Source organism: Falco punctatus, assembly GCF_963210335.1.
Source record: "Falco punctatus genome assembly, chromosome: 2".
In the NCBI taxonomy this organism is placed as follows: Eukaryota; Metazoa; Chordata; class Aves; order Falconiformes; family Falconidae; genus Falco; species Falco punctatus.
Genome location: NC_137581.1, coordinates 3929194 through 4073372, shown reverse-complemented (window position 1 = coordinate 4073372; position 144179 = coordinate 3929194). Strand labels below are relative to the sequence as shown.

The 144179-nt window shown below is 44.7% G+C and overlaps 2 protein-coding genes across 7 annotated transcripts; both read left to right on the top strand.

Moving 5' to 3' along the window:
* The first annotated feature begins 25387 nt into the window (after window positions 1–25387).
* On the top strand, window positions 25388–98199 carry LOC308058799 (retinal guanylyl cyclase 2-like). Of its 3 annotated transcripts, none has more exons than XM_080375150.1 (19): window positions 25388–35137; window positions 36074–36873; window positions 38611–38912; window positions 40458–40812; window positions 45373–45457; window positions 49541–49637; window positions 50435–50569; window positions 52035–52115; window positions 53145–53321; window positions 54240–54396; window positions 55754–55903; window positions 58068–58216; window positions 59457–59620; window positions 59913–60105; window positions 60246–60420; window positions 65338–65436; window positions 67757–67851; window positions 68901–68986; window positions 83901–98199. In XM_080375150.1, exons 2-19 carry the CDS (start codon window positions 36135–36137, stop codon window positions 84037–84039), a joined length of 3378 nt encoding a protein of 1125 aa, XP_080231276.1. In that variant the 5' UTR covers window positions 25388–35137; window positions 36074–36134; the 3' UTR covers window positions 84040–98199. The 3 variants fall into 3 exon arrangements, with proteins under 3 accessions (XP_080231276.1, XP_080231275.1, XP_080231277.1); XM_080375149.1 differs by having other exon boundaries at window positions 36071–36873; XM_080375151.1 differs by adding an exon at window positions 78520–78611 and having other exon boundaries at window positions 25388–36873; window positions 83901–84014.
* Window positions 98200–98270: 71 nt separating this feature from the next.
* LRRC32 (leucine rich repeat containing 32) lies at window positions 98271–124173 on the top strand. Of its 4 annotated transcripts, none has more exons than XM_080375155.1 (3): window positions 98271–101790; window positions 110811–110901; window positions 115467–124173. In XM_080375155.1, the coding sequence occupies exons 2-3, from the start codon at window positions 110815–110817 to the stop codon at window positions 117405–117407; spliced, it is 2028 nt and encodes a 675-aa protein (XP_080231281.1). In that variant the 5' UTR covers window positions 98271–101790; window positions 110811–110814; the 3' UTR covers window positions 117408–124173. The 4 variants fall into 4 exon arrangements, with proteins under 4 accessions (XP_080231281.1, XP_080231280.1, XP_080231279.1 ...); XM_080375154.1 differs by having other exon boundaries at window positions 110808–110901; XM_080375153.1 differs by lacking the exon at window positions 98271–101790 and adding an exon at window positions 101798–106538.
* The last annotated feature ends 20006 nt before the right edge of the window (window positions 124174–144179 follow it).

Genomic DNA, 144179 nt, shown 5'->3' with positions numbered 1-144179 from the left:
CTGGGAGACCTTGCAAATGCTTTGCTTCCAAGTTTCCCCATCATGAATTTCAGGGGTACAGGTCGAGAGAGGTAGTGTTGCTGCAACGCAGCATCCCCAGGACCGGACCGCGCTGTCAGCACGGCATCGAAACCTTCCTCTGTGGCATCTTCGGAGCATCTGCTGCACCGAGCACAAAACCCTCCCTGTGGGACAGACTGTGGGGGCTGGGAGTTTCCTTCCCCCTCTTCCCCAAGCCCTTCCACTTAATTTGTGTCATTTTGTTCAGATGCAGCTGGAAAGAATTAAAATGTCAGCCAGGCACAATTGCCTCTATTGAGATGAAAAGCTGCTGGAAGAAACAATGCTAACAAGCATGGCAAAGAGAAAAAAGGGAAAGCCTGGTGCTGTTTAGCTGGTAATAATTAGCCCCAGAAATGGAAAGAGGCAAGATCCAGTGTGGCTCCTGTTCAGTTCAGGGGAGGTCCCATTAGGACCAGGTCGATGAGCACTGCTTAATTGCTGCTAATCTGTTACCGGATGGAGTCTGGTCTCCAGGATGTGCCTGCCATGCAAAAGCATGTGGCAAGCTGTTTGTAGAGAGCAAGAGCAGGCAGAGAAGCTCCTAAGACTTTCCTGTTGTGGGACACAACCTGCTTGGATAGGGTTACTAGGTGACTGGTGGTTGTGGGGGTACAAGGCTTAGGAGAGCCTTTGGATATTAATATGTTATCCAAAATGCAGTGATAGAGAGGTTTTCAACTGTTTAAGCCAAATGACTATGTGAAGTTAGAACTCATCCCACCACAGCCCAAGACACTACAGGTAAAGAATTATAGATTCGAGGAAATCACTGGAGCTCCACATGCCTTTACCAGGATAAAAGATCCGATGTGGAACTTTTGGATCAGGAACGTGTAGCAACCATGCCTTGAAGACTCAGTATTTTAGCCTACTGGTTAGATTTGGAGAATTTTTTTCCATTTGGAAAAAAATGGGACTAGAAAGGTCCATCAGGGTTGTAACTCCTCCTGTTCTTGTGTCCTCAGCCAGAGTTTCTTATCCAGGCCAAGTTCCTGCAAGCAATGTGGAGGATTCTCTAGGTCCACCAGCCCCTCTTCCTTCCTTCTCCTCTTGCCAAATCTTCCTTCTCTTTCTGGAAAATGTGGGAACAATCCAGACAAATTCATGCCCGTTGTGCATCCAGTCTCAGTTTGTAGCAGGAACTGTAACCAACTGCACTCTTCCTTCTTCACATCTTCAGCGCAGCACACAGTTTATAAAGCAGCCTCCTCAGATGAGCGCCTGGGGTCAGGGCTTCTTACATGCTGTGTGAGTAGCTTCATTTATACCAGTGTTCCACTGGGAAATACAGGAATAGAGAGCACTGGGAGGACAGTGACCTCCGAATAACACTGGAAGTACTTGCAAACTGGAGATTGATTGTATCTGGTCTGCCCAGCTCTTAAAATCTGTGGTGATTTCATGTATTGCTCTATTTTTTTCTTGTTTACACATCCTGGGGTAGGTCAGCGTTTGCCTCTGCCACTGCTGGTGACTTTTTTTTGCATCCACCATCAGGTCAAATGTTTGATGTGCTTGGGAACTCTGTTTATTTCAGGCTAAAGCAATTTGCCTAATAAAATGTATGCCCCCTCCCTACAAACCTTGCTTAAGATCAGCTTGAAGTCTTTCAGTCACATCAGTGCTGCATACACAGATTATTGCTTCTAGAAGGAGCAAGGTGGGAACTGGGCAGGACATGTTAAACATCAGATAATGGGGGTTGCATGACACCCTGGAAATTGTTGGAATTGATGGCAGAGAGAGGAAAGCAGCTCAAAGGAAAATGCAAACTAGTTGTACGTGGTTGAAATCCAGGGGTCTTCAGAATATGTTTAAATGCTTTCCTGGCCTGACATCTAGGAGTCAGCCATAGCAAAAGCCAAAGCATGGCAGTGAATGACTGTTGCTGACCAAAGGAATACGACTGCACCAGATGCACTGTGAAATCTGAAGCGTACCTTTTTTTTTTTTTTAATAAAAAAGCCTCTCCTCTGCATGGCAGGCTGAGTTCATACTGAAGAACCAACACACGGGTGTCTTTCAGTGCTTTTTGAGGTAGGGGCTTCCCTTCTACCTCTTGCCTAGTGCAGTAGCTGTGCTGGGTGTCACAACTTTTTCACAGCAGTGCAGACACCTGACTGATCCAAAGTCCAGCACTTCTAACATCTGCTTGTACATGCCCTATCTTTTAATGCAGGCAGCAACACATGTCCCAGTTTGGTGGGACAGATGGCTGTGATCTGTCTTGATGTGTGTTTTCAAGGGGAAGGCAAGGGAAGGCAATGGGGTACTCAGACAAAGCCAATTCTTACAGTCCAATGGTCCAGTCAGACCATTGTTCCAGTTAATCCCATCTTCTCAGATAGTGACTGCTTATTGGGAAGATGAGACTCTTCCCAGGATGCAGCTAGTGAGCTGTGCAATACCCTCAACCGTGTGAAAAATGGCTTTCTCACCCTCCCATGCAAACTTTTTATGTTCTCTGAACCATAACGTTAGATTACCTGAATGATGTTGTCTTCCTGCTTCTTTTGGTTAAGCCCTTCCATTGAGCTGAGGTATTTCCAGCAAGGCAGTGAAGTGAAAACCACTCCTTGATGGCCCCTGTTGTAGTGACTTTCACAATAAACACCCTCTCTCCCTTTCCCCGGTTTTATCTCTTCCTTCAGAGCTAAGGGCTAAAAAAGGACAGTATGTGGTCATGACCTATTTTGCAAGCATGAGACATGGTCCCAAAGGGGACGTTTCTCCCGTGCCTGACAGCAAGATACCTTGCAAAAATTTAGGGAAATAGGAAATAGTTGAAATGTTTGAAATAGGAAATAGCCATGTAAGAGAACTCATGTAAGATATTGAGGAGGATGCTATCTGCGACGCTGTCCTAGTTTGAATTGCACTGCAGTCTGGACACTCAGGACTGCTTTCCCACGCCTGCACTGGACACAGACAGCAGGTCTACCACAGCTGCATGGAGCTGCCCAGGGCTCTCCTGCTCTCCAGGGAGTGGCTGAAGCTCTCGGTGAACTACAGGGTGCTGCAGCTCACAAAACCTGAGTGACTGAAGACAGGGATAGCCTCCTGACCTGCGCTGCAGACCCAGTTAGGAAACTGCTATGTGTTGCTGCAGGGACACCGCTTTCATTGGTGCAGCAGCTGGAGAACCTCTGTGTCAGGCCTGGGACCCTCACTGAAGAAGCTGGGCCTGCCAACTGCTAAGCCACCATCTGAGCTTGAGTATCAGCCCCTGAGGTTCAGTGGTGCCACTGCATCAGCTTTATGAAAAACAGTTCTTCACTCCAGATGCAATAAACGCTGTGCTGGAGAAATTTGCACCTCAAATAGAATTTAGATGCCCAATTTCCAGTCTGGTTCCCGTTTGTATCTTAGAAAAACTCACTCCCTCAGTCCTTTCTCTGTGGGTACTACACCCAGAGGTGGTATGCCCCCATGTGCCTTTGTCTTGCCTTGGGTCCGCTCAGTCGTAGCTGTGCCCTGCCAACCTTGCAGGAGACAGGGCAACCTGCTAAGTGTACTGACACCTCTTAATGCAGGTTTTGTGCTGGTTTCAGGCACTGTTTAAGGCAGTTTGTGGCTTGGTCCACAGGTTTGTCCCGGGGCTGTTACCACATCCAGGTTAGCTTCAGAGAAGGGCTTCTGAATGGAGCTGATGGTATCCTTAATCCAGCACAAGAAACAGGGACAACATCTGTGCTTGGCTTTGCCTCCCCAAAAGACTGTGATATCGCATCCTCTTGAAGCTCAAAACCCTGGGGTGCCGGGGAGAAGCTGCTGCTTCAAGACGGTGCCCTGGCTCTGCAGTTGTGCTCTTTCAGAGGACTGCTTCCCCTCCTTCTTCTTGGTGCTGTCATCTGCTTCCAGCCTTCGTGTATCCCTGCAGGGGCCATGGGAGGAGAAATTGCTTCTGCATTGCCACCCCTCTGCATCCCAGGCTCCCATCAGGAGGCTGGACAAGGAGGGCTTTGCCATTACAGCCGTCTCTTTCCCCGGCTCTGCCAAATTGCCCCAGGGTGCCTCATTAAGGCTGCTGCTCCCTCACTGCGATGGAGCTCATTTCTTTTTTCATGCACGGGCTGACAGGCCTGGAAATATCAAACTCGGCAGCTTTGCGCCCTGCTCAGATTTGAAACGCCATGCTTTGGAGCTAATTATCTGGATTTCAAATCAGAAGGGCAACTGTCTGCCTTCTCTGACAGCCCTGTTTCATCAAGACCTCCCAGGAAGGTTGTTTTAAAGTTTTTTTCCCTTCCCAGGCTTGAAATGAAGTCACAGGAAAATTCTCTTCTTTAGGGGGTGGGGGAGAAGCAGGCATTAAATAATTTATTTTCCTTCGCCTCATCCAATACACTTCATACTTCCTTTTAAGCAAGTAAGGATCATTTCACACCCATCAACCGCCTCTGTTTCACCAAGCACTGAAAGAGACATGTTTTGCTTTACTGGGAATCTCCCTCCACCACCACCTCCTATCCCACAAAGATCAGCATCAGCACAAGAACTCCCTTGGAAGAAGGCTGTGCTTGTTTTGCATATTATGAGACAATTCTCCTCTTCCTGCTGCTCTGCCTCTGGGAAGCCACCACGGTGCTCAGCCACATGCAGGACCACAGGTTTTAGGGCTGGAAGAGGGAGGTCTGAGCACCCAACTGGATTTTACAAATTATATCCAGTGCTCCCCATCTCAAGACTTAAACTTCCACTACAGACAGGACATAGCCGAAGTCAAGGGCTGAATTCACACATTTTGGCTCCTTATGTCTTGGCCAACATAAAATCAGTGGTAGTTTTGTGCTGCTTTTTACAATTTATACATTTATACATTTATACATTTTAGAGGCAGGCGCTTCATGCTTTTTGAAGACCAAGCATTCACTTGAGCGAACATCAAAATCTCTGCCCCTCCATAACCTGCTCTGATGTGCTACAGAATTCCCCTAAAAGCTTCTTGTCTGATTCTGAGCCCACCTGGAGTTGCTATTCCTGCCTCAACGCCTTCAACCACTCTTCTGCCTTCATCTCTGGACCTTTAATCACCTCTGCGGTGGATGCTGCGTTCCTACACGATACGTTGCCAGGGGCAATTGGCAGTCTCAGGAGCCACTACAATAAATTCCCACCTGAGTCCTCTGGCACTTATTCAGCCAGGCATTCTTCTTTATTTTCCCTCTCCACGCCCCCAATTACAAGTAATATGTCATTAAATTGCCTTTATATTTGTGTTGGTGGGCATGTCAAATGCTTTCACAATACCAGCTCTTACAAAACTTGAGACAAAGAGTTCCACACGAACTGGTTGCCCTCCGTCACTTCACTACAAAGTTCCTCATTGTACGTTAAGCCTTAATAAAGGAAACCTAATGAGACACCAGAGGGGCCCTCAGCAACACAGGATCTGAGACCTGGGGAGGGGGAAGGAGGGAGGGGGGGCTTTCAAACCTCTGCAGCATTAGGTAGCAAGAGTTATTTAACTGAGTGGAAGCTGGTATTCTTCTCCAGGAAAAGCCAGCTGAGCTAGCTCAGGAGAAAGGTTTCAAGGGCCACCTCATGCTGGGGGCCTGATGTGAGTGGACTGATGCATCTTTACATCATGTGTCTGCAAAGCAGGGGCTGCAGCTCCACGGGAGCTGTGGGAGAGGGTTTTCAGCTGAAAGCTTTGACGTGTCCTACACACATTGCCTTATGAATCCATTGCAGTCCTCCACTGGAACAGGAAAGAGTGATTCATTCCCCGTTTGAATGAAAGAAACCCAGAGCATGAAGAGATGAAAGGATACCAGAAAGAAAATTTCTACCCTGCTCTCCTGAATTAGACCTTAATTAGTGATTCTGGGTCTACCTACGTGGTGTGTGGAAAGAGGGATGGAGTCACTCTTCCCTTTCCAAGCTCCCTGGACACAAGAAAGACCAGATCAGAGGCAAGGCTGGGGCATTACAGCAGGATCATGCCCCTGATATTTTTCTGTCATGCTATAGCACAGCACTGTATGTGTGGCTTTGGGGTAAGGGCTGCCCAAAAGTTGCCGAATTCTGGCAGAGCAGCTTTGCCCTGACTGTCTCCAGTCATGCCAACATGCTCAGCGAGGCATTGATAATCTGGTGATGAGGCAGGTGCACCCATGGTGACCCCAGAACTGCAATCTGTGTTGATATCTTGGGCTCAGCAGGTCTGCTTGGGGGTGCAAGAAGGATACATGGGCAGAGCACAGTCCACCAGGGATGTGACTCAGAAGGCAGCCCGTGAATCACCTTCACACCTCTTCAGGGTACCCAGCCCTTCTAAGCTGCAAACCCATCCAGCCTCATGAGTGAGACATAGCAGCCTTGCCAGAGAGTGTTGTGGCTGAAAGCAAGTGGCAGGCAGGAATGGTTTCATGTTCCCTGGCTGGCCCTGCTCCTGAGCAAAAGAGCTCTGAGGAGCTAGGAGGGTCTACTGTGGGATCAGCAGATTCAGAGCCTCTTTTTTTTACTTGCACTGAAATCTGGTGTTGCAGAAGGTTTGGGGTGATCAGTGGAAAGTGCTGAGGGTGAATCATGGGCCCTTATTCTCTTGTGAGCCGATGGCTATAGAAAACACGTGCATTAGCCAGGCTAGTCTGAAAAAAACCTCTACATCCAGACGAATCTAAACTCTTCCTCTTCAGTAAAATGTGCCCCTCTCAAACCCTGCTTTTCAAATGTGTAGCGTGATCAGTGCTAGCGGCACTCTGCTCTCTTTGAAGGGACGGTAGTATGGGTTGCCTAATACCACCCATGTTGTCTGCAGCTCAGTTGGTCATTGCAGGTGTTCGTTATAGCAGCAGGACAGAGGTGGCAAAACTCACCCAGCAAAGGGTCAATAACAGCAATGCAATTTCCTGGGGCAGTGGGATGCAGTCTATCGCAATCATCATTTGTGGTGGAACCCATATTATGTGATTAAAACAATCCCTTTGTCTTACAGGTACTGGACACAGGGGCTTTAATCGTCCCATTTACACTGGCCAGAGGAAAGAATGGTCTTACATTGTGCGGTATGATTGTTTATGATCCTCATTTCCTCTCCAAGCTGAGCACATGGCAGTGTCCATCCTGGAAAAGAGTTGATGTGACTAGTTCCCCACATCCGTTCATTTCTGGGAAGCAATGATTAAAACCAAAACATTCCTTATCAGAAGTGGAGAAAACCTCTGGTCCCACTAAGCGGTGGATGTGTGAGAAACCAGGAAATGCTGGTGGGACTGAGGGGACTTACCTCCACCTGCTTTGCATTGCTGATGTAACAAGGGGCTGTTTGCACCCTCAGGCATGTACTTGCCCTTGTGCTCTGGAGAACCAGGTCTCTGCCCATGGAGGGGAACTAATGTGCAGCTAGACAGGTGCGTGACTGCTGTCATGGACCTTATGTAAGATGCTGAACCCCGGTGTTCTCCCCTAGCTGCTAGCAGCCGGGAGAGTCATACCATCCTTAGAATTTATCCCCATAGGGAAGCTCGGCCAAGGTGTGGTTTGTCATATAAAGTTATGCAGCATGATGCTATCCAGTATCTTTGCCAGAAGGCAAGAATTTCAGGACTTCTTGCACCATCCCTGTTTTATGAATTACTAGAGGGCTGCATTTGCTTAGCTATCATCTGAAAACTATGTGCTTGCTCCACCCTAGGAGGGAGACTTCTGTTACTTCTCTGGAAGGTGAACTCCCAGCTCTGCACCAAGTCCGGAGGAGCCAGACTGTTGAATCAGTCCTGGGGGGATGCAGCCAAACCAAGCCAAGCAGCTAGTTCCACAGAGTTTATGGATACTGTTCCAGTCCAAATTCTACTTCTAGCAAAGGTGAAGACTGGTTGTATTGGAGGAAGATGCGTCAGCCAGTACTCAACGTACTTTGGTGCATGGGGAGCCGAGCACATCGTCATGTTGGACAGCATTGCACGTAATAGCATTTGCTTTGAGACCAGTCAGCATCATGCTCTGTCCAGAAATACCAGATCCTCCTTCCTTCAGCGTGCAGAACTGCAGATGTTTTTAACAGCTGCAGTGTTTTGCAGCTTTTAAGGCCAGCTGCAGAGTTTTGCAGCTTTTAAAGCCAGCATCTATCCATTAATTCAGCTTCTGTATCACTCAGTGGCCTGGCTAGCAAAGCTAATAGAGAGGGTGTCTTGTCTTTTTGTTTCAAATGTCTTTTCACTGGCTGAACAAGATGCTGGAAGATGCTCGTGGGAAGTAGGCAGGCCCTGCAACTCAGAGACAGTCTGGCTTTGCTTTCAAGGAACTGTTGGTCCTTGTTCTCTCTTGTCTCTGTTTTATAGTTGCAGAAACTGACTGACTGAGAAGAGACTCAGACCTGTCTGTTTAACAAGCATAGTTTTAAGCCAAGAGTATAAATGCAGCCAGGTCTCTGACTGAGACTCAGACCTGGTCAGTTTAAAAAGCTCAGTTTTAATTCTGAAGTATTAATGCAGTCAGATCTCTTATAAACATATTGGTTCTTGCTGGTGGAGGAAGATTCTCTGGAGGAAGTTTCAGTTAAGGGTAATCTGGCACTTAAAACCAGCCGAACATTCCTTCTCCGAACTGTAAAACACCACAAGCGCTATAATCCATCATATGTCTGAAACCAGCAGGCAAGTTCTGTGCTGCTTCACACCCCGTTTGTTGCCCATTGCCTCCAGCCAGGCACCATGCTGTCCAGAGATTTGAGCCTGAGTCCATTCCAGGTGCCCTGAAGAACACGGATGTGCTTCACCCAAGTGATGCTCATTGTCTGCCTGGGTAGAAATTTGGAACAACTTTGTAACCCAGCCACTCAAAGCAAAACAAAGCCTGGCACCAAATAGTTCCTGAGGGTCTTGGGTTTGATCCAGCTGGATCCTAGGACCAAGGCCAAGGCTAGGAGGAGCAGCCAGGTTCTGCCTCGGGCCACTCAGTCACTGGCAGTCTGGACTTGAAAGCCTGGAGATCACAGTTCATCACTTGGGTTTTTTTTGAAAACTACCATCTGAAGTCATGGCTATTTAAAGACAGTATCTATTTAAAACATATGCACATGGAAGGGAGATAGAAATAGCAGGGGCTGTGAGGAATGGGGGCTGAGCTCAAATTCTTCCTTGTCTGCACACATGGCAACTTGGATGCTTTCCATGGATGGCTCACAGCCGCCATTCCTGGACTGCCAGTGGCAGGGAAAGCAACATCTCCCACACATGGTGACATCCTCCCTGCCATTATGGCCCAGCTCTTCAGCTTATTTGCAGGTTGTTATCATGCTATTTAGAGCTGGCATCTATTTCCAACACTGCAGACCTATCCGCACATGAGAGGCATCTCCATTTCCAGAGTCCCTGGCAAGCCAGGGTTGTTTGAAGTGTGGCATCTGCCAGGACAAAAGAAGAGAAAGCCTGACAGAAGAGACATGGAGAGGGAAGGCAGGGCACAAGGTATCTCAGGATCATCATTGACCTACCAGAGAGTATCTCCATAGAATCATTTAGGTTGGAAAAGATTTTTAACATCTATATGACACCTACTGTCACTCCTGCCTCATGGGGTTTACAGTCTGGCCATGGTGACAAGAGAGGAACCAACCCAGGGACAACACTCAGGGTCTTTTCTTTTTTGCAGCATTCTTCTCTCTGTCTCCTGTCTTCTTATTTCAGGCTAAACTTCTCTCCACAATTCTTCGGCTTCTGGAGACATCAGCCGTTGTGACCCCATGGGAGGGAATTCCCTCCCTCGGTCACAGATGTAGGAAACAGAGTGACCTTCTCATTCCAGGTACAGCTGGTCTTTCCACAAGTGCTGGGTTGCCCCATGGGACTTGCTGTCCCAAGCACACTGCCTGCCTCCCAGCCTGGGCAGCTGCAGCCCACACGCTCCGCACCAAGCTCGGACCTGGCGATCGGCACCCGGCGCTCTGTGAAAACACTGGCTGCTGCCCAAGCTTCTCCCTGCCTGTCATAGCACAACAGCTGTGAAATGCATTACTCACAGATGTCTATAATTAGGGTCCAGCACTGCCTTCCGAGGGCATCTGAACCAAAAAGGCCAATGAAAATCGAACATGCTTACTTGAGCCAGCAAATAAAAGGTTCATGCTCCGTGGACTTGAGCTATTCAGTTTTACTGATTTAGCCGTATCCTAATTGTGGGAACCAATGGAAAGAATCCTGAATCCAAAGGGATCATAGCTGAGCTGTTGTTTCCAGCAAGACATTCCCATATGGCCAGGAGGCTTTATGTCCTGGAGCTGTATAGGATCCTAAACGACAGAAGTAGGTCTTTATTGCTGTGTTTTGGGATGATTATTTGTGCCTTCCTGCCTGCTATGGAAAACTAATTTGCATCTCAACTAACACCAGCTGTTTGCTACTGTTGATGAGCTTCAGTCATCTGTAAGTTCTGTCAACAACATCACATTTTATATATAGCGCATTTTCCAACACGAGCTGGCACCAAGAGCTCTTCCAGCCACCACAATATCAGAAAATCTCCTACAGAGAGAGAGAACACCAAAAAAACCAAACACATTCACTGTTTCCATAAATACAGCTTACTTAAAATTTTGTTTTCAGGGAGCTCTGTGCAGTTTTTGGGAAAGCAGGCTGAGCTTGTTGAAGGCATTGTGTGTCCACCATGCTGGGGCATCTCATGGCCTCATCCCCCAAGTTTGCAAAAACCTTTGCATGTGCTTTAAACATACGCAGCTCCAAAAGAAGCTCTTTGTTGGGCTAAGATAACAGACAACTGATGGAGACTGGCAGCAGTGCAAATCATGATTTTTGAAGGTTGGTGGCCTTTTTTGATGGGGGTCCATACATTTTTAGGAGGTTAGGAGGAGCAGGAGGGGGTCAGCACACATTCAGCATGAATGGTGAGGAAGAAGTGGCAGGAAAGCACAGGAAAAAGATGGTTAAAATGAGCTCTCACCAAAATCACAGAGCAAAACCCAGCAGGAATCAAACTAGGTATTTTACCTTTGTGTTCCCTGCTCGGATCATCTGTATGCTATTCTCTCTTTCTTTACTGCCATTTTCCATTTTTTTGCTGCCGTTTTACAGAAGCAAAGAATAAAGGTGTGTTTTAGGTTTTTTTAAGATTTTATTTTGCAAATAGGCTGTGTTAACTTCATACTTATGGATAGCTCCCATTTGTGGCTCAGCTATTTCCAGAGATAGAATATCCATCATTCCTGGAGATACACGCAAGCTGACATTTTCTGTTAGACCACAACATAATTAGATTTGCACACACCAAGCTCAAGGTTATCGACCATGAAAACAAAAAGACATTGCATGAACAGGGAAGAACATCTGGGAGACACACCAATCCATCTAGAGACCAGCAGATACAGAACTTGAATAATAGATGGGCTAACATGATGCTATCAGGGCCAGTGTCCTGTCTGATTAAATCTACCTCATCAAACATCATCAAGGACAAAATGTTGCCTTTGCCCACAGTTGGATGCATGATGAGTAAGAAAAAAATTTATGGCTCCTAACACATTGCTGAGTTACTCTAAGTCCTCTGCATTTTGCAGCAGGTGGTCACAAAGCACCCCTCTACTCTGGGCTTCAAATTGGTTTGCGACTACCCCAGGTTTGGGGTTGCTAATTTGTTAGATATTGCCTCAAACTGGAAAATTTGCAGGCAAGCTCTCCTTTCCAGTCTGCTGTGCTGCCTGCCAGTGGACTGAGTACATGCCAAGTGTTGGGAGTGCTTAGGGTCCTCTGCTGGTATGAATCCTTGAAGCCATGCACTCATGTTTCTGTTTTCATGTTTAGTGTTTGTACAGGCACTAAATTTGGTGTCCCTGGAAGCCTCAGGCTGACTCTAAAAAAACAGTATGGATTCACTCAGTGGGTCTGTGACCACTGATGTAGCACCCACTGCAAGGTCCCAGCCTTGGGCAGGGGCAGGCTTGGTTTGGGGGAAAGCAGGTCATGGACACATCTGCTGCCAGTACAAACCACAAGGAAAAAAACCAACCTAAACTATTTCAGATTACAGGGAGAGAAAATGAGTTATAAAAATCCATCAGCAACTGATGGAGGACCTTGCTAGCACTATTTAACTTTCCTGGGGAGCCAAAGAGAGGGACCTTTCTCTCTGCCCGCGACCCTGTGACTGACAGAGACTACGTCCGTGTTTAGCACGTCTTGGACAAGACAAACTGGCAGGCAAATTGGAAGTATTGGGTGAGACGATAATTCAATTTCTTTCATCGGTTCAGTTAATGGCTTTCATTTAGAGGGTTCATGGAAGATCATTATTCTCCATTAAGCTGCCACAGGTAGACACAGACAGATGGTAAACCAGCTTCCTCAAAGCGGTTTGCTAAAACCATCTACCCAGAGACAAATCCCTAAGCCTGGCTATCAGAGGAACCTGTCAGGCACGCGGATGAGAGCCTGAGAAAGTCCCAGGAGCTGGCTCCAATCAACTCTGAACCTGGTGGGGCTGCAGGAGGTCTGCAGGGTGCACAGGCTGAAGATGACTGCTTGGGAGCAGACATGTGCTGCAAGATAAGGGTGGACAGAGATTCAACCCAGAATACATGCTCTCCCACTGCAGGCAACTGTGAACCTGAAAATCCTCTGATGTTGAGTGTGTGTGGCTGCAGGGAGCAGGAGAGCCCTCTCTGTGGGTCGATACCACCTGCTCTCCCTTCTGTGCCACAGGAGATGGTTAAGAGCCCTTTAATCCAGGATGTTCTTCTGGTCCATGTTGTGGGTGTTTAAACAATGTCAGAAAACTAGAAGCTCTACTGATCGGTCTCTGGTGCCTCTTAAAGCAATGATGTCTCCATGCAGCGGGCAAAAAAATTTGGGTTCAAAAGACCTGGGCCCACACTCTCTTTCTACTACAGGGTGAATCTGAAGAAGTCACATCTGCTTTGCATGAAAGATGGGCAAAGAAGTACAGTGCACCTCTGCTCCTCTGCTTTGACAAGTTGGAGATGGTCTGGGGCTAGTTACACTTTGACTCAGCCTGGTATAGAAGAAGGGTCACAGTTCCAACTTTTGTGCCTGGTCCCTCGGCTTCCCTCCTGCAGTTCCCCCACTGTAGCCCAGGGCTAGTGCAGGCTGTGTGGCAGAGGACTGAGGCACCACATGTAAACATTTTCCTGGAAAGGGTCTCTTAGGAAATTGTTTGGGAGACAAGAAAAATTTTATCCAAGCTTTTCAAAACTGTCAGAAGTTTAAAAAGGTTGATGTCATATTCTTACCATCACATTAAGCAAGGCTTCTTGGGTGTAGATGTTGTTTCCTCTTTAATTTTCTCTGAATTGTTTTGCCCTGTCTTACTTAGTAAGTAAAATTGCATCTAGCACTTTTTAACCACCTCTCCTTTTCCAGCATGTAGTCGTACCTCCTGTGTGGGATGTGTCATTGCTGAGTTATCCTGGAGCAGGAAAATGTCAAAGACCTCCAGAAGGCCTTGTGAGGGTGTGTCGAGGAGGTTATATCAACACACTAAATAATGAATGCCTTGTGTGGGCTCGCAAAGCCAGGGCCAGAGATATGCCAGGCTTAATGAAGGAGTATTCAGGCTGGCATTGCAGATGCAGTCACTAGAATGGCTTGTTTCAGATGCCTCACAACCCTTTGTAGCCCTGCAGTTACTTGGCGGGGTTTGATAAAAAGCTCTTGGACGTTCCTGAGAAGTGAAAGATGCTGCATAGACACAAAGAAAAGGGCTATCCAAGGAGCTGAACTGGGCTGTGTGGTCACAGAGCAGGCGAAAGGCACAGCAAGGGGGTGTCCTGTGCAGGATGGGTGCTCAGAGAGGGCTCCAAGGAGTGCTGTTAGAAAGTATGCTCCCTATGGACACTCTTCTGCCACGCAACCTCTATTTCTTCTGTCCGTCACCTGATGCCTGGGGTAAGGAGACCAGCAATGCGATACTCTCAAAGAGAGAGAGAGAGAGACACTAGGAAGATCCACCTATAGATGTTCACACAAGCCCTGCAAATTCATTGAAAGCAAAAGCCATCCTCATCCCTGAAGGCTGGAGTTAGACTCTACATCATGTACTGGGACCAGCAGACAAGAAATTATTTCTGCCTTGGAGGTAGAGATCAACTTGCTCTATAAAAGTCAAACCGAAGTCTCAAAGAGCGTTACTTTACAGGAGTGATAAGCTGCCCCCTTATTACTGGCTGCATACAGCTCATAGCTAGTATCTTCCTTCCCTGCAGTACTCACCTCTTGCATTTTGCCTAAAAACTAAGTTGTCAGTTCTCTGCTTTATACTACATTTCTCTGGGGGTGGCAGGGGTTTGTTAGAACTACCACAATGCTGATAATGAGCAATGAGTGAAAGGTCCTCCACACACCTCCAGCTCTGGCTTTGTCTCCTCTGTAATGCCTTACACATAAAAAAAAAAAAAAAAAAAAAAAAAGACCCTTAGCCAAAATGGGTAAGTATGTCTGCAAACTGTTGAATTTTGCCTGAAGTGAGTTAACCTGAACATACAATTTTCCCAGTAGAGGCGAGGCCCGATAGTATTTCTGTACTTCTTCCCCTCACCCATATTCATTACAGTGACGACTCGTTCTTAGCATGGGGTGTTCTGAGCACTGGGGTTACCAAAACCTGCCTTCTTTGGATCTGTGGCTTGTGGCTGATTCTCTAATGTCTAGTAAGAGTTGAGGTTTTGCTACAGACTTTCCCTGTGGATAACCAGTAAAAGTTTTCTCCCTTGACTATGAACAGAAAATCTTTAGCTGTGGGACACCTCCAAGGTCACCTTTTCTGTTAAAAGTGATGGAGATTGGACAGCATGTTCAAAAGTACATGGGGATAAAAGAAGAGGACTGAATAGTTAGGGAGGCAAAGACGCAGGGAGGTGTTCGCAAAGGTAGCATGATTGCACAGAACTCATTTCCCTAGGAAACTAGGGCAAACAATATTTTCATTGCTTTTGATTATGTCCTGCCGTGCATTGCCATCTTCAGTCTGCAAACGTCAAAAAGCTACTGCTGTAGCAACCACATATGACATTTGACGCTGAACAGGAGGAGATGAAACCTCCAGTAATAGGGGACCTATTTCTATCTAAACTTTCCATACAATACCACTAGAAAAGTGTTTTATAAAATGCATTAGATAATAAGCAGCTGAGAAAATATTTTCCAAAAAATCATTTTCAGTCCTTTCGAACAAATGCCATCGAATCTTGAGATTTTGTTCTCATTTCAGTACAAATAAGATCTATATTATGGCCTGAATGAATATCAAGATGTCCGCATTGAGATGTCTACATGTAAGGGTTGGAGCAAGAGGATCGTGGCCTAAAAAAGAAGACTGGGCAGATGATGTAACAAACAGAGGGTGATGTTTGATGGCATTGTCTCTAGACAGCCCCATCAGCTCCAGGTATCACTATGCAACCTGGCGGATTGCAAGATGCTGAGAGATGCATTGTAGAGGGCGACTGCTAAAAGGGATGTCAAGGTAGCAGAAATGATGTGATGGGGAGTCCTTCCTTGGAAAGAACGTGTGTTACAGAGGGATATATTTCGGTTCTGTTACAAGTGAGTTTGTTTGTCACAAACATTTTTGCTATCAACTATCTAGTTCCCCAGGTGCTTCTACATCTTTATCAGCCAAAAGCAGGAAATTAATCACTCCTTATCTATAGAAATGCAGAAACATTTTCTTTGAGTACCACATTAACAGATAGAACCAGTGGGGAATTCTTGAAAAGCACAACTGGTACACTACATATGCTGTGTCATCTCAGAACTTGCCTCTACCAGTGGTAAAGGGACAGGTGTCACACCCTTTATGATGCCATGGTGGGTTGAAATGGGAAAATCTGGTTTCTTGTTTGTGTTATGAGCAGCTTTGTTGAGAGAGGTGTTCAAGTCCTTCTCTCCTGCTGCCACATTCTTTCCCTTTGCATTTGTCAGTTGCAGCTGGACTCACCATTTCTGTCCTGACTCAGACTTCTCCTTAGCCCAGGAGATGCTCAATTGAACATCAAAGAGTCAGTCATGTCATTAGATGGAAGATGATCTACCTGAGCACAAGGTTTCCGTCAGGTACCTCGGGAGAGGTGATTGTGTAGCTGCAAGCACACCTGTGCAAGCCCCATAGCTGGAACAGTGGGACACATTGCAGCAGCAGCATGACCCATGACTGCTTGTAGGATCCACAGCACTGTGTGCCCAGGTGGAGCTGAGCAGCTCCCAAGGCAGCCGGGTACAGATGCAGACATGCACGGTTTCTGGATCTGGGCTGGGCATGGATTTACCAGCTCAGGTCTTTGATAATTTGGGGGGTTTCTCTGGACTGTGATGTAAACATGATCTAATAGCTAGAGGGTTAAACACAGGAGTTAATATCCCTTCTCACACCTGTTGGCATTAATGGTCGTAATTGGGGATGTCCCTGACAGTCATATAAATACCAAATTATTTTTGAAGGCTATTAATCTCCTGCTTCCTGAAAAACAGCCTCCTCCCTTAGGAAGAAACTAAGCCACAAAAGGTCTTCTCCTTTTGGAAACCAGTGTCAAAGAGGCTACTTGAGGACAGGGACACTTGACTGTCATTCCTGAGAGGCCAAAACTCTGTGTTACTCCCAGAGGAAGCTGAGGAGCTCCCATGCAGGGGGTTATATGGGTGATACTGGTCACGTTGCTAGGATAGTGTATCTGATCCACCGTGGCTTCAGCACAATTCAAATGTCCTGGTGGCTGAGGCAGCATCCTTAGGTGGCGTGGGTGAGAGACTGAATATCCAGCTCACCTCAACATCAGGATTCTTGGCTAGTCTCTGAAATTTTAGTGTTATTTAAGCTCAAGAAATCTGCATGGTCACCCAGGCTGTTTGTCACTGATTTTGATGTGACCAACTTTGAGCTTTGCACATTCAGGCACTTGGGCAGCTCTCTCATAAGAATGATGTGTGAAGATCCTTCCACCACCAGCTGAAGCAACAGTAGCTGAGATAAGACTGCCTAAAATAGCCACCACCCTCGCTGATGCACTAAGAACTAAACCTGGGCTCTTCAGGAAATGCACAGGATCTGTCACACAGCAAGCCAAGTCATCGCAGGACTCACCCAGCCAGGGCTGAAGGGATCTTCTTCAGTTAGACATGGGCTGGGGCACGTAACACGCATCCATCTTGTACAAACAAAACTGGAACAGCAGCAAAGTCTTAATCAGAGCAACTCCCAACAGTCCTAATAGTTGTAATTCTGCTCCAGAAGCGTGCTGAAGCTGTGCCTTGGTTGACTGTTGCTGTATGTGGACTATTCGAGGGTGGCAGTAGGGAAGCCTTAGTCCCATGGGTGCTGTGGGCTACAGGGAACATCATGCACTAGCCATACCAGGCTAGGAGGACCACCAGGCTCAGAATAACGTGTAGCCATTTTGCTGCAGAGAATATAATTTGTTTCCTGGCTTTCCTGCTGTAAACATATGGCCATCATTAATAATAATCACCGATTATGCCAGTTTCTAATTGAACACAAGACGCCTTGGTGTGCAAGATAGGATAAGAATATATTGTCAGACAATCTAAAAAGACAAAAGTGAGGATTGTGTGGGTTCATTTGGGGATGCGATGGTCTAGAGGAGTGAACCAGGACCTAGTTTGACTAGTCACCTGCCAGTCACACCAAGGTGTCATTTTTGATTGCAGCTGAAGGCATGCCTGCTCGCTATTACTTTTGTATTGTGTTAACCCTACTCATTTTAAAGTATGAACTGCATTGTGGAGTCAGACTCATAAAGGAAGCCAATAATTAACAAAATCATTGCTACATCTGTTAACCACAGATTCATCCTTCCAGATCTTGGCAGTTCTCACCAGGGTCATATCTTCCCATACTATTTCACTTTGGCAGAATTTCCAGACATAACTGCTGTGACACAGAATGACACATACTGGCTGGAATGACAGCTCTTAGGACATTGTATTCATCCGTCGTAAGTTTTCATCCCAGCTAAACACTTTCAATTTCTTAATATTATAGTCATGATTTGGACAAAAAGATCTGTGCATTATAGAACTTCGAAGACTTGGAATAAAATGGAAGAATATTTTTTCTGGGTCAAACGTGACCTGTCTCTGATGTGTTGAGAATCTATAGGAAAAGGTATAATGGCCAAAGATACACAGACCTTCTCAGCTTTTATGATTTAGAGACCTCCTGACCTAGAGCTTGAATATGGGTTACTCTTTCTGCACAGCTACTTGTATTTTTTGGATGCCATCTAGAAGCAAAATTCCATGCACCAGTTGAAAAAGAAACGTGTCATTCCTGTTTGTTTTAAACCTGACACCAGGAACGTCTTCAGAACTTCATTACTGAACAGTGAATAATCCTCTTCTCCTCTGCACTGCTCACGGTTCTACAGATCATGGTCTAAAAAAGCAGCCCAGGTAGATCAATTCACCTGCAGATTACCTAACTGGGATATTGGTAACTCTTTCCCCCTCCAAATGGTTGTTGTTATTTACATTTTGATTTTGGTTTCAAATCAGTTTAATCCAACTTGGTAAAAGCTTCTGCTGTGCTTTGTTTCCAGGAAAATATTTGGGTCAAACATAGCAACCAGAAGCTGCTGTTATTATTATTGAGCAAATAGTCAAAACCTTTGCTCTCCATCCAAGCATCCCTTACACTTTGAAGAGTCTGGAAATCTGATCCCACAGTGAAGCTTTGCAAACAATCCCTCTCTTTATAATGGGCCAGGCCACAAAGCCAAATCCAATCATGCCAAACCTTCACATTGCTCAATACTTGATGTCAGCTGCAATTGCTGCCCTGTGTTTCCATCTCTGTTATTCATTCCTGCTGTACACTGTACCTCCTTCTCCCTGTATCCATAAGAGAATACACCAGACCAAAACTGATGAGGCTTTCTAATGTTGTCAATGGTCTTATTGCAGAACTGTATCCATTAGCTACCTTGAGGCTTATTAGAAGCATCTGGAAAGTTATCCATCAAAGCTGTTGACAAAGACCTTGGAAATTTCACCTTTTTCCTCTCAGGCAAACCTCTTTTAATTTTCTTTTGGGTAAACAGCTCCAAAACACCTCTGCTTCATCTTTAGTCAAAATACCACACATGAAGTAAACAAACCCCACTTATATTCACAATTTTGCTTGGTAGTTTGGTTTTTTGCTTTTGGCTTGGGTGTTTGGTTTTTTTTTTCCCCCTCCATAATTACACCATAAAAATTTGATGATCCTCTGCATACATTATAGTCATATATGGAGATCTATGCTGCTTAAAAGCTAACAATAAGCAATCACTTCATAAGAAATCACTGTACTGCCTGTAAAAAAACTCTCAGCATGGGGTGATGATAGCCAGGAGTAGGCACTTACCCTTTACTGCTTAAAGACGTGACCCACTTTAACCAACATTAAATGGACATCCAACCACTGATACAGGCAATGAGGTGAATTAAAAAGCGTAAGCAGTGCCTGCTTCCTACGTATGTGCATGTCCTTGGTTCCTTCTGCCTTCTTGCTTTCACAAGTACTTGCCTCAAGACTTTCTAGTTCTTGTGGCTTTTGGGCTTTTCTTCCAAAAATTTTTGTTTTCTCTAGGCTTCTGGGAAGCTGTGATACCTTCTTGGTGGTTTTCTGTGAATCTCTCTGTGGACTGTGTGGCGTCATCTGTTCTGCTAAAAAATATTCTCTAGCTCTGGGGCCAAATAATACTGCTCAGACTGTGTCCATATAGCTTGTTTCTCTCAGTCCAGAACTAAGTGGTCTCCTCCATGCTGCCTAATGAGAATAGCCTTTGGCCTGTGCTGTCCTCCAGACTTCTTGGTCGTTGCCTCATCTGTTCACTGGCATGAGAAATCACGTTACCAGCTCATGTTAATACTGAATTGGACTGGAAAACTGCAGAACCATGCTACAGATCATGCCATGGAATAGGTTATCTGCTGGGATGGATGTAGATCACACCTATCGTAGTTGTATGAGCTGGATGAATTCAGGGTGTTACCCACAGGTCCTTCCAGTCAAATGTCTCTCTGATTTTACCTAAAGAAATTTAGGTATCAATGCACAGCTGAATCTTAGAAGGACAGAAGAATACAGTTTTTTGATATCCATAACTCTAGAACAAATCTGAAAAAAATGTTTTTTTCACAGCGTGCCACCAGATGAGATCAAACAACTAAAGCTGAGGTACACAGAATGGTGTATTGCTCTGCAACTGAATTCAGAGCTTGCATTTGCCCCCCATGGGGAACTGACAGCAAGCAGATGACACTGGGCTGGGTAGGTGAGTGCTGGCATGGATCTTGCTATTCAGGATGGCTGCCTCCACAGCGGCAGTGACTTTGACACTCCACCTGCCTTGAGGACAGCACCTTACCTGCAACACTGCGACCCTACAGGGGTGACCTGCAGCAGTTCAATGTCACTTGAGAAGGAGCTTCCTTTGGCAAAGGCCTTAAAAGATGCCACAGCTTGGAAGAGAGATGGTCAACAGAAGATGGCTTACCCTTCTGCACCCAAAACATCATGCTGTGGCATTGGTTCAGGCTCACTGAGGATGATGAGTAAGTCATCAAGACCAACTGTTGAAGTCAGCTTCTCAAAGTATATTTGTCAGTTATCTATGACAACAGACTGTCAAGGGAAACAAGACAGCAATGTCAGGACAACCACCTCTCCCCCTTTTCCAGCTCTGTTCCTGCCTTCCTCCCATATTTCCTACATGCAAAGTGTGCCATGTTCTAGCTCTTAATCAAACTTCAGTTTTGCTGGGAAGCCTGAGCCACAGTCTGTCTTTGATGCCTCCCAAAAGACCTGAAGACCGCAGCCTGAGGTGCTTGGCTTCATGCATTACGCTCATGTAGCACAGAAGTCTAAGCCAACATCGCTGAGCTCCAGGCTGTACAGTTTGTGAAGACGTTTATTCTCTTTTGTTGTACAGCCAGTCCTCTCTCCCAGTCTCCCTCTGAACTAAACTAGCAGTCTCATTAAGTTTAGTGAGTTGAAACACACAGCTTTTTGACACTGCGATTGTGTAAACCGAATCACTAGCAATAAACTTCATCCTCCTTCATTACTATGCCTCATTTTTGCTTAGTGCTTGGTGTCAGGGGTTCATTTCCCAGGAACAACGTGTCTTCTGCCCTGGAACAAGGCTTCCTTGTGAAGAAGTGGATGCTGTGAACAAGGATGCCTGCCCAGCTGGAGGGTTCAGCTCCGGGGGTGAGGGCTGGACAAGTTCTGTGCAGAACAGATGCTTTAATAGAGCCCTCTCTCCTCCTGCAAAGCATGACCCTTTCTGTATTTCTTGCTGGGAGCTCCTTTAGCATCAGCACAGATGTCCACTCAGAGGAATTATCTGCTTTTCCTCTATTTATCTGTTTTTCTGCCAGACAATGAAATAATCAGGGTTAGCATGCCCATCCTTGACTAGATGATTATAACAAGCCAGTTCCAGCTAAACAAACTCTGGAGGAGACGTGTATATTTCACAAGACCTCAGAAATAAATAATGTTAATAAATATACATAAAATCCTTGCAGGAGGCCATGCCCTGTGGCCAGGGAACGGTGACTACATTTTGTGCTCTGCTCCTGGATGAATGCGCGGTGAGAACGCCAGTGAATAAGGATGTACATATAAACAGAGAGTAGGAGACACAAATACATTTCCATTATCATTTTGATTTGACTCCATCCACCTATAATTCAATGGCTGCTGTTGCCATAGCAATGGAGTGCCTCACCATTTTAATGTTTTTTTCTTCACAACACCCCTGTGAGTGGAGGAGGTATTGTCTACACGTTACAGATGGAGACACAAGGCACAAGTGTTTTGACCCCCATTTCTTTTGTCACTGATTTGAAGTGGTGAGCTCATTTTGACACCCTGGCTCATGGCAAGGAGGGAGCCAGACACCAGCACCCCACCCCTAACATGTCCTAGTGTTCCCTGCTTGAGAGGAGGGGGAATTGCATATGCAAGGTGTTTTACCAGTTAAAGGGAGTCTAAGTACAGTGCTGAGAGACAACAAAGCTTGGCCAGAGGATGCTAGGAGGTCTCTGGAAGATCACAAATCTGAATACTGATCCAAAGCAATGCCTCTTGCCACATTCCCAATTGCTCAGAGACAGTGTTACCCACATGCCTGTGTATGCTTGGACCTGGAGGCACCGTCTCAGGGGGATTAACTTCTGGTGACATCCTCCTGTTAGCTCCCATCCACTCAAGATGGGGTGTGATGGGAGCTTCTTTTATAACCCTCTCTTTCTGTGCTATGCCATCTCAGCCTCTTGCCGTAGAGCAGTAACAACGCCCATTACCTTGCACACACAGGGCTCTCGGCTTTGAAAGGAGAAGATAAGCACCGTACAAGCAGGAAATCAATTTCCTCAGTGTCCAACCCCGTGTCATCCCAAACACAGCAATTAGCTTTATCCACCTTCACACACACCACCACCCCCCCAGCCCAAAGTCATTTTGATAAAATCTGAAGATGATCCCTCTGAAACATAGCCTGGGTTTTGTGGATGTAATTTGTGGAAGGAACCTCTCATTTATACCCCTGGTCCTGGGAATTTAGATTTTATGTTGGGGTATGAGGACTGTGGCTGGCCACTCTCCCTGGCAGGATGGCAGGCTGAACATCTCAAGGATAGGGACCCCCAGGCTTTGCTACATCCCATTTGCACTATGGCCACAGCACAGGGAGTACCATCCAAGGCGGAGCCACCTCTCTCTGTTTTCCACCTTTGAGGTCTTGTCTGCCCCCTTCTTGCATCTTCATGCTTGTTTTCTGCATTTGACCACACTGCTTCTAGGTGGTTTTCCTCTCTGACCAGTTTCTCTCCCATCACATCCTTCCCAGTCCCAGTCCACATGGGTGCTCTTTGGTCACCACTGTGTTGCTGGTGCATGCAAAACAGAGCAATGGTAGCAGGCAGCCTTTGGTTGGGCAGATCAGTGCTCCCTGCCCTCCTACCAACCGGGACCAGTGACGGGATAAAATGCCTGTTCCCCCCTTCCTGCCCTCACTAATGAAGAGTGGCAAGCGGACAGCTTATCTCTGCAGTCTGCTCAGCAGTTTCCTGGGGATGCCAATTACAATGCTAACGACGTGGACATCTGTCCACTGGCAGTTTGGTGGAGACCACCAGTCTGGTCTGCAGAGGCTGTCGTCTGCTGGTGCTGTTTATTTCACACTGAGCTGAGGTGCCACTTGACCATAAGTTCGCAGGCCACAGGGCACTTCCAGGCTCCCGAGAGGTGTAGGCATCTTAGCCATTGGCCTGGATCTTGCCTCTTAACAAGTCTGGAAGAGGGGAAGGAGCACATCTGGGTTCCGACCAGCCATCCATGCAGGGACACTTTTTTCAACTTGAGATGCCCTGGAGTATCTGAGATGTTTGCGTGGTGCTGACGTCAGGTATGACACAACCTATGGGAGACCATTGCATTTTTTGAAAAGTCAATAGGAGACTGGTGAGACACTTTGGGGACCTTGGAGGGGGAATTAGGGAACCAGGTAGGGCTGATCTGTGTGACCACACTCGGGTATTTTGTGGAACAGGAGATGGCCTAGGGCATTGTGGCTCCAACAAAACATGCAGCTCCTACCTGAGGCATGTCTGACACCACACGGATGTGTTGGACCCAGAGGATACCACATATGCCACTATATACCTGGGGGTGCAGCTGAATGGAGCTATTCAGCTGCTCCAATGCTTTAGGGGAAGCTGAGTTACTTTCCAGGCTCCCTGATGGCTCCAATAACACTATCCGCCATGGGAGATCAGGGACCCTTGCAGGTATGGAAACACATCCTGGTATCAGCTGGAGGGCTCAAACCCACACCAGTGCTGCTGCAGGGATGCACTTCCCACAAGGCACATCTGGGAAGGGATTTCTTACAGCTGAAGGGCTGTGCGGGGAGGCAAGAAAGTTTCAAAGGGTGTCAGGAAAGGAGGGACAAACTCAACATCCAAGGCATTTTTGGAGGACCCAGCTTCTCAACCGATGTTCATTGCTGTTCCTCCAAAGAGACCGTTCCCTGGGCCAGCCCCCGTCCTAGGGTATTGAGCCGCTCGGTTCCCCCAGTTTTAAAGCAGGAGCTTCCCCTTGCCATCTGCAGTGCCTTGGGCCCCCTGCTCTGGAGAGGACAGCCTTTCTTCCCCTCTCCTGGTGCAGCAGGATGGTGGATCAGCCACAGGCTCCACTGCTGTCCAAAACAGAGCAATGTGTGAGGGACGCAGCACACCAGGCAGGCAACACCATCCTCCCCCCAGCCACTGGGTTTGAGCATCACTTTAATCATGGCTGAGGGCATTCCTGTTCCCTGGAGGAATGAGCTGGGTGTTTTTCAGGCATCACGCTTCATTAAGTGTTTTTATAGCACTACTTTGCAGCTGCAGGGTGCGGTAAGCGTGGGGCTGCAGCTCTGACTCTCTGATTAGCGCGAGGACTCTTACACACATGGCTTGATGAGACCTAGTGATCATCTGAACAGGAAAAAAACTCGGCATAACGTAAAATCAGGAGTGGTTATAAGTCTGGCATTTGGGGAGTCCTCTGAACTGCCTGTCATCCTCAGACAGTCACTACGAGGGAAACTTAATTAAAATGAGGCGTTGAGAGAGGTTTGCCACTCTTCTTTCCAGAGCAGCTCACTGCTTAATTGGAGAAACAAACTGTGCTCAGTGGCTTAGTGGAACAACCGAGGCTTTTTTGGTCCCTGAATAGGAAAAGAAAGGCTGAGGGCAGTGATATATATTTTGCCTGCACTGATTCCAGCTTGCTCTAAGGATAAAAATCCTGCTGATGACAGTTTAGTCCGGATGATGAACTGGCAAATCACACCTGCCCTTGGCAGGACGTGTGTGGCTGGGAGAACAGAAACCCCTTCCATTGTTGCGCTCTCCTCTTGTGCTTGCAAGCACTTGTGCCCTGCAGAAATCTCTTTCCGGGAACAAACCCACCCCTCTGACAGACCAGATGCTGATACATCATGTCTGATTCCCAGGGAGCTGACTTTGGTGGGATTTGGGTGTGAGTGGGGGATTAGAGAGCAGCCCAGGGACCAAGCTACCCCAGCTGAGTTGCTTTCCAGCCTAACCAGTTGGAAAAATGTGCAGTCCACCAGCGAGGGAGTGCTTTCTCGTGGGCTGTGGGGGGCATGAGCAGAGCCTGAGTCAGCAACATCAGCTCAGAGGTGCTTAACAAAGAAAATAAAGACTGTGGAAGAAAGAATTGACATAAGCCAGCACGCCAGTAAAGTGCAGCCAGATGTCAGGTTGTTTTTGATCTTCTCCTTGAAGAACCAAGGAAGAGGGAAGGCAAATAAGCTCCCCCCGCCCCCCCCCCCCCCCCGGCCCCGGTGTCACAGCCACTTTTGGCACCTGCTGTGCTGCTCGAGGCCGGCTGAGATGAAACGTCCAACATGTCACATCCCCCTGGCTGGGGGCTGTGAGCTGCAGAAGCCTGTAGGACAGTTCGCTGCAAGGCATACTCGTGCTGGGTTTGCTCTAACTTCCCCTGTGTCAGGGCTTTGGCAAAGCAGCCAGCACCTGAGGATGGCAGCAGGACCAGGAAATTTTGGGTGGGTGTTCTGCTCACAGTGGTGAGAAGGTGGTGAACAGAAGAAGGAAGAAGAAATGAAGATGATGGATGGGAAGAAGAACCAGTTAATTGGTACAGGATGGTTTGCTCAAGGCTGACTCATATGTCTCCTTTTAAAGTCTTGCAGCCAGGCTTCTTATCTTTGCTGTGTGGGTGAAATGATTTGCCTCTGGTCTTACATAAAAGCCTGTGACAAAGCAGGAAACCCTGAAACTGGTTCTCCCACCTCCTGGAGCACCCTCCACCTCTTTGGACCTGCCTCAGTACACTGTGAAGAACATGCAAATTGCTCCTCTCTCATCGCACCTACATACCCATCTCTGTGGCTTCTCATGGCACAGGAGCTTTCAGAAACTACCAGAAAACCCTCGGGAGACAGCTGGAGCCTTTTCCAGCATGGATCCAACACATGGACCTGAGCTAATGTGTGGAATGTTGATTTCTTACAGACTGAGGCACGGACTTTGCAAGGGTAGTGAAGCAAAGACATTTATTGTTAGTTAGTTACAGCTTTTATAAGTTTATACTTCGTACGCGCGCTGATAAAAGCTTTATTATTGGCCAAAGTCTACTGTCCACGCACCCAGCTGCTGTTCACACAGGCTATTCTCAGCTGTTCATGCTGTCTCCTTATCTTCCAGAGGTGAGATCGTATTACTCCTTTGTTTCTGTTCCCTCCGACTTTCTTCTCACAGTCCTTCAAATTTACTTACTTCTTTGCTGCAGGATAATAGCTGCACATCATTAAAGCAAGCTCACAGCTGCACATTATCAACGTCAAAACTACTGTCTCCATACTCTATAAAGCATATCCTTATGAACTTTACTGAGGTTCCTCCCAGCCAGGACAACTCCACTTTGGCCTTTCCACTCAAAGGATAATGCTTGGAGTTTGGGATAGGACTAGAACCAGAGTTTGATACTGCTGTGGATGAGCATCTTCACTCCATCAGCTGAATACCTGATGGTATATTCAAACTGCTCCTTAAGATTCTCCCTGCCAGTCAGCCAGATATGAATTCTTTTGGCAGATCCTTACATAAACCGTCTAGTGCTCAGGAAAAACAGCACAAATTGCTCAATATGAGGTAAAACATGGCTTGCACATGTGTCTACGGTCATAGGGAAGAAGCAGAAGTGACAGCTCTTTGCTGCACCTGCTGCATTATCTACTCGTTATCGCAGCCATTCACAGTGATGCTGATCCAGATTGCAGGCTTGGAAGCACTTTGTGCTCTTTAAAAGACAAGAAAAGGTAATCCAGGGTGCAGCGTCTTCTTGTATAAGACTACATGGTCTGCTCTAGAGACAGCTGCAGAAGGTAAAGTGATAGAAGAAAGGCGGCAATGACTGTGCCCCATCTTCACAGTACGAAGCTGGCAGTGCTAGTAGTGAAAGGCAAGCTGCCCTCCCCGTTGCCTTTTCTCTACTAAATCCACCTGAGGAAAAAGTCCTAGAACCTGGGGAAGTGTTTTCACACAAGACTGCTCTCGTTGGCTCACCTTTGAGCATTGCAAGCCCCACAGAGACACTCTGAGATCGATTTGAAAGGTCAAATGAGAACTGGCCCAGCCAGGGTTGGAGTCTCGGCTCAGAACAGATGTGGAACTTGTTGGTGTCTGATGGGGAGCTGGAACTATGGAAAGAGAGGACCAGCCCATCAGAGCCAAGGACAGTTTAGGAAGGGGCTTTCCTGACCCACCTCTGATAAATCACCCTGCAGCTCTCTCTACAGATCTCTACAGACACTCATGGACCCAGCCTGGCCATAGACAAGCCAGGTGGTTCCTAGGGCAGCAGGTTCACTGCTTCCCCAGACATGGATATTGCTCTTGCCTGTCTCCCATGGTTCTGAGCACCCAAGATTCCCATTCTGGCTTGCAGAGCTCTCAGCAGCGACTACCTGTGCCTTGTGCCTGCTGCCCATCCACAGCAGTGCTGCAAGTACCAGAGCAACACGCAGTCAGCCTGAGAGGCTTATCATTATCAGCTTAGGAGATGTAGGTCTTCAGGGAATTTTAATCAGCAGAGACACTTTCACACCCAAAGAGACAGAGGTATCGTCAATTCCCTTAAATGGGCACCAGTAGAGCTGAGCTACAGCTCTTGGGACTCTTCCTCTGTTCATCCCAGCTGAAGTAAGTTGCCCCACGAACTGCAGTGATGCCGTGCTGATTCCCAGCTGCCGATGCTCCAGCTTTTCAGTCACAGATGCTCTTTGAAAGTTAAATTTCTCTGAAGGATTTCCTTTTCCATGAAGAGCATGCTGTTTATTTCTCTCACTGCTCTGGAAGGGACCCTTCGTGATGGCCACCCTGAAAAAAAGCTGTACCAGGACACAGCAGGCTGCTGCTATATAAAAATGCCTGGCTGTATTCTGGGTCAGTGCTTATTTTCACCAGTAGTTTTGATCTGTTTTTTCTCTCCCTCTCTCTGAGGGCATGCAGCACTTGCCCTGCTGTAACGTACCATGCTGTGCAGCAACAGATAATGGGGACTTAGCGAGGTGTTAGCCTGGGTGTGCGTGTTTCAGATGAAGGGATTAATATCTGGGGGCTTGTTTGGGACTCCTGCAGACTCCAGGTTTGAAATATGGCAATGTTTGCACTGGGTTTTATCCTTTGTCTTGTTTCTGTCAACATCTTCATTATATTGTAATTCCTTAAAAAAAAATAATAAAAATCATATGGTCGGCATGAAGATAGATAAGAGCAATTGATTATTTTACACACACACACCCCCCTTCTGTGGTTATTTAATTGCAGGTATTGCTGGTTATTTGATGGCTGGGTGGCAGTTAAGACTGACTGTTTCTATACCCCCAGGAGGCAAAGAAAAAGAGACATTGAGGGTGTTTTTCTCTGTTATCTCTGGTCTTAGCTTTACTGAGGAGTTAAAGCATGTGTTTAGCAGATGTTTCACTCTAGCTGAGTTAACTGAATTTGAGCGGCACTACAAAACAACCATCTGCAACAGTCCGTGTGCTTCGAATGTCCCTTGGAAACAATCATCTCAAGGGTTGTCTTTATGAATGACAATTAAAGAGCACTAAAAAGTAGGTGTGCTCTGAAACTGGGGACAGTGATGCTCGTTAAGTTTTGTGCAGGCTCTGGAGATGCAGTGAAACCAAATTATTTCCTTCAGAGAGGGTCCTCAGAAAGGCTTTAAATGCTGACAGATGAGCCTTTCTGCCAGGCTGAAATAGGGAAATAGGGCCAGTTACTTTCCAGTGAATTGAGCAGGCACTTGCCCATTGCTGTGGGGACAGAGAGGATTAGTGGGAAGCTTGGGCAGACCATGGGCTTTCCATGTGAGAGGGCTTTGCAGGGAGTCAGCGGAGCCAGACTGCAGCCAGGCGGTGACTCCCCTGCTATGCTGCAATGCAAAGCAGCTGCCAGACACTGCCAGAGGAAAAAAAAAAACAACCCACTGATTATATATATACATATATAAATATGTATATTTGTAACTGAAGCAGGAGAGATGAAGCCATCAAGTTGCTGGAGGCTGCTGCTTGCTAAGAACTTCCACCTACCCAGGAAAGTTCATCCCTAACTCATGCTTCATATTAATTAATTAGTTAATTAATTTATTTGTTTTCTGTAACTCCTTATTATGGGTGAAGTGGTGTTAGAAAATAGGGATATAAGAAATTATTTCTTATGCTGCTGATAAATTAATAAAGTGTGTTGCGGCAGGAGAGCTCTTCTGCAGTAGAAGCTGGGTGTCAGGGAGCTGAGATGCTCTCAGAGAAGTGATTTAGGGCTGCATGGACATGCAGCTCAGCTTGGAGTGGCTTCTTTCTCTGCTCCTGTATGGTCTTCTGTGTAACATCTGGCAGGTCATGCAGAGACTTTGTCTTGAAAATGCTGGCCTAAGTCCTACATGGTACAGTAGTCTACAGTTACAACAGAGGCAACATACTCCTTGGGTCTTGTTTCATGCCACACTAAAAAGAACATAAAGCTTTGGGTCTAGTATATGCATTTCCTATGCAGCTTGGGCTAGACAGCTAAACTTTTTGTGTCCTCAGTTTCTAAACCTTTAAATGACGCTAATGATGCTGTTCTACCACCAAATACTGTCTAGAAGTTTGGGTAGCCTAATAATGGGGCACAAAGGTATATACTGTGATAGGCAAGGTGAGAGCTAGAGGAAGACAGAACGCCAGCACTGTATGGACTGTGCTGTGGCTCAGTATCCAAGTTAAAGTCCCTCCAGTATACGTTTGAAGGCTCAGACGTTTAGATAAGGTTGTAAAACTGGCTATTTTCTTCAAGCTGCCAAAGATGCCAGAGGCTAGGAGAGACCTACTGGGACAGAAGATGTTCTGGGATTATTTCCTCCATGGGGGTTGTAAAGCCTTGGTGTAAAGAAAATGCAACTCAGTGGCATGTTCAAGCTTTATTTTAGGGATAAACACCATTTATCAGATCTGGCAGGATCAGATGAATGCTCTAGTGAGGTTATGTGGTTGCGGGAAAGTTTGCAACATAGCACAGGGTAAGGCATCATGCAAGACGTCAGCCAGCCATTCATGAGTCCACTGACGCATTTGGAAGCCTTGTTACCATTCACTGTGAACAGAGTTGGCCAGATCCCATCATTCTTTGTCTGCCAGAAGATTTACTGCTATATTTTATTTTATTTTGGGGTTTTTTTTTTCGCCGTCCTGCGATGAAGTGATTTATTTTTTAACTGTCCAAGGAGCTACAAGCTTCCTGAACTTTACAAGTGCTGGGTGGGTTTGCTATTCCCCTCAGGTTTTCTGTTAAGGCCATCAATGAAATCATCATTGTCACTGAGCTGCTGTGGCTGGTTTCCAGGCTTTTCTATGCGGGCCAGGCTTGCAAAGCATGTATCAAACACTCATCCACTTTCAGCTTCCCTGCCTATGAGACAGACCTTCTTGATAGCTTTATTCCCCGATAAGACACCTGGAAATTTCTAAGGTCTCCAGACATAGATCCAGATACGTCTGAGAGTTTTTTGAATCTGACATATTTCAAGAAAAACATTTTAGGCACGTTGGGCAAATGCTTTTTCAGTTAACACCACGAGACATGCCATCTCCTTCAGCACCTGGCTTTAACTCGCTCACTAAAAGTCCAGCCTTTCTAAGCCTCGTGTAAAGAAAATGATGAACAGTAGCAACTTCTTAGGTTGAATCATAGCTGGATTGTAAGAGGTCTGGAAATGTCCCCTGGAGGAAGGCCATTTCTCTGTGTATTGCTATATAACGAGCTTATGGAGACAAGGCTGTCAAATTAAACAGTCAGGTTTTGATGCCTAAATAAATACATGTATAAAAACCTCATCCGGTGCTATGAAACTTATTTCCTGCCAGCTCTAATATTGACTATCCAAACTACCTGCAATGTCATATATGACGCTAATGCCAGGGCCAGAGACTACAGATCTCATAGGCTACAACATCAGCTTCCAAGAAAATCAAATAAATCTTGCCATTTTGGGAAAGAAGTGGACTTACTTGAACTTGACTCTACAGGACTCTTCAGGGCTGACATAGAGCTGCTCTGATGCAAACCAGATAAACTGGAGAAAAACAGATTTCACAGGCCAAACGGCAACTTGAAAACAGGGCAATAAGATGCAGCAGGAGACTCCCTCCCCCAAAAACAGCCCCACCAAAACCATGGAACATCACACCCTTCCTATGCTGCATGGCCAAGAAGCTGATGCCAGATTGGATTGACATCAAGCGAACTCAAAGTCATGGAAAGGACAAAATGAAGAGGAACTTGTAAAGAATTAAAGGATAGAGGTTCACTAATGTCAGGCAGTGAGGCTGGAACAATAATAGATCTTGTCAGTCTGACTTTACATAATTTTTGTGATTGAGTCAAGTCTGGCATGTAAATTCAAGCGGTGATGTTTTCTTAAATGCCGATGAGTTGTCATCCTGCTGAAAAGTGATACTGAGAGAGAAAATTAGTGCTACATAGTCAGTGTGTCCATGTCATAAAGAAAATAAAAAATTATTAATTGGTATTTTGAAATAAAATAGTAGATGAGGAGCCTCCTTTGGTAGTGTTTTCTAATGGACCCTCTGGGATCTCATTTTTTTCTGGTGCGGGTCAGTAACTATGTTATATTATCTGGAAGAAACAGTAAAATCATTATTCATAAAACTTGCGTATTGGTCTGGACCTCTCATTAAATGGACGTACTTGAAAAGTATCCACTAAACTAAAACCAGACGGGTTTGTACACAGCTGGGGACAAAGAATTCACACCACACTTCTGAGACAGATACTTGCATTAAAGAAAGCAGAGATGGGCCTGAAAACAGTGATGCTGCAACTGTGATCATCTAAGCTATAGAATTAAAGTGTAGAAAAATCAAATAGGTGATAGAAGATGCCATCACCTCTATATTCAGCATTAAGGAGTAAGGCTCACTAATGGGTACTCTTTTAAATTTAGCAAAAAGAAGGAAAACTAAAAATGAATGTCAAGAGCGTTGCAAGGATAAAATCCTGAAAGCATGCTCTATGGCAAAAGCCTTAAGGAGTTGTTTATTTTACTCAGAGGATGACTAGGATGTGAGCTAATTATGATGTGCAAATGTCTACAGGGAGGTGATATTCATTGTGATTCCTGCTTTTTTGATCCTCAGGCAAAGGCAGAGTAAGAGCCGGTTGCAGGAAGCTGAAGACAGGCACACTAGATATTAAGTGGGTATTTTTAGTGTTGAGGGTAATTAACAGTTGGAATAATAGACATGGGACCCTGGTAGATCCTCTAAGGCTGGAGCTTTTAATTAAGGTTCAGAGGACAAGAAGAAAGGCTAATGCCAGTGTTACCATGCTGCTTTCCCTCGTTTTTCTCTATAATCGGTGGAGATACGAGACTTTTCTGCAGGGAGAGTCAGAAGAGGAGCCAAGCCTTTTCGCTGGCTGCTGGCTGCGGAGGGTTTCCAGGGAAATCAGCTTTATTCAGCAGTGCCCTCTGGTATAATTCCTTACAAAATGCATTTTATTTCCAGGATGCTTGAAGAGCTGAGAGCAGCAGCAGCTCCTGGGAGGCGGTTTGGCCAGGCTGACGTGGGAGGTCAGACCGAGAGATTAGAGCACCCTCTTCTGCTCTGAAAATTTAAAGCAAAGCGATACAGCTGTGGCTTAACCTTCCCATGGGAAATGTTCTGTACAGACGAGCACATCTCTCGCTCACTTCAGTGAGTGTGGCGGAGTGTTGGGAATTGATCTGATGGTGGGCAAATAACGCAGCATTACAAAGAAATCCTTGCTCTGTGATGTGGTTGTTGCAGTAATGATAAGTTTAAGACGTGAGAAATAACAAACAGGTTCGGAGACATTCACAAGGTTTTGAATCTTAATGTTAATTCCAGCCAGATAAATGATCTTAAAAACACTTCTTTTTTTTTTTTTTTTTTTTTTTTTTTTCCCTCAGCTGCTTGATTTACTTCCTTTGTTTATTTGTGAGGCAACTCAGGTAGTGCCAGCACCTGAGCTTGTTTTGCAAAAGTAAGTGTGTTATCCCCAGTTCTGGATACTGTAAACATGGGACAGCTGTGGCAGAGCTGTTTGGGATAACCAGATTTTCCTGTGGAGGGTGGATTCCTGCCACTGTTATTACCTGTTTGCACGAGCGTCTTGTCTTTCACTGGCAGACAAGAAGCAGAAGAAGAGGGGGAATGTCATAAAGGTTTCAACCACTTCGGCTGTGGGAAAATATAACTTGTTGAGGGTCAGAGTAATTGACCTCCAAGTCAATTGGTTTTTAATCTTTCATTGTTGGGTGCCTGACCCACTTTTTTTTCAACATAGGAGATTTGAGTGCTATGAACACTAGCTAGAACTAACACTAACTCCCCTAGAAGTAAGTCATTGGAGTTTTGCAGCTGCTCCTGGAGATTTTGAGACTCCTAACCCTGAGCGGAATTAACTCTGCAGCACCATTGTCAACACTGAAAAAACCAAGATAGCAGTGAGCATATGACATAAGGATAGATATGTAGGTATATTTGTATATGGATAAATCAAACTTTTAAGTTCAGTTAAAAAAAATCATATTCCTACCTTCAAAAACTTTATTTAATTTCATTCTTTGATTAAAACCTGTTGTCCAGACCTAATGCACTAGTAGCATACACAGCAGTGTTCTCAGTTTAAGCTTGACCTTAGTGTGTCCTTTAGGCACTTTCCAAATGCAAAGCTATTTGGTAATTCTTGATAACTGTCTTGAGTTGTACCCATCTTCAATGAAGCACATGTCCAGAAACATTCCCAGGTCTGGGCCACACAAGGAGATGAATGAATAGGAGGGAATGAATGAAATGACTGGAGAGCTGCTCTCTCCACTGCATCTGAAGTGGATTGTGGCTTCCCTCAATCATTAGTCATTAAGAACTGCTCCTGAACACACACCAATGAGATATGTATAATTTATATGATGTATTTGAAGTTAATACCGCTAAAAGGTTGAATTACAAATGGCTCCCTCTAGACCACAAGCTAGACCACAAGACCCTCTAGACCACAAGGTCCTGTGACCTCAGCTAAATTATTGCAAGGGGCTTCCTAAGCTAGGACAAGCATTAGACATTCGAGGTCTTTCCAGGATGACAGTTTTATTGCCAGGTTCACTGGGGAAGGAAGCTATCTGGGATTGCAGGGAGGGTTATTGGAGGGCTCAGCTTCAGGGGGATATCTAGAGGGCTCAGACAAATAACCAAGAAGACTTTGATGCAAGTGTAGAAAGCTCTGTGTGCATCATGATGGGTACAAGAAAGAAATGGGGAAAAGAAGAATGTAATGCATCAGCAGGATGGTAAAGCCCAAAATCAAATGTTCTGCTTACCTCAGACCTAAAATAGCTCTTGTCACTGCTGCTTACAGGGCAGAAGAGGAGCTATCCCTGCTGTGGTGCAGGGAGACTTAAGGAGCTGTTCTGCAGGGGCAGATCCTAGGAGCTAAATCCCACTAATCCAAGGGCAGAGCTTTAAGATGCCATCCCTACAATTACTAAATTAGATATGAGTATGTCTCTGCACTGAAGCAGTTCAGAGCAAGACAGCCTTGGAACTCTGCAAGGCCTTCATCGAGGAACTAAAGGCTTGGGGGGATGTATGCCAAGTCATGAAACCCTGGAGAAGGATGGCCTTCACCAAAAGGGACATGGGAAGCTTTTGATACAGTGTGGAGGGTCTCAGAGCACTCACCCAGTTGGAGAGGCCCATGCAAGCAAGAAGTTGAAGGAGGTGGGCACCCAGGCGCGCTTACAGGGGAGGTTTACCATGCATTGCCTGTCCTTGAGGCGGGATCCATGTTCAAGGATAGCGACTGCCACCAGTGAGAAGCTGCTGTGCTGGTGGGTGGCTCCTTCTGGAGGTCTCTCTCCATCAGGCTAGAGGACCAGTGGGTACATTTACAGCACACACACTGCACTGCGGTGCTCTGCATTGCATGTCTTGGTGGCTGAGGATCCAGGATAAAAATACTTCTTCAGTAATGAACAGGTAAGCTGGTGTAATGGGGCTGCTATTTTTAGAGCACAAACTTGCTTGAATCAGCCAGTTTTATACGCCACAGGGTGACACTGCAGACGGCGGGCGGACCGTTGTGGGTTTGCGATTTCTGTGCCTGGCTGTGAAGGGCGAGGTTGTTATTTCCAAAAAAACCCCTATGGCTCCTAGCTTTTAACCAAGAATATTTTAAGCCAAGAGTGAGCACAAAGCTTTTGCTCTGACAGTTATTTAATAGTTTTTTATCTAAATTCAAACCGTAATCCTCCTTCCCCCTCATTTTGTAATTACCTGTTTATCCACCTTGCATTTTGTCAGGTTCAAGAGACTCTGCTATGAGTTGTCCTTGAAAAACCTTTCCAGAAAGTTTTAAAATCATATGCACATACTTACCTATCTCTAAGTGTATGTATATATGGGTCTCTATATGTGTGTGTGCATGTGTATGTACATTTATGTTTGTATGGGTTCTGATTCATATTCAAAACTCACTGAGGATTTTGGATTGGCAAAAGTTACCGGTTTAATACATTTCACCTTTCTGTTTTCTTATATGCGTGGTTTTCTGTGTGATTTGGGAATTATCCTCCTGAAGAAACTGAAACATTGTGTATCGATAGTTTGCGTTTACTGCTGCAGGCAGACTCAAATCTTCATTGCTGGGTTTCAGAATACATTGCAAAGCATTTTAAAATGTCTATATAAGTGTGCATTTAAGGGCTATGGTACATCTCACCTGGTTGGACGCTCGTCTGTGTGGTGCAGTGGCTTGTGTGGTGCATGTCCACATGCCTGTGCAGGGTTTTGGCAGCTCATAAGACTCGCGCCCTGAGAACTCTTGTGTAATTTGGGCTGACTCAGCTATATCTACATGCGCTGGACAAATACATGTAATGGGAAGACAAATGTAATCTACTTTTCTTCCAGCAGCTGGTAATGCACTGCCTGGCTTCCTGAAGAACTCAGCACAGATCTACCCACCTGTAAAACAATGTCATTTCTCCTGCTGTGCCCTGACAGCTTCTTCTGGGTGCTGTCAAGGCACATTAGATTGTATCAGTTCAACAAGGGAAACGTATTCAAGACATTTTTCCAGGCTCTCTGGTGGCTGCTCTTGGGAATAAACCTACTTTGCTCTCCAGCACATTGTTCTGTTTTTAAAATTGGACTGCTTGGACCCTGGAACTGTGACCCCTTCTTTTCCAAAGCCTTTCCCCATGTGGCTGCCAGGTTAGCAGTGGGACGAATAAGCAAAGATCCTTCTCTAGATCTTGGTCACAGGCTGGATTATGTGGTTTTAGAAGAAGAATGTGAGACATCAAGAGCTCTGGTTAGATTCATTGGCTTTGGAAAGCTTTACTCAGCTTTCATAGGCCCTCTGAACCCTGGATTCTGTGAGGTGGCTACATTTTTGGGGGAAAACTGGAATAAAGCCATCTTCTCATGGATGTGTGTCAATTATAAACTGGATTCCACCATCCACCACCCTACATTTGCAAGAACCCTGCCCTCTCCAACCCGAGTTTTGTTTACAATAATGAAGTACTTTAACTGGGCTCGTGTTGGCATCATCGCTTCCAACGAGGATATTTGGATGGACACAGCCAACAAGTTAGCAAGTGCACTCAGGAGCCAGGGGCTTCCTGTACGCATTGTTACATCCATCCATAAAGGGGAAAAAGGCATTGAAGACACCTGGAATGAGATTAAAGGAGTTGGTGACATTAGAAGTAAGTGCTTTGAGTCTCATTACCTTATTTAATTTTGATTTTATTTTCTCCAGGGCAGGACTGCATTGTTATGCAATGGGCATAGCTTAGAGAATGGAATTTTGAAGTCATTTAAGTCAAACAGAATTTTGTCTCTGACCTTAATGGATCCAGGGCTTCATGTAAAAAAATGCTGGGCATTTTGTATGTAATGGAGATAAGGCAAAACAGCCTTTTACAATGTGAAAGACTGGGTCCAGCTTCTCTGAAACAATAATATTTAGTAGGCAGGTGTCTGTGCTTGACCCTGTCAAATCTAAAGAGGGGTTTATAAGAAGGTTTTATATTTATGGCTATCAAAAATCTCACGTTTTGATGCTGTGTCCTTGCTACCTGTGTTCATTGAAGGCATCAGAAGTGAAATCCAGTGTTACGCACCACATACTAAAACAGCAGAAGGGCCCTTGTCGATGTACAGGGCTTAGTAAAGAATGATCCTTTTTCTTTTGAGAAAATGCAGGGAAAAAGGTCATGTTTTCCTGGTTCAGAGCCTTGTTAGGAAGTCTGTGACGGAGCTCTGATCCTGAACATACACCTCTGCAGTCAACACTGTGGATCCAGATGAGGATGCATTTTAGCTAAGACTTTGACTTCTGTGTCAAAGAGTAACAAGGGTAGCAAGGGGCTGTCTAACTTGGGGTTTTATCAGTGCTCAAATCAATGCTTGAGACCAAAGCTGCCTTGGGCTGATTCATCTCATTACCATCACAGCTCTCTATGTGAGTTAGAGTTGATGGGCTCCTTTCACAACCAATGGAGAGAACCAATCCCTCTTCAAACATGATTCACCTCACCAGCTTAAGCCCTCTGCTATAGTATGGGATGATCACTGCCTAGAAGTACCCTTTTCTTTCCTGTAATTCAGCAGCCTGAAAATGCTGTTGTTCACTTCAGCTTCTACTTTGCCAAGTATACTTCTAAGGAGACACCACAGCTACTCTAGAGATCCTGCTCCCTCCTGGTTTAGTAGCTGGCAGGTCTCCTTTGGAATTTTCTTTCCTACCATTGCCCTACTTTGCTTTTCTCACTGACTGAGTTTTGAAATACTGTCTTGGATGGAAGATCAGGAGCGCTTCCTTTCATGAAAGGTCAGTGAGCACCATCAAAAGCCTGTTAAACAGTTACACATGTATTTCAGATCTCCCACCACCAGACATGGGGACATTGGCTGCATGGCATTTTTCAGGCAAAGACACAGACTGTGGGATGGCCCAGCACAGACCAGATGTTGAAACACAACACGGTGCCCAACCTAAAATCTGCAGATATGATGACAGGGTGAATGGGTGGAGCTTGGGCACTGCTAATGACTGTGGTGTCTGTCAGCTCAGGGCACACAGACGGAAAGCTCATGTCAGTCAGTCAGTGACAGCAATGACCACAACTACCCATCATGTTAGCTCATGTCTTACTTTTGTCATAACTTCTCTCCGTTCCTCCTTCTGTATAGCTCCAGGAATGGGTAATGGGTAATGCTCACAGCCATCTTTGCTAGACGTTGCAGACCTTCAGAGGCTGAGCAAAATTAGTGTAGCTTCCAGCTTCCTCAGCATATAGCATTGGTGGGGGACCATTAGGGTCTGACCTGAAACAGCAGTTCAGACAGCTCTTTAATTGCGGGGGTGGGGGTGGGGGGGATATTTTGTGTTGAAAATCCCAAACAGATTGCCAATGCTGCCTGCAACCCTTGTGTTTCAGTTATACTCCTGTGCATGCATTCTGTGCTCATTGGAGGGAAGGAACAAGCCACCTTACTCACAAAAGCTCTGGAAATGGGACTAGCAGATGGAAGATACGTCTTTGTTCCATATGACACTTTACTGTACAGTCTTCCCTATCGAAACAACTCATTCAGTGTCTTTGATAATGACAGCAAGCTCCAGGAAGCATACGATGCTGTGCTGACTATTACACTGGAGCCTGGAGAAAGGACTTTCTATGATGCATTCAGGGAAGCTAAAGAAAGTGACGAAATAAGCAGGGAATTGGAAGCCACCCAGGTAAATATTCTTTCTCTTAGATTTTTTCTGGGACCTGGCAACAGGAGCCATGGGACAAGCAATAGTTATAGAGAAAGCACAGAGGAGAGACAACCCAGACTGCATGCTTTTGTTTTGAGAAAGGTAAAGTGAAAGTTAGATGTGGCCTGCATACGTTTGGAAAGAATATTTATCCTGGATGCTGGGCAATCTAACTCAGTTGGTTCAACTGCAAGGCCATGCTGGGAATTCAAGAGAATGGGGTTGTCACTGAGGCTCTCGGATTTGATTTGCTATGTGCTAACAGCAGCAGGCCCAAGCTGAAGAGGTGTCTCCTAAGGCAGATAAATTCCATGGAGTTTGTAAAGCACCAAAATAAGATGTCCACATGCCTTAGAATTGGGGGTGGGGGTGGGGGTGGGGGGTGGTGGTGCAACAGGCAAACAAAATACTGGATGCTTCTAGAGGGAAATGCTTAGGATCATTGCTGCCTCATTCTACTTAGCATTATATTCAAAGTTACTCTTTGTCAGCACAATTATCTAAATTTCACCGGTAGCCCATAAAAAAACCCCAGGTTGGTTGCTATCTTGTAGACATTACAAGAAGAATTGGGGAATCAGTCACACTGTGAAGAAATGCAGGATTCAGCTGAGTCAATCTTCCCATCTCACTATGGTCTTTCAAAAAAGTTTAAGTACTTTTAAGGCACGATTTATCAGATCTACACGGATGTCTACTTTAGGAGGAGATGAATCAAGCCTTGAAAGCTTTCATTTCTTTCCCTTCTCTATAATGAGAACCCAGGTTGCCTACATTAACGGTAGGGTTCTTCACTGAAGGTGTCTACATCTGATCAATGAATCTCATCACACATATCAAATTCTATGGCTCCCAATAGCACTCTTGATTTTATCACAGGTATATGGCTATAATCTCACTTCACCTACCAACTGTGAATAAACATGTGATTGCAAAAGCCACTGTGTGTGGTTTTAGGGGAGGCAAAAGTTACAGGTTCCAAAATCAAGTATGGTATGGAAGGGAGGAATGCAAGGAGAAAAAAATCTGGTACTCCAGAGAACAAGTTCGCTGTGGCTCTGCTTTGTGATTTTTACATCTTAGGAACAAACAATGTTCTGACAGAGGGGACTGATCCTTTGGGCATGACACTTTTTTCCCACCTGTGTTGGGAGGCAAGCCTTTGATTTTGATCGATTTGTGGAAGATGTTTTAGCACAGTGCTTTGAGGCAAGTTGTGATAAAATGCCAGCTGCGCATCAGGCTCAGAGTCTTGGCTCTTCCCATGATAAAGCAATATTTTCAAGTTCTATTTTGGGCAGCAACCATAAGAAAAGACATATATTCAAAGTCACGCATATATTGGGCCAATCCAGAGCTACCTTCAACCTAAGATTCTTCAAAACCATTACTCTGTGGGCCTTAATGCTCAGGTGTCTCAGTACTGAGTTTACAGCTTAGCCAGTGGGACACTTTTTTGCCAAAAATCTCAATCCGGAGGTTGGAAATAGTCTATCTTGACCTGAATTTCTCCCGTGTTTTTAGGTTTCTCCACTCTTTGGAACAATCTATGACGCTATATACTTCATGGCGATGGCTATAGACAGTGCTCGGAGGAAAGGAGCTGGAGTCTCAGGAGCTAACATAGCTGGGCACACAAAAAACTTCAGTTTCCCTGGATTTAGTCACCGGGTAGAGACAGACAACCATGGGAAGGGGCTGAGCAACTACGTGATACTAGACACAGATGGTCATGGGAACCAGCTCTTCCCAACCCACTTGCTGGACATGTCTTCAGGCTCTGTGGAATCCCTAAACCGGGCTATCCACTTTCCCAGTGGAGTTCCACCCAAGCCAGACTCCAGCTGCTGGTTTGACCCAGATATTCCCTGCACTGCAGGTAAGACAGAAAAACAGGGTCAAATGGTGTTGGGTCCATGCTGCATCTTTCTTTCATCTTTTCTCTTACCCCAGGTGATTGCTCCTTTAAGTTATAGCTCCCCACAGAGAAAAGTCTAAACTCAAGAAATGAATATATAGATAACCAGTCATCATGCTGTTCATAATGGGAGTCCTATGCAGAGATCCCACTATTGATCCACAAGACTCTTTTATTGCTTCTTAGCTCAATAAGGTTGTTGCCAATGTTGTGTGCTGGGAAGGGTTTTCCAGGTCTGACAGTCAACATCTGCCTATTTTGACAGCAACCAAGTGATGTCAGAGGCTCCACCCAGCACTGTGTCCCCGTCCTTCTGGGGACAAGGCACTAAGAGGATTTGCATGGAGGACAGCCTAGAAGAGCTGCACAACAGCAGATGCTCTCACGATCTCTCCTAGTTAACCCCAGCTTCTTTACCCAGTTAGCTATGCAGCTTTAGGGATCATCACAGCTCACCTCAGCAAGAAAAGATTGTAATCATTACGCAAAATAATGAGTTACTGTAAACAACACCGGTGGTAATCGAAGACTTAGGGGCAGAGGTGTCCGTGCTGCTTCCTAGGTTTGTGAGTCTGGGCCCTAGTTTTACTTATTGTTTTTAATTTGAGGCAACTGTGGTGCAGTTTTGAAGTCCACAGGGAAGCCAAAATCTCAGGGTACGATACTTAGCTGCCACTTGACATATTTACTTATAATACTAAGCATTTACTCCTACTGCTCCAGGATATGACTTAAACAGACAAAATTAACCACATCTACAGAATATTTCATTCAGCAGCTGAGAAAAACATTCCCCTTGGCTCAGCCATAGCTGGTTTAAATCAGTGTCACTCCATAAAAACTGGAGATATACTGATCTTACAGCAGCTGGCAAGCTACAGAAAAGACAAATATAATGCTACCATGTATCTAATTTTGCAGTGCCACTAGGAACAGCATAGCAATTTAGCATCCCATTGCAGTCTATGGAAAAATCCCACTGATTTTGAGAGAGATCAGGTTTTATGTTCACACCTTTACAAAAGCATAAAGCTCTAGGCATTTGTCAGTGAAATAGTAATTTATTATTATTACTAATGTTTCAGAGACTGAATTTTATGACTAGAATTAAATCCAGGTCTCAGTCTGGCTTTTGTATGGAGTTAGGGTTGGAGGGGGGGTTGGATGTGATGCTGCCGGGCTGCTGTGGTTCCTGACCCCATATCCACTGGGAGCAGGGTGAGCAGGTGCTCCCAGTACATGTACATGCACACACACATGCCCTGCAGACACAGCCAGTCACCAACGGTGTAACACATACAGGCACCAGCACCCACAACCAGCATTGCCAAGACATGGACAACACAAATGGCCAGATCCCATTCTTATGCATCACTAGATCGTGCCACAGACTTGCTGCCAGATCTCACCACCCCAACTCCTATACACATACAAATTCATCCTCTGGTAGATGATCCAAACCTGTAATTCCCCAAGAAAAAAAAAAAAAAGAAAAAAAAAAAAAAAAAAAAAAAAAGCAAACCCAAAAAAACTTAAACAAAACAAAAAAGTCAGCTATCAAACCCGGTGGTTTGTGCAAGCGGACGTCTCCACATCTGTGGCCTTTCATGTGTAGCTGGCTCCAGGACTTATCTTACTTGTTGCTTAGGTTGAAGACTACAAATGTCACACATAGGCAGAGAGCACACTCCCAGGTAAAAAATTAGGAACAGGGAAGAAGAAGCAGGTAGTGCAGATTGTGATGACCAGGTGCAGGGTTTGGCTGGAAAAATGCACAACATTCTTACATGTGACCAGCATCCCCATCCTCTCCAGTATCCCACACTTAAACATCCTCATCCCTCCCTTTCCCCGTTTTTGTCCTTTCCTCTAAACATTCCATAAGAACTTTCACATACTCTCACAGTCCTCTTAAAACATCCCCTAATGAGTTTAACACAATCCCACAAATTCCCTCAAGTATCCTGTAAGTTTGCTCTTTCCCATGAGCCCATGATAACCTTGCTTTCACTTCTGATTAGTTGTAAAGTTCTGGTTGAGCTTCCTCAAGGCTTTGCATGGTCACTGCAATGGCCCATCCATCATTGCCATGAACTCTCTGGTCTTTGGTATTGCCTTTGCTATCTCCTGTTCCTTAGGGTTTGTTTATCTGGGTGTTTATTTTTTACTTCTCTTGTCCTTTTACTGTCTCTTGTTTACCCTTGTGAATGTTGTGTTCCAGCCAGCTCTCACCCTCAGCTTATCAGATGCTGCTTCAGTGAATGAAATTGGATGGACTTCGAATGTTTTCCAGCTGTGAAAGAGTCCTCATGTTATGATGTGTAACTGTGCCCCTACTTCAGCAAAGGACATGATCAGGGAGAGATCCTTGGCTATTCCTTGGCTTTCTACACTGCCTTTCAAGTACCATGTTGCCTTAGAGTCCTTTAAAGTGTGACCAAGCACTTGTGGGTTGTAATACACAATGGTAATAAGCAAAATAATTTCTCTGACTCTTTCTCAAAGGAGATTTGTTTAGAGAGCAGTGTCTCTGGGGGTTACCTGGGGAAGCTTAGGAGACACAACCAGCAAAAAAACCCTGACTGAATACAGAAGACAGCATTAACAAACTCCACATTATTCCTACCACATTGTGGTCTGCATTGCAGATTCTTTCTGAAAATGTTAGCAGGCCATGCAGAGGTGTGACATGGGACACTCATACCCCTACACTTCATCACTTGTTTGTCCAGAAGGCATTTGACCCTTTGTCCAGCCAGAAAACCAAATCATGCTACTGTGACTGGGCTATTCAGAGCTCATTCACTCTTTAATAACAAGTCTCCTAGAAGATGACCACAACCCCAGAGCACTAGGTCTCCTGCAAGTCTGCCTCTAAGCTGATCCAGTCCCTCCTTTTCCATGGATTTAGCGTTATGCAAGACCTTTATTGGATGTGTTCTGGCTTCACACTCACACCTGTCCTTCTGGAGGGGGGCACATCTTTGGCAGCTCCCTTGCCTCCTAGGGATGAACGTTGGGTTGCTGTTACCTGCTCTTGTGGGGACCACAACACTCTGACTTTGTGCATGAAGAGCAAACTGTACCCTTCAGGCCAGCTTGGTGTGGTCTTGTTTGTCCCTGTGTTAAAGTTGACCACCTCCTGGAGAAAGCTGGCTGTGGCTCCTTTACCCATTGATGAAGTGAAACCTTGGTCTCCATCTACATTGTCTGTGAGGTGGAGAAATGGGTGTGAAGTATCTATTCTACTGTGGCCAGATTTCTTTTCAAGTGGAGGTACATAGGGATAATACGAGACTGGAGCATGAAAGTAGAGTGACTTCTAATATAGAAACACAGTTTCATAGAATCACAGAATGGTTGGGGTTGGATGGGATCTTCAAAGATAACCAGGTACAGACACGCCACCATGGTTAGGGACATCTTTAATTAGTATCATAGAATCATAGACCAGTTCAAGTTGGAAGGAACCTTTCAAGATCATCTGGTCCAACCACCCCCCAGCCCCGGCTGCTCCCAGCCCCGTCCAGCCTGGCCTTGAGCCCTGCCAGGGATGGGGCACCCACAGCTGCTCTGGGCAGCCTGGGCCGGTGTATGTGTGAGGACAATCAGGGACTGGGGCTCTGGGCTGAAGCAGAAAGGAAGTCCAAACCTGGCAGGAAAATTTCAGCTAAAATGCTCTTCCTTCTCCAGGAAAGACATCAATTTACAAAAATGCCTGCATCTTTCGCTGGGAAGCTCTAGGTTTCAGTGCTTGCAAAAACCCTGTGATTTAGGTGGAAGTGTAACGTAGAGTTACAAACCTTTTATCAACCCAGATCTCTCTGTGCTTGTTTGCGATTAAGGATTGCTGAATACAGACAGAATAAAATAGAAAAAAAACAGAAGACAGAAGAGACACAGACAGCAGACAGTTCCCACCGGAATTTAGCTCATCCCTTCATGTTGGCTTTCCTTAGCTCTTGAGCAATGTATCCGTCTCCAGTACTTTGTGTCGGTGGGTTCGTTGAGGAAAACAACTGCTGCCTTCTCCTTCTCTTCTGCTCTTTTCAGCATTAGAAATCTGTAGCAGGGGATGAAGAACCCCAGATAGGCCGGTGACTCACACTGGCCGTCAGTTTGGTACCACATGGTAAAGCTTTTTCAGCATTTCAGTTCCTGGAAAGCAGAGGGTCAAATGTTAAAAAGTTATGAACTTTTCAGAAACTGCCTCTAAAACTTAATATTTCCCCATGAATCCAGTCTTTATTTGCTTGAAGAAAAACTGGTTTTCCACTGATTCAGGGCTCTGGGTCTGGTATAGAAAAAAAGTACACAGATAAAGTAGTTGCAGTCTCATGTAAATAAAGTCAGTAAGTATTGTGTATTCACAGATCAACGTGGCATAAAAATTGCCTTCTAGCATTCTCCTGGCTGAATATTTAACTTTGTAGTCTAATGATCTGATATTGATATTTTTAATGTTATTTCCTAAATCAAAGGGTTTTCTAGTTCACTAATTCTTTCCCCCTCTTTGCACAGGGATTGAGCCTACAGTCATGATTTTGGGGGTGATGCTGTTATTTGCCCTGGTGCTTGGTGCTGTGAGCCTGGGTTCCCTGATCAGGTGAGAATTGCATCACGTATTTGGTTCAGTGCTACTTTTAGCTTTGGTGGGAGACTTGCACTTCAGCCAGCAGTTTAGACAATGAGTGAACACATAGAAGGTTTGATTGTGGTTTTTGCTCTCCAGCCACATATCTCTTCACTTCTGTGGTGGGTTGACCCTGGCTGGCTGCCAGATGCTCACCACAGCCACTCTGTCACTGCCCTTAGCTGGGCAGGGGAGAGGAAATATAATGAGAGGAGGGTCGAGGTAAGGGCAGGGAAGTCATTCAGCCATTACCATCACAGTCAAAACAGACTCCACTTGGGGAAATCAGTTTAATTTATTACCAATTAAATCAGAGTAGAATAATGAGAAATAAACCCAAATATTAAAAACACCTTCCCCCCACCCCTCCCTTCTTCCCAGGCTCTCTGATTTCTCTCCCTCCTCCCAGCAGTGGTGCAGGGGGATGTGGAATGGGGGCTGTGGTCAGTCCCTCACACGCTGTCCTGCCGCTCCTTCCTCCTCATGGGGAAGGTTCTCACATTAGTCCCCTGCTCCAGTGTGGGGCCCTCCCACAGGGGACAGTCCTCCATGAGCTTCTCCAGCATGGGTCCCTCTGGCGTGGGATCCTCCCCCAGGCTGCAGATAGAATTTTGCTCCACCATGGACCTCCATGGGCTGAGGGGCATAGCCTGCCTCACCACGCGCTTCACCGCCGGCTGCCAGGGAATTTCTGCTCAGTGCCTGGAGCTCCTCCTGCCTCCTCCTGCCCCGGCCAGGGGGTCTGCAAAGCTGTTGCTCTCACATGTTCTCACTCCTCTCTCCAGCTGCAGTTGCTGTCACACAGCAGATTTTCCCCCGTCTTAAATACATTATTCCAGAGGTGCTGCCACCATTGCTGATGGGCTCAGCCTTAGCCAGCGGTGGGCCCGTCTTGGAGCTGGCTGGTGTTGGCTCCATCAGACACAGGGGAAGCTTTCAGCAGCTTCTCACAGAAGCCACCCCTGTAGCCTCCTCACTACCAAAACTTTGCCATGCAAACCCAATACAACTTTTTAAAGTGATAGTGGCTTGAGCACTGCAGACATTGGTTCTGCAGTCCCAGGAGCAGTCATTTTGCCCTTTATCCAGTCCTGGTTTGGAAGAATGTTGCAGTCTGTTACTGGAAGGATTAGCTGGATGATGCCTCTGAATCATTAGGAAAGTGACTATCACTTTGGAAGTTCAAAGTATGCCATAAAACCCAAAGATGGGAATCTGCTTTGAGAACATTGGGGTGGAGACCAAGTGGGCTGCCATGTTAAATGTCTTTTTCTTTCTCCAGATCATTCTTGTCTGAATTTCTGTCCCTAATATATTCATACTTTCTATGAAGCACCTAGGCTGAACCTCTTTACTTTCTCCTTGTACTAAAGAGAAAGAGAGAGATAATATCTCTAGAGAAGGTTCAGAGCAATTAATTAGGGTACCTCTTTATTACCAAGCTGATTTATTCCCTGTTTTGAACTCAAGTCCAGCTCCCTGGTCATTCACACTGCATATATATTGGTCTGGGCATAGGATCTTTGGAGCAAATTAAGTAGTTTGCTGGAGAAGGGAGAGTTTCCAACAATTGCATAGGTTATGCTTGTGTCCCGACTCAAGGTGTCATGGACTTGTTGGTCCAGGGCCTGTGGGTTGCTCTTTGGCAAGGACACTATGGCCATAACCTAAGGTAATCTTTTGCTCCAAACTGCTCCCCTGAAATAATCTTTCTCTCCTTATTGATGCCTATATAGCGTGTGACTGAAATCAGAAGGCATATTTACTCAGCAGCAATGAATTCAGCAGAGCAAAGTTTCCTGGATTACACCATCCAGCTTTGCCTCTCAGATCATCCCAAAACATGTTTTCTCTCCACTCCTGAATCATCCCTCCAAACACAGATTATATAAGGCCACCCAGCGAGCAACACCCTAAACAGCCCCCCTGTTTATAACACACAGCTGCTTCTAATATCTTACAACTGCAGGCACTGAGGAGGTTGCCTCCATCCACCCGCACTTTAAAACCCTGATCTATTACTTGGCCACCAGCCTCTACAATTAAGTAAATAAAAGACAGTCTTTCTGCCTACTCTACTTGTAAGCTGTTCCACAAGTACCAGACTGTGCTTGGGAAGACTCAGTCATGAGTGAAGATGTATGGCCATCTGCAAGGGAAGAAAAAAAAAAATAAAAAAGGTCTAGAATGACTCAGACTGATTTATGTTAGGGAAGGGCATGTCTGGAACTAAATTTAAACCACAGCATGGTCTGAGTTCAAATGTGGGAACTCCAGGCTTAGCTCTGCATGAGCTTAAATGAGTCACTCCACACTTTGTGCTTTGCTTTTGGCAGAGGTGTGCTTTCCTCTATGCTTGTGTGAGAGGATGAGATTGACCAAGCAAGGTCTTCAGGTGGAAGGGTGAAAGGTACATATGCGATGAGGTTTTTGCATGAAGATGAGTTGGGTGGCTTGGGACAAAGTGGTAGAGAAAGACTACCAGGTGATGCCTGAGCTTGTGTGGCCAAGGCTCATTCTGAACTCCAGAAAGCTGTCTGTGTTCTTCTAAAATTCCCAGAGTGATACATGCAATGGAAAAGTGAATTGTGGTGATGTACAGGGATTTTGTGAAATGAATTCCTTCTAGAGTACAGCTAGCAAAAGGCGTCCTGTTGCCCACCTCATCAGGAAGTCTTAGGTCTGTGCAGATCAGATATCTGCTGTGTTGTAAACAAAGTTCCTTAAACAAAAAGTGTCATTGAGGGCAATGGGGGAGCTTTCCTCTCCCTTCTCTGTTTCTGCTTGAAGAGTTTTTGACTGTCTAATAGATAACAGTGTGCTTTGTGCTCTGTGCTAGACATCGATGTCCATTGAAATAGTGGGTCCAGAATGATGGGGTGTGACTTCGGCCTCTTCTCTGAGTCCCTAAAACAGCCATGTGTTGGGTATTACTGTCAGATGAATCTCAGCTAAAAACTAACAATGAAACTCTGGAGTGTTTGATATCAATTTGCACAAAGTGGACGTAAGCCTGTTTGAACTGTGCCATGAACATGAACATAGTCCTTGATGGTACAACATTTCTTGTTGAGTTTTCTGCCTTGCAAATTCAAAAGAAGCTGTGCAAGTAGCAGGATGCAGTCAAGCAACAGATAGTGTCTTTGCTGTTCTCACGAGTATACTGAATTTTCTTTCTTGCTGGTGGCTATTCTGCAAATCTGGTAGCCTACCAACGAGTGCAGAGAGTCATCCCCTGGAAAACAGGCAGCAGCATCCTATGGAGAGGCCAGAAGCACATTTGTTCTGTGTTACACACTGTATGATAGACAACCCATCTGGCTCATGTCCTGGAAGAAGCAGATCTGAATCGGCATGGTCTTCTTGATCTAATTATTCCTGACCAAGAGAAACAGCCCTGGTTCAGCAATACTGCTTCCAAGACCTCCACGTCGCATTGCACTACACCACGCGTGCCAAACTGCTCGTCCCCTGCAGCTTTTCCCTCTGTATGAGCTGACAGTCATTGCAAGGGGGTATCTTGCTGTATGCTTCATACTGCACTATGCTACAACAGAGAGATTCAGCCAGCCTATTTTGATGGTAATTTGTGTCCAGGCGTCTTTTATAAATTATCCGTGATTCAGTTTCAGTCCCTAAGAAAGGCTGGTGTGCTCACCAGCCAGATTGGCTGGTCTAATGAAACCTATTATTCCCTCCTAATGGAGAATGATTTGGGATATGGAAAATAAAACCAAGCAAAACAAAGTGCGCATTATATACAGAACCAATTCATATTTGTAACCAGATTGACTCAAGATGTCTGTTTGTGATGGAGACCCTTTGAGATTACAGCTTTTGTAATCTGTGAATTGGATAACCCTTGACTCAGGGGATTTCACTCTAAGCCAGGGCTTCATGACTTGTCTGCTGCTTTCACCCATGTCCATCCCCACTGCCACACCACATGCTGCACTTTCCCAATACTGCAGGGAAGCCAGATGTGGGGCGCTCAGAGGTGATGTAAACTGGTCACCCACCTAAAAATGATTAACGGTAACTCTCCAACTCTTGCAGGCGTAGTATCTTGAACAGCCAGCTATTCAGGGGACCTAACAAGATAATACTGACCTTGGATGACGTCATCTTCATCAACCCAGAGATATATAATAAGGCAAGTCCTTCGACTCATGAAAGTAATCTGGTGGGACACTCAAAAACAGGTTTGCTCTGTGATATTGTCATACCCATGAAGCTCTGGGAAGCTCCTTCACTTCTGCATGTCTCATTTTCCCCTGCACATCAGAAAATTTCCCATAGGCTGAGTGTTTTTGAATCTTAGATTAGATGCACATGCAGTGTGAAAGCCGTTACAATGATGTAAATAGTACCCTTGGCTGTGTTTGTTCTAACAGCCAAGGCTTATTCTTTGTTCTTGAGGTTGGATGGCTTAGCATAGTTCACGTCCATATAGCTAAACCATCTTAACCTCTAAAATTGTCTGCATCCAGACCACCTACTGGGAACCATTTCTGGCCTGTGCTGGCTCCTTTCCAGAGCTGGGGATCTCCTGGGGGACTGTTATTTGGCATAGACCAGCCCCATGCCCAGGACCATGCCAATAATATGGACTGCTGTGGAGCAATCTCTTTGCATAGGTCACTCACATGGATACGGGTTTCTTGCTTGTTCCAGAGGAGACACTTCCTTGTGCAATGCAAAGAGAAACACCTGCCTCCTCTGGTGTCTCTCAGTCATGACATTTCCATCACAAGTGCTGCTGTAGTGTTTCAAGGTACCAAACAGGATCAACCTTAGTCTTTTAGAGGTATTCAGAGAGGTGAGATAGGAAGTTTGGGAGGTTTGGGAGGTTGCTAGCATGGGTGAAATCAATGGCCCAAGGCAGAGCTGGAGTGCAGGTTTACATCCAAAGGTGGTAACTGTCTTGCACCTGTTTTCCTTGCCTTCCAGAGGCTGACCTTGGACAGTCTGGTTGATGCAAACAGCATAGGAGCCGACAGCAAAAGCCTGAAATCTGTAACCCGCTCCTCTTCCTTGAAAAGCACAGCTGCCACCCACGAAACCTCCAGCGTGGCTTTGTATGAGGTAGGTAGGGACCTCGTGCAGCATTCTCCCACCACTTGCTGTTCACTGAGCTGATTAAGTCAGGAAAGACTTGAGCTGCAGCACTGTAGAACCCAGGATGGGAGAACTGCTGATAGACCCTAAGGGTGAAAATAAGTTACTCCCAAGCATGGACTTGCCAGTGTCTAAGGCAGCTCTACCCTGACCCTCGCTCTGACACTTGGAGTCATGTGAGTGGTGGTATTCAACATCCATACGTAACATTGCCAGGTGTGTCTCCAACTGGGACTCTAGCAGTAACTAACAGGATATTAGAGACATTACCATGTAAAGGCATCATGAAGAACGTTTCTTACAAGACAGCCTTTAGGTGGTGACATCTCTAATAAGGCCACTTCTTACAGGACAGGATCCAAATACACAGATTAAAGGCTATCAAATTCCCCTTAGTGCTGACAGGATAGTATGGAGCTTAAGCAGAAGCAATGGCCAAGAAAACTCATGACATTCATCAGTTCTTTCCTAAAAACACAGCTTTTTGAAAAAATGGCATGGCAGTTTTTCCTGAAAAGGAGCAAAATCAACTGGATCATTAATGCCAGAAAAAAGTTCTGGGCAGAGTACTTTCTTTTTAAATCACTTTATTGTTGTTTATCAGACACTAATACACCTTTCAGGCATGAAGTTCTGATCCAAGTGAAGCTCCTGCCTCAGTCCATTTTTTGAGGGTTTGCTGTGGATATTCTTATTCAGGTGCAGTATAGAAAGCATCTACTGCCAAGAACATTGCTGCCATGGTTTAACCCCGGCCGGCAACCCAGCCCCATGCCGCTGCTGGCTCACTCCCCCTCACCCAGAGGGATGGGGAGGAGGATCAGAAAGGAACGTAAAACTCAAGGGTTGAGATATGAACAGTTTAATAGGTAAAGCAAAACCTGCACACGCAAGCAAAGCAAAGCAAGGGACTCATTCACCGCTTCCCCTGGGCAGGCAGGTGTCCGGCCATCCCCAGGGCAGCCGGGCTCCGTCACACGTAACGGGGACTCGGGAAGGCAAACACCATAATGCCAGATGTCCCCCAATTCCTTCTTCTTCCCCCGGTTTATATACGCAGCATGACATCCTATGGTATGGAATATCCCTTTGCCTGGTTTGGGTCACCTCTCCTGGCCGTGTCCCCTCCCAGTTCCTTGTGCCCCTCCAGCCCTTCTGCTGGCACACACTAAGTCCTTGACTTAGTATAAACATCACCCCCACAACAATTAAAAACTTCAGTGCTTTTTCAACTTTGTTCTCACATCAGAGCCCAAACACAGCACTGTACTAGCTACTAAGAAGAAAATTAACTTTATCCCAGCCGAAACCAGGACAATTGCAAACCCTCAAACACTTTCAAAGTCAAGGACATGGAATTCAGACCTAGGTCCCAACGTTATCTGCTGCTCAGGGACTTGCTCTATCATTCACCCACCTGTATTGTGGACAGGGAGACTGGGTGTGGCTGAAAAAATTTGAGGCGGGAGCAGTTCACAATCTGCGGCAAAGCTCCACCAACGTCTTGAGGAAGGTAGGAACAGGGGATGACGGGGCATGTGGAGGGAAGGTTGCTCGGGCGGACTTCTGTGACGGCAGGGTATTTTTATTCTCCTTGTCTCCTGTTTAACTGTTGAATCATATGCCATGGCTGTCAGTGAGTCTTGTCTAGTGAAATCTGGTGGAATGGACCATGCACAATTGCACCTGACATACCCACCAATGACCCACGTGGCAGAGTCAGCAGCTTGCAAAACCCCACCCTGGACCTGCCACTTCAAAGCTGGTGCAATGCTGAATGTACAGTAAGTCCTCTAAGTGACCTTTTGTGCAAAGGCAGAGCAGTTTGGAGGAAATAATCCCTGCCAGTGTCAGGGCAGGAGAATGCACTGGCAGCTGTTTTCATGTATAATTTGATGACAGTGTGGCACAGACATAGTTGTGCATTTCTCTGGGATTTGCTTTGTGCCTGCTGCTAAGATGCCTATTAGAAGTTCGCTTTTAGTCTTCAATTTTATTATTATTATTGTATTACTAAATGACAAGCTGACACATTTATTTTCCAAATTCAAGGCCATTAGTTGTTGGCAGCTACTCCTAACATAGAAGTAGCATTTTTATGCGCATAAATATAACAAATTTACCAGGGCATGTCTCCAAAAGCACCATTGATGGATGACTTTGGATCTTCCGGTCTTGGAACTGCTTTCCAGATCAGATCAGAGCTGGAGTAAGACTCCACATGCTGAATTCAATTTACCCCAGTGAAGCCATTTTGTCCCAATGAAAGATCCAATCTAGCTCATCTAAAGAAAAACAAATTTCTGTTCTGTTTGCTTTTGCTATCTTGCTTTCTTTGTCTTAATGGATAGATTAAGTAAAGCAAAGCTTAGAAAGATTGCAGGACAGCCGAAGGTAAGCAGCAAAGAGGTTGTTTTCTTCCCCATCCTTGTGTGAAAGACTGGGACTACAAGAATGGTAAGGACATCTAATGATATAGAGAAGCTGCTGAGCAGATGTCTACCTGACTTGGGTCTTGCTGTGATTCACTGTCTTGTTTCAGATGAAAGATCTGCGTCATGAAAATGTGAATCTGTTCCTGGGCTTTTTCTCTGACTGTGGCATCTTTGCCATAGTGACGGAGCACTGCTCCCGAGGAAGCCTGGAAGACTTGCTGAGAAACGAAGACATGAAACTGGATTGGATGTTTAAGTCCTCTCTCGTGATGGATCTAATTAAAGTAAATCCATTGCTCCTGCTGAGGCGTGACATGCATGTGACTTTTATATTGACATAGCTATTTAATTCAGGACTTTGGGATTTTTATAGTAATGCAGGGAAAACCAATGTGACTGTAGTTATACTGGTATAGAGGGTCTTTAATGGAGACCTCTTATTCTTGTTTTGTTACCACCCAAGAGAAGCACTATTTGGGGTAATAGGACTACATCCATGCAGCAGGATGAGAAGTTAAAACCACACAGCAAGCTAGAACTGATCACCTAGAACAATGAATCTGGTGACAAATTTGTACATTCCAGAGGCCCTTTCTTGTCATAAATCAGAAATGCATTCAGCATAGAACCAAACAGTAGCCATCCCTTGCCACAGGTTGGCTATGCATGTGATCACTTCAAAAGAGCGTTCACACACTTCCAATCACATCCCATGTGTTCTCACCCAAACAGTGAACTACCAGTCTGGCACAGATGACCTACAGAAGGTAGACTGCCAGAACTATTCTTACAGCCCATGATCATCCACCTTCTGACCGTCCTTGAGGGAGCTGGGTAAGGGCATTCAGCTCTTACTGGCTTCCCTTGACCTAACCATTGGGTACCACTTGTGCCCATCTTCTTAACCTTGTCTAAAAGTACAACTTCAGAGTACAATGAATCCTAGGAATACAGAGAGAGGCATTTGACTGTTCCTAAAGTTGCCAGTCCTTTCCAGCATTATTTTGGGATGCAGCTAACCTAATTCTTGTTCCTAATCCGTTACTGGATTTCCCCCATAGTGTCTTGGGTTGATAGGACTGCATTTAACATAGAGTGAATGATGTATCTAATGCCATCTAAGGTGACAATTTGACTTGGTGTCTTTGCTGATGGATAGTATAATTCTTAAGGAACAGCCTCAATCTTTCATGTATTCATAGGGAATTAGGTATTTGCATCATCGAGATTTTGCCCATGGACGTCTCAAGTCTCGTAACTGTGTTGTGGATGGCCGATTTGTGCTGAAGATCACTGACTACGGTTATAATGAGCTCTTAGAAGCACAGAAATGCCCATATATTCAGCCATCCCCAGAAGGTAGGTGCCATAAGGTTTTGTTATTTTTCTTAAAAAAATGTTTGTCCATTGATTTAGCAGATGCTTGTCCTAATGCAAGTGCAGGCCAGTGGTCACACAAGGATTTATGTGCTCAATCTTGCCGCACCGCATCTGGTTACCTGTATACAATGCACTGTTACAGTAAAGGATAAGCAAAGTTTTTTCAGACTTCCTGAAAGTGTGGTGAATAGCAGTGCCGTGGTAAGGAAAAAAGATTTTATTGTAAGCAGTGACAGAACTGAAGCTTGTCATAGCTGAAGAAGGATTTAAGTGCCCCTGAAATCTGATCAGTCCTGAGTTTCTGTGACCGGTGGAATTGGTTTAACATCCTTAGCCCCAACCCTACATTTGAAGTTTTAGGTTAATCCAAATGCAAAGAGCCATCTGAAACTCAAGATGATACAGGTCTCTGAAATAGATCATCTACATGCCAATCACCAAAGGCTGCCATGTGGCATCCCCACCACTTAGGGACAGCATCTCGTGGGACCAGGTTTGGAGACTGACAAGATTTCTTTCACCTTGCTATTGCCTTGGGTTTCCTCTGGTACCCCAGTTTGTTCTTAAAACCTGGTTTCAATTAGTATGCAGTGTTTTGATCCCTCTGTCACAGGATCTGGTTCCTACACATTTCCAGTGTCTCAGGGCAGTTGCCAGAAGACCTTCTTCTCCTCCCTTACAAAAGTTATATATATATATATTGCAGCAGCTTACATGTTCCTTGTTCCCATTACTCAGATTGCACTGTTCCCAGGGTAACAATATCCTAGTTTGAGGGAGATTCATTTCTAGATGGGGCTAGGTATGTTTTACAACTGTGTCTTTCATCACTTGAACTATCGGATTATGAAGACTGATCATGCTTCAGACTGTCACAACCTGCTTTTACACAAACTACTTTCATTTAAGGAGAGCTACAGAAAATACTTCATTAGCTGTTGTTTGTAAAAGAGCAACAACTGTAACAAGAAATCCAGGCTTCAGCACCAACATTTTGCCTGAGTGATACTTTAAAAAAAAAAAAGGTGTTAAATTTTTTGCAATGGTGAGAAAACATCTTATGCTGAAGTTCAGGGTTGGTGTAGAGGATATAAATTGTTTGTAAAGCAACAATTTTTTAAAAGGTAGACTTAAATTTTGAAAATGCAAATTTTTTTGTCAAGATGGAAGTTTAATATTTCTAATACGTCACAAGAAGCAAAATACTTGATCCAGTGAATAATGAAGTATGTTCCAACATTTCTTTAAATGACTAAAATGAAGTGTTTATTTAAGCACCTAATTTGCAATAGTCCGAGCTCAAATGTAAGAAAAGTGATGCTCTTGAATTTTTTAGAATTGCTCTGGACAGCTCCTGAGTTACTAAGGGACCCGGACATGCACAGAAAAGGCACGTTCAAAGGGGACATTTACAGCTTTGCAATCATCCTACAAGAAGTGGTTGTTCGGGGTCCACCATACTGCATGTCAGAGCTCTCAGCTGAAGGTAGGCAACTATTTCAGTACATTTTTAAGGATTTATGCACAGTGCTCACAGAATGTCTGGCCAAGCCCCTTGTGTAAAACATTGGTATGGAAATAATGTCCCAATCTCATGACTTTTTACAGTGATAAAAGTCTGTTTTCAACAAAACATCCATAATAAACATCAAAATGTGTAGTTCCGATCTCAGCCTCAGTACGTGACTCATCACTGCTGTCAGTGGGGCTGGGGTTCTGAGTCCCCCCCAAGATACTTCAGAGCTGGCCTGCGGTCAGACCACTGCAGAACCTCCAGTTCCCTGTCCAAATTTTCACTTTTCATCAAGTGTGGGGTGAGATCTGATAGCAGAATTTTCCATAGCTTGGAAACGTCTTCGCTTCTCACTCATCAACCATTTTTTGTACGTCATGGGGGCTGAGTTTTTGAGCTGCACTCCTCACTAGCATCCTGTTTTGTCCATCTGCCCATCTATTTTTTCTTAATTACTTCCCTATTTAAAGAGGTTCTCTCTTCAGCAGAGGACAAAGTGATACTTACATATATAACATACATACATATATATTATATATGACATATATAAGCTGGCTTTTATCAGAAATAGCAAATAGGTAAACTCCTTAGGAACTGCTCATGGTGCAGCTCTCAGTTGTCCAAACTGTGTCATGCTTGCATAGGAAGAGCGAACACACCATGGTCAGGGTCAAGCACTTAAACAGGGAGGGAGCGGGATCAATCAAAAAAGAGCTGATTTCAGTGAAAGCAGATTCCCAACACATTTTGGGCTGGACAGTCACCAAGTGGGGTATGGCCATCCAGTATCTGCCAGTTCAGTGCCCCCAGAATTGGGGCCTTGACCTTGCTGCACCCTAAGCTGCTGCAACAATGCAATGACAATGAAGATTATGATGTAACCTGCTCTGTAATTCAGAGCTGGACCTATGATGTAGCCTATGATGTAATTCGCAGGTGTTGCCCCCACCTAGTACCCCTAGGGAACCTCCAGCAAATGTTGAACTTAGTGCACTCCATTTTCCTGACCTGATAAAATGATGAATTTCTAGTCATCGCATCCTAATCCTCAAGGAGCTTTCACTCATGGCGTGAACTTTAAAATCGTCTGGGGAAGGCATTTCCCCTTGGCTGCCCCTAGAAATATTTGGGCCAGGTGCTTTGTTTAGTTCATTTGGTGAAGACTGGTGGGATGAGCCAGAGATTTAAAGTAAACTGTCAACACCTAAAAGCTTTGGGTAGTCACAGTAACAGCTGTGGAAATGCAGGGCTCCTGCCAGGAAGAGGGTGGTTTTCTCTCCATTTGACAGCTCTGCACTGCACAAAATGAAACTTTCAAATGCAATCCCTCTGGGCTTTTTTTTTTTTTTTTTTTTTTTTTTTAAGCAGGAAGATATAGTTCTGCCTTACAAAACCCCGTGTTTCCTCCAGGATATTCTTACTAAGAAATACCTAAACTGAAGTCAAGGTTGGGTTGAGACGCCGCGCTTCCCTGCCTGTGCTTCAGCTGTCAATGAAACCTGCGGCTCCGCTCCTTTGCCTAGTGCTGTTTTATCCAAAACCCACAAATTAAAGAATTGTCAGGGTCTGAAAGCCCAAGCCCGGTTCCTTATTAATCTTGTTTCACCTCTGGATAGGGAGTCACTTTCCAGACATTGTTTTGAACCCAAACTCTGCCCCTTAAAATATTTTCCACTGTCTCCATTCCCATCAACCTCCCACCTACTGGTTCCCAGTTAACAATGAAGCATCAGAAGCTGGTATCCTTCCTGTCTGGGCTCGGCCATAACCCTCTGCTCTCTTGGAGGACCACAGATCCTAATGGAAAGACGCAGAGGCAATTTCATTAAATGCAAGCCTGCAGGCTCACACATCCATCTACCACACAACCTTCCCCCATCCAACCACTTTATTGCTCATAACCTGGTTCTCTAGGGACAAGACAGCAGATGAATCTCTTCTCTTTCAAATCCTCCAAGAGACTCCTGGCCGAAAAAAGCAGAAACCCCCAGCTTTATTTGACACAAACACTGGGTGGTGAGCAATAATGGTGGTAGCTGAAGGAGCGAGCAAGAGACAGGTGAAAAGGTCTATGTCCTTTACCCTCATCAAGACCCTCCATATCACAATGTGCTTCCCGTTCTTCTCTTTGTCACAGAAATCATAAAGAAAGTGAAGAAGCCCCCTCCCCTGTGCCGCCCAAACATAGCCCCTGAGTTGGCACCCCTGAAGTGTATCCAGATAATGAAGGAATGCTGGGGTGAAGCCCCCGAACGTCGTCCAACCTTTGAGGAGGTATTTCATAAGGTTGGTGAATAGAGCAGCAGGTGAAATCCTGTGTTTGCACTTGGCAGGAAAGTGTGGGGGTTTTTTTTCTTTAAGTGAGCCCTTAAAAAATGATTGAACATATCCCAGAGTTCTAGTCTTGCCCTTGCTATTGGGTTATTTTATGGCTCGTGGTGACTGGCTGACACCTTGTCCTGAACTTGGGCTGCCATGGCATCACCATGTGAGGTGTGAAGCAGCCTGGACGTGGGCTCGGTGTCTTCGCATTTGCAGTGTACCTGCACGGATGGTCTCATGGAGATCTGTAATTTATGATAGCACCTTCAGATCAATATGTTTTTTAATCTTCTGAAGTATTTAAAAGGTGATTAAAAGGAAAATTCACCAAAGGCTGTTAAACACAAAGATACGTTTGGCACAGGAGGTCTCTGAACTGCAGATTGATGGAGGCTGGGAGCATATCCCTGGGAATATGACCATACCTGAGTCCTGTTTGAACAGCTTTCCCAGACAGCTGTTACCGGGCAGTCTCATGGACAGGTACTGGCAAAATAAACTCCTTGTCTGATCCAGTAGTACTGTTCCTAAGTTCTTATAAGGTCAAACTAGGTAAACTAATATCCGTAATTTTTACCTTCTGCTTCTATGAAACTGTGAATAAATTTACATCCATGTGACTCCACTATTGAGTCTAAGGCAGCTTCTGAAGTCACAGATTATCCAAATGATCCAGAGGCACAGCTTCAGGTCAGGAGGAGAACGGTCGACTCAGTGTGGTGCTGGGGATGGGAGGTGGTAATACACATATATGCCAGTGTGCAAAGATGGATTTAACACCAGTAACATATCAGCAGGTTGTTAAGTGTGGCTAATGCCCTGAAACTTGCATTTCTGAATGCAAAGGGCTGCAAATTACTCTAAAGGATGGTCATGGGATAAACAAGAGTGCAAATCTGCAGCACTGTAGGCCTCCGTAACAACTCCCGTACATGCTGTCATCTCATTGAAGGTGGTATTTCACTTAACCCTCACTGAAAGTTCATAGAGGAGCAACATGCTCCTGGGCAGCTTCCATGGTTATTGCTGCAAATTCACCCTCCAGTTTGCCTTTTTCCTTTATTGTTGAACTCTTGCCACTGACAAAGCCAGTCTTTAGCATTATCCCTTTAAAAGAAGTGTTTGATTTTTGTCCCTTTCCAAACTTAGAGTGCTGCAATGGTGTAAGGAGATGGTTAAATAACTCTCCAGTTTGATTTTACAGTTCAAAACCATCAACAAAGGGAAAAAGACCAATATAATTGACTCAATGCTCAGGATGCTTGAGCAGTATTCAAGCAACCTGGAAGATTTAATCAGAGAGAGGACCGAAGAGCTAGAGATTGAAAAACAGAAGACAGAAAAACTACTGTCCCAAATGCTCCCCCCGTAAGTACTAGTACTTTAGACGGTAAAAATAAACCCCGTAGCTAGAGTGGACAAAACTCTTCCCCAGAAGGGAGCAAGATTGCAGATCTGACCTCCAACTTTGGCAAGCACCTTCCAATCAAAGTAAGAAACTTTAATCAATGCTTGTTACAGCTATATAGAACCTTCTATTTAGTGGAAGATTTTTCAAGCACAAGATTGTCCTTTTTGAGGACAAGAGTGTCTGAGCTCTTGGGCATGTACTGCAAAAAGGGGTTGTGCCCTGTCGTCCTTGTTTGCATTGTTATTTCAGATCAGTGGCGGAAGCCCTCAAGACTGGTGGCACAGTGGAGCCGGAGTATTTTGACCAGGTGACCATCTACTTCAGTGACATCGTGGGCTTCACAACTATTTCAGCCCTCAGTGAACCCATTGAAGTAGTTGACCTCCTAAATGACCTTTACACACTGTTTGATGCTGTTCTTGGAAACCATGACGTTTACAAGGTGAGGGGTACCTGCGCATGAGGATCAAAGTGTCTGTGGTTCAAACATTCTTGTAGTTTCATTCTATGTCTCTTTTCCATCTTTTTCAATTTGTTTGTTCATTTTTTAACGTACATTTTTAATGTAATGCTATTTGCTAGGTGGAGACAATTGGCGATGCCTACATGGTTGCCTCAGGGCTTCCAAAACGCAATGGAAACAAGCATGCAGCTGAGATAGCCAACATGTCCCTGGATATCCTCAGCTCTGTGGGAACATTCAAAATGAGACACATGCCAGACATCCCCCTCAGGATACGAATCGGCCTGCACACAGGTAGGCAGTGACTCTCTCCTGTGCCTGAACATCAAAGAACTCCTTTGCAATGGTATTTCCAGCTTTGAATGTTTTCTCCCTGCCCACCCCAAAACAAGTGGTCTTAGAAGATGCCTTTAAGTCTTCCATAGCAAAGCACGAACACTAAGGAGGAAAACGACTCTGTATAATCTGGGGGGGAAAATTGTGTATTCTGTCACAGTCAGGGACTACATCAGACATGTTAGTCCCAAGGGTTTTGTTGTAAGGGTGGCTCTTTGATGTGCCATAGGCTCTTCACTGGTGTGACACAGACATCCAGCAATGTCTTTGTAACTGTCCTGAAAGGAAAAAGGACAGAAAAACAGGCATATAGAGTGTAAGAACGAAAAGGTTGGGGAGAGTTACATGGATAGGACATAACTGGAAGAACATGTGATACAGCTAGTAAGAAAAAGTTCTGTTATGAAGACAGTATCTCTAATGTAGAAGTCATAATGTATTCAATTAACAGAAAAGTGGCTTGCTGAAAAAGAAATGAGGAAGTTGGGGGTTTTTTTATACAAAGTGTACATGAACTCCAAAATAAAACAAAAACCCCCATTAGGACTGCAGTCATAAAAGCGAAAGTATGACTGGATTTTAAATTGAGGGAAAGACATCTGCTGTTATCATAGAATCAATATTTTTAGAAGAGATATGAGCCTCCATAATTTTATGCCATAGTCATTCATTAATGATTTTTTCCCAGCTGATCATCATCAGACTTCTTGTGCCTTCCACTGAAGTGCCAGGTACTGCCCATTGCAGGAAGCCAAACAATGAATGAGACTGTTCAGACGTCTGACCCAGTATTACAGGGTGTTTTATCCTTCTGCCTATCTGATAATGCCCACATTTTTGCAGCTCTGGCATGCAAGTGTTTTACAAAGTCAATATCCTGGTCCCTGTTGTACACATTGTGAAACAACAGCAGAGAAAAGGAAGTATCTCACCCAGAATATCCTAAGAACAGGGTTGTGACAGGCAGAGCTAAAATCAGTATGTCGTATCTGCTAGACCACACAAGTTCTTTTTTGGGTTTATCTCTGAAAACTCATCTCCCTACTATTTTCTTTGCAGTCTGGTGGTCTTAGCTGCCCCTCACAGAATCTGAAGTGTTAAAGAACGATTGCAGGAGCACTGTGGGTTTTATACTCCAGCAAAAATTAGATGATACTATGGCCCCAGCTTGTCCTGCCCTGAGCAGGAGTCTCCGGAGCACCAGCAGCATTGTCAACTGGGGAAAAGAGGAATCTGGTGTGCAACAGCTGCTGCTGCCTGTTGACAGCAGTTCTGCAACGTGTCTTCCATGCACCCAGCCAAAAATCTATCCCTAGGTGAAGTGTACATGGGTCAGTTATGTATTTTCTTGTTTTTATGAACGCCGGGTATCTGGAAAGTGGTGTTTCTATGAGCTGTTGTGTAGGGTGTGAGAGGAAGAGGGGGAGGAATTGGTGCTTTCTTCCTGAAGAAGCGGAAGCCAGATCTTGTTTTGCACAGATCTGGCAACATCATACTGTCACGGGAGCAGCAAGAAATGCATGCTCCAAAGCAAACCAGCTCCCTGAGCCACTGAGCTGACAGCAGAGTTTGATTAACCCTAGACCCCATTTCTCCTGAGGGAAGAAGCATGAAGAGGGAATCACCAGCATCATGAAAACATTGAGGAAGGAGAAGAGGGCTTGGCTAACACTTTCACTGTCCTGAAAAGGATGGAGAATGGGTGTGACCACCAGTTTTGCAGGCCAACCACTCTCTGGAAACCAGTGCCAAGAAGACCTCATGATCCCCTCTCTGAAAAAGCAGTGTGTGGCATTTGGGTATGCACTGCCCATGCGTCTCCAATCCCACCAATGGAGAACTGCACCTCTGGAACTTCTGCTAGCCCATGCCCGTGGTCCACTTCTGGCAACGCATGGGTAAGGCAAAGAGGACAAGAAGACCAGTGTTTAGTCTGCAGTTTCTGCCCTGCTTTAAATGCACCCTGGAGTCTTGGCTTGCTCTCCTGACTTTACTGCATGTCCAGAAAAACTCAGCTGGCTCAGCTGTTTCCATGCCATCTGTGTCTGGGCTGGAGCTGGGCAGTCAGGGAGAGCAGTGGTGAGAAGACAAGCTTTTTCACAGAGGCAGAAGAGTCAGGCTCTCTGGCAGGCAGCCCCGCGCTTTGGTCAAGTTTATTAACCTCTGTGGCACCACTGATGGTTGTTGCAGACTCTTAGCCAGCACCACTCATTAACTGACCCTGCAAGGCCTGGCAAAGAGTCACTTCAAAACAAATCAGCGAACCTGTGTAATTAAACAACGAGGCCATAACGTTCTCATCACAGGGTATCTGGTTTCCTCTGAAACTTGTTACTGTGGGAGATTTCTTGCTGGAAGTTTTTGTTAGCCCTTGGCTGAAGCTGTCTAGACAAAGGGGAACACACACAGGCAGTTAAGAGAGCGAGTAAATTAACCGTTGGATGCCTTCAACACGGAGAAATCCTTCAGGCATGCTTACACTGTAGGGTTTGTTTTGAGCTGGCAGCTTTCTGCAACAGGAGGAAAGGCTTAAAAGCAGTACTCTAGAAAGGTAGTACTTCACCCCAGAATTGTTGCCTATCCTAGGCTTTGAGCTTTGCAGAAGTGATTGGATGGTTGACTTACTCACTGACTGAGTAGGAAACCTGAATTCAGGTACCCACGTGGAGGTGTTTCCAGGAGTGTTGGGGAACCCACACTGATTTTGTGCTTGGTGGAAAGCTGGTGGACATATAAGTAGGCCCTGGAGAGCTGTTCAGTGCAGGAGTGGAAAGGCTCTCATGGCTCAGTTGACTGCGTTGACTTGCCCTCCACCAACTACAGCAGGAGCTCAGCCTTCTCTGTTTGTGCCTCTTAAAACGAAATCAAATCCTCCTCACTGAGGGCTGCTTTTTGACAAGAACCACTTTTTTTGTGTCTTTGAAACACCTATTACAGAAGGAGCTTTGATCCTTACTGAGGTTTCTGAGTGCTGCTGTCACATTATCACCACAAGATGAAGAGAGGTGATGCCATGTCAATGTTTTCTCAGGGAAAGCTCTTATTGAATCATGAATTAAAAAGTCTCCAACAAGACCCTTTTAAATACACATGCCACGTCATTGTGCACACATTAAGGACCAGTTAGGTGAGCATTAGGTCCTTGACCCAGTAGTATCAACAGTGCCTTTGTAGTTGTCCTATAGAAGTGCCTATGGACTAGACCCTGAAAAACCTTCCTCTAGTGGTTATAGCTCCTCCCCTGAAGAGCTTGAACAAAATTAGTGAATATTGATAAGGACAGGAATTAAATCAGAAGAGATTCTGGGGAGAAGTGTCTTATCCAAGGTTGCACAGCACACTGACAGTAAAAAAACACCGTTAAATCAGGTTCTCCTGATCTCCAGCAGTCCCTGAATGTTGTGTTTGAGCCAGAGATAGTGCTTAAGTCCTTGTAACACTTTTGGTGCAAACCATTTTTCCTTTGTCTTTTTTTTCAATCTTAAAGCAAATGACGCTTTATCAGGCAGGAGTTAAAATCTGCCTTACCTCTCAATTTGCATCCTCTGTCAGTTATATTACAATCCTGTTGCTTTGACTCTGCAGCAACAATTTTTGAGAGGTCAAAGCAAGAGGTGTCCTTGAAAAGTTCCCCTTTCAGCTTTCAGCTATGGAGTTTCATTGTCTTTAAGATGTATCTGAAAACTATATGCAGAATCAGTTTCTGTAACTAAGAAAGCTAAAAATCACAGTAAAAATAGTGTCCTAAAACAAGTAATTGATCACTTCTAAATTGGATGATGATGATCATCATCATCATTATTTTAACCTACAACATTTTAACTTACACCTTTTTATATTGTGAGAAACCTTATCTATAGTATCATTTCAGATATTGATGATGCGCTACTTCAAATCACTTGTATCTTTGCACTGGAGAAGATTTCCTAGATTTCATTTTTGCTAAATCTTAACCCAGAAGGATCATGAAATTGAAAAGGCAGGCAGAGCCTGCAAATACATATGACATAAATGTATCCAATGGAAAATACAGAGAGGTCTCTTTTCTCTGCAGGAAGCCCCACACCTCCTTACATTGCTGAGAGCATTCTCTTTTTTTCTTTTCTTTATCTTTTTTTTTTTGCATTTATTTTGCAAGCCTGATATTTTAAATTGTGGGTGATGAAATTTAGCATCTCAGCCTTCAGAACATAGTCCAAACATTAGCTAATCCAAATGTCCCAGATGACAGTTGTCTGTGCTGTTTGGCCATTACGCATTTTATCTCTCTGTGTGTGCATGTTCATATGAATCTTGCACACATACCTCTCTCTGATAACTTGGCATGGGTTCCTTGGGAGCTACTTTGGAAGGGAGTGGATCTCATCTAAAGAATGAGAAAGAGGAAAAATAAACAGGTTTTGGCTAGACAGGCGAGCTAATGATGTCTTCTTTTCCGAGGAGGGGTCACAGGGTGGTCCAGCTTACTGCCAGCATCTCTAGACTTCCAAAGCTGATTTTCAATCCTGTTTCACGGGGCATATCACAGGATCTGAACTTGAGTTTCATTGGATGGAAAAGGAGGTCTTTCTAAAATGAATTGCAATAGTCCTTGAGCTCCCATGAACTCTGAACAAATTTCTGCCAGATGATGGTGAACAGAAGTCTTATGACACAAGACCCTTCTCAGGCACAAAACACCAATGTGCAATGCAGAGTAATGCTTGATTTTTGATCACTTGTAGCAAACACTAAGGGCAATGAGATCTTTAAAAAACCTTCTCCTGTATTCTCAAGTGGTTCTTGAATATCGGAGGAGAGGATGAGATTTGTCTGCTGGTGAGCCCCTTGATTTGTGCAGTACCATCAGGGTTATACAGATGACATGTCTTTCAGGGCCTTGCGTGGCAGGAGTGGTGGGGCTTACCATGCCACGGTACTGCCTCTTTGGAGACACGGTGAACACGGCGTCACGAATGGAGTCCACAGGCCTGCGTGAGTATTTGGGACAGTCCTGGAGTGGGTGGTTGAATAAATTCTCAGGGAGGATGAAGAAATGCATATCTTTACTTATAAGCATTGCAACTGAATCAACTGTGAAGGGGCAAATAAAATGACAAAATTCAAAGCAGCCAGAAGGGGAGGGCATTGACTTTGCCATCGTAAGTTAGCCTTTAAGGCCTTGCCTTCCACCTATGGTGCTCTGATTTGGATTCCATCAGCCAAAATCAACATTAATCTTGCCCTAGATTTCTTCTGCGTAGGTTGGATCTTGCTTTCAGTCAGTGCTGAGAACCCTTTATTCAGAGCTGTTCTTGCACAGCAAAATAATGCACTACCTGCCATGGCCAGTACAAAGCAAGGGTAGAAGCACATGCAGGAATTTCTTCCATCATGCTGGAGGCAGAGAAAAGCAGACCACATGCAATGTTGTCCTGTAACATGAAGGGCATTATTTGTGATGGTTTCATTTATCAGCAATAACAATTCCATGAACAAGTGTCGGCAGGTCCTAACACAATCATTAGGTTTCCCTTCCTCTTCAGGTTTTCTTGATGTTTTTTCTTGATGGGTTGATGTTAATGCTATTTTTCCCTCAAGGTATCGCCTTTGTTTTCCTGAGGCTTCCAGCTGTAAAAGCACAGTCTACATGCACAGAGCCAATAGCTGCAGCAGATAAGACAGTACCACCTCTCAGCTGGTTCTTACTGTCCCATGGCTGGAGACTTCTAGACTTGTAAAAAGAGCTGGTGGGGAACATTTACCCACTTTTCAGTCTTATGTATACACATACCTGCTGTTTGTTGCTGTCCTTGGCTAGGACAAGGATATATATGTAAACTATAGCGGATGATGCAGCGGACAGGGTTTTGCAGTGGATGTGTTTTGCATTTGCTTTTGATGTTCATGCTGTCAGTACAAGTTGGTTTCCAAAGGCAACATCTCATACATTTTAATCATTGATCTCTGATATCCCTTTTCATATTTTCAACGGCTCTAAGAAATTACCTATTATAGTTAGTTTACAAGCTACATGAAGTCTGTGATATTTAATATCAAACTCCTGAGGTCTTGCCAGGCTAGAAATATGTTGCAGTATACATGCTGCATTGGAACTTTCTCAGTCTTTCAAACAGCCCTAGCTCCAGTGGTTTTGATTAGACTAATTAGGAATAACAATTAATCTAATCTTTAATTAAGGAAAATTGCCTTTCTTGTGATAATGGCTGTCTTATTTTAAAAGGCTTGCATTGCATTTGGAAAGCAGTGGAAAGAAGGGAATACTTTGACAGCAGATTTCTAATAGCAAGACAGATATTTGAAGAATCTCAAGGTTTAGAGCCTTGAAAGTGTCTCCTGAGATCATAGACAGCAGGAGCACTGCAGATACAAGAGCATTATTATACATCAATAGAAATTTATATAGATCCACAGTAATAGGAAGATTGTAAGTCAATGTCTCAGGAAGTGCAGCTCAAAGCTATGTGGTCTTCCTCTGCATAGTTGAACTGTTCTTCCTTCTGATTATTCTGGAAAAAAATATTAATTGTTTCATTCCCCACCCTTCCAGAGGGAAGGGAATGTGATTGGCACATTTGAAATAAAAGCTCAACAAGAACAACAACAAAGACAACTATTTTGGGGAAAAATATTTTAGAAACATTCTCTGGCTTGTTCAAACCAGCAGAACCACAACAAAATTCAGTGAGTTCCAGTAATGGCTGTAAAACAAACTGGGGAAGATGGGAATTTAATAAAGATCTCCATCTTTGCCCTTTTTGTTCATAGACTGTTAGTAGCGTCTCTGGATGGAGTCAATTTCTGATAAAACCCAGATGGATCTAGATGCACAGACACATTTTTATGTCCCCTTAAAAATTCCATCTCTTTGGTCTTCATCCCAGCTTCCAAATGACGTTGGATATCTGGAGCAGGACAGTTGGTTATTTTCCTTTTCTTTCTTGTTCCCTAGTTACACTGTGGCAAGAGAGAAATATGGCATTTTTTTATTCCAGCTGACAATATTGCTGAAAAAAACGCCATCCTTACTAAGAGCTGGACATCTACACTTAGCATGTTTGGTATCCTTCTCCAGGAAGTCCCCAGTGCAGGTCTCCTCTCACCCTGTGCTCATGACAGCCCTGCCTGGAAAGATCCATACATCAGCATCAAACTACACAGAGGAGCACCACACAGCTACACCAGCTACATGCCCGCATGCTTTGGAGCATTTTTCCTTGCTGGTATGAAGCAGTGTGGAATTTGCAGCGTGTGTGCAATACAGTGATCCATCTGTTTTGCTTTCCATTCCCAGCTTACAGAATTCATGTCAGCCAAAGTACAGTGGATACGCTTCGGAGTCTAAATGAAGGCTATGAAATCATACCTAGGGGAAAAACAGAACTGAAGGTAAGAAGATCAGGGCTGTGTGAAATGCTTCACAGGGGAATCTTCTTACTTAAGGAATTTTTCTATTAAGTTCTTGTTTGGCCTTCATCCACCACTCTTCTGCTGGATCCTTCCCAAATTGTCCCCATCAGTTGTTTCAGTACATGAGGTAATTATTGAAGGACTGTGGGACTGAGCAATCAGCTGTATGTGCTGGATCTAAGTATTCATTTAGGACTCTATTTAGTCCACCCTTGATGGAAACTGCTACTTTTCACAGTGCCCAAACAAGACAACACTATATAATTCAGAACATCACTTCTTCCCTTACTTATTCAATAGATGTAAGTATGAGCTTTGCTTGCCTTGAACACTTACAATAAGGTCTGAATATGGCCTCAGGTCCCTCAATAATCTTTCACAAGTGGAATCAGGTCACCTAAGTGCACGTGTCTGCAGGTGGAGATCTGAGGTAGTTATTCCAGGTTTAGCTAATGGAAAGAAACCTTTGCAGAATTAGTAGAGATAAATTGGCACTTTAGGAAACCATTAACCTGACTTACTTTCAGGGTCCAGTTTAATGTGAAGATGAATGTTGCCCTGGAAGTGTCTGCTTTTCTTCACTTCTCCAGTCAAGGGTGACCGATTCTGATGTAGATGCCTACAGCTCAACAGATGCATCTCACCTTAAAAGCTAAATCATTAGTGATGGGAGAGGAAGTTATTATTCTCACACTCAGCCCAGCAAGAGTTGTAAAATCTCTCAATTAGTGATGCTAGTGCTGCCAAACAAGATGATTAGAGATCCTGTAGTTTCCCATTTCTGTTAAGCTGTGTAGTTTCAATGACCCAGATCAATGAGGGTCATTTGCAGATGACAGTTTGGAAAAGGCATCCTCTTTTAGCATAGTGAAATTGAAACGATCCCGGAACCATGAGCCCAAGATTTCCAGCCACTCTCTGTCTCTGCATATACGTGAAGCCCTCAGAAACCCAGTGAGGAAGTTACGGGTTGAGCAGCGGGTGGTCAGAAAGCTGCTCTTTATCTAGTTTTTTTGTTTTTATTTTAGGGTAAAGGAGTAGAAGACACATATTGGCTAGTTGGGAAAAAAGGCTTTCTGAAGCCCTTACCTAAACCTCCTGAAATAAAGCCAGGGTAAGTGTGACTTCATCACTGTTCAACAGATTCATTAAAAGGTCCTTGTTGGAGTTCACAGGCTGAGTATCTGTCTTCCCATGTTATCTGTCTGCAAAGTCTGCATCATTTTCCTTAGGTGACTGACATTTTCAGGTGTAGTACTGGGACTCAGAAGTGATTCGGTTTCTTCAACTCCTGTCCTCAATCACGGTTCCCAAGAAGTGGCATGAAAACTTGCTGCTTCTCTGCCATAGCCCCTTGGAGGCTGAGCACTAGGGCGTTCCTTCCTGAATCTCCTTCCTACTCTGTGTGCGTATGGGAGACACACAGGTGGGGACAATTCCAGGTCTCTGGTGTCATCAGTGTTACGGTGACACTCAGACTTTTCTCTCCTTCCATCAAATTCCTGCAGAAAACAGCAGCCTCATTCACCGTACAAAGATGTTTCTTCCCTGTAGCACTGTTCATTCGAACAGAACAGTAGGGAGACTTTGTATTGTAAAAATATGGCACCATTAGGTAATTTAAGACTTCGTGATGTTACCTCCATCCAAGCAATGGTGAGCAGAGACTGAGCACTTGACATTCATTAAGACTTTTTGTAGCTTTGCAATGCCTGCCTTTGCAAATGGAGTATTCCCCGCTCAGCTGTCACATGCTGTGTATGCCTGGAAAGGATGTTGTGGTCAGGACATTAAAAACCAGGAGTAGGATTTGTTTGACAAGAATGGTGTAGTCACCCACATTAGTCAACCTCGACTCCCTTTATAGCCAGCAAAGAGAAATACCTGCTCAGGGGTCTGATTCACCTGGCCTGCTTGGACGTCTGTGTTACCAGATGAATTGCCTTTGCAAGATGCCTGTTTCGTTGACTATAAAGAGGTCCTGCAGATGTCTGACAGCAAACAGGGCCTGTTTTCACTTTGACTCTGACTTCCCCTGAGCAATCACCTTCTAAGTTTTGCCTCGTTTCCTCTTAGTAAAATGAAGATGTTTTATCTCCTTTTGCAGATGATGGTTACCCACTTGGGCAGTTCCATACAGGGCAAGCCACATGCTGCTCAGCGCTTTCCCAAAGCTTTCTTGTAGTAGCATGTATTACAGTAGTAATAGCAAGTAGTATATACTACAGTATTTTGGGCCATAACTTTTAAGTTATTTGGGTGTCAATCAGTGTGGAAGATAGAAGGTTGCTGGAAGATAATTTTGAGAGGCAGTATTTCTTAGGCTTAGAGGTATTTTATTGTTTAACAGTTGATGGAAATGAGCTATTGAGTAATGTGTGTTGATAACAATGATGCAATGTGAAACTTGGAGGAGTGTTGCCAGATCAGCAAGGCTGGTTGACTTACAATGCAACCAAAGACACACCAAGACTTCTACCTTGAAAGCAGGTTCTTCTCATCTTGGTTTTGCCATCTAAAAGTCACGTGCGATGCCACTGTTGACTGTTGAGGTTCTTTCCATAACCTTCAAAGATCCTGTCCTCTGTGTACCAAAGTCAGATTTACGCAGGCACAAGCTGTTTCTAAACACGGGGATTGTAAATGACAGAAAATACATCAGGTCCAGGGGGACAATAAGAGGAGGTAAAAAATTTCCCCACTTATCCAGGATCAGGGGATCCTGAACATCGTTGTGTAACCTCAGAAGAATCCACCAGTAGCACTTCAGGGAGGGAGGAGATCTTCTGCCCTTGTCCCAGGGCTGTGATCTTCACTGTTCCCTTGAGGTATTTCTGTCCCCGTGGATCATCATACAGCAGTTGAACGAATGTGAAAGTAATCAGAGGAAGAAGCAAAGTTACACAAAACTGAAACTGTCCCAGTGAAGGGTCAAATGTAAGCTATACCCTGTAGAAGTCAAACGTCCAGTGGTAGAAAGAAGTAACTGGTTGTTCAAGCAAAGCAAATATTTGGAGAACTGGCTCATGCATAGGCTGTGCTGTTATCAGAGGGGTATCAGACATTTTGTCCTGTTTTTCCAGCCTTATCTTGATGGTTCAGTTTAGTGCTGGTTTATGAGAGGCTGAAAGATTTTTCTCTCTTACTGGCCAGTGTGATGGTTTCAAGTCACTGCCTTATATACTGCCATAGGAATTTTCTCATCTGTAGACTTCTAAGCTGAAGAAGGAGGTACTGAATTCCTCTACTAATCATCTTTTTGCTCTCTCCTGAAGGAACTAATCTTCTGTTTAGGTCTGTCCTCTCCATGAGGTCCATGAGGCATTTGCTTTTATCTCATGCTTTATTTTGTGACTTGGGTGGGCTAAACTTCTAGAGGTGGGTAGTTGTGGTAGTCTTGCTGAGTGTTGATATTTATTAAGAGAAGGTTAATAAATCGTGCTTGGTCTCATATCCACACTATGGAAATACAAACCTGTGGGCCGTGGGTTTAAGGGTCAGATCCTAGGGGTGGGAGTTCTGTGTGAAGGAAGGGCTCAAAGTAACCCTAAGAAAAAAAATATTTCACCCTTATATAAACCTCTGGATCTGTGTCTGACCCCATGAGTTATCTCCTGGAACTCATATAGACCTAGACAACTTGATAAGTTTAGTTTCACTCATGGTCTGTTAATGCTTCTTACTGCCATAACAAGGCATAGCCCTTGAGGTATGGAGTATTTCAGGCCTTGATTGCACTGGTTTATGGAAAAGACAGCAGATAACATTAAAAAGATGCTAACTTTCTATTATTTCAAGAGATATAAACCCCATCAGCCAATTAAAGCAGCAAGCACAATCCTTGGCAGCAGGATTTCTTGACACATGAAAGCAATTTTCCAGCTCTGGTAGGCAGTCACGTGCAGATTTGTGATCAAGTAGCTCATAGAGCTGTTCATAGATGTCTAGGGAGAAATCAAGCTTCATTATCCTGCTGTGCTTGCAGTAGTCTTGGCACCCTACACCTGGAGAATGGTCCTTGACCTTACAAAGGTGAATTTATATGCAGGTTAGAACCAAACTTCAGCAAACTTAAAAACATCAAAGAATTTTTAGTTCTGTGATTGGGTTAATACTAATGGTCCAGTAAAATGCTGTGATAACAACTCCTTCTGGTAATGCTGAAATTGCTGAGAGAAGACATTTGATTGTCTAGCAATAAACCTCAAGATGCCACCAAATGACTAAGAAAGGAATAATTATTGCACCTACATAATTTGAGTAAATGGATATTCATCAACCTCTCTGTTTAATCACAATTACAGACTTACTGGGAGCATTAGTCGGAACATTGCCATTGATTTCCACTGTCTGCACCAGGTTTACATACCTTTACAGTTGTGTAAGGATGTTCAGATAAATGCATTTTACTCTTAAAACCCAAATGCTGTGGGTGACATGGCTCACACAGGATAAAAAAAAAAAAATAGAAGAAAGGCAGTTCAATTAAAAGACCTAATATGCTTCTTAGCACCCCAACTTCATTCAAACCGTATATAAGAACAAATGAACTAAAATACTATTATTAAAATTACCTTTGGTCAAGCTGTTCATGGTCTGTGTATCTAATTTCAGAAGCAAAAATCTTACTGGAAATCACAGAATCACAGAATGGTTGGGGTTGGAAGGGACCCCTGGAGCCCACCCAGCCCAACCCCTGCTGAAGCAGCTCTCCCAGAGCAGGTTGCACAGAGTCACATCCAGGCAGGTTTGAATGTTTCCAGAGCAGGAGACCCCCCAGCCTCTCTGGGCAGCCTGTGCCAGCGCTCCGTCACCCTCAGGGTAAAGTTTTTCCTCACATTCAGATGGAAGTTCCCGTGTTGCAGTTTGTGCCCGTTGCCCCTTGTCCTGTCGCTGGGCACCGCTGGAAAGAGCCTGGCCCCCTCCTCCCTGACACTTGTCCTTAAGATATTTGTAGGCATTGATGAGGTCCCCTCTCAGCCATCTCTTCTCCAGGCTGAACAGCCCCAGCTCCTTCAGCCTTTCCTCATCAGGGAGATGCTCCAGTCCCCTCATCATCTTCATAGCCCTCTCCAGTAGATCCCTGTCTCTCCTGAACTGGGGAGCCCAGCACCAGACACAGCACTCCAGGCGTGGCCCCACCAGGGCAGAGCAGAGGGGGAGGATCTCCTCCCTTGACCTGCTGGCCACACTCCTCCTGATGATGCCCCCAGGAACCCATCAGCCTGCTTGGCCACATGGGCACACCGCTGGTCCATGGGCAACTTGCTGCCCACCAGAACACCCAGGTCCTTCACAGAGCTGCCCCCCAGCAGGTCACCCCAGCCTGAGCTGGTGCCTCGGGTTGTTCCTCTCCAGGTGCAGGACCTTAAACTTGCCCTTGATGAACTTCATTAGGTTCCTAATGTAATCAAGTAAGAAGCCCCTTCCCATGCTCTTTTTATGGAATATGATGGGGGTTTCAGTAGTGGGCCCAGGACACATGGAAAGTGCAAGTTTAACATCCAGATTGCAGTGCTGGCTCCTGCACAAGAGAATTTTCCTTTTTGAAGGATAACCTCCTTCTTTCAAATGAAAATTTCGGTTTCACCTGCTTTACATGGGAGCTTGAGTTTAACTTTGCATCACATAGAACAAGGCAGGCAATTCAGTAGGCTCCTTAGTCCTTTCCTTGCTCCAAATTTCTACACCTTCCCTGGCAGATGTCTGCCTTGTAATAAATATTATTTTTCCTTCTTCCTTGTAGCTTGTTAGGCTCTGTATTGCAGCATCTTAGGATCTTGTAGGCTCCATTGTGCAATAGCCACAGAAGGCAAATTAAAAAGCTTTCCACAAAAGCCTGATACTGCCACAGGAAATAATAGCAGATTGGGGTGGACATAGAGAAGGTATAACAAAATGGTGAGAGAGCAAAAACAAGCATGCTGAGCCGTTGAGCAGCAGCCTACCTGTAGGATAAATATTTTTTTTTGAGATTTCATAATCAGGTTCAAAGGAAGGCTGTGAGGCAGGGTACACCAGGAGGTTAGTTCTGGGGCTGAAGAGCAGCCATGGAAAAAGCACAGAGTTGCTAGTTTATGAACGTGGGATATTGGAATTTGGTGTCCTGTGATGCTCTGGGACAGGCAGCACTGGTGGAGCGCTCCTCTTGTCCGTAACAGCAGAAAAGATATGAGGTTATACAGACCTAGCAAATACAAACCTGACCTGCACTAAATCACAGATGTATTTGGCAAAGCACTGAAAAAAATATCTAGCACAAGGAAATACTCGATAGATAATGAAATTTGGAAAAAAATCCCAGAGCTGGGATCTTGTTTGTTTGCAGTTCCAAGGAGATAAGTGACATACTCGGTCTTCTGACTTTCCAACTTTTACCGTCCCAGAAACCCTTTGCTCTGGCAGTGAATACAGTACTTTCAAGCAGCAGGAGCCCTCTATCCCATGAAGCAGTTGTATCTAGAAACTTTCCCTTTCTAACACTATTTTAAATTAGCTATGGAAAGTTAACTGGAGGGGGGTGGGGTGGGGGGCAGGGATAATAATACAATTGAGAAAGGTACAGATTGTGGGCCATCTCAAGGATTTTGGACCAAGAACCCAGGGCCAGGGTTAGGAACATACAAGAGTTTTGAATTTTTATCATCAAACCAGATCCTTTCTTTTGTATGAAATCATGCAGTAGGTCTTAAGTCCAGAAGGACTGATAGATCATCTAGCCCACCACCATCCACAACGATAAGTTCAACCTGACATGAAAAATCACTAAAAAGTGAAGATGCAGCCAGGGGTAGGAGAGAGGTTTTGGGCTTTCCCATCCTCACATATATGAGGATCAACCCTTGAGAAAACACAGAGATCCTTGTTTAAAGATGAAATGGGTGAGAAGCAGTGAAAGATGCTCAAAAAATCCATCTTTTCACAAGCCAGGAAAAAGACACCCATGAGGACAACATGGCTTTTTCTTCTACCCAATAAAAGGCTCACATTGCTTTGTCTGTGTTGAGGCACCCTGGCAGGATGGGAGACAATCAGTGGAGTGTCTCTGCTGTTGCTGTTACTGCTGATGTGTCTTTCTGGGGGGATAAGTGAAAACATTTCCATTTAGGCTCCTGTTTTTCACCCAATGCACTTTTAAATCAGAAATAAAAGAGCTTGTGGAGCAAACATCAGTGAAAAACTTTTCCTTACATATCTGGAATTATACAACAGCATCACTACACTTCACAAAGTTCATATAACATATAACAACTTATTTGGGGAAATCAAAGCATCCTCTGACTCAGGCTTGATCATCCAATGTCAGGACAGATGTTTTTTGCCTCAAAACATTTTCTTTTCAAACTATTTTTGTTTGAATATTTTGTTGCTTAACACAACAGCAAAATGAAGCTAAAGGAATATTCTGGTCATGGCTATGGCATAATGCAGGTGAGAAAGAAGATTTTTTCCTCTGAAGTTTGATTGAGGGGAGAAAGAATGCAAGCCAGTGACTCATCTCCCTTTGAACAAGGCTGTCTAACTTGGAATGTGGTTGTTCCAGTTGATATATTTAAACAAGTTCTTTTTGAGCCAACTGAGGTTTCTGGAAGAATTACTGGAATACTAGATTAGAGAGTTGCTGCTGATAGCAAGAAATCCTAAATGATGTGTTTGGAAAGGAAGCAAAGTCAGGTAGGGGCATTGTTTGGCTGGAAGATGTGATTCAATGCATTACCCTTTCTCCACTGGATGTTTCTATGGATTTAGGGAAAGGTAGTTCTGAAACTGTGGTCAGGATCTGGCTGGCTTTGTGGATCATATTCTGGCTTTCAGGTATGGCCTCAGGCATGGCTGAGGTGTGCCCAGATGTGCCTGGATGTATCCAGGATTTTCTTCTGTCTCACCCAGACAGGCTGGGAGGTGAACTGGAAGGCGAAGGTCCCTTTGAAGGATGTTTTTGCAGAGGGACAGAGAGAGCAGCAATCAGCACCTCTGCAGCAGGAGAGGCTATCTAGGGTGGGTCCTGGCTGTGGGAGCTCATCTGAGGGTGTTTCTCCCTGGATCTGCCCACACTTTCCTTGAAAAGAGAAGCAGAGGAAAGCCCGATGATGAGTGATCTCAGCTGTCTGAACAGGAGACAGCTTGAGTTTAGGGATATTTTTATGGTGGTGCACCACTGCGTGGGTTGGCCAAGTGAGATCGGTACACAAGAGTGTACCGATCAGGGTACACTGCTCTCCGTCATGCCGTCTAAACAGGCTTTCTCATTGCACATCAGCCCAAAAGCTCTTTTATGAACAACAGTGCTGAGGACAAGAGGGAAGAGTACCGAAGAGAAAACATCTGAGCTGCCTTCCTTTGCTCCCCAGACAACTGCTTCTACAAAGTTACCAGCCATTTAAAGTAAGAACAACCGGAGTATGACAAAATGTGGGTTAAAATAAAATGAACTACCCCAGAAACAAGTAACCCCAGAGATGATTTTGAATGGTATAAAGGCAAAGGTGTGTGGGAAGCAGTCAATGAAGGGGCTTCAGGGCTGGCTGGAGCAGGACCTCAGAGCTGAGATGTACTGGGCTGCTCAGTATACATCAGGACACATCAGGTGCCTTGTGATGGGGTTTGCATTGCTACAGCATAAAGGTTTATGCAAACCAGAGATAAGAGAAAGGACAGAGAAGACTATTTTTGCATCCATATGACCCAGGTCTCAAGGCAGTTTGAGCTGCAATTGTTCTCATGGAAGGGTACGGAGTGACCGTGTCATAAAGGTGCTCTGTCTATGGGTCTGAGCCTTTTCCCTTGTGACTGGGAACTAGAAGTTGTGCTGGCTGCCCAAGGTTCAAGCCAGGGGCTTGTGTTTTCAATGCTCAGCAGAAAATCATTGTAACACACCATATTCAGAAAAGAGAAGGCAAATTCCTTAACTGTCCAGGGAGATGGGGTGCAGGACTTTACAGTTTTTTTCCTGCTGGCTTTGGAAGCAAGGTGGAGGTAAGAGAGGACCTTGGAAAAACAACGGCTGACTTCAAACAGAAAGGGGTTGTAAGAGATTGGGATGGATGGTGCAGAATCAGCTCTTTCCATTTGCTCAGACGTTAGTGAGTTCAGGAGATGTGTCAGTGTTGTTTACACTGGATCTTTCTTCTCGTTATGTGCTGTGGATGAAGGTCCAGTCATTACCAAATGGCTATTTGATACCTGTGTGAGCAGTGCTTGGAGGCAGAGTTCAGGCAATGTCACACTGTGCCTGATCCCCAGATACTCTGGTCAGGTCTTCACCTTCTGTGGGTCACAACCCGCTGCACTGTTGTGCAGAAACAGGCAGCAACCTCCTCCACTCCCCTGTGGATAACATAGTCCTGCTGGGTGGACTCAAAGAACAAGACCCTCACGCTTACCCATGTGTAGCTGAATTTTGCTACTGCTTGCATGAAGGGGCTGGAGGCAAAGTATTCTTCTTCCCACTCCAGCTGGTAAGATTTAATCTTAAAAGTTATTTACCTCTAACATAGACACTTCCATCCAAGCTGGTCATCTTACACATCTCTTAGAGTCAATGCAGAGAAACAGGCACTTCTAGGTGCTGCTTTTCTGCCGCGCAGAGGACATCTGCTTTGGGGTAAACCCTCACTGTGGTCTGGCATTGCCTGCTTCCCTCCACAGGCTCAGAAGAGAGCCCAAGATATTTGGCTCAGATGGAGGCACCTCTGTCGCATATAGCTAAATTTCAGGAGCTGCATCCCATCTGAGCTGTAGATTCCCAGAAGAAGCCATTCCTCATTCAGCGCATCAGGATTATATTCTCCTGGCTTCTCTGTCCTTGGGACCCAGCCCCAAAGGCTCCAGCACTCACGGGAGGGTTTATAAACAGGGCTCAAGGTTTCTATAAAAAGGAAAGGTGGTGCCAAGGCTGAGGATTTAGGTAAGGCACGGAAGGATGGCTTGGTTAGATGTTTCCGTTTGTAGGACAGAATTGGCAAAAGAGCTGAAACTTGACTCCGATCTCCCTCGGTGAAGGCTGTTAAATTTGTGCTAAGCTTCCAGGGAAAATTGGCTGTCTCCGGGGACAGCTAAATAGGGCTTCCATTTGGAAATGTGCCCATAGCTTTGAGAGCTGAGTTTCTGAAAGCCACACCCCTGTACCACCAAAAGGCACTGACGCAGGAGCTGAACTAACCAAAGGCAAGATCTTCACAACAGTGTAGTTCTGCTCTTCCCTTTGATGAATGAAAGGGAGGATCAGCGGAGCAAGGACATAATTCTCCCAGGGTTCAACTTGTCTGATAGATTCTGGATATAGCCATCACAGATATACATTTTGTGCTCTTCAGTCAACAAAGTCATTCATCTTGTCCTGGGAGAAGCGTCTAAGATGTGCCATGAGCCCTCTGGATGTGCCGGGCTACAGATATTACAAAAGATGCCTGTCTCAGAGCAGGCACTTAACTCTGGGACACCCAAAATTAGCTAACCTCACTCTTCGCAATAAGTCGAGCTGAAGCAACACAAGAGGGGAATAAATTAAATCAGAACCATGCATAACATTTGCTTTCCTTTTTCACACCAGAAAACGCCTTTCACTCGGTCTCCGTTACGGTCTGTTCTTTATTGCAGATGAAACTGAACTGGTTCTTTGTCTAATGGCCTACATGTTCACTGCAGGTGTAGAGCTCATGGGTTACCCCCGGAAGAAATTGCAGAGTTCAAAAGGAGGAAAGCTGAAAAACTCCTTGGCAAAAGGGCCTAGATCTGAGGTAGTAGCTGTAGGACAGTCCCAGCGTAGCTCTGCTCTTTAGTGTCTGCTTATGTGTTATTTGTCCGCACTTTGCTGGTTTTAGTGTCATGCTTTTTTTATTTATTTCTTTTTGTCAAAAAATTTGGATTATTCTTTTAAAGGGTCTCATTCAGAAGGTGCTTGGAACAACAGAAAAGCTATCTAAAGATAGTAATAGCCTTGTTGGGAAATTTCATAGCAAATTTGTGAGCTATTATCACACTAACTCCTGAAAGACATACAGTACTACTGTGTTTACCTGCAGTGTATTATCGACCTACTGGATGTCGATGTGCACTGTGCCCGGAAGAGCCCAGTCCGTGGTAAACACAGAGATGAAGCTGGAGTTCAAGCCTGGAAGAATCCAAATTGCCTATTGTTGCTTTCCTGTAGTGTGTATCTCCTGCCCAGTGTAATTCCATACCTCATGACGTGAAACAGGATGCAGCTTTGTTATTCATCCCCATGGTACCTACTGGTACGAGAAATAAACATGGATTTAGGATGATTTGGTTGGAATTCAGAAGTTCCATGGAGTATAACAGCATGACCTGAGGTGCCTGATCAAACAAGTACCAGAGCAAGGCTGGCTTATAAGCACACACACCCACACATGCACACAGAGGGTCTGGTATCCTGTGAAAATGCTGTATGGTTGGGTTTCTTAATAATGTCTCTGAAAGCAGCAATAATGTTTTTGCCCAGTGCCGCTGAACTAACTTTTACTTAATTTCCACTTTCTTAGAAAAAGGCGGAGGTGGGTGAAAGCGCACAGTGCCTAGATATAGTCTGGTTATTAAGTCCTAAGATACACTGTATCAAGCTCATAGATTACCCTAAAGACTAAAGCTCCATCCAAATTTCTCAGAATGATAAAACCCAGCAGAGAACTTTTGGCTGAGTTCCTCTTTCACAGCCACAACTTTTAAAGATTCAGTGGGTGTTACTAGGCTGTTTTATCTCCCTTAAGAGATTTTTAAATTTTTGTATGAGGCTCTCCCTATTCTAGGAGCAGGGCAAAAATTCCTCACTTAAAAAACAACAACAAAAAAGATTTAAATATGGGACACACTGTGCAGAGACCTGCATAAGCACTACCATATATGAACACTCACTGCTAAATATAAGCTCCAAGGCACAGAAGACTGCGCTGCTGATCTACACCTATGAGCACAAGCTAATCCTCCAAGGCCAGAAACAAAGAGGATCTCTCAGCTGGATTAGCCCTGCTTGAGAAAAACTGCATGTACACCAATACAAAAATATTTAGTACATATATCACCCACAGACATGGACTTCTGCACTGAAGCAAGGCTGATTAGCAGTACGTTATGGAGAACAGAAGGTCCTCACAAGCCCACTTGGCTCATTTCATGGGAAATAGTAGAAAAATCAATAAGGCATTTATACCTGGGGCTTTTCAACAGTCCCAGTTCAATCCTTCTTGTGTGCATGAAGCTTTCAATGGAGGCAATTATGTCCTCAACAGCCACTTATTCCCACGTGCCTGCTTGGTGGTTTAGTGATGTTTCCAGCTAATCTATCTTAGACATTTATGATGAAAGGGAAAATGCCATCAATAACCTTGTTTTTCCTTGATAGCAATAAAGGAATGCAATACAAGGATCTCAGATGTAGTGATCTATAGTCCATTCACCCAGTTTACAGTCCCATTAGTCTGGGACTGTAAACTTAATGGTATCACAGGGTCCTTGTTGTGATAAGGTATGAATCTCCATCTTGGAGTATTCATATATTTTGGAGTATTCACCTAGCCTAGAGTCTAAAGGAAGGCCAAGACTTTGCTCCTCATGCTCAGGAAGTGAATCTTTTAAACTTCAAAGAGTGACTGTGGACTCTGTTGTCCTCGGTGGACACCTGTTTTCCAAGAGAAGTGATGGTTCTCGCTATATCTTGATAAAAATACGCAGCAAAGAATGAGCAACACCAAAGTGCGCCTCCAGTTACCCGAAGATAAAGCCCTTGGCTATACCAGTAGTGATCTTACTTTGTCTTGCAGTAGGATCTCTGCTCTTAATATGGACCTACTAACCCACTCATGCAAGTGGGGTTCAGCCTGGAGCATTGTGGTTGTCAGAGACTCTTGTGCAAGGCTGACAGATGAAACAGCAGCTGAAGACCATGTAGAATAAACCATAGCATCTCAGATGCTGCTAGGCAGTATCCTCAGACAGCTGAATCCCACCCCAAGCATCTTACAATGCTTCTGATATGGAGAAAGTGATTTCTCTCTTTCCTTCGAGGCCCAGCAGAGAACTGTCCCACAGAGAGGTCAATGTGATCCCTAGATTGACCTCACTTTGGAGATGAGACTTAGACCCCATGTAAGTCGTCCAGAGTTCCTTGTGGGGTTCAAAGGGGCGAGATTTTACCCCAGTGCGATTGCTGTATTTGTGGAGGGATCCATGCTGTATAAATCTTAGTGTCACCTGTATTGCTTTTTGCTGACCTTTAGACATATAAGCATACAGGTATGGAGTCCTGCATGGACAAAGGGCCAGTCCAGGATCACCTGAAAGCACTAAGTCTCAATTTTTAAAGTTATTTTCTCTCTTTCTCCCCACCCCCACCCCCCTCCTCAAAACTATCTCTCCCTGTATTCTGACCTCTTGTCCTATGAACTGAGCTTAGTGACAGGAGATCCCTTGAAGTTCTTCCTTCTTCAGGAAATACCGTAAGCGTCCAAATCGTTGCATCTTGCTGGCCAAACCATAGATCAGCAAGGTGGGGCTGACCAGCAGTTAAGATGTGAAAGCTCATTCAGGAAAGGGTTTTTGATAAAGGTTCTCTCTGTCCTCAAAGGTGAAACCGGTGCCTACACAGAAGCCCATACAATTACAGCTTACTCCTTCAGCCCCACTGCAGGGATAATCTCAGATGATTTTGTCTGCGTGATCTCTCCAAAGATTAAAATCAGAACTGCAGAAACCAAACACTCACTTCTATTGATTTTTTTCTCCCCAACGTGTCTCTCTTTTCTTCTCCCTTTCTTATACTCTGCATCAGCTACTTCTTCTCTCTTGATATGCAGTATCTCAAAGATAAACAAAACCCAAACAAAACCAAAAACACAGTGGAAGGCATATCTCCTTTGTCCAACACCAGAAAGGCCTAAAAAAAGAAAAATTATTTTCCTTGTTTCCTCAGTTGTTGCAATACATTTTGGATCATCTTTGACAAGGGCATTAGCTCTTTCTCATAAAGTTCAACGAATGAATTTTCACGGTTGATCTTCCACTGAATCCTCAGTTGCATTGGGTTGATACATTTGGGTGATCCCTTAAGATTCAGAAATTTGCCTTTAGACCCCTTTCCTGTTTTTTGCCCCTGGTTGTCCTTGGCTGCCCTTGGTCTCCCACTGAGTGTGGAACGAAGGGAACATGACGTGTGCTGAGTTTGGAATTCCTGGCTCTTCGCTTGTTGCATCCAGATTTAATTGCCAGTCCTCAGGCACAGGTAACCAGACCAGCAAACACCGTCTGCAGAACCTTAGGTCAAATAATAAAATGTATGTCCCTTGAATGATAACAAAGAAACATTAGATACGTGGTACAGGCTGTCAGAGTGGTCAACCCTGCATACCTGGTTCTGGTGCCAGTGCTATCAGTTGACTTTTCTATAGTCTTATATATACTTTAAAGTATATTTATATAATTTATAGATATCTAATAGATTCTTTAAAAACAGCTCATCCTGTGCTGTCATCAAGGGCAATTTTATTAGGTTGCTTAACAATTCTATATTAGTAATTGGTCACCAGTGTGAATAGTCCTTGGGCCTAATATTCGTTCCCCTCCTTTCAGGGCCTCATATCTTACACTCTTGGGACAGAATCATAGAATCACGGAATGGTTTGGGTTGGAAGGGACCTTTAAAGGCCGCCTAGCCCAATCCCCCTGTAATGAGCAGGGGCACCTTCACGTAGATCAGGTTGCTCTGAACCTCTTCCAACCTGACCTTAAATGTTTTTTCCAGGGATGGGGAATCCACCACCTCTCTGGGCAACCTGTGCCAGTGTTTCACCAGTCTCATCATCAGATAATTTCTTCCTTATACGTAGTGTGAATCTCCTCTCTTTCAGTTTTAAACCATTCTCCCTTGTCCTACGGCTACAGAATTACTGCCTCATTTAGTCAGTTTTATATATTTCTATGCTAAAGTATTGGGTGTTCATTGTACACGACAATGCTGTGAACAGTTGAAAACCATATATATATATATATACACACAACAATTTCTCAACCATTTATTTTTAATATCTACATGATCACAATTATATTATTCGTATGGGTTAACATTTGGTTCTTTTTGGTTTACAACAGCTGAAATGATATTTTCTGCTATTATGCACAGTAAATTTGCTTTCATATGATGCTTTATGTTGGGCAGGACAGCTGCAGAGTTGAGACGTACCTAAAACCTTGTGATTCACTCAAGTTCTGGCCTTCTACAAGTCCTTGATGTTTGTTTTGTCTCTGAACTTCCCATTATGTTATAATAAATCTATGCCTACCAACAGATGGTAGAAGCTGGACATCACAGACACTTGGATCATCATATCAGATGATCCTTTTCAGCTTCATCACATCAGTTTACTAGCCTGGATCTAGATGCAGGTTCTCAGTTAGCCCAACTTTTAAGTCTTGGCACTCAGCAAAGCTTATTCTGTCAGGAACAGTGCCAGGCTAAGGCAGCAAAACCACACCTGGATCTGAGACTGGTGTCAGGACTTTCTGGTTCTCTGACCATCATGTCTTGGGTTTGCTGAGATCATGGGGCTGTCAGAGCAACTGGACCTTCAGATGGCTCCTTGGTGGCAGTGAACGACCTCAAACCCAGAGAAGCACAGATGATTATCAGGGAATCTCTTTTATTACCAGCTAGGTGCTTTATGAGGCTTGTGATGCACAGTTAGGAATGTTTTTTCAGGAGCAGCTGAAGCCCTCTAGTTGTTCTTACAACTAGATGTAAGTTATATTTGTGAAGTGAATATCCTTGAGTGAAAGCTCTGTGTGACCTATCAACCCATGCAACAGCTCCACAGGTTGTATGGTCTACTGGGACCACCGCATCCCTTCAGTTCTCTACCAACATCCCTCCTTGCCTGATGCTTCTTGATGGCTTTGAGAATGTCTAATGTTTCTGCTTTGTCTGACAAAACCGTGCAAAAAAAAAAAAAAAAAAAAAAAAAAAGGCTATTCCTTAGAGAGTGGGGTTGCTAACTGCTCCTCTCTTTTCTCTTCTACAGCCACAACTGGTCAGATGCACTGACCAGGAAACTCAAATCTGTCCTGAGTGACACAAAGAGGACACTGACAAAAGCAACCTTTAAAGAGCTGGGGAGCATGAAGGAGGCCAGAATAAGTATTGAAGAGGATGAAATCTGAGAAGATCACAACCAAGAACTAGTAAGATCGGGATGGATACCCTGAAGCCACCCAGCAGAGGAGCTCACCCTCCATTTAATCCCCTTCCAGCCAAAAGCAGTATAATTGATGAAGCCTTTTAGCTCTTGCAGAGGGTGAACCTAAGAAGGCAGATGAATCCTGACCATCATCTCTTGTGAAACTGGGCACCAGCTCCGAGCTGTATGTGTACGTTTTTGGCAGGGGTCCACTGGGGAGAAAAGTGATGGTGATGGTAGCACCAGCTTTTCATCAGCATCTGTCACAAAGATGAGCCCAAAAAATATTTTACCTAGGTCTGCATGGCAGCACAAACATGTCCAGCTGCATTTGAGCTTGGATTTGAACAATAATGCCAAGTGCTAAACTGATTTAACTATTTTGCATTAAATTTAGGGGGTGGGGTGGGGTGTTGGTGTTGTTGTAGAGAACTCTGGTTTCATAAAAATCAGTGCAATTCAGAAGAATATGTTTCTGACAACAACAAAAAATATTTTTTACTCCCCCACAAGGGGAAATTTTGAAGCAAAATGTTTTGTTCCTGTATGTCAATTTAAGCTGAAACATTTTCTTTTAATTTGGCATTTCAGCTGCAAATGCCATTTTAATACTATTTTCAAACTGAAATGGCAGTTTTGAAATGAAACAGTTTGGTATGAATCAATATTTGTTTCCAAATGCCAAAATGTGATTTTGCTTAAAATGTCAAAATATGTCATCTTTGCAATTCCAGATCTAAACTGGAAGAACATTTTGTTTAGCTTTATACATTCACACATATAGCATATCTGAAACATTTTACGCTTTCATCCTAAAGCAGGATGAAAACCTAATGCCAAGATACTGTAAAATTGAGATGCAGAGAATGACATTCTTCAGTTCCTTTAGCTGAGTAATACTAATAAGATACAAATTCTATTTCCTGCAAAAGTGGGACTAAGGGAATGAAAAGTACATCACTTAAGCAGTGCAAAGCCTAAAATACATCACTGTTTTTCCTTTCTAATCTCCAAGTGGTCTCAGAGGCACTTGTCTTCAAAGTAAGCCTCCCAGTGGGTAAAAATACCTTTCTGCAAAGGGCCAGCATTTGACCTGTAGGCACTTCTCACAGAGCACACTTCATCAAGGTCAGGTAATTTTGTTGTTGGCCACTTCTTCTCCCAGGTTTTTTTACTCCTGTTCAACATCTAACAGACTTCTGGGAATAGTTGTTCTCTTTTCTGCAAGGCTGAAGAATTACCAAACAGCAGAGATGGTAATTTAATCAATATTGCCATCAGAAGGTGCTCATTTGAAACAGGGAGACCTTTCTCAAGCTCAGTTTGAATTCTTCTCATCAGAGCCACCAGAGCAGATTTTCATCATTCAGATGATAAATAAGAGTCAACAACCACTCACCAAACCTTCCTTGGTTATTGCAAATATATTTATGAAATGAGGCAAGCCCAACTCCACAAAGCTAAGGAAGATACTACTTTCACAACTAATTCACCGTAGCAAGTATAAAACACTTGTACTGTCAAAGTAAGAGCTGTTTGGAGTATGAACATCTGAAAAGTGAAAACAGAAGTGAACTTCATTATTCTTCTTGTATAATGAGATTTTACTTTGTGGCACCTGGTTTTGTGAAAGAAACCTTTGCCTATTTAATGATGAGAGTTGATACTCCAGGTGAGAGAAGCTGGGCTTTGGAAGACATCTGTCACTTGAGCTGTCAGACAGGGTTTAGGAAAGCTTTCACCTTCCACACTGTGCTCACGCTCTGATTGCAAATTCATTTAGAAATAAAGTCCTGTGGAAGAGACATGGGCCAGGCAATTCTGACACAATATGCATCTATATACAGTTCCAGGAAGAGACGTTATCTGGATTGGTCTACGCAAATGTGAGTTTAAAATCAAACAATTTCTGCATAATTCATATCTTTTCCATTATTTTCCCATGTTAAAAACATTGATCAGTGCTGCTTTGTTAGGTAGTGGTGTAGGTTCAATCAACATGACCTTAAGACTTGGCTAAAGAGAATTGCAAGTGTGGCAGACAGAAAGCACGTCCTGTCTGATGGGGACAGGTGATCTCTCCCTCTCCTCTTGGTGTGGTATTTCCATGCAAATAAGACTTGCATCAATGGGTTTTGCTTGGAAAAGCCTATGTGTAGTCAAGGTTGGCCTCCAAATGAAGAGAAATACCCACAAAGTGCAAAAGGAGGATCATCTGGCTAAATATAGCCCTGTAAGTTGCAGTCTGAGACAGTCACCCAGACAGGTCCCCTAACAGTCAGAGAAGGGAAACAGGCATTTCCCAGGAGTGTTTCTTAGGCTCCTACAGGTGAATACCTCTGTGTGTGCTGGGTGACTTGGCTCCCACTACACTTAGTGGAAACCAAGTCAAAAAGTTCAAGGAGCTTCATGACTCAGCTGAGCCTAAAATGGGTGCCTACATCTGGCTAGCACAGTCACCCCTAAACTTCACTGACTATTGGCAAGGTCTCCATTCAAACCATGGGAGTCTGATGCATGCAGAGATACCCAGATAGAGATACCTGCTGAAACACAGGTGCTCAATGGCATTTAGGATGCCCTAGAGTACCTACAGCATCGAAACAGAGCTGACAAATAAGACACAGGACCAGATCCTTTTGCAACGGCAGCTGGAGGCCAGACAGCAGACCCTAAGATCTGAAATAATACTAGACAGGTATGTTTAATGAGATACACCTTTAAAGTTGGGTGCCTTAACCCAAAAGTGAATCCTGTCCTGGATATCTGCATTCAGATGGATGAACCATGCCCTAAAAGTGCTTGCCATTGACTCTAACAGTAGCTCCAATGGCCAGCTCAGGTGAAGAAACCTACATCATGGATGAATAAATTCAAGTTGGATGAACCTCACTCCCACATAGATATCATCACTGGTTCAGAGGTGGTGCTGGACTCCCTGACCTTTTCCCTGGGTCTGGAAACTCTGCCACTTGGTCTTTCTAGATAGGCTAACCCTCTCTGAAACACTTGTTCTTCCCAGCACACAGACAAAATGGAGGTAAAGGAAGATATATATGAGCAGAAAGTATAAAATCTGTGAAGCAACTTTCGCTACAAGAAACTGCCCATAGATCCATTTAGCTGGTAATGAGACAGTGAGCAAGAGGCATGGTAACCTTCTATTTCTGCTATATATCATATTAAACATTAGTAAACGCAGGAGAAGGAAACCGCAAAACAACACACCTCTTCAGACTACCACTACGCACGTATTCGCCTTTTCAAAATCTACACATATCTACAGACACATATATATTTCAGTTTTGGGGTACTCAGTTTTTTTGTTTCACACTTACTCACTAAGAAATAATCTTTTGAATGTGTGTTTTTGTTAGTCCAAGAAAAGATAATTTTAAGAAAATATTGGGTAGCCAAAACCTGAATTTTCCGTCTGAAGATGTTTTAAACAAGAGGATTTCAATCTGCCCTTCTGCACACAGTTTTTGGATTCTTTCTTCAGTTTGTAGTCTTCTAAAATAAACAACATTCTTTGAATTTATTTTAAAAAAAATAAAATAGTAAATCTGTGGGAAAGGGTAGCAGAGAACCAAAGTTCTAATCACTGGCGACTTTAGTAATCCCAGGATAATTCTTAATTCTCTTTGAAGCCAGTGGTATTTTTTAGCTCTTAATTTCAACAGGAAAAAGTCAAGGACTCATCCCTGAGTGTGATAACCTCTACTGTTAGAAAGCCAGAAAATATATTTATATTTTCCTGGCATTGTTCTGTTTAGACAGGTTTAGGTTTACTCATGAGATTTCTTCCCATACTAACTGATGACTGTATCAGGCTCTTTTCTTGTTATTTTGCTCCTAAAACTAGTGTCTGCATGTTGTAATGAGGAAGATGGGGGCTGGAAGCAGCAAATGTAAATTTTTGTAGCTCTGCAGCAGACTTCTCAGGTGATTGTGGACAAGTCACTTGGTGGACTTCTCAGATAGTGAGGCACACACTCCAAAAACCACTATCAACAAGAACCTACCACGTGATTGCTGGAGTTTTTACTGCTGATGTTATAAGGTGAATTTTAATGTAATTGTTCAAACCTATTGAGACCTGTAGAAAATGTGTTTATAGGATCATAGAGTCATAGTATCATTTAGGTTGTAAAAGACCTTTAACATCATCAAGACCAACTGTTAACCTATCACTGCCAAGTCCGCCACTAAAACATGTCCCTAAGCACCGCATCTACACATCTTTCAAATTTCTCCAGGGATGGTGACTCCAAAACATCCCTGGGCAACCTGTTCCAAGGCTTGACAACACTTTCAGTGAACAATTTTTTTTCCTAATATCCAAACAAAAACTCCCCTGGTGCAACTTGAGGCTGTTTCCTCTTGTCCTATTGCTTGTTACTTGGGAGAAGAGACCGACCCCCGCTCACTACAGCTTCCTGCCAGGCAGTTGTAGAGAGCAAGAAGGTTCCCCCTGAGGCTCCTCGCCAGGCTAAACAACCCCAGTTCCCTCAGCTGCTCCTCATCAGACTATTTATGCACAATATACACTGTCTGAATATAGTTCATATTTCATACAGTATTTTTAAGAGTGGATTAAAACCAAATGCCAATAAAGATCGTTGGAGACCTATCCCTCCACCTGAAAGTCTTGTTCTTGGTTGTATATTTACCTTCAGCTTACTTCTCAGCTTACTTTTCAGCATTCTGTGCAGATAAGGCACCTATGGAGACTCCCTTTCCCACAGTCACTCCATTATTCAGTATTTTAGAGGCAGGTCTCAAAATATGCAAGCCAGCAGCAGGATGGCCAGACAGAGGAGATATCAGGAGTTACAGAAGAACCCAAGGAAGATGGTTGCTCCACAGCATGGATGAGTGTCCAAGCAGCTGCATGGATCTATGTTTGGGAAAAGTCTCCCATGACATGGGGACACTAAAGCAGGGAGGGGGTGATACTACTTGCCACAGCACATTTTTCATTGGAAAATATCAAGATGCATCTCTGGGCCTTGGGACTGCAGTTGGGTGAAGGCAGGAGTTCAGCTCTGGGTAGGTCTTCTGCAGCATTACCCCTCTTTGAACTCATGAAACTATGTTGTCTCTGTCCTGACATCCTCATGCAAAAACATCAGCACGTCCGCCTCCCCTGAAGCACTGGTTATTTCCCTTGGCATTGTAGAGATGTGTCCTTCAGTGGTGAGGTCAGGGACTGCTCCACGGTCAGTGCAGCAGGAGCACTCCCTTCTCAACCTTCCATCCTCACACCAGCAGTGGATTTCCCCCTTTGTCAAATGCATGGGAGCCATCAGGGCAACCTGCTCCCTTCTATCCATGCAATCGAGAATGTGGTCTCGCAAGGTCCTGTGCACAGGCAGACCCTTACCCTCCTTTACCCACCCACTCACACACAGTAACAGTGGTTGTCAGCTGGCTGCAGGTCCATGGGCATCGCTGGTGAAGGTGGGCTAAGGATTCCCTACCACTGTAACCACACATCCTTACATTCCCTTGCAGTTGTACCAGAAAACCCTAGTGTGACACTCACCACTGACCTCATTTGCTTTAAAAAATAATTGTTTGAATAAAAGAGTAGGAGGGAGCAGGCAGAGGAGCTACAGCTCTTCACACTCAAACTGAAGCTGTGTGAAACAAAGCTCTGGCAGGCAAAACTCAGCCTAACGAAGAGCTGTAGGATTGCGAGGTCAGCTTGTGGGGACAATGCTGTAGGATACAGAGAGCTTGATGTAAGGGGAGGTTGGGTTAGCACAGAGTCAGACCAGACATCCCAAAATGCACTGGGAGCCATTGCATTCAGGATGATTTCCAGACCCTGGGTCACTGCAATCCTCTCCTCCAGCCTCCTGCAGCTGGTGGGTCAGCAGCAGCACACAATGCTCCTGGGCCAGCAACTGCTGAGACAGGCAAGCAGCTGAAGCTTTTCAGTATTCATCCCACACCAGGGTACTCCCCCAGTCTTCTTGTGATGAGAACAGGAGAGGGTTCCCTGAGCTGATGAAACCAGCTCTGTGTGCTGTGCAGTGTAAGAAGCACCTAACACTTTTCCTCTGATGCTCGTTACTTTACAGCTGTTGATATTAAATTTCATTCATCATCCTTTTCCTCATTCACTAGATTTCCTCACAATCTTACCCAAGCCTGACTTCATGATATCTGCAGATGTCAGTACCCCTTCATTCTCCTTCCTTCCCTGACCAACATCTCTAAGCACCTCTAAATTCTGCTAAACAGCACAGGACACAGTGGGGAACTGCAAGGACCACCCACAAAAGTTGTTGCACAATGATTCCTGATCATGCAATTTTCTTTTTTGCTTCCTGCCTCCACATCAGTCTTGATTCATGACATTTGCCCTTCACTTTGTCAATAATTGGTGCAATACGGTCTCCTTTTCTTCACAGGATCTGATTAGGATCTCCTGAAAGTCCAGAAAAAAATTATCAGACAGTTCTCTTTTATTGACTTCTTTCACTGACACAATAAAATTATTTTATTCAAAGGAATTAAATCCCCCATTTGCCTTTATCTCTTCTCAACTTGCGACTGTCCAGGAACCAAACTAGATAGTACAGACTGCAGGCACTGCTAAAAAAACTGTAGAACAGACTCTGCAAATAAATATACTCATTTTCTCCAAGCTAGATGTCTGAAATGCTTTTCATTAACATATGCAGAGAAGCTCAGGAAAAATCAATATAGGGCCAAGGACCAGTGCTGAAATAAGTGATGTCTACATAGGCCTGATGTCCAAATGAAAACCAGAATATGATGCATGAAATTCCAGTTGGTCTCAAACAGAAGGCTTTTATTAGCATTGAAGCTTTTTTTGCTATTGCTTTTGGAATTTGCCAAGTTGAAAATGTTCTGTAGTTTTCAAATAGAAAATGGTTTGGGTCTCTAACAGTTTGTTTGCCAGACCCCTCAGCTGCCCATCTGCTGGGCTACCTCAGTCACCGATTCCAGCCTCTCGCTGCAAAGCAACCCTGGAGGCAGATGTCTCAGATCCAACCTCCACATCCAATTTCCTTCTTTATTTATTTTTTCATTCAAAAGCTGGAACTGAAATAACATTTCAAAATAGCAAAATCCTGCAGGAAACCAACTGACCTTTCTTCACACTAGTCATAAAACTGTGGGCAGGAAGAGAAGGCAGCAAACAGACTCTGCACGGCTGAAGCGCCAGTCTTGATGTCTTTGCTGACCAGGAGCAATGCATTGTCTGAACGTCGCGTAGCACGTAATAATACCTGATGGCAGATGTATTGCAATTAATTGCCTTAATAACCGTGGCTTATTGCATATTTCTTCTGCTGTACTACCAGAGGGCTTTCACCATGCATTGAGAGCCTGGTGCTGTAGAAACTGCTCATAGTCCTCTACATGTGATTATTACGTTATTACTTTAAAGAACAAACCTGAAAATTGTTAATCTGAACACTTCTGATTTTAAAGGAAGTTCAGGCTTGGCTCTGAACATGCATTTTGTGACTCTCAGGGCTGTTTGCAATAAGAAAGCATCACAGGAGCAGAGCATTCCTTGCCAATCCTTGTTTTGAGCCGTCTGTGAAATCTTGGCACCGTGTCCTGAGAACACTGTGTGGAAATAAAGCTTTTGTTTAACCTACTTGTGTGGGCTCCCTGCGGAGGTGATTGTCTGCCCGGCCAGACTCTAGCTCCCCAAACACCATCATCACACAGAAAGCACCGGAGGGAATAAGCACAGGTTGTTATCCAGGTAAGGTGCCGAAGTTTATTCATGGAGAGATGTCATCGAGGTTGCTCTGGCTGACTACAGGTGTCAGGACTGCAACATGGTCAGGACAAGAGGGATATATGACCTGATACTCATGGTGGGTCCAAGCTGCAGGTCCAGTCTTCAGGGTGACCCAGTGAATGCTATTTCTCACATTGTGAAGAGGAAGGATCAGCCTGAAAGCCTTAAACCTTCTCCTCTACCTCTGCTGCTGTAGCTTTGTCCTGGTGGCTAAGCACCAGGCAGGGTGCAGGCTGTCCAACGGTGGTGTGTGTGTGGAGCGGGACAGGGGACATAAGAATAATAACGTCCTGACCTGGTGAGGTTAGAAGACAAAAAGGTCTTCATTTAGGTGGGATGAACCTGCCTTGGTTGTATGTTCAGGCACTGTAGTCCACATATGCCCAGCCAGAAGAAGGATGGGTGGAAAGGAACTGAGTGAAGAATCTCCTCAGATGGGAGTCCTCCAGCTGTGGTTCGACAGTAGGTTTCACATCCTGAGAGGTCTCCAGCAAATCATTCCCCACATGTGGAACAACAGGAGGCTCTGAGCACTGAGAGCAACCAGCCTTGCACGGTGCTTCTTAGAAAAGGAAAAGCACAAAAGGAATGCTCCTCAGAAAGCAAGGGACATACTTGCATGATTAGATGACATGTGATGACACCCTTCCCTGGCACTGGAGTTAGCTAATCGTCTGCCTTCCCCTCCCAAACACCCAAACATAGTGGGAATATCCCTGGCCCCGAGATTGTTTGGGGTGGTACTTGTTGGCCTAGGGACCACTGGTGGTAGCAATTGAATCAGCAGTTGAATCCACCACCCAGGAACCGGTCGCGGGTTCAGATGGAGTTACCGTGAGACAGAAAGGCAGATGAGTACTGCCACCATCACTGGAAAATGTGCTATAAATGGTGGGTTTGGACTCTATGCACATCGCCTCCATGTTGCATAAGGCTACACGAGTCCAGGGACACGGTGTGCTCATCCCTGTGCGTAGCTTCAAAACACAGTCCAAGGCAAATAGGAAATCAGGATAATGCTCTGTTTGAAGGGCTTGCAGATCTCAAGGGCTCCAAGGGCTGAAGGCTGTTTTCCTAAAGGAGAAAGACTGTGGTTTCACTAGGAAATGCTGCGTGGTGCATGAAGGTGCTGAGATGAGATGCTTCTCTGATTCACTTCCCTCTAGATATAGACAAACCCCACCAATACGAACACAGCCTGAGAAGCCACTTCTGCTGCCCTTTCCTACTGTAATAGGTCATCCAAAGAGAAAAGGCTGAGAACGCCGTGTTCTGGCAACACCTCTTAGATTTGTACAAGTCCTGAGAGCTGCAACATTGAACACGCTTGTCCTCACTACCTCATGCCCAGATGCCGGACACGTTTGCAGGAGGTGTGGAGGGCTGCAGGGCAAACCCCTCCGCTTTTTGCAACTACAAGGGGAAACGAGTGGAAATATGATGTTGAACCCCACTGAGGGACTGAAGGAATATTTCCCCTCCAAGATTTCAGCCCAAGGCCACCTTTGTCTCTGTGCTCTCCTGCTGACCCAGTATGGCATTGTGTAGGGAAAAGCACATCCATACTGCAGCAGTTATTTTTATGCTGTCCTGCATTTGCTGTAAGAACTGGTCCTGGAAAAACATTTTGCTCTTGATTTTGTACAGCTCACCCAGTTTCAGCAGAGTTTATTTATAGAGAGGAAAAGGACACGTGAAGAGCTCACTGGTCTCTCCAACATGGAGCAAAGATTTAACTATACTCCTATTATTTTCATGTTGGATTCTTTTAACTGGGCTAAATTTTAACACAAACACAGTAAGGTGGAAAATCTTCAGCATTAAAAAGACCAGCTACAGCCAATGGGAATAGTTAACTACTACTCACATCTGCAACACTCAGATTCAAGGTGCAATTCAGATGAAAGCATTTTCTGCCATACATGTCAATGCACATACATCTGTGTATACATGTATGTGCACATATACCTATGTGTACATAAGTATATATAAATATGCTTGTATGCATACAATTAATCAACAGCCATTCGCCACGAGAGGGCAGGCAAAGTATGTGTAAATCAGTTGTCCTAGCTGTTCCCTGCCCATCAACGAGCGAACTGACCAGAAAGTTATTTTCTTTGACCATCTCCAATGACCTTCTTATCCTGAATCTCGAGCCTTACAACAACCTCACATTCCACAACGTGCTGGCTGTTTCAGGGTGGGGTGGGGTGTGTGTGTTTTGGGTTTTTTTTGTTTAGAAATTCTCTGCATTTTTCAAGGACAAAATGGTCTGAGCTGAGAGCAGTCCACCATGGGGTAACCACAGGGAGTGTCACGTGTAGAAGGTGAGAAGCTTCCTCAGTGCTGAGCCTGAAAGGGAATGGATATTGGCAGGCGTGTGTTTGGGGAAAGGGAAGGTCAGTGGGAGCTGTATGCCTCCACTTTTCATTGGAATCACAGAATCACAGAATCATTTAGGTTGGAAAAGACCTTTAAGATCATCAAGTCCAGTAAAAGGACTGGTCCTTTCTGAGCTGTGTTAAACATTTATCAAGATTGTCTTACCTGACAACCAAAAACAACTTAGATCTAAATTCAGTGATGTTGATATGAGCCAATAAGCAATGTGACCACTCTCATAGTTCTGAATCATAGGGAAAGTTTATTTCATCTGTTAAGATATAAGGTGTGCTAACAGGAACATGGAGCTCTGGGAAAGCTACAATGAGCAAAGAAGAGATTCTCTTCTTTTCACTCATGCTATGGAGAGGACAAAAATACAGCAGTCTTGACACCAGACAGTAAATCCTAAGACGCATGCTCCTCCAACCAGGAGATGCTTACGATATGTCACAGACAGACCCTCTAGATATAATGGGTCATGAGATCTATAAGGATCATTGTCTAAAGCCCAGTGCCTTTGACCTGAGGAGGAAAAGGGATGTACGATATAATCCCAGAAGCTGCATCCCAATTTGCTAACAAAGATCTTTGCATCTGTGTACAAGGAGATGCTTTATAGGTGTACAGAGGCTTCTCAGGGCAGGAATCTTGTTCAGGGTTTTTCTCAATGGAGTGAGATGTCAGACCCTCAAAGCAACAACAGAATGGCAGAATCACTTATAATGTTTGCAACACATCCAGAAATACCATCCCCAAGTAGCCTCTCCCAAGGAAACCTGGAAAGTATTTTAAGTGATTGGTATGTCCAACCTGGGCTGCAAAGCTGGGATTTACATCAGCAGGAGGTATACCCACAACCAGCAAAAAAATCCAGCTCCCTGTTTCCTGACTGTGAGAGGGACTCATTTCCTTTAATTCTGAATCTGTGTCTACATTAGTCACTCACCCCTCCCTTCGTGTTCACAGAAGAAAGCAGGAGCTCCTTGTGATTCATCTGCTAGAGTACAAGATGAATCATGAGCAAGAAGGGCTTCCACTTCCCTCCATGAGCTTTGAAGGATATCAAGATTAGTGGTTCATTTGCTAGATGCCTGCCTTGCAGATGTCTACATTTGATCAAAGATATCTCGTCTTTTTCACCTATGACATCATTCTGGGGTTACAGATTTGTATAAGAAAAAGGAGAACAGGAGTTTACTTGGCTCTTCAACACTGCTGCCATAGCTTCTTCTACCCAGGCTTGACAGGGGGCTGATGGTATATGTTTGAGCATAATTATCTGTGCCTCTGTGTTCTCCTTATTTCACCATTCCAGTGCACCAAACTTCCTAGTGGAAATGTATCCTATGCAATATGCTCCAAAGTTTTTGCTGAGTGCATTCCATCTCTGAAATCTAGAAGGAGATGTTCAGCATCAAATGAAATTTTCAGTATTTGGAAAAGTCGAAGAGACTGATGAACAGGATTAGAAAAGGCATCTTTTCCTTCAAGTTGTTGTCCTATGTCTGCTTTCACTCTCCACTGAAATAACTCAAACATTCTCCCATATCTCCCAGTGAACCCCCACTTCATTATTCAGTCCAGAGGGTTTGTTAGATGGTGCAAGCAACTTTCTCCTCCAGGAGTACGTTCCACCTGAAGCACTGTACAGACTGCCATGATGTACTGCATCAGCACAACAAAGAGCATCACCAAGGATCAAACCAGGGTTTTGATATTTTTCCTTCATGCAAAAAAATCCAAAATACATCATTGGGGGTGGGAGTTAGGCTATTCAAGAAAAGCCAACACACTGCACAGGAAACAAAGACATTTTGGAAATAACCCAGAACCCAGCTGTGGGCTATAAAAAAATAAAAATGCTTTCAATAAGTGATGACGTAGTGATGGATCAAGGGGCTATGGGAAGGATCAAAGGGTTTAAGGAACATGACAAAAATAGAGCCTTTCTAACTCATTTCTGCTCTCCCTAGAATTATGATTGCAACCTCCTTTTTTTTTTTTTTTTTTAGTTTTTCTAATGCTTGCCTAAAAAACCAGCATGGAAGGAGCAAAAGACAGGGCAGATCACACTCTCAACCAACTGTGCTGAAAGCCTTCTCAACAAGAGCTGAAAATTACCTGTTTCATGATCAGCTTCAAGGCCTTGCAGATGTAATGCCAGTAACCCCTTCACCAGAGCTTCCCTGCAGTAAGATACCACCTACCCAAAGCAAACAAGGTAAAGATGTGGAAAGAGAAGGGGACAACAAAAAGGGAAAATTGATTATTTCAATGGGGTTGATAGCTTAAAGTAATTTTCATAAGGTTTGAGTCAATAGCAGGGGCTGAAAATGCCAGGGAGGAGAAACAAACTTCCCTCCTCATTCTCTCACCCAAAGGAAAATGAAAAGAGGGAAGAAAAATGGATGACATTTCACACTTTGAATTGACCATGAGATCTAAAGACAGAAACATGATCTTCAACCCCATTAGCACAGATGACAGAGCAAACTGTTCTGCAGCTTCTTCAGCACCACCTGATTCATAGATCCTCCTGCCATTGCAGTGGCAGGCAGAGATATGAGAAATATTTGCCAGAGAAACCACATCATTCTCATCTGGTTTGCATTTCAAGACACACCGGATTCATCACATGGAGCAGTTTCCTGAACCTGTTGATAAAGCTTGGGATTTTTCAAGCACAGGCTAGAAGATGTCCCTGGAGATGGGGGTGGGGGTGCGGGGTGTTGAGGGGGCAGACAAAGCCCAGAGACATTTAAAATCTAGGTTGGATACAGCCTGTCTCCACCCATCAGAGCTGGCAGGACAAGTCCAAGGCAGCAGGTCTCTGCCCTTATTCTGTTCTCTCAAGATGTTCACCTGGCAACTTTGCTTGCAAGCCATACCTCGAAGTCTTGCTGGGCAATGGTGCAAGTCTGAAGCCCACAGCCATCAGAAAATAAAATCAGAGGACCCTGGAGACATTTTTGGCCCTCCACAATCCAAACATAAATTTTATTTCCCCGATTTCAACACCCAAAAAATGATGCGACTCTCTGCAGCTCCTGTGATATGCTTTTTCTTGCTTGGGAGTTTTGTCCTTCCTGTTTTCCTTCTCCTTTTTCTCTTACAGTATCACTAGCCCATGCCACAGCACTCTCCACATCTGGCCATTGTTTCCTCCTCAGCCGTATTTGTGTTATCTTCTGCCATCTCCCACTCTGCAGAAGACCCTTATCACCAAAGTCACCTCATCTGTATCCCACAGTGATACTTGCTCATGCTAGGAGTTTCAACTGTATCTGCCACTCCAAGTGATGTACAACGTCCCTCACACACTCCACAAATGTCTCAAGCACCCTTACGTGCATTTTGCTTTCTTGTTCAATTTTCTAGCACTGCTTGCCCAGGTGTCAAGCAGTGCCTGGGGACAGGCAATCACCCAAGAGGGGCAATACAAGCCAGGACTACGCCCCTCCTGCAGATTACTGTATCATAACATAGACACAGCAGACCCTTTTGTAGCTAGTCACATCTGGCTGAGTGAGTGTGGAGTGTCCCAGGAGAACTGGACATGCATTTATTACCCTGCTTTTCAGATGAACTTCACAGCTACTTGGGTCACTTTGCAGTTTTAAGTGGAGCTGTCTGCATCTTGCAATGTCAACATCTTCATGGCCCAAGGCTCAAGGTGGACCTGAGAAAGGTCATGGCTGGTACCAGAGGGGACTAAGCCAAGCCTAGTCTTGGGAGATGCCAAGAGCAGCATCTTCCTCAGGTTCAACTAAAGACACAGTGCCTGAGACCTGCAGGCACCGTATGGTGAGGCTAGGATGGGACAGGAATCACAGCTGATCTGGTGACCAGGACAATCTCCCTGTCCTGCTCACCAGCAGTGTCAGTACTAAAGCAAGCCAAAATCCCAGCATGGAAAGCATCATCATGCTCCCAGCAGCAAACTTCCCTAAAGAGCAGCTGGAATAGAAAAAAAGTGGCCAAAGCAAAGCTCTTGGTCCTCTTGTTCCTCATGCATTTTTTTTAAAAGAACAGGCTATAATCAGAGCTGGAGGAAATGGACCATAAATATCAAACTTTGTTTAGTCTGGGGAAATATCATTTATAATTAGAGATGGGCATCCTGTTGACATGATACAACCTATTTTAAGCATGAGGTGAGCACACAGTCAGCCTCTAATCTTTTTGCAAATGATTAAAAAATGCCAGTTCTTCTCTTCTTGGCTGTTTTCTTTTTTAAGTGTAATTTCTAAAAAGCGATTGGGCTAATGTCAGCTCAAGATAATGATGCTTATACTGGCAGTGATGTCTCGGAGCATCTCAGTTGCTGGGAGTTTTGCTTTCTGTTCATACACTTCTGCTTGTCTCCATGCCAGCCCCACCAACCAAGCCTGCTCACGTCTCCCACGGAAGAGTGAGAATCCCATGAGACTTGGAGGGGTTGAGCCTATGGCAGGACATGGCCCAGGGTTGACTTTGTGTGACCAGCCCTGACCTGTGGCCCTTTTTTTGATGTGGGTTTTCCCGGCTGCCACATCCTGCTGCCTTGGTGTGGAGGCACGTAGGGTTTGTGCATGGCAGGTACCAGCAGAAATCATTGCAGGATTGGTGCATATAAGCAGTTTCGGAGGCATGATGCTACAGGTCTTCAGGGTGTGGCATCTCTCTTAGTGTCCTCAGGTTCTTTTATGGGGTATGCATGGGCCCATTGATGCTGTCAGATAACCTGTCTCCCCACAGTCAACCACCCTGAGGGTTAGCTCTCTCATGGGCACCCTTCCCCACCAAACCAGCTTGTTCCCTCCAAGCTGGGTGTAGTTCTGGGGTTTTCTTCAGGGCCTGCATCAGGTTTGGCTGCTTCTGCTCTGCACAGTCCTCCTACACTATTCCAGAGGGTTTTGCATGCTGTCCCCATGTTATCCAAGGCACTCCGAAAGGAACTTGTGACACAATGACCACAGGGCTGTGGGGACACAATCCAGAGCTACGTATCTGAGTGCTACGTAGCTGGTTGTAGACAACTTTCTCTAGAAAAGGGCCAGGTCTGTGTGGATCCAGCCAGGGATCACTCCCTGGAAGCGACATCATCAGCAGGAGAGATGTAACTGGAGAAGCATCAGGACTCAGGTGTCACCAGGAATCAGCCATAGGTTGACCCAAGTCTTCTGGAGACCACACACCTGAGACACAGGTCTAACAACAGCAGGATCTGTGGGAATAATTCCTTCTGCTTCCATGTGAGTCTGAAATTTATTGTTAGGAGACTTTGTATCCTTTCTGTGATGGGTCATTTTGCTATTAGCTAGGCGTGCACCACTTGGAAAATAGAACTGGTCCCCGCCTCTAAGCTGCAGGTCCACAGCTCCGCAGCTATCCTCCAGGCTTGGCTGCTGCCACATCACATTGGTCATCAGGCTGGCCTGGCATGGTGACAGGACGGGATACAATGCGTCCTTGTGCCTTGGTGAGCTCTCTTTGTGGGTCAATTCCAAAGAAATAAGCTAGCGTGGACTAAGAGGCGAGTTTTGGCTTGGGTAGGAGTGTACATCAACACATCAATGTTGAGCTCCTACCAAACCAAACAGTGCAGCCATATTCACTAGGCCTGGTGCCACAAAGTGGAGTGACAGTGGACAGCTAGTTTAGGCATGGCATGGGGTCTTTGGGGCCATACAGATTTCAGACCATAAGCTCACTCCTTGGTACTGCCAAGTATTCTTGGGACACCTGTGTCCTCTGAAAGTGCTATTCTGAGGGTATCAATAAGGTTTTGGGACTGCTGTACACAAGCCAGCTTCTCCAGAGGATCTGCTTCTGTTGCCAAGACTAATCAATGAGAAATCATTCCCTTACTAATTGTTAAACCATTTGGCCTTCAATAAATATGCATATATAGCTATACATGTACAGGGGGTTGCAGCAATAAAATAATTACTGTTTACTTCTTTATCATTATGTACATGTTATTATTCAATTTATTATCCTTGTTACATATTTATTGTGACAACATGTGCAAAATGTTGTATTTACTGATATTTAACAAACCACACCTTTCACATCTGCAGATGTTTTCATCTTGAGCCTCCCAGTATGTTGCAGGTCTGAAATAACTCTGAATCACAGGAGCTGGTGTGCTACAGAAAATGAACAGTAACCTGTTGCAAAGAACCAAAGCCTGGGAGCTGGCAGATGTTTAGCAGAATCCTCAAAGCTGCTTGGCACATGGTATAAAAGGACATGGCTTTTACCTGATCTTAATAAGCAGATCCAGGAAAGTGGGACAGAATTGATGCTGTCGAGGAGAAGGGAGTCAGCACCCCATTTTTTTGGTGAAAATCATTGGCTATCATTGCACACCTTGGTGCAAAGCGGGGAAAACACACGATGCCGAAGCCAAGGTCACTCAGTGGAGGTGCTGCTCATGCACCTAGGGAGAAGACAGGAGGTTTGCAGTGGTCCCCGGTGCCTGTGAGAGCTCCCTGGTGGGGTGGCCCCGGGGAGGTCAAGTCCTGGCTTGGCAAGACTCGGTTTGGTCCTAAGACACCGTTCAGGCAAAACCCTATCGAAGGTTTGTACTCCTGCGAACTAACACATGGAGCCAGTGGACACCTGCCCGGGTATCAGGAGATTTCTGGGCAGAAGAAGACAAGGGCAACGTGCACGTCTCCCACTGATTTACACAAGAGCATCGCTTCTGAAATAAAAGGGAGTTTAACACCCAAGGAGAAAAAATCCATCCCATTGCCCTTTTTAGAAGGCATTTACGTTATTACCTATTCAAGCATTAAATTGAATTTATCCTTTCCCCCAAGGGTGAATTTGGCCATCCCACTGCTGTGCCACAGTGATACACCTGAGCTGTTGGGACATCAAACGCGACGTGTTTGCAATGCTTCCCTCTGACATGCCCCTTTCCTGCACACCCCATCCCGCACGGACCTGGAGTTTAGGGTTTGCAGCTAGCTAGGTCCCCGTGATTTACCCCAGCCCCGAGAACCTGCAGGTCCGTGTGGCTGAAAGCACACGCTCACATCTGTGGGACAGGCACGGCAAACTTCAGAGACAAGCACGTGTCCCTGAAGCCTGCGGAGGGGATTTTTTTTGTGGTATTCGCAGACTGTTTCATGTGTCAATACGAGAGGAGTGTAATTACCAGCTGAGAAACTGCAGGAAATAAGCCAAGGTTGAATGAACGAAATGGAAAATAAAGAGAAGAGCAGAGGACACACACATTTTAAAACTATTACGGAGGTATGTATTCACGTGCTCATGGGAGCCTGGGAATATATAAGAGCTCATGACTGCGAAGGAATGAATTCAAGGACCAGTCTATGGGGAGTATTTTTTTTCCCTGTGACTTCAAACTTCTCTCGGAGCTCGCAGAGTTTTAGTCAGCTGGCATGCAACAGAGGTACGACTTCCCCAAGGAAACTCTTCCTCGGCTTACGCTGGGAAGGCTGCTGGGAGAGTCCGGGAGGCAGAAGGCTGCAAGCAGAGGCGAAACCTCCTCCTCCTCCTCCTCCTCCTCCTCCTCCTCCTCCAGCCACAGAGCAGGTACGTGGAGACGTGCGCGAGACAGGGAGCCTGCTGGAAAGTTGAGCTTTCGGCTGCCGGAGAGATGGGGGCTCTGGTGGCTTAGAGGTGCAGCCTTTAAAAATAACACAGATGAGGAAGGTGCCGTATAAATAAAATATACTGTGTTTATGAATAGGCTGAGGAACTGGCTAAACACATTGTGCAGATAGCTCTATCCACACAGCTGTATATTTAATCCATCAGGGACTTGCACTGCAATGAGTTAGATCCTTTACGTTAAGGAGGCACCGGCTAGTTTATAACAGTACAGTTGTCATGTGCCTGCTTTCTTATTATTCTCTGTGTTTACAGTAATGGAAGATGGAGCGATGTGGTTAGGGTTTTTTCTCTTTCTTCACAGGACTTTAGTCTATTTATGGTGTTACTGCATTATAGCATGCTGAACCGGGAGTGCCGCAGAGATCAGCATTGTGCGCTGATTAAGTACTGCTTGCCCAGCTCTCTGACACTGAATCCTAGTACCGCCTTGGGCAAATCACATAGACCCCGGGCAAAATGGGCAAAATGCTGTTTAGCTCATCTGCTCTTCTTGCTATCAGAGCTGTCATTGAACTCTCTCTGTTGGAGACAAGGTGTGAGATGGCAGGGTTATTTTTCTGCTCTTGAGATCCTGACAGCTTGAATGTCACCTTGGGTGAATGGTGACTTACTGATAGTGTTTAGCTGCATCTGGACTGTTATCACGAGGAATTAAAGTTTAGACACTAAATAGTAGTTTTAGAAAATACTAGTTTATATAAAAGTCACAGACAATTTTCTAAAACCAAACCCTGTTGTATTTTTGATAAAAGTACAAATATGTTTCCCTTGAATAGAAGCCAGTTTGGCTTTCCACAAGAGTGGAAATTTGTTTTTTTAAGATGCAATCATTTCAACTTTAAAATCATGTTATTACTCTAAAATGCTGAAACCCTTTAATTTTCAATAAGAAAAATTCACAGTCAGTCATCTCTTTTTAAAGCAGATGGTTAGAGCTTAGTGACTGTATTAGTGCTTGGCCTTTTACTAATAAAATGATGGATGGATTCAAGGGGAGGTATCAGTATCGTGCAGTTCAAATCTATCAGAAATAATTCTCCTCACTTCATTGTATCTGCTGTTGGATCATATAAATTGAGCACACTATTTCTCAAACACTGACTCCACTGTCACTAAAAGAAAAACTGCTGAATTAAAAGCCGATTTTTCTTTCTTTTTGCTGTGCTTAGATTAAAGCTGTGAGAAAAGATTCTCTTTTGGTTCCTGACTTTGAGTTTCTCCAGGAATTTTGTTCTCCAGGGAGAGAATTTCATGTTCAGATAGTTTAATCTGCAAATGCCAGTATGTGTCACTTTTTGTTGATGGAGGTGTTTTCATTTTCCCATCTGCTGCTGTCCCTTCACCCAGCCCCTCACTCACAAAGTCTCCAGGCTGGTGAGTTTCATGCAATTCTCATTCACTTACATTTTCTCTTCTGGAGAAAAAAAAAGTGAATAAAGTAGGGGAACTGGTTAAACCCTGTGTGCCCAATTAATCAGAAACAATTTGGCTGGGGGGAAATGCTGTTGGCTGAACACCTGATAGAGGTGCATGTGGAGAGAGGAGAGAGAAAGAAGGTAGCAGCTTCAAAAGATGGGAGAAAAGCCATGCTGGGATTACAGGAGATGGAGAAGTCCTTATTTTGATGTGTAGACTTGCCACTAGAGAGGCAGGAGGCTGCATGTGCCCACGGGAGACCAAGCACAGCGCAGATGGCATGAGCAAAACGAACTGGGAGAAGCAGCTCCTGGAGATGCCGTAGGGTCTCAAGAGCTGGAGCTATGCCTCCTTCTCAAAGGCTGGGGCTTGGGATGGCATGGGCTATTTATTTTTAATAGGGTTAATATTAATGTTATCTCCAGCTCCCTGGTGGGATGAATCACCAGGGAGTTATTCCAGTCGAAAAGGAGCAAGACTTGCCCCGCTCCTGCCCTTGCAGTTCAGACCCACTTTCTAAGGAGGGAGTTTGTTTTGTTTATTTCTCTGGCAAGTCTTATTTGACACAGGACTCAACCCAAAAGCAGTGCCTTAGAAAGCAGCAGCGTTATGGATGGACAGACTCCAAAAGGTCTGGAGGTTCAAGACACATAATCGTCAAGACATATTCTTGTTTATCTGAAATCCTTGGGAACCTGCAGCAGATTACGGACCAGTTTGTGAGAGCCAGCGGCTGGGATTTGCTTTTCCTTCTTGCTTGGGGCCATGCTGGGAAGGGGGAGAGGAGAGGCCTGATGAGGTGCCCCTGACTTCAGGTGATGTGGGGTGAAATCCAGCTGAAGATGACAGAAACTGAGCAGGCAGTGATCGGTGAGGAGACCACAGGAAAATCAGGAATGGCCTGATTTCAGTCACAGGTGCAAACCCTTTGGCATCAGTGGGATGGGACAGCCCTTGCTCTTTTGTGCTCCTGGGCAAAAGAGCTTGATTCTCCAATCTGCCTGATGGAGATGACCCAATCTGTATGACGGAGGTGACCTTTGGTCTGCAGACGTGGCTATCAGGCATACACCATGCTAATGTTTCAACAACACATTAAGGTGTAAACAGCTGGGTAGCCCAAAGCACAAAAAAAACCCCGAAAATGGGATGTCAGCCAAATGCTTTAGGGGCTTTGAAACTATATTTGCTGTCAGATCCCCTTTAAGGAAAGGGCACAGATGATAAGGACAGTGCTGATCTTTGCCAGTGCAGTTGGTGTCCTCTAAGGCTGTGGTTTTAATGAAGAAAAGTCCTGAGCAGCAGAATCAGTGCATGCCCTTCCCTCCTGCTTTGGCATTTGTTTCTGTCCAGGCTTTCTTCACAGTTCATCTGGCACAGCTGCTTGGGCACTCGGTAGAACAGCTTGAGGAACAGAGCTGGAGTTTTAAAAAGCACAACGAACAAAACCCCTGCTATTTTTACCCCTGCAAATCCAAACTTCCTGAAGAACACTCAACATCCAGGTGTAGAAAAATGTGAGGCTGCAATCATCCAGGACACTCACTGCTCTTCATTACAGGCATGATGTTTGTATTTAATCTCCAAATTGAATCAAAATATCCTATTTTTTTAAAAAAAAAAAAAGAGCAGTATTTTTCTTTATCTGAAGACCTCGAATATTTGAGGTTTTCCTTGCGAAAGTGTCTGTGAGTTGCAATGGCTATTGCACGCTGCTGACCAGGCGAACTCTAAACTCAGAGCATCCAAAGGGCATTTAAACCTCTGGGCACCACCAGCCATCCCCAGCTTCAGCATGAGTTTCCTGCTTTTACCCCAAGGGGATTGCAGATGGAGGGCTTGTCCCAAGGGAGCATGCCAAAGGGATCAAGTGTAAACCAGCACTGCAGTCAGCTCCAACCAAGGGAAGCTCAAGACACTACGTGCTTAGGGGCAGTTGATCAAAGCTTGTCTGATGAGAGCCCAGTCAAGGGGAACTCACCCAGGGCTGGGATAATCTCGCTGGCTGACTCTTCTCCTGAGAGCTAAGTGTGGCTTTTTCTATCCATTGCACCTAATCGAGCCCTCTCCTGCCCACACGCATACTGCCGCCTCCTAGTAACATCTATGCCTCTCATTTCAGGGAGCATTGCAAAGCAAACGAGATGCTGAGAGCCCAGCTCTTTGGCGTATTATTTTAGCCATGGGAAAAATGCATTGCAACAGTTCAGGCTTGTGCGGTTGGGAGAAAGCAACAGAGAAGTCTGTGTAAAGGTGGGGTTTCTAGAAGCAGGACTTAATTAGCCAAAGGAAGTGAGGAAACCAACAATTAGATAGCTGCTCCAGCCCTAGAGGGCAGCACAAAATAATAAATAAAACGTTGAACTCGGGCAACGTGAAATCATCTAAAGCGCCACTTCTGCAGTGGGAATTTTTCCTAGCAGGTCCGATAGATTCAGCACTATGCACTTACTGCTAAAAATGCAGCAGCCCATCCGGGTTTTCGGACTCCTCTGCCTTTACCAAGGCCCCTAATTCCTGCTTTGTGCCATGAAAACCCTTCAAGTCAGGTGCCTTGTAGTGGCACTGGACCCCCATCCTGCCAGCACACTGATTAGTAGGACCAAAGCAGAGAGAAAGAGTTATTTCTTCCAGGACAGGTTTCCAGATTCTGAGTTTTCTCAGATGTGAATTTTAAACTTTTAATCCTCAAGCCACGTTTTCCTAAAGATGCAGAGAGTGATTTAGGTGCAGGGATAGGAGGCTGCAACCCTCCAGGAATGTAACTCACAGACACAAAACCCTAAAGTAAACGCTCCGCCTTGCACCGCGCAGGCAGCTAAACAATGGCATCAGCAACGATAAGTCACTTACTCCCCTGAGCAAACTCGTGGCCTGATCCTGATGGTTTCTCTGGCAAAACTCCCCCTGTTTCTCAACGCCTGCCCCAAGCAAGGGCTCCAGGATGTCACACAGTAGCTGACTCCGTCCAGAGCACAGCGGTGGCTAGGACCCAGCAAGAGCCTGGAGAGGAGTCCGGAGGAAGACAAGGAACATAATTTAAAGCAGACACTGTCCCAAATAAGGTTATTTCCCTGAAAATGCCTTTGTTCTAAAGTTACGAGTGAGCCTCTTGGCATCCTGAATGGGTGAACGTGAAGCTGAAGAACAATTTCATCGGTACCAGGACTGAACCGGTTTTGAAGAGCTGGATATGCTTTTTAAAGACATGATAAGCAGTGTTTGGGGATGCGAGAAACCCTTGAAACAAGGTAAATGTGATATCTTCACGCTTTTTAACTCTGAAGGCTCTAACTTACTAGTAAAGTCCTGTGTGAAAAAGGATCAGACCCTGGGGAGTCTGGTTTGTGTTTTCTGTATTCTTTTGTATTTAACCTCTCTTTGGCACAGGAGAACGTCTCTGTTAATTGTCTCAGCAGTAACAAAAATTACCTTCGGGGGAAATTTGGAAGGTGCTGCTGTTGTTAGCTACAGGCAACATCTATGAAGTGGTTTCAGGGTTAATATTGCAATAGAGATGGAGGCAAATACTGTTCTGGAGTGGGAACTGGGCAAACTGGGTTTAAACTCTGATTATTCCATGATTTCAAATGTGCCTTGAGACAAATCACTGCTCTTCTCTGCCTTTGCCCTCCCGTCTCTTAAGAGGGTAAGCTGACACGTTTTGGGTACCATCCTTTTTCTAGATGCTAAACTATTTGACCAACTTCATAAGACTCCTTGGAAGTGTTATTCACTGAAATCACCTACATTTTTCAGGTGGGGATGGGGATGGGTGATTTTGAAGTACCAGGATGGAAAGCTGTGACACTGAATGGGATTCAGAGCTTGATCTGAGGTATGCTGGGACATTTTATCACAGCTGCCAGTGAGAGCAAACTGGCACCAAGCATGAAGCTGCTGCAGCTCTGGGAAAGCCTCACAGCAATAAAAGCTCCTTTGGGTCGAGTTGCTGCTACTGCTGCTCCCGGACTGTTTTTGTAAGCTGTGGTTTGAGACACCATTGCCAGTGCCATCAGGCAGGGCTTAGCAGTGATGCTTTCTGACACCAGGGCAATGGGAGTCCTGTTGAGCCCTGAGCTCTGCACTGGGAGGGTGGGGGGTGGGGCGGGGGAAGGGGTGGTGCAGGTGAGGCCTGAGAACTTCCCAGAAAGCAGAGAGGAGGGAGACACAGTGCTGCATCATTCTAGGTGTTGCTGAGGAGGGTCTCAAGGTTGTCCAGGGAAAAACTAGGCAGGAAAAGCTCCTCAGCTGGACAGCAAAACTGAAAACCACCTTGGGAAGGGAATCTCTATGAGCAAGGAGGTTGTGCTGTACCATGAGGAGTGGCTGACCCTTCTCTGGATGGAGTCTGTGAGGTCTCATGTTGGAAGAGACCACTATGTCCTAGTGCTTCAGTGTGTGACAGCCACCTTAGAAACACCCCTAGGGACAGCACCCTTGATTACTAAAGATCCGTCTTACACAGCAAGCCATTAAATCACATTTTTGTGTTTAAATACACCCATTTCCCAGTTGCTTTATAAACTTACAATTTAGGAAGTTTCAAAGCATATAAAGACATTGGATTGTGTCAGGTTTATTATTTAAGAAGCAAAGGCACCATTTTTTGCACTGGCAGTGTGACAAGAGAAGACATCACGGAGCACACGGGATGCACGCTGTCCATCAGGGTGGTGCCCTGTTGTGGGTAATATCCATGGAGACTTCCTCAGCTAAATTCATTGGATCTAAACAGAAACAATTTCCATTTGAGGGCTCTGAGTAAAGCCTTGTAATCATCGGTATGTTTGTCTTTTCTCTCAATTCCAGCAAACTAATACCCAAACAATAAAACTCATTTTCTCTTCCTTAGAGGAGGCACCCACTCCTCTAAGCCTGAGAAATAAGGAACAGAGTGGAAACGACAGAGATGTTATAGATTGTGGTATCGCAATTCCTCCTTCCATAGGATGATTCTGGCATATCTTGCAAACATTAATTATAAGGGTTGAAAATGAATACTCTTAGTCTTGTTTTAGAGGAGAGGACCAGACTTCTGATCTTGCTGCTGAGCCCCAAAGACCAACTCCAAGCTCTTTCACCCTGGTGTCCCAGATCATCATCCATCACTAATTCTTTCCATGAACTGGAAGGAATGTGCAATATGAAAACAGAGTAGCTGTGGTCTAAGCCTCCCTAGTTTCTCGCTTCCTAGGACACAACTCTCTCCTCTGGTTGGGAAGTGGAGGGATGGGCAGGTTCCCACAGTGAACCTGTTGGTATTGCTGTTTAGCAATTGCCGTTGCTGTGTGCAAGCATGGCCATCAGCTGCATCCCTCAAACAGTGACTATGCGGAGGGATGTCCACCAGCTGGGAATGATCCCATCTCTTGGTTCCAGCCTCCCAATGCTCTGTGCATTCTGAAGCCACTAAGTAATGGTATGTTGATGCAGGATTTTGGTAGCACGTGTGCATGGGATTGGCGGGCATTTGGAGCTTGCCAGATATAGGCCTGCTCCCGGAAAACTTGAGAGCAGTGCTAGCTAAGCACACTGCTGCATGGTTTCCAGTTGGGAGTTAGCGTGTGCCTCGCTGGCTCTGGATGCGGGCAGGACCAGCTCAGATCTGCCTGCAAGAAGCCATACAAATACAGACAGATTCGGCATGTTTGCAACAGAGGCTATCATAACGAAGTGATATCTGGAGCTCACATCAGTAGTGACCAGAGACAGAGACCTCATTAGTGTCCATCTAGAAACAAGCTGTTTGAAGGACAGATGTTTTCCCTTGGCTTCGTTTGCATTTTTCTCCCATTGCCCAGTGACAGGTCTCCCAGTGTTGTTTGCTCCTTTTGCAGTTATTTCTATACTGTTTTCTGGAGTGCTTTGCAAACAGGTAAACTGATGAATTCTTTGTTTCACACAAACCCATTCCTTTTTATATCTTTCTCTTTGTAAGGCATCTGCTTTTGAATGTATTTAAAATGTATTTAAAAGCCTGCCCAAAATACCTGGGATGTATAAAATGGAAAACTAACATTTGGACAAAAAGTTCTCCATCCATTTTTTAAGCTGTTTATATAAATTCAACAAACCTGGATGGATGTATAAGAGCTCTTTGACACTCTGGGATGAGAGGAGTGGAAAATGTTGTGGATGGAAATGGAAACTGTTCCCAGTGCTTGTTTCTGTGCAGCACCCATCCTCTTTGCTCAGGATTGAATGGAGAAACTGTACCAGCAGCACACCTTGGATACTGCAAAAAGAAACATCAGGTGCTTGTAGCGGGTAACTCTCTGTTAAGAGGAACAGAAGCACCCATCTGCTGGCTTGACAGGGAAGCACATGAGGAATGCTGCCTTCTGGGAGCTAAGATCCCAGATATTGTGGAGAGGGTACCACAACTTGTCAAAAGCATGGACTGCTATCCTCTGCCACTCTTCCCTATGGGCACAAATGACACCGCAAAGCAGAACCTGGGCAGAATCAAGGAATACTATAAAGCCCTGGGGATGCAAATGAAAAATGTTGGTGCCCACCATTTGATTTTCCATCTTACCAGCAAAAGGAAAGGGTGCAGCCAGAAGTAGACATATAATGCACATCAACTTCTCGCTTTGCAGCTGGTGCCATCATGAGGGGTTTGGCTTCTATGACAATGGGACATTCTTTGACTATAGCCTGTTAGGGAGGGTTGGGATCCATCTGTTTAGAAGAGGCAAGGGAAACTTAAGAGGAACGGCTGAGAGAACTGGGCCTGTTTAGCCTAGAGAAGAGAAGACAGAGAGGGGATTTTATCAACGCCTACAAATATCTCAAGGGTGACTGTCAGGAGGATGGGGCCAGGCTCTTTTCAGCGGTGCCCAGCAACAGGACAAGGGGCAACAGGCACAAACTGCAACACGGGAACTTCCATCCGAATACTTCTTTACTGTGAGGGTGATGGAGCGTTGGGACAGGCTGCCCAGAGAGGCTGTGGGGTCTCCTCTGGAGACATTCAAACCCTCCTGGACATGGCTCTGTGCAATCTGCTCTAGGACAGCCTGCTGTAGCAGGATGTCAGTCTAGATGATCTCCAGAGGTCCCTTCCAACCCCAAAATTTCTGTGATTTTGTGATAAGACACCCCAAAACTCCACCCCAGTTTAAAGTATCTAAGCTCTTATGGGGAGAGTGATGGTAATTTGGTCTTCAGTGATCATCTTGCTCCATCATGCCAGACACACTGCCCAGCTAATCATCTGGACTTCATTGGGTGGCCTGAGTATCATCTAAGTAGCAGCTGAAATCACACTGGGACCATCCCATGAAATGCCTTGAACCTTCCTTTCAGGTCCTCATACAAATCTCTCTTTTTCCCACCAGGCTCAAAAGGATGCAAAGTACATAGGTAGGCTGTGAGTGCTGTAGGCTCAGAGATGGGTTAAATTATTGTACTACTTGAGTGCTGCTTCATGTTAGACAATGTTCTGGTGCCGGCTTTCGCATGTATCGACCACTGTGTCACTTATGAAATCTAACCATAATTACTTTTACCAGCAGAACCATGAAACTGTACGTCATCTTCTTCCTGGCAGTGGTGAACAGAGGGACCTCTAACCATCAGCCCACAAAGGGGATGTCCTGTGAAATGGTAAGGCTGTGTCCCTGCTCAGGCCCCTTGAGATCTGGATGGGGTTGGACCTCACTTGTTACAGGCACTACACAAATAGCTATGGTCTCTGAGAAGGGAAACTCCCCAGGCCCAGGAACAGGCTCTCTGTGATGGCAGAGGTGGGCTTTGCTGGCTTATTGGGTGCTCAGCAGGCTGTTCTCAGGCTGTGTCCTCATAGTGACAGCACATGAAAGGGCAGGGGAAAAGAAGGATCATTATCTCAGTTTTTTTATAAGACGGAGCTGGTTAAAGGACATTTGACCTGATTTCATCAAGACTGTACAGGGATTCTGTGGCTCAGACAGAGGAAGAACTTAGACGAAAATCAACTCCTTTACACTACACTTAAGTGCTTTGTGCTTTAAATACATCTATACCAGCCCTTTTGTAATAACAGGGAGACTGACCTCCTCTGCCCCAACACAACATTGCTGCCAGGGCAGTCACACCTGATTTCTGCTGGAGATAATAGAAGTGACAAAGCCTCTTGCTCCAGTACAAAATTTGGTCCTTGATTTTTTGCAAGCACCTGGTGCAATATTATAAATGTTATTCACATCTGAACTTTTCCCCTTCCCTATCCAAGTGCTTCTGACTGTAACAGGCTGTTTAAAAATACTTTTTTTTTTTCCTGAATGTTGAAGCTGTTCAGCACAAATCCTCAAGAATTTCCAAAATAGGAAAAAAAATAATTTGCTAGCTGTACACATCTCCCTTATGGGACTCATTCCATTCCTGCCCACCCTGCCGTATTGCTGCACTTCCTGAATTCCAAAGAAATTAAGACCTAGTATATATAAAGATCTTGGGAAGGTGGCTGGGTAGCTCAGTTCATTGGCTGAAAACGGAAGACTGATGAAGCCACTGTAAACATGACAGCTTGGAACCCATGTATCATAGTCACATGAAGGCTGGGTGAGACACGCAATAATCCAAGCAGATTTGTCCTGTCCTGTTTCTTGATGGGTCACAGATCAGGTTGATTGCTTAGAAATAAACACATGATCGTTTCCACCACTCCACTGTAAACTGCTTCTATCAAGCCAACAGCCCAAGGTTCTATGCAACTAGGCTGGGATAAATTTGCCCCCAACAGAAAACACATTGCAGTCGAGGGCTGGGATGCTTGTCTGGTATAAATTAACAGCTCAGCATCACTAATGTCAGTGTTGATCATCTTCTTTCACTGGGTATTTCGTCCAATGGAAGAAGGAGGGTGTAAATCCAAACACAGCTTAAATAAAGAGGGAGCTACTGGATTAGCTGATGGGTCCATTGAGAGTCCTGGTTACTTCACTTGATTGTTTTTCGTTACAGCCTTGCTGTTTTACATGGTAAATTTTCATCCCAGATACCATGGAAGAGGCAGGAGTCAGAAACCTTCTCTGACACCATTAGTGCTCCTGTTGTTGAACCAAGGTCTTGTAAAAGAAGTTTTAGGAAGTAAACAGTCCCTACCAAATCCCTGACGTGGGAGTGAGCTGCACTGATGATACAAGTTACTCCACATCTACCTGTTTGTGAGACAACAAGGCATAGCTTAAATGTCAGGAGGTTCTTCCTAATTCACATTGCCTTCCAAGGAGAGGGGCTTCAACTAGTCCATGTTTTACCTCCCAAAGAAAGATATTTCTGCTAATTCATGTTAACTGGCAAAGGAGGCACTTTAATTTATAGAACAGAAGCAGATATAGAACAGATTTTAGCAAATTATGTCTTACCTTGCTTTGAGGTGATACAAGAGCATGGGCATAACTGGTCATCATAGGTCAGCTGATATGTGGTACCTGGGCAAATTGCTAAGGTTTGGTGGTCTAACCAAGGGTACTTGGGCAGCTCTTCTAGAGGATGGGCATGGACACCTTGCAAGTGGAAGTCAGTGCCAAGTGGCTCCACCCAAAATTCTTAAGTTCAAGTTCTCATGAGTAGAGACATAGGAGAAAACAAGTGGAGGCTTGGATCCAGCTGCTTTGTTTGTAGGGCTCTTCCCAAGGTGGGTGACAATTTCCACCCAGTGCTAAGCAGTGAAGAACTGGAATCAGAATCCAAATGACGCTCAACTTTTGAGCTGTTGGGTCATTTTTTTGCCAGCACCTGAAAAGACCAGCTGCTCCCCATCTTGCAGTACTTCTTTCCAATGGACTTCAAACAAACCAGTGGCAGCAGTGGCAGAGGTGATGAAGACAGGACATGAGACTGGCAAAAACCTCTTTTCCAGCCTCAGGCTGCCAACCCACTGGGCTGTGGGATGGGAGGAGGGAAGATGCACACAAACAGATTCTGTTTGTTCCATCCCACTGAGATGTGCTTCATCTTTTCTTCCTAGTGCTGATGAGAATAAAATTCATGCAGTTTGAGCCTTGGGGGGACAAAAAATGGTGCAGAACAGACTAGATAAGAAATTCAGTGAGGATCAAAATAGTCAGTGAAAAGGAATGAAAGTTGTTTTTTTTTTAAAAAGGGACAGGAAATGTTATAGGATCAACTGGCAGACAGTGGGAGGTATAGATTTTATCAGTCCCTTTTATCATTGGGAGGGTTCAGTGGATGCAGATTAAAGGGCAAGTCCTGCAAGATACCTGATGAACTGGGACTGACCTCTCCCCCATCAACTTCAGTGAAAACCAGCCGACTGGCATCAACGGGAATTGGATCAGGACTTTGCTAAGATGCTGGGTGCCCAGAGGGAGTGGAGGGTGCTCAACATTTGTTGACATCTGGCTCAAAGTGTGGGAAGAAACCTGGCATCTGCCTTAGGCTGAAAAGGGGCTACTACTTTTTCACTCTGGATTTTTGTATCTTTCCAGCTTCTCTGTCTTCCACAAACCAAGCGAGAAGAGACTTCCTGCTCTATTATTTGGAGCTAAGTCTGACTCTGTGCACAGTTCAGCTCAAAAGAAGCAATTTTACAGTGGCTTTCCAGGCAAGAAATAATGTTAGGGAGAAGCCATAAAATTCCCTTCTCCTTTTTTCTAGTTTGTTTACCTAGGGGAAATTTGAATGAGTTGGAAGGGGAAAAGGAAGGGGTTCAGGTTTTAATATGCCATTTACTTTGGATCTTTGGGAAAGATGTATCATGGGAAGGACTGCAGAGCAGCCTGTGTATATCTAGGGTTTGGATGCGCATTTACACTTTTCTGGCACACATTTGTGTGGTGTCCAAAACACAAATGATGCAAAAGAGGTTCACAAAATGCTGACTGTTCCCTCATTTCTAAACAGGCCTGCCACTTCATTCACCTAAAGTTCACATGAAACAGATGGTTATTAATATTTTTCACTTTTAATGTTTTTTTTAATGTCTGAAAGGCTTTGCGTCATGGAATCTGGATTCTGCTTCTCCACAGAAGTTAAGATTCAATAGATTTTTTTCTTTCTTGTCTTTCTGATCTTTCTACAAACAGTATATGACCTACGCACCCAAATACATTCATAACAAGAGTTTTCCTCCAGTGAATTAAATGCTGCCTAAGCCTTTCACATTCCACTTCCTCCTGATGCTGTATGTTTTCCTTAATAACAAAATACAGCTTAACATTTATGCAAGGATGATTATGTTCATGTTTCCAATGTTTCTTATGAACGCACACTCCAAACTTTGCTCTGGACACAGATTGGGTCCTAGGATCAATTAAACAGTCATGCATCTAGAAGATGAATTTGACTTTGACACTTGGGGTTTTTTCTCTTCCCTGCTGCTGAGAATTGGACTGAAAAGGCATGACCCTCACTGCACATTACAGCTTTCTTCCTCTCAAAATCTGGTTTTACACAATTTGTCCTTTCCATGTGGTATCAGAGGTGTCTTGTGTGGGTGGTTTCATAAGGTGTGCTCCCCATACAAGGAGAATGGAACTGTTGCCTTAGGAAAAGGATAAGCATGGATGGTAAAAGCAGGAAGAGTTTGGAGATTTGCATCAGAAATGTTTCGGTTGTTGAATGGCTCATTCAGTTAAAGATGCATTGCTTAATTAAGCCAAGGCTAAAGGAAGACATGATCAAATATTTGAGGGTGTGACTAAGGAGACATAGGTTTTGTACTATAGAATCCTTATACGTTTCTCCACCTCCTAGCTTCAGGACCTATGCTGCCAACGAGTGAAGCCCTTCCAAGTACTATTTACTATTGCAAGTAGAGCTTGCAAAATCTAATACAGTGATGAAGCTGAGAAAATTAAACATCAGAACAAAAGTGAGGAAAAGGTGCTTGATTGCAATGGAAAGAGGGCAAAACTCTTTCAGTTGGGACTATTAAAATGAGCCCAGGAGAAATGTGCAGAAAAGAGAATATTTAGTGGGTATCTCATGCAGATGAAACTCTACTGTTGTAAGTCAGAAATGTCTTTAAAATGAAATAAGTGTTAATAGCTGCAAAGAAGCATTAGAATTGTTGTTCTTGCCATCTGAACACTCAGAGAAAGCAGTGTGATCAGTGTTTCAGAAGAAGGATCTGCCTGGATGCTGAATGTTATTTTCTTTATATTTCATGCAAATATGTTTTTCATTTGTCAAGTGACAACCCCTTTTCTCTCTCTTTCTGGCAGGTCAACTTGCAGGCATTTTGCCACAACAAAGACCTCCACCAGATCCCTCATGAGCTCCATCCGAACGTAAACAAAATAGATCTGTCTGGAAATCTGATTCAAAGCATCCCTGAAATGCCGTCATCATTTTACACTTCCCTCCAGTGCCTGGATTTAAGCTCTAACCAGATAAGTTTCATCATGCCTGGAGTCTTTGCACACATGACAAGTTTGCTGGAAATAAATTTAGCCTACAATCACTTATATGAACTTGCTCAGAATGGGACAGAGGGGATTGGACTTCTACCCAAGGTGGAAATACTGGACTTGTCCCACAACAGTCTGTACAATGGGATGGCTGAGTATTTCATTAAACAAGCTCCAGCACTGCGGTATCTTTCCTTGGCAGACAACAGTATTATAATGATATCACACAAGATGTTTCAGGGATCTCCCAACCTTGTGGAGATAGATCTTCAGAGTAATATCATAATGGAAATAGAAGAAGGTGCTTTTGAGACTCTAGTGAACCTTTCCAAACTCAATCTCTCCATGAATTCCATTACTTGCATCTCTGATTTCAACCTCAGGCAGCTGGAGATACTTGACCTTAGCAGGAATAGCATTGAGACCTTCCACACCACAAAGTCAGATGATGAATATAGCTTAAGATGTTTGGATCTGAGTGAAAACAAACTGTTTCAGTTCCCAGTCTTCCCCCAGGTAAACAAGTTGGTAACTCTGAATTTATCAAAGAATTTAATCCAGTTTACTGCTGAATCCTCTCATAATCAAATGGACTATATGGAAAATGAATGGCTAGATGCTTCTTTTCATCTTCTTGATCAGAAGCAAAGCAGAAACAAAAGTTCTCTTTATTTATCCCACCTTGTATATTTAGACTTAAGTTATAATGAAATCAAATCCATTCCGGATGAGTTCTTTGAATCAATGTTGTCCCTTCACACCCTTAATCTCAGTAAAAACTGTCTTCAGGCATTTTCAGTAACTTATGACAGTGCATTGACCTCCCTAACTGTCCTTGACTTGAGCTATAATGCTTTGCAGAACCTTCTCCTAGATGCTGGCACTTTGTCAAATTTGAAGGAGCTCTATATTCAAAGCAACCATCTTCAGACCCTGCAATTTAATATCTTCTCAAGTCTTCCTAGCCTCAGACTGCTTAATCTACAGAGCAATAATATCAGCCTTTGCAGCATGTACTCAGGATTAGCTAAGCAAAGACTTGCTGGAGAGCAAAGCGGTTGTGTATCATTTGTTGATTCTCCCAGTCTTCAGTACTTGTACCTAGCTGACAACATGCTGAACATCCTACCAGCGTACACCTTCTACAAGACTTCTCTGGTTGTCTTGGACCTCTCCATAAACCCCGGACTGAAAATAGAAGTTAAAGCATTATCAGGACTGGAAAAGTCTCTGGAATATTTGTACTTACATGGCAATAGCCTGACAGATTTAAATATTGACTTGCCTTGTTTTAGTCACCTTAAACATTTAAACCTCTCTGAAAATCAGCTGAACTGGCTGCCAAAGTGGGGTAGTGACTCTCCACTGGAAGTTCTGGACCTACGGAACAATAGGTTTAGTACATTACAGAACAGCAATATTTTAGCATTAGAAAACTCACTTAAAAACTTGTATCTCACTGGGAATCCACTCAGCTGCTGTGGAAACATCTGGCTTTCATCAATGATCCAGAACAAAAATGTCCAGATCCCCAATGTGGAGCACTTAACGTGCCAGCACACTCAGAACTTCAGGTACCAGGAAGAGATGCACATTGGGAACATTAGACCAGAAGACTGTGAAAAAGAGGATCTGAAGAAAATCAATTTCCTTATTATATTAACATTTGTGTTGGTTTTATCTGTGATCATCATTGGCGTGGGTTCATTCTTTTGCTTCCGCAGGCAAAACTTTAGCCATCAGTTTAAAGCATAGGAACACAAAATGCCTTGAAAACCGAAGAAATCAGGTGCTACACTGCCAGTGTGTAGAAATGAAGGGTAAAATTCTCATCTTTGATTTTTAACTGTGGACGTTAAGGCAGTTTCAAAGTGCCCCTGAACTGCACCAGAATGCTGCTCTGGGTTGCAGGGACTGGAAGGAGAATTTGCCATGTTTTGCACTTGCTTCATTCACAAGCAGATCTGCTTAAAACGTTTATACCATGGGAGAAGAGGCCACTGTAAAGTCCTGCTGTTGTTTCAAAGGATGTGTGATTTAAACCAGATCAAAAGAAAACAGCCTCTAAGGTCTTGAGACCTTTCACTAAGCTCAAAGACATTTTGTGATGTCACCTTCACAGAAAGACTTTATGTAAACTGAGCATTGCAACCGATTCACCTTTTTATGACAGTCATTGATGACATCAACTTAGTAGGAAAGCCCTTCTCAAAGTTATGTACCCCCATGAGATATTGCGATTTGGTCTGAGCTTTGCTTTTTCCTAACTGGTTAGCTCCTACCCCTTCTTAAACTGAAATCCTACGAAACTGTGCCAGGGCAGGCCAAAATACAATCTTTCACTCCTTGAAGTTGTTTGCAAATCTACCATGAGTTCCAAAACAATGAGGATTTAGCTAAAAAAGAAAATTACAGTTTGTGTCTCAATGCTGCCTTTTAGAAAATCCACGGCTGACGATAGGAACCAAATGGGTTCCTTGGTGGTAGGAACCTCTTTGGATACCTTCCTTTGCTCGCAGTGTCTTGCTCCAGCCACGGTGGCAAGACATGAGAGGTAGATGAGGTCAACTAGTCTTGGCACTTAGTACCCACGAGGGATGTAAGAGAAATCTCAGGCATGAAACAGCTGCACTATACCTTACCCAGATCTGCTCAGAAGGTTACAGGTCCACAGTTCAACTCAAAGAGGAGAAATTTGCCCCTCACGTGCAATACATATTTAACTGGGTTTAATGTGAAGAAATTCATCTCTGGGGTGAATGATTTTTAAAAGAAAAATCTTGGAGAATGAATTTCAGCCAGCTAACATTGGACTGAAATGTTTGTATTTCTAAGGAAAACTGTTGGGAGTTCACTGCATACAGTTACGTTTCAATGCAAAAGAACAATAAATCTATTTTTAAAGGTCACAGGAGGTTAGACAGCAAAAAGGTTTTTTAAGGATAGTGGTGCAAAACACTACACAGGGAACCTAGTCCTGGGCCATTATTCAGATCAGACGTCCACTATTTTTCCTTAAAAAGATGTTATGGTCTAGAGGATTGGCTGCAAAAAAAGTTATGTAGGACCTCATTCTGTGATGGGTTCAACATGGCCACGCTGTTGCGCTGCTAAAAGCTGACACTGACGTATGTCCCGTACTTTGACATGGCAAAGTCACCCTTTTGAAAAAAAGCTCACCAAAAGTGGGAGCCTGACCTACTAACAGGGTTCAATGGCTTCAAAAGGAGCTATATCAGGTGTTCTGTTAAAGCCAGGAACTGTACGTTAAGGCACATAAGGCAAATAGAGGTCAGACCAAAACCTGTCCGGGTAAATAACTCAGAGACAAATTGCTGCTTCATTTCTGTTTATTCCAGCTAGTGAATGTCCAAATTAACACACTACAAAAAGGTGTATAATTCTATTTTTAAAGCAGTTATGTAAGGAACTGGCTGGTAGTTTTCATCGTGGAATTTTGTACAATAAAAACACCTTTGAATTTTATAAAAAGCACAGGGTTGTGAATATATTAAAGCACCAGCTTGGAATGCTCCACAGATGAAAAGCTATGTCTTCCTATTTTTCTACGGTGTGCAGATCTCACCTTAGACCTTTAGCCTCTGGTCCTGAAGAAGGGACGCCTGCTCCATATCTTAGACTACAACCAATGGAGAACAAGGAGATCTACTCAAGGCGTAGGCAAGCATTTGCACAAACCGTCAGCAGCAATAGGGTCTGATCTAATGCCTCCAAGAGCCAACGAAACTCGTTGGGTCTAGCCCTTATTCTTGTAGGCGAAAGGATGCACAAGCAGAAATCCCAGGGATTAGCTGGAAGCCTGATGCTGAAGTATGTCGGCATTTCCTTTAGTGTGAAAGCAAGTTGAGCTGTACACCCAGACACAGGCTAATTTAGCCGCACACCAAGTTCATGCCTTTTGTGTCAAGCATGGCAAGATTATATCTTCTTCTGAGAGCCAATATTAGCTTGGCTGCCATGCCTGGAATTAGTTAATAACCTGATGACAGAGCCAAACCTATTTAATTAACAGTATTAATACTGCTTTTGTTTGGCTCTACAAAAAGGAAGTGCTTGTTATTACTAAACATCTGGGACTAATTAGACTTCCATTAACTTCCCTGGGAGCAGAAACAGCTTTCTCGAGGAATAAGCCTCAGGAGTAAAACACAGCATGGCTCATTTAGATTTCTCCGTTAGCAGCGTAAGCAACCAAGAAGTGACACGAGCCCTCTCCAGCCAACTATTATTCTGGATAGGATGAGGAGCATGAGGGAAAGAAAACAGCGAAGAGAGGGAAAACAGGGAGAAATGGGAGCTTGCTATGATATTATTCCTCAAAATAGAGGTATGCAGATGACAGCCCCAACTCTTGCCTCCCCTGTCTGCTGCTGTGCCTAGAAGCAGCCCAAACACCAAAGTACGTGATCCTGCATCAAACATAGCTGTTAATCAACATCACACATCCTTCTGTCAGTTCGCCCCATTGTCCTAATAGGCTGTCATGATTCAGGCTGTTTTGACTGTAATTTTGCAACCAAAATTTATACCCTCATTCCTTGCTTTTTCATAAAGTCCTTGCAACAGCCTCTGTTGATGCAAAGGAAGCTCATGCTGCTAAGCAAGGAGTATCATTCTAGGATTCTGCGATACATAGCAGAACATGTGGGACTTATGCAGCCTATGCAAACTTTTTAAAAAAAAAATTGTTGCATGCAACAAGTGGCTTCCTTTGCAACTGTTTGCATGGGACAGGACAATAGGTCTCCCTCAAATATTTCCTACCACAGCTTGCTGCAGTTTGTTCCCCAAAACAATCTTCTGCAGTGGAATCAAATAGATATAAGTACTGGAAGCACTAGAAACACTCCCAGAGAGAGTCCCTAAAAGTTCAGCAAGTCATGACTCATGTTGGCCATCCACGGAAAGCCAAGCCTCAGTTTTCAAAGGCGTTGGCTCTTCCTGCAAAGCCAAGACAACACAATACCCTAGCAGAGTACCAGAGCCTCTGGTTGCAGACCTCTCTGCAGGGACTCTGCTCAGCCCTGAACTAGCCAGGGTGGATTAGTATAAAACACAGTAAGTGCCTCCTGGGAGTAAGTGCCTCTGAAACGGAGCCCAGAACATTTGCTTTCTTATTCCTATCCATTCCCCATGCCATTCAGTACCCTCTTAATTGCCTGGGAAGAAACAAACCAAAACCACAACCTGAATTTCCTGTATCCCCACAGGAGAGAAAAACATGTCTTACCCTGCAAGGCAAGGTATCCTCTGGCCATATCTATTATTTTCCATAAACAACTGCCTATTCTGTTTGTGCACACATGTGCAATGCACAGACGCACGCAGCCTAGTATAAGAAACACATCACTTCGGGATTAGCTTTGTTTAACCTAAATTAGAACAGCCTGTACTAAATGATCTTCTATAATAACAAACAGCCTGTGGTGCTGGTGCCTGTGGATTCCTATTTCATGCCTGTCCTTGTGAAGAAATTTGGTCAAGATTTTCAAAAGTGATCAGTGATTCATTTCAGATGCCTAGATTTGCAGCCTGCATCTCACCAATCCTGAAATGTCTGATTTTCTAGAAAACTGAGTCCATCTCCTCTCACACCTAAGGCTCTGTAGTATGTCTTATACAAGCCCCAGAAAAAAGTGATATTGTCCAGATGTATATATAATTCTTTCACTTACTCCTTTCTAATGATAGTTGCCTGCTCTGTTAGAGCTGTGTTGAGCATCTGGAGAGCTGAAATACAGCAAAGCTACCCACCAACACGTCCTCTGCCCTATAGTATGCTCTCAGATAGACCAAGTTAGATATCTCCTCACTCACAGAGCCATCATTCACCTTCTGTTGCAGCTTAATTTGAGTGAAAGAGGAAAATTATCTATAAGGAAAGAACAAAAATTAAGTCCAGAGTCTGCAGCTTTCCAGCAACACTGCAACTATGCAGCCAGAGCAGATTTTGGTTCATGGATTGATGAAGGTCCAAACAGATTTTTCCAAGAAAAAAGAGGAAAGGGGGATGAGAAGAGCTGAGAGCCATCAGAGAGCTCAGGGTGAACAATGGGAAAAGGAGAAAACAAAGTTTTAGTGTAATTCCCTCCAAACAGTGGAGAGCTGAAAATTCTCCAGAGGAACAGGTGGTAATAGGTACCTACCCACCTCTCCCCAGGCCAGGAGGTCAGAGGAGATCTGTGGAGCTTCAGCCCATTTCTTGTAGTGGAAAAGTGAGGAGAGAGCCTAGGAAACAGATTACAGAGGAGCAGAAATCAAAGCTGATAGAAGTGAAAAAGGGAAGGGAAATGGGGAAGAGAAGAGGGGTTTAGTACAATTCAGCTCTTTATGAGGTGTGACTGAGAAGGGTAACTGTAAACTGAAGAGCATCCGAGAGAGAGGGATGGGAAAAGCTTTGCAAAGAGGCAGTGAGAGCTGAGCTGTGCAGAGCAGAGGGAGACACAGGTACCTTGGCTAGGCGACATGCTAGCTGCCTGTGAATATGTGACATGTGAGCAGAGGTGGACATCAGCTCATGAGGGTTGACAAACAGAAGTATATAGTAACCAAGGAAACAGGGTGAAAACTAAATGGGAGGGAAAAGAGACTGAATAAGCACAGAAGAACTTTCCAAGGAGGGCCCGTCGGTCTGTGCAACATTCTTTCACAAGCAAAGACATTTGGAGGCTGATGCAACATGACACTAAACAAAATTTTGGCAAATATAAGGGAACAGTCCTGCAACTCTGGGAGAGTCACTTTTCTCCCAAGCTATTGATCATGGCTCTTCTGTCTTGTTGCAGAGCCAAGTTAGTTCCACAGATTTCCTCCTCCTGCCCATTTCTAGAAGTCATTGCATCAAAGACACATATTTTCCAGTTCATAAGCAGTATTCTTCATGAAGAAACATTCTGGAAGGTGACAACAGAAGAGATTCCTCTCTACAGTTTCTGACTTCCCCCGAAAATGGAGTGGAGAGGGGACTCCACAACGCTGGAGACCAGGCCAGAGGAGGAGAGAAACCCATTTTCAGGCAGGAAAATTTCCTTCACCAAGGAGAAGGTTTGGGACAGGCAGCTGGGCAGGAAGCGTGGTGTGGGGAGAACAGAAGGGGAATAAGCTCAGCTAAACCAGGGATTTGGAAGACAAATATGGAAGGAATGGTGAGGATTAAAGCAGGAGCAGAAGCAGAGAGTGCAGCAATACAGGGCAGAAATAAAGGAAAGAAAGGGTGCACACCACTTTAAGCAACATTTCTGTACTTAAGCTGATGGGACAGAACCTTTGCCGTATTTGTGGATGACTCCAAATGGAGCAGTGGTTGATACGTTGGAGGCAGAGCTGCTATTCAGAGGTACCTTCTACGTCAGAGCAATGGTCTGACAGAAACTTCATGACGATCAGCAAAGACCTGCATCTTGGACAGAACAAGCTCATGCAACACTCCAGGTGAGGGACAAGATGACTGCAAAGCAGCTTTGCAGAAGAGGACCTGAGGGTCTGGCTCGACAACAAGTTGTCCATGAATCACCATCATGCCCTAGTGACAATGAAATCCAGCTGCATATTGAGATGTATTTGCAAAAGCTTAGAAAGTCAAGAGGCACTGTTATTCCCCTCTCTTTGGCAGATCTAACACCACACACATCTGGTTGCTGTGTCCAGCTGTGGGCCTCCCAGTGCAAGGGAGATACTGACAAACTGGAGTGAGTCCAGCAGAGGCCACCAAGATGGTCAGGGGGCTGGGGCATATGATAATTGAGAAAGGGATGGAGGGAACTAGGCTTGTTCAGCCTGGAGAAGAGAAAGTTTCGCAGGGAAAATCTTTTGTCAATACTGAAAGGGCAGTTACAAAGAAGACAGCATTAGCCCTCCCAAGAGTATTGAGTTAAAGGACAAGATGCAACTGCTGAGAGTTGCAACCTGTAAAGTTCAGATTGAACGTAAGGAAAAAATTTTTCATAATGAGAAAGGCCAAACTCTGGAAAATCCTCGGAGATTTTCAAAACTTGTTAGGGCAAGGCCCTGAGCAACCACTTTCTGACATTGAAGTTGTCCTTGCTTTGATCAGGGAGCTGGAATGGAGCTCTCCAAAGGCCCCTTCCAACCTGAATTACTCTCTGAACCTTCGCCAGAGAAGAATGGGTCACATACTTTGGTGAGGAATAGAGTAGCAGAGAAACTTCTGAGCAACAGAGTCTGTTAGTGGTATCTAGTCCCTGCACTGAAGCTGCGGAAGGGATTTGGCAGTAGAAGTGTCCAGAGAGATAGCAAAAGGTGTTGATGATGTCCTATGTGGGCAGAGTTAGTCAAATCGTGGAAGTCTGAGTTCACATAATATTTTGGGTTGGCGGATTTTTTTCATTTTTATAGCTCAAAATAAAAATTACTTTTTCCAAAATTTTCTGTGAAAATCCTGAAAAAGGTGAAGTTGGGAAACATTTGCTTTGTAAGGCCAGAGCTTCAGTTTGAATTAGGTATTCCCACTGCAGTAAACACATTCTCAAAAAAAAAAAAATTATTGCAACATCCAGTTTGCTTTTATTATCTTTGTTCAAGAGAAGATGAAGAAATGTTTGATTCGGCTAATGCTAAATAACATGGTCCCCAATTATCACTAAAACAAAACAAAGCAAGACAAAAGAAAATAAAAACAAAATGTTAGGCTGCTGAAACTATACAAGTCTTTTCATGTCTTAACACATCGAGTAGTGCTGCGAAACAGGAAGAATATAAAATAAAATAATGGCAGTAACCTTCTGAAAATCCAGAAGAGAATTCTGAGGCAAGATTTTATTTCAAAAACGTTTTTTATTGTAAAACTTCCTTCCATCATGAGTACTCATATCATAATTCCTGCTTTTTAAAGAATATTTACAAGTTTTATGACCCCAGTGCCTTTCACTTTAAAATGTTGTAACAAAAAATTCTGGCAAGAAACATAGATTGAAGAGTTTCAAACCCCCAGCTTCATTAATTGTTGCTTATTCTTGGAAAAAGCTCTTTGTAACAGACATTAGCATATGTTTCTTGCCTTACATATGTGATTCAAGACCATATGTTTCCTCTAATCTGTCCCTCATGTTTCACCACAGACATCAGGCAAGTTGTTGCATTGCTGAACTGGACCCATCACCCCTGAATCGAGCTCCTTGCCTGTTTGGGAAGAATGATGCCCAGTGAGGTGAAAGGCCAGAAAAGGATTTGGGTGCTTTAATTGCCACTTTAGGTATTTAAATCCAAAGTCTAAATTTTTACAGTCCATGTTCAGATGCTGATTCTTCTATCTGGTGCCTAAAGACTGCAGAGGACTATGTTTGATGGTGAAATTCCCTGTGCATTTAACAGTCTGCTCCTTGGCATATTCAGAAATGCTGCAGACAGCACAAAACCATTCATATCTGTGTAAGCCCCAACAGGGCTGCCAGGTCCCTCTGCCAGGTCTCCTAAGCAGGTAGATATTGCCTAAGTACCTCTGCTAAATAAAGCTCTGTATAAAGTGTAGCTGGAAATAGATCTGCCATGACAATTCCGTGCCTAGACTGTTGGTTCAATTATCTTCCCTACCCAGACGGGTATTTTCTACTCCTCAGGCAGTGCCCTCCTTGTCAGTCTGTGGGGACACTATCAATTTATCCTCAAATTTGTCTCAATTTATAGAACATTTTGCCCCTTAAGGAGCACTTAAGTAATCTCTGGAGGAGGGAACTGTGCCCTCAATGCAATGAATTGGCCACTGGGACTGCAAAAGGCAGAGGGGAAGAGCTTGAATGAGACACTTGGGAAGTACCATGCTCCCGTATTGCTTGATGTACTGATTAGCACAATTCCCTTCCTGCAGAGGAGAAAACTGAACCATTGAGTGCCATGCTTTACACAGTGCCCTAAACACTATGCTACAAGAGAAAAGAAAGAAAAGCCACAACAGCCTGCAGTCACTGTGTTTCATGAGGAAGACCTGGGCATGTGAACCGCCAGTAGCCGGTGTTGTCTCCCTGTATAGCCCAGATTAAGGCACTTAAGTCACAGAGGGAGTTTAAAATGCAAGTACTTTTATGAAGGATTAGGGACATCTGGGTCCCCTGACAAACTTCTAAATTCTTCTAGGGCATCTACATCTACGTGGGCTGCAGGCTGTTACTCAGGTCTTCTGGGAGACCCACAGTCCTGCTCTTTTCAGCCTCCACCAACTGTATTGAGTAGGTCTCCACTAGCTGCAAAAGGAGCATTGACTACCAGTTCACATGGTGATGTCTAGACACATTTTAATAACTTAGATTCACAGATTTGTTTAGGTTGGAAAAGACGTTTAATATCATCAAGTCCAATTGTTAACCCAGTACTGCTAAGTCCATTATATTAAACCATGTCCCTAAGCACGACATCCACATGTCTTTTAAACACCTCCAGGGATGGGGACACCACCACTTCCCTGGGCAGCCTGTTCCAGTGCTTCACAACCCTTCTGGGGAAGAATTTTTTCCTAACGTCCAATATAAACCTCCCCTGGTGCTACTTGAGGCCGTTTCCTCTCATCCTACTGCTTGTTCCTTGGGAGGAGACACCAACACCCCCTGCTACAACCCCCTGCCAGGCAGCTGTAGGGAGTGAGAAGGTCCCCCCTGAGCCTCCTTTTCTCCAGGTTAAACCCCCCCAGCTCCCCCCGCCACCCCCGCCCCCAGAGCTGTGCCGCAGCCCCTTCCCCAGCCCCTGCCCGGCTCTGGACACGCTCCAGCCCCTCCGGGTCTGTCTGGGGGTGAGGGGCCCAACGCTGAGCCCAGGGCTCGAGGGGCGGCCGCACCAGGGCCCAGCACAGGGGGACAATCGCTTCCTTAGTCCTGTTGGCTATACCATTTCTCATACAAGTCAGAGCTTATTCTTAACCCAGATCCTGACAAAAGCTTGAGTCAATTGCCTAAACATAGGCAGCTTGTTCGGTCTATGACAAGAAACTAGCGCCTTTTGGGATGTTCCTGGGGTTTTAGCTACATAATACAGTTTGCAGGTAAGATACAGGATAGAGAGGAAACTAAGCTGTTCTTGAGTATCATCTGCAAGCAAGGAAGCATGCCCCAGAGTATCTCAAAGGCAACTGAACACCAGTTTTTGGGCATCCAGTCAAACATACTGTTGGATAAGAAGTCAGAATTAATTTGAAAAACAGGCGCTCTGAGTTCTTTCCTTTAACTGGTTGATATGTTAGATCTGCTCTCTGAAGTCTAATATCAGTTTACTCTCTTAAATATTAATCAAAACCAGAAATCAAGACCAGCTTTCAGCCAGGAAGGTTTTGCACAACTGCCTGTGCACATCCAATGTCATGTTACCTGTTTTTCTTCTTTTCCCATGCTGTAATTGCTTTTCCAACCTCCTGCTTCCTTAGACTTCTCACGAGAAGGCTTTCGAGTAAATGCAATAAAAGTGCAATGACATGGCATGTTTGTGCTCTACTGAATGTGCCACTTCAGTTTGCATCACGTACTTCCTGCAACTCTTCAGTAGATCTCTGGACTCACCCACATGAAGTATTCTCAGGTACCTCCTAGCAGAGTACCTGAGTGATGCACAGTTAAACAAACTACTTATTGCGGTCTGTGAAGTAATGCTTTCAGCATCTCATGGCCCAAATGTTGGGTTTTTTTCTTACCACTTCTTATTTCACAACTTTCCTGTTGATATTTTGGTCTTGTGCAAGAGTTGTTATGGAAATAATTTATTAGGTCACGAGACCCAAAACCATGGCAGCTGCTCCTGTCCACCTTCTGCTGTCTTGCTTTTCAGAGCTCTCAAATGTGTTCCTCAGGATCCCTGGTACTTTCTTTCAAGAATGAGCTTGCAAAACCTGGCAAAGTTTTTCAGCCAGACACTGTGAGAGAGTTCAGAGGGGATGCAGCAGCAACTGGGAAAGGTGTGAGAAATGGGACCTTTGCAAAAAGGTTATGAGAATTGGTTCACAGTGGAAGGGGGAGAATTAAAGCATATAAACAGAAAGGGATGTTTTAAACATTCTGAATCAGCAGGGAAGAAGGAAAAAAACACATAGAAAATGTAAGTCAAATGTTGGGTGGATTTTTACAGTCTTGTTGGTGGCATAGATGTAAATGAATGTTGGGATCAATCCTGAACCCAGGGGACCCAGCAGAGACTGCCTCCTGCAAGAAGCTTTATGCATGTGGAAGGGAGCAGATGCTTTCCCATCAGTTTGGACTTACAGATGTTGGAATGTGAATTATTCAGGACTTCTGAGACAACTCTGATTATCCTGGAGGTTTTTCAGATCAGTCTGAGTGTTTGAATCCTTCTTGTTCCACAAATGATAAATGTGCTTGTTTCTCCCAGGACTTCTTTCTTCTCAGGAGGAAGAGGATCTTTGTGCAGGAGTTAGCAGGGCTTACTGAAAGAGTTTTAAATTAGATTTGAAGGGGGAAAGGGAAAAAACAGGCTCACTAGAGATAAGCCTGGGGGCAGCACACCAATGTCTGAGGGACAGCGTGCTAGTGAGATCCTTCAGTCTGTCATCTCAGTGGAGGCAGGGGATGGAGATCCATGCAGCAGCAAAGACGCCAAGAGTTGTCGATGTCTTAGAAACCACAAAAGTGCCTGAGAATGGTCACACAGCTTCTACCCTCAGGCAGGACCCAACTGAAGTGCATCTACACCAATGCATGCAGAATGGGCAACAACCAGGAGGAGCTGGAAGCCATCCTGCAGCAAGAGAACTATGACATGGTTGCCGTTATGGAAACATGGCGGGATGATTCACACAACTGGGGTGCTGCAGTGGATGGCTATAAACTCTTCAGAAGGGATAGACATGGAAGGAGAGGCAGTGGGGTGGCCCTGTATGTTAGGGAGTGTTTTAGTTGTCTAGAGCTTGATGATGGTGCCGATAAGGTTGAGTGTTTATGGGTAAGAATCGGGGAAGGCCAACACGGCCGATATCATGGTGGGAGTCTGTCCTAGACCGCCCAACCAGGACGAAGAGGCAGGCGAAATGCTTTATAAGCAGCGGGGAGAAGTCTCACGATCGGAGCCCTTGTTCTCATGGGGCACTGCAAGTTACCAGGTGCCTGCTGGAAATGCCATCAGCAGAGAGGGAACAGTCTGGGAGTTGCTGGAGTGTGTGGGAGAGACCTTCCCGACAGAGCTGGTGAGGCACCCAGCGAGGGAAGGCCCCCATGGGACCTGCTGTTTGCAGACAGAGAAGGACTGGTGGGTGACACGATGGCTGGAGGCCATCTGGGCCACAGCGATCACAAAATGGTAGTTTTTAATTCCTGGAGAAGCAAGGAAGGGGACCAGCAGAACTGCCACCTCGGACTTCTGGAGGGAAGACTTGAACCTCTTGAGATGCCTGGTTGATGGAATCCTTTGGGAGGCTGTCCTGAAGGGCAAAGGAGCCCAACAAGGCTAGAAGTTCATCTGGCTAAACAGAGAACTTTGGCTGGAACTCAGGGGAAAAAAAGGAGAGTTGTGATCTTTGGAAGAATGGCCAAGTAACTCAGGAGGACTACAAAGATGTCATGAGGTTACACAGGGAGAAAATAGGAAAGGTCAAATCCCAACTAGAACTTCATCTGACTACTGCCATAAAAGACAGTAAAACCTGTTTCTATCAATACTTTAGCAAGAAAAGGAGGGCTAAGGAGAATCTCCATCCTTTATTGGATACAGGGGGAAAACACAGTGACACAGGCTCAGGAAAAGCCTGAGGTACTTAATGCCTTCTTTGCTGCAGTCTTTAATAGTAGAGACCAGTTTTTTTCCAGGTACCCAGCCCCCTGAGCTGGAAGACAGGGATGAGGAGCAGAATGAAGCCCCCGTAATCCATGGAGAAATGGCCAGTGACCTGCTACACCACTGAGACATGCACAAGTCTATGGGGCCAGGTGGAATGCACCCAAGGGTAATGAGGGAGCTGGTAGAAGTGCTTACTGAGCCACTTTCTGTCATTTATCAGCAGCCCGGGCTAACAGGGAGGTCCCAGTTGACTGGAGGTTAGCCAATGTGATACTCGTCTACAGGCAGGGCTGGAAGGAGGATCCAGGGAGCTGGATCCTGACCTCGGTGCCAGGGAAGGTTGTGGAGCAGATCACAGGGCATGTGCAGGACAATCAGTGGATAAGGCCCAGCCAGCATGGGGTTATGAAAAGCAGGTCCTGCTTGATGAACCTGATCTGCTTCTAGGACCCACCTAGTGGATGAGGGAAAGGCTGTGGATGGTGCCTACCCGGACCTACCCTTGACACCATTTCCCAGAGCATCTCCTGGAGGAACTGGTGCCCAGGGCTGGGACGGGTGTGCTCTGCGCTGGGTAACAAGCTGGCTGGGTGGCCGGGCCCAGAGCGTGGTGGGGAATGGAGTCACATCCCGCTGGCGCCGGGCACAGGTGGTGTCCCCAGGGACCAGCGCTGGGGCCAGTCTTGTTTGATGTCTCCATCAATGACCTGGACGAGGGGCTGGAGCGCACCCGCAGTCGGTTTGCAGAGGACACGAGCTGGGGGCAGTGTGACCTGCTGGGGGGCAGGGGGGTCTGCAGGGGGTCTGGGCAGGCCGGGCCGAGGGGCCGAGGCCAGTTGTATGAGGCCCAACGGGGCTGAGTGCCGGGCCCTGCCCGTGGGTCACACCAGCCCCCCACAGCGCTGCGGGCTGGGGGCAGGGGGCTGGGAACTGCCCGGCGGGGAAGGGCCTGGGGGGGCTGGTCGGCAGCCGGCTGGGCATGAGCCCCCCGTGTGCCCAGGTGGCCACGGCGGCCAGCAGCGCCCTGGCCGGTGTCAGCAGCAGCGTGGCCAGCAGGGCCAGGCAGTGCCCGTCCCCCTGTGCTGGGCCCTGGTGCGGCCGCCCCTCGAGCCCTGGGCTCAGCGTTGGGCCCCTCACCCCCAGACAGACCCGGAGGGGCTGGAGCGTGTCCAGAGCCGGGCAGGGGCTGGGGAAGGGGCTGCGGCACAGCTCGGGGGGGGGGGGCGGGGGGAGCTGGGGGGGCTCAGCCCGGAGAAAAGGGGGCTCAGGGGGGCCCTTCTGGCTCCCTACAGCTGCCTGGCAGGGGGTTGTAGTGAGGTGGGGTCAGTCTCTTCTCCCAAGGAACCAGTGACAGGACGAGAGGAAACAGGCTCCAGTTACACCAGGGGAGGTTTATATTGGACGTTAGGAAAAAATTCTTCCCCAGAAGGGTTGTGAAGCACTGGAACAGGCTGCCCAGGGAAGTGGTGGTGTCCCCATCCCTGGAGGTGTTTAAAAGACGTGTGGATGTCGTGCTTAGGGACATGGTTTGGTGCTAGACTTAGAGTCCACCTAGGTTAACTCTTGGTGGACTGCCTAACATTAACCACTAGGTTAATGGTTGGACTTGACGATCTTAAAGGTCTTTTCCAAACTGAATGATTCTATGATTCTGTGAATTCAACCAGCATATCCAAGTTCCTTCTTGGGAGCAACCCTGAGGTGGGAAACTTTCATTCAGATCAGTGAAGGTACTGCTGCTATTGGCATTCACTTTTTGCTCTACAAATGGTGTCAACAACATATATGGGACTGCCAAAGAGATTAGGTGATGATCAACAGGCTTGAAGCATCTAGCAACTTTTTAGGTTGTGCTTGGAGAACAGCCTGGGTGGAAGTTGGTGGTACCATCAAAAGTGAGGCTTTGTACAGAGTATTCATTCTTTTAATGCATTTCTTGCTTTTTCTTCCACCGTTATTGTTTACTCCGTCAGCTACTGTCTTCCTCTCCCTCTTCACTAGATTCCTCTCATCTGTTTCAAGCTGTCTGTCCCAAACAGGACATAAACTCAATGAAGTTTGACCCCAAGATGAACTTTTGAACTTTATTATATTTGAGTGGACTGGAAATTAGGTCAAGGGAATTTATGCACCCATATTTCATCAAGACATGAGGCCTCTTTTCCTTGTTTATTATTCCTAAAGCATTTAAATTTTTAGAAATAATATTAGTGATAAGGGAAAAAAATCTTCTCTAACTGGAACAGTCATTTCAATGGACCAAACTATTACAATGTCAGCTAAGTCTGTGCTCTAAAGGATGCAGGCAAGCATGAATTATGGGCTGGCACTGTGTCAAAAATGCAGCTATTGTTCTCAAAAACAGGATGCAGACCAAGGGGAAATGGTGTCTAGTCTTGACTGTTCATATGATAGGCATAAAAAAAAGCACTTTAGTCCTATTGAAAAGGTAGAAGGTCAAATCTTCATGGGATAAATCTTTTCTTTATTCTCCGCAATCTGTTGATTTCCAACGTATAAGGGTCTGGATCACCAAGCATAGCTAAAAGTATTTGTTTCATCCATCAGTTTGTGGTGTGTGTTATCCATAGCACACATGGGAGACTGCAAAGCAGCAACTGATAACTTACAAACGTGGAAAGTTCCTTTTAAGCCAGATTTTTCATCTGGAACTACACAAAAGTCACTTAAATGCACTCTCTGAACATAGGTGGAGAAAGAAGAAAAAAATTGTTTGCATTCCTCAGGTGAGAACTTGTTCACATTACAGTCACACTGAGAGTCCTGTGGGGATCGGGACTGACCTGTGTTAGGTGTGCATCAAAATGTGTCTGAGGAGCTTCCAGTTAATCAAAATTGGGTGGAGAGAAGCACAACCTGGCTTCTTCCATAGAGGTAGAGGACCTGCATAAGTCCCTCCGAGCACAAAGAGAAGCTATATAAGGTGACTCCATTTGGAGCATCCTTACCCAGTAATTATCTGGTTGCACACAATTCTCACCCTGTAGTGTGTGTCAGTAGCTCACACTCCATATTTGCAACAAAATGCATTTTGTAGTGGCCAAGGGTGAAAATATGCACAAGGCAGGGGCTCTGCACCAGCCCCAAGGCATACACATCTTTGCTGATTTTCCTTGCAGTGGCCATTCCCCATCTCTCCAGGTCCTCTGGGGTAGCAACTAGATTTGAGGCTTCCAGTTAAGCAACTAGACCAATGTGCTCCCCAGCCAAAGCTGAGCTGAATGGGGCTTCCCTGTATTGTTCTGCTGGCCGGACAGCTGCCCTCCTCCCTCCCTTGGGTGGGGAAAACCCGTGTGTGTCTCCCAGAAGGGAGCTGCCCCCACACACACACACCCCTGCCCCAGATGTTGTGAGAGAGAGCACCTTTCTGCTGTTTAGCAATACTTGAGTAACATCGAAGAGCAGCTCCTCATTGAAATGGAGGGAAGGAGAGAGGGATGGAGCAGTGAAAACAACCCCAGGTGGCTCAGCAGCAGATTTGCTGCCTCTCTAGGATGCTTTTGGATACAGTGGTAGGGAATAAATCATGCTTTCCCCAGACCCAGGCTACTTGGTGCTACCGTTTTCCTTCCATGCAGTAACATGTGTCACAAATCATGTCTTTATAACTCAACACTATATCAGGCTACCAGTACATTCCTCCATTAAGGGAACAGCCCCCTGAGGAGGGTTGCTCCAGGCAAGCCTTGTGCCAGGGAAAATGCTTCTGGAGAAAGGCACTGGACAACCCTCCCCAGTAGCTCTGTTTTTCTCTTTGACCTCCCTGAGGGTATGTCTCCATGGACGGGTGCAGACAGATGCATATTCACTCCACCCAAGCGCTGAGCTGGTTGGCTTGAAGCCAGCTGTGGCTTGGAGCTGCATGGCTTCACGTGCCTGAGCTCACAGCTCCCACCAAGGAGCTTTCATGGGCACACAGCCCCAGACAGGGTCGGCTCATGCCCCGCCAATGTCTCTCTACGTTGACAAGCCCAGAATGTAGTCAAAGGCTGAAGAGCCAGGAGGTGACATAGCTGTCCTACAGCACTCCCCACTATTAAACTAGGAAAACTGGTACAACTGGAAACAGCCAATCCCTCTGTCCTCTTGGGCTGGTAGCGATGACTCAGTAGCCAGATGGATCGCCAGATGGATCGCTCCACTCAGATGTTTAGTGCTGCTTTTATCCAATGTAGGAAAGCTATCCCAGAACTGGCAGCACAGTCAGATAGCACGATTCACCATGCCCGATTTGGAGAATGGTCCAAGGATTGTTGCTAACATCACAAACCCAGGACAACTGGTCCAGTCGGCAGTTGGGATGTGAGGGATGAGTCTTTGTTATGTATCATGCATGATTAGTCAACACAAGCAATCCCATTTCAATGTAGTGGCCTGGAGAAAGCTAGTAGGATAGCAATGGTCTGGAGAAGTATTAGGTTTGGTGCCTGTGGATGGTGAAGCAAGTAATGATGGAGACAGTTTTGCAGTCAATTCACATAAATCAGTGGTTATCCCGCCTAAGGAACTGCACTGGTGTAAGAGTTGGTCCAAAGAGTACATTATTGTCTCAACATTGCCAACAGAGACCTGGAGATGGAATGCGGTCCTCATGGACACCAAGACACAAAGACCCTGGGAAAGAGAACTGCATGGTACGAGGAGTACTATGCCACTCCCTGCTACCTGGGACTGAAAGGAACAACTACACCCTGGGAAGGAGAACTGCACGGTACAAGGAGCACTGTGCCATTCCCTGCCACTTGGGATTGAAAGGAACGTACAATAAGGCCACATAATCACTGTCCAGAAGATGGATCACAACCACTGGCATAGCAACGAACCAGAAAGCTTGAACTTCAGGTGAACTTTTCTTCATTATAATATCATTATAATACAAAAACACACCTCCTGGTCTGAAGCTACCCACCTCTAAGGCAAACCATGCCTTGAGCACTCCTTTTTGGACATGCGCGGTAACCTTGCTCGAGAAGGTGGAGACTGGCAACAATCCATGGGCCAGAGAAGGAGCAAGGTGTGTTGCTTGGCATAAAAGATGGCTCCTTAGCAACCCAGCTTTGGAGATCTTCCCCACCAAGGATCACGACAATTGGAAGGACTGGCGGGACGCTGCCTGGACCTGGGACCATAGGGACGCCTTGGACCCGTGGTGGTAGCTATAATCCTCTTTCCTTTTATTTTTAGTTTACCTTTCCTTCCATCCCTGTCTGTCTATCTATCGCACGCTGCTTTACAGGCAAACAATAAAGTTGTGCAGTTTGATCAAAGCATAACCCCTTGGTGTGGTCACCTTGATTTTTGCGCTTCGAGATCATAGTAAACGAACCATCACGAGCCCACTGAGTGGACCGTGACAACTGGGTGCAGTCCATTCCTTCCCAGTGAGGGAGAGTGACCAGACCTCACCAGGCTTTTTGTTGCCTCTGCAACGCTATGGTTACACTCCAGCAAACCAAAGTAGACAGGACAAGGCTGAGGCTCAAGTGCTCCCTGGGAGCAGACCACAGCCCTTTGCTCACTGTGTCCTGGAGAGGGCAGATAGGCTGGGAGGGGAGCAAAGAGGCTGTACAACAGCCCCGGGGAGGGGTTTTTGGCTGATTCAGCAACATTACTCATGCAGACTCTTTGGCTGCCTGCTCCCGGCTGGGGCTGTTTAACAGATAAGCAGTTCTCTGATTATCAGCTGCAGAAGTGATAGTCGATTTAACAAGCCAAATATTACATTTTTCTCACAGTGGGAGGGTCATCCCTGTTGGGGAGACTTGGAAAATACCCAAAGGGGCATAAGAAATCACCCAGGGTGTGGGCAGAGGTCATGCAAGGTAGCAAACACTTTTCCTGGGGTACTTTTAGGTCTTCAGATTCTACTTGCAAAGTCCCAAGTAGTGCAGGGACAATCTGACCATTCCAGGGTGCATGTGGACATAGGGTGCAGAACCGTGGCTTTCACTGCTTTTTTTCTGTTGTCACTGGTTTTTCTCTACCCAATTACTGACAGTGATTGCAAGGCAAAATAAACAGCCTTCCCTTTGGCTGTGCCCTTGCTCCCCATTCCGGTGGCTCTCACTGCAGAATTAGCTGGATCTCTGTTGTTCAGTTTTCCCATAAATTCTGGTTTGAATCACAGTTCAGATGAATTGTATTGCTGGGAGGGCAGAGGTCTGGAGGAGAACAAGTATCTGTCATCACTAGGTAATAATGAAAATCACAACCAATTAATCATCATCATTCATTGATTTACAGCATTTAAATTAATTATCAGTGTTTGAATATCTAAGCCCCTTTCATCTAAGGTTGCCCAAACCACTGCACTCCTATATGTAGTTACTGGACTCTTGCAAAGTGTTGAAACCAAGCCTGGGAGGAGTTAATTGAGTGTAGAAGTGTAGGTGGAAATTGAATGTAGCAGCTGTGACTCACAGTCACTTGCTTGTATCCCTGTATTGTTTGCATTGCTTGTAGTGTTTGCAGAGCTCCAGTTTCTGAAAACTGGCAGCTTTAGCCAGCCCAGTAGAAATAAACAACAATCCAGAATTAACATCAGAGAAATAAATACCCAAAAGACTAACCAATACATATAAATAACAGTTACCCGACATCCCGAGCATGAAAGGTTGTGCATGTTGGAGAGGTTGCTCTTCCCAATAAGGTTAATTGATGGCACAACCGAAAAAGAGCCACTTGGGGTTTTGGTTGTGTATCCAAACAGAGGGTGGCAGGACTCCAGCCAGGACACCACTGCCGAGTCAAATGGGAAATTTGAGAACCTGTTAAGGAAGCTAAAGGAGCACGAGGAGAACTACAGATTAAAACCACACAACAGGACGTTGTTCATGCCGAAGGAAATAGAAACAGTGCTTGTACATATACAGTATTTACTTAAGATCTCTTAAGCCACTCATGCTGCTATGGCACGAAAATGTATCATAGGATCACAGAATGGCTTGGGCTGGAAGGGACCTTCAAAATCACCTAGTTTCAACCCTCACCCCTGCCACAGGCAAGGCCCCCTCCCCCCAGCCCAGGCTGCTCCCAGCCCCGTCCAGCCTGGCCTTGAGCCCTGCCAGGGACGGGGCACCCACAGCTGCTCTGGGCAGCCTGGGCCAGCGCCTCGCTGCCCTCATGGTAAAGAATTTCTTTCTTATATCTAATTTAAATCTAAATCTCCCCTCTTTCAGTTGAAAGCCATTCTCTTTTATCCTATCACTAAATGCTGTTGTAAAAACGTGTCTCCCTGGCTTTCTCGTGAGCACCTCCAGGCACTGGGAGCTGCTCTAAGGTCTCCCTGGAGCCTGCTCCTCCCCAGGCTGAACCGTCCCAGCTCTCCCAGCCTGTCTTCATAGTAGAGGGGCTTCAGCCCTCTGACCATCTCCGTGGCCTCCTCTGGTCCATGTCCTTCTTATGCTGGGTGCCCCCAAGTTGGATGCAGCACTGCAGGGGGGGTCTCAGCAGAGGGGCAGAACCCCCTCCCTCGCCCTGCTGGCCACGCTGCTTGTGATGCAGCCCAGGATATGGTTGGAGTTCTAGGTAGCAAATGTACCTTGACAGGTCACGTTTTGCTTCTCATCAACCAACACACACAAGTCCTTCTCCTCAGGGCTGCTCTCACTCCATTCTTCTCCCAGCCTGTATCTGTGCTTGAGATTGCCCTGACCCATGTGCAGGACCTTGGCCCTGGCCTTGTTGAACTTCAGGAGTTCACATGGGCCCACTTCTCAAGCCTTTCAAGGTCCCTCCAGATGACATCCCTTCCCTCCAGCACGTTGACAAGGTTTTACAGGGACCAGGGAATACAGGTTGATATTTTTAGCTCATTCCATCTGAGATACAAAAATCCAGTTTCAAAAGATTCAAAAGATTATCAGCCTGAGCTCCAGCTGTAGTTTTCAGTGGAACAACCATGGTCATCATATATAAGTGTTTTGAACAAGACATCATATACTATTGAGTTGCATAGGGCCTTTATTAAGCATCTTGCATATGAATAAAATATCATCAGTTTGTGAGAGCTTATCATGGAAATGAGGAGAAATAACAGCCTCAGTTGTCAGGTCTACTGACTTAACTGTCTACTGACTTAACTCAATGTGTCAACATGATCCCAGCACTACGTATGTGGCTCCACCTTATCTCATTCACCAAAATCAAGGGAAAGGGCACTGTGCATTATCCTACTCAGCTGGAACAAGAGGAAGTGGAGTGGAGCTTTGATCACACAACCTTGTGGACTTGAGAGGCCTCACTGCACAGACACATGGATCTAAGAAGGCTGAGGAGATCTTACTTTTTTGTAAAAAAAAAAAAAATTAGGCTGACCTGAAATCATGGCTGCACCTGAGCTGAATGTCCTGCCAAACTGCAACATGAAAATTTGCATGAATAATGATAGAAAGTCAGCATGAATCTGCTGACACCATTGATGACTCATGATGACACATATGACAGGTCCTCTGATGCCACTGACAGAGATGCTGTCATGGGGCAGCCCGGTCCAGCAGTCCAGATCCAGGAATGTAGAAACAGCATCTCAGTGCCCATCTCGCACCACCAAGCATAAGCCCAGACTGCTGGGCTACCAGGCACTCTGGAAAGGAGGAAGAAGGAGAAGGAGAAGGAGAAGGAGAAGGAGAAGGAGAAGGAGAAGGAGAAGGAGAAGGAGAAGGAGAAGGAGAAGGAGAAGGAGAAGGAGAAGGAGAAGGAGAAGGAGAAGGAGAAGGAGAAGGAGAAGGAGAAGGAGAAGGAGAAGGAGAAGGAGAAGGAGAAGGAGGAGAAGGAGGAAGGAGAAGGAGGCTCCTGAAGGGGACCTCTGGGAGGAAGGAGGCTCCCTGTCTCAAGTAATATTTAAAAGAATTAAAGCAAAGCTTTGATCTGTGCTGTGCTCTTATTCCAGAGCTACCTAACTTATGAACCTCTTAACTATGGTTATCCGATGGCGAAGAGGTTGTAACACTGCCCGAGTCCCCCATCCAGCTCAGTGCAGTGAATGGCACTTACCACTGAGGACACTCCCAGGACTTTGGAGTGGGGCTCCCTTTATTAGAAGAGACTTGAAAGGATTTGAACCCTTGATCTCTATTCCAGAGACATTCTTTTTTGCCGAGGCTGATACTGAGCTGTTCCTAATCTTCCATTTCATGAATGGCACATAAAACTAGCCTTGTCTTCTGCTGATTTTTGGTCCAAATACATTAAATTTTATAGCTCAACCCAACTGTTTTATTTAACCACCCCAACAGAAAATGACTTGCAAATTTCATTTCAAGCTCATCCAACTTATCTGTTTAGTTTCCCCATTTGGTAACTGAATCAGCAATATGTTTGATGGGTTTAATCTTCACCAACCAGAGCTCCAACAGCTCTAGTCTAGTCTAGACAGAGGCAGTCACCCTTCAGAGAAGGATATGCAGCCTTAGCTGGGCCCAGGAACTGTTCATTTGCTAGCAAGCTGCCACTTATGTCTTTCATTTTCGGGGGGGTGGGGTGGAGGGGTGGTGCAGCTCAGTAGGGGAAGTTGCTGTAAATTTTTAGCTGAAAGCAATTTTGCAGTAGTCTCAATGAAACACAAAGCAGATGCCTTCAAGAAGCAGAAAGAGAGCAGAGCTGACTGACGCCTCCGTGGTGCAGACAACTTTGATCCATATTTCAAAGACTGAACTGAAATTGGATCCGTGCTTCCAAACTTGGTTTGTGCTTCTTTCTTAAAGGAGCTATCCCAAACATTGTATTTGACATTTTTTTTTCTTATGAACAATGTAGAAAAATCTTACCTGTTCCTTATAATCTCTTCCCTTATGAAGAATGAATGAATGAAGAATGAAAAAATTCAGAAATTTTTATTTCCATTTTTGACTCCTAGCAGGTATGTCGTCGATATTTTGCTGAATGACTTCAGATTTATTAGATTCTAGTTCTGGTAGTCCAGTCTCAAGATGTGCCATTTTACACTTGAAATATTGCATTTACTTCTATAGCATTACTTCAGATTGGAAAGAGTTCTGGGACCCACATAAGTTCAGGTAAAGCTTAAGTAAACTGGTTGAGCACATCAAAAGCCCTAAGAGTCAGTCTTGAAAGGATCCAGTATCAATCATTGCATCATTGCTATTGGAAAATGTCCAGTTTAGGTCTCAGTTTCCAGAAAATGTAGACAGCATTCTGACAGCAAGAGACATTACAAATGTATTCAGGCTTTGACAGAAAATGGGAAAGTATCAGAAAAAAAAGTTATGGGGAAAATTAGTTTGATTCTCAAATTTATACTTCCCATTACAGTGAAGTTTTTTCTGTTTAATGATACGTTGAGCTGGGAAAAAACATCAAAAAGGAAAAAAAGTTCAGAGATCACTAATGAGCGCAATAACAGCAAAAGTAACAATGCACTGACACTGGTAATTAGAAACATCACCAAGCATAATAAAATGGGCCATCATCAAAGGAATCTTAAATTAGAAAAATACGCAGATGACAAAAGGAGACTCTTAATGATACATAGAAATTGAATAGTAACGTAACAATTAACAGTCATCTGAAATCCTGTCTTAGACACTTAAGTAATTCCTTTATTTATGTAATGGTTGCCCTCTTATTCATTTCCACAATATTTACTTTCCTACTTTCTTATGCACTTTGCAGTTAGTGACATAACTTTGAGGTTTCGAACCATATGTGCAGTTCTGTTATTGAAAAATCTTGTAAAAAAAAGAGGTGTGGTTTGACCTGGGAGCTCTGAAAGAATCAGGATGGGCCATTTACAGCACTGGGACTGAATAAAAGAAGAACAATTTCTAGGAAGAGCCTTTCACTTCACATATAGAAAACTTTTTTTTGTTAGGTTTGGGTTTTTTTCCCAAATTCCATTTTTTTACTAGAACTCAAAAATGCTTTTCAAATGTAAGGGATCCACCTCTACCCAAGTAGTCCCTTAAATGTCCATTAAAGGTTATGATATGACAGTAGCAGCACTTACAGTTCTGAGCATCTAGAAAATATCCTGGTGCCAACTGCAAATGACAGAAGCACTCTTCCAGTTGCAATCAGAGGGGAGTGCTGAATTTTTAAGATCTATTTTATCCATCAGGCCCTGATGGAAGGATAATAACAGATGGTGGGTAAAGAAGGCTGGTGGTCTTCTAGTCATTTAGCTCTACCCATTTGGTTTCAGTCTTGCAATAATCTTCATGTCACCTTGGAATCAAATTAAGCATTTAAGGAGGTCAGATTGTCACTTTCAGATTTTTTTGTTATATATAGCTAATCTCTTCCACCTAAGCTCTATGGGCTGACATTTTTCAGAAACATGTTTGAAAGCCCTAGTAAGTCTTCATTTTGGTATAGGCTACTTTCTTTCTCTCTCTCTCTCTCTTTCTTTTATTCCTCCCCTTCACTTCTTGTTTTTTTAACCTGGCACCAGTTTAGTCTTAGCACTTTCAAGGTCATCTCATGAAAATCTTTTTTCAGATCTGGGCTCTGAGTCCTGGCCTGATGATGATCAGTTTCATTCCATCTCACTCCATCACACTTAAAGCTGAGCAGATAATTTGAGGTGTTGGTCTATAGCCAACAGAGAGATAGAAGTACTACCAGAGGAGTCATGCTACCAGTAAGTGATTTTACAACTTTTTGGGTAGGATGCTCTTCAGAGATTCTTTCTCCATGGCCAATAGTAGAAAGGTAGCTTAAAGCAAGTACATAACTTTTCAGAAGCTGAAATAAAAAGTGTCAGATCCAACCATTAATGCTTCATCAATTAGTGGTAGGATTAACCAGTGTGTATCTTTTCTACTGAAGTCAACGTGGTACCTGGTCTTTCCCTTTTATTAGAAACAGCTCAGACAAACACTTGCTGAGGAAGGTCCAGAAGTGCTTGATCCAGCCTAGGAGACTGACCGGGGGCACAAGTGACTCTTCAGGCCCTTCCCAGCCTGTACCTCTATTAGTCTATATGGAATCAAGACCAGCTGCTGGACAAGACTCTTCTACAAGCAGTCTCTAACAGTGCCTATTTCTCTCCACTGGCAAAAAAAAAAAGGAGCTTGGACACAAACATCTACATCACATACATCTATATTTAATCTGGCAAATCCCACCAATATGGTTCAAATAGAAAGCACATCTTGTGCAATTTAGTCTCGAATATTTGCAGTTTTGATAGTGCAGCTGGGTATCTCCTACTTATTAGCAAAGGAGAGAGATCTCCATAGCCATTGCAACGCATGTGATGTTTATTAGAAGTAAAACGTCTCTGATATCTGCGATTGAGTGATAATGTGCGAGGCTGAAGAGCAACCTCACAGTTTATAATTCAGTACACTTTCTGGTTGCCTAAAGACCAGATGTTTCAGTAAGAAAATGATGAACTCTGAGTAGGTGGAAGGTTTGAGGACAGGATGATAACGCAGAACTGAAAACTGCACATTCTCCAGAATCTTATGTGACTATAAATCACAGTAGGCTTTTTCAAACTGCATTGGGAGCCAAATTCCACATACATCCTCCATCAAAATGAATATTTGTAACAGTGAGAACAGTTACAGTCTGGCAGGAGTTAATCAACTAGTGGGATGAAAGCAAATGTATTTGCATTTCAAGGTAGCATGAATTAAAAAAATTAACTGAAGGTGGCTTTCTACCATACTTTTACAATGAAGTTCACTGGATAAACGAGCGCAGCACATAATAATCCAAGCAATTCATAGAATTAGTCTTTGGAGAAGGCAAAGATTTCTTCCTGTGTCTATGGAAAAGGAGTTAAACCCCTGACTATAAAACCAAACTGCCAAAGCAGGGATTAATATGGAGACCCCCTTCTCTCTCTGCCCACTGCAGTGTTACACTAAATGGGCCTTCCCGACAGGAGCAGGGATGGGATAGATCAGTCTTGTCAGAAAACGGGTGAGCATTTGCAGTTTCAGGTGGATGTTACCTCTTGGGCTACAATCTCAGCTACTTCTGGGAACAGCATCCTACATTCCAACATAGTTCAACAGAAATATAGCCCCTATTCCACCTATTCCACCTCATTTCTAAGTCTGATGCCATGTTAACTTCATACTAGAAGTTGGCAACTTGGCATACTTTCTTTCCTAGCAAGCTCAAAACCAAAAGCCTGTGGTAAAATTCTGGCATCAGTAAGGGCAAGGGTTTTGATTTGAATGTGGCAAAAAATTCCCCCTGAGTCTGAACTCTGGACACTTCTCCCTCACTCTGGACATTTTTGATACAGATTTAAAGGTTGTGGAAGGAACATTACCTAGGACTGGCTGGCTCAAGTCCTCAGTGTCTTGCAGCAGCACTCATGTACCACAGCAGCAGTAATATTGTTGGGCAATAGCAAAATGATGTGACAAGATGAGTTTTTTATAGAGACTGGATTTATAAACCATAGATTATTTTCCTTTAGAGATATGAAAGACATAAACAGGATCAAAGCTTCCTTCCTGCAAACATTTACATATGTGCTATGCTTCATTTATTAGAGTGGGCTAATTGACATCAGATACTTGCGCACATGAAGTTAAATATTATCGGCACAGGGAGTGGAAAAGTAAAAAAAAAAAAAAACAAAACCCTTAGGCAAACAGTTACATGTAATTAAGTGGGTAGTTAAGAGGTTATAGCTTTTCAGCTCAGCTGTGTTACTTGGCTTGGTAAGTAATTCTTAATGTGCAAGAGCACAGCTCTGCTTTGACATGAGTGGCAGAGGATAGTTTTAAGCATGAGCATTTTGCTGTGCAGCTGAGATAGACTGAAAACAGGAACATGCATAGTGACAGCAGCTCAACAGCAAGCAGAAATTTGGTAAAGGTCAGCAGAGATGAGCTGCCAAAACCCCTGAGCCACCCTTCCTCAAAACCACGTTTTCAAAAGTCAGTCCTGCAAGTGATAGGAGGGGTTGTGCCGTGGATGAGGAGCATGTTTCCATTTTAGCTCGGGGAGCTGTACAAATCTTGCTGTAAGTTTTGGGAAAGCTGTAACCCCCTTGAAAAAGAAATCTTTATTTCAACACTGTCTTTTTCAAGAAGGAGCAACACTCGGAAGATTTGCACAGCCAAAGTGATTATTGACGTTGCTCAGAAGCATTTAATCCAAACACAGTGATTCTTGACTAGCAGAAACATCTAAAAGAGACATTTTAAAGAACTTTTTCTTTGTAAATCAGTATTTTTTTCGCTGCCTCTCTGCAGTCTCAGAATTGAGAAATGGCATGCAAACTCTCAAATCTGAGTGTAGGATGTATTACAAAAAATGCGTCAGCTTATCTGGGTCTGCTTCATCTGTGCGGGTAAAACCAGTTACCTTCAGAAATGAGGGTAAGACATGAATTTTTATACAGCAAGCTATCACGCAGAGGAAGGCGGACCGTGTTTTTCAGCAGTTTGTTGATATGAGAGGTGTATGAGGTGAAATAGCGGCTTTCTGTGATTTCCTATAAAAGGCCTGGAAAGACATAAAACCAATAAACAAGTCTGACAGCGCTCCAGGTCTGACAGCACTCTGAATAAACCTGAGTCATGTGAATTACAATAGCTCATTCGTCAGAAACACAGAAGTGTGCTGGGAGAAAGGAAACATAAACCACTTAGAGATCTTGGCACCATTAAGGAGCACACACCAGCCCGTGTCAAGATCAATCTCACAACATGTTTGTAAAAGAGCACTGCAAAGGACAGGAGGTTTAAAAAAGGAATATTGTTCCAAAACAATCATAATGGATCTTGGGAAGGACTTATCTTGGTCTGAACCGGACAAGAGGAGGCGATATGC

Bases quoted from the DNA above. Each gene is read 5' to 3' on its own strand.
- LRRC32 (XM_080375152.1), top strand. From the start codon at position 106,516: ATGCGAGAAACCCTTGAAACAAG. The intron at 106,539-110,807 runs GTAAATGTGATA...TACTTTTACCAG, and splicing joins CGAGAAACCCTTGAAACAAG to CAGAACCATGAAACTGTACG. The intron at 110,902-115,466 runs GTAAGGCTGTGT...TCTTTCTGGCAG, and splicing joins AGGGGATGTCCTGTGAAATG to GTCAACTTGCAGGCATTTTG.
- LOC308058799 (XM_080375150.1), top strand. From the start codon at position 36,135: ATGTCATTTCTCCTGCTGTGCCCTGACAGCTTCTTCTGGGTGCTGTCA. The intron at 50,570-52,034 runs GTAGGTAGGGAC...TATTGTGGACAG, and splicing joins CCAGCGTGGCTTTGTATGAG to GGAGACTGGGTGTGGCTGAA. The intron at 58,217-59,456 runs GTTGGTGAATAG...TTGATTTTACAG, and splicing joins TTGAGGAGGTATTTCATAAG to TTCAAAACCATCAACAAAGG.